This window comes from Chiloscyllium punctatum, chromosome 38 (assembly GCF_047496795.1).
Source record: "Chiloscyllium punctatum isolate Juve2018m chromosome 38, sChiPun1.3, whole genome shotgun sequence".
Classification (NCBI taxonomy): domain Eukaryota; kingdom Metazoa; phylum Chordata; class Chondrichthyes; order Orectolobiformes; family Hemiscylliidae; genus Chiloscyllium; species Chiloscyllium punctatum.
The window spans coordinates 20,504,419-20,626,421 of record NC_092776.1 but is presented as its reverse complement, the minus strand read 5'-3'; the positions used below and the strand labels follow the sequence as shown (position 1 = coordinate 20,626,421).

The 122,003-nt window shown below is 40.2% G+C and overlaps 2 protein-coding genes across 3 annotated transcripts; both read right to left on the bottom strand.

Moving 5' to 3' along the window:
* Window positions 1-682: 682 nt before the first annotated feature.
* atp6v1ba (ATPase, H+ transporting, lysosomal, V1 subunit B, member a) lies at window positions 683-81,691 on the bottom strand. The gene is given in 15 exon segments (XM_072557341.1): window positions 683-2,037; window positions 4,878-5,007; window positions 5,659-5,763; window positions 11,172-11,254; window positions 17,788-17,938; window positions 23,844-23,967; window positions 25,653-25,750; window positions 42,190-42,291; window positions 43,868-44,007; window positions 46,674-46,731; window positions 46,733-46,758; window positions 51,288-51,381; window positions 57,029-57,127; window positions 57,830-57,885; window positions 81,541-81,691. Coding segments are annotated over 15 exon segments (1,515 nt in total). The 5' UTR covers window positions 81,647-81,691; the 3' UTR covers window positions 683-1,894.
* Window positions 81,692-111,463: 29,772 nt separating this feature from the next.
* On the bottom strand, window positions 111,464-118,299 carry vax1 (ventral anterior homeobox 1). 2 transcript variants are annotated; one of them, XM_072557340.1, is made up of 3 exons: window positions 117,822-118,299; window positions 113,956-114,143; window positions 111,464-112,787 (listed from the first exon to the last, which is right to left on the bottom strand). In XM_072557340.1, exons 1-3 carry the CDS (start codon window positions 117,964-117,966, stop codon window positions 112,302-112,304), a joined length of 819 nt encoding a protein of 272 aa, XP_072413441.1. In that variant the 5' UTR covers window positions 117,967-118,299; the 3' UTR covers window positions 111,464-112,301. The 2 variants fall into 2 exon arrangements, with proteins under 2 accessions (XP_072413441.1, XP_072413440.1); XM_072557339.1 differs by lacking the exon at window positions 117,822-118,299 and adding an exon at window positions 116,762-117,063.
* Window positions 118,300-122,003: the final 3,704 nt, after the last annotated feature.

Genomic DNA, 122,003 nt, shown 5'->3' with positions numbered 1-122,003 from the left:
ATGGATATATGAATAGGAAGGATTGGAGGGCTAAGGCAAATGGGACTATTTATATAGGGTATCTGGTCAGCATAGATGAGTTGGATCGAAGGGTCTGTTTGTGCTGCAGATATCCAATACACTATATATTGTTACACAGCACAATAACCCGATGATTATAAAAAGCATTTTTGATTTTTTAAATCCATTGATTAGAGGAAAACAAAGTTTGCATTTCATACAATTATTTCATTATCTTTTATACACCTACATATATGATTTACTTGATTGCTTTCCTTAAAATCCTGAAGATATCTCTTCCATGTGTCTGAGGTTGTTGCCTCTAATCTTAATAGATCATTTCTTGAATAGCTTTATACAAAATGTTTTTCCTGATTTCTACTCTTTCACAAAATAAGCAATGAAAAGCTGAATAGCAGAGCACACGAACTAAAAATACAATGGTGCATCTTTAAGACACCAGTACAGATGATATGTAAATACTCTGCAGGACAAGGAAACATTTGTCATTCACAACAGAGAGCATAGGTTGGGTATTCAACCCAAGTTAAGACAAAAGCATGCTTCCTTCAACGTTCCATTCAATGGATGTTGGCATGAGATTAAAATTTAGTCAGTATAGAAACAGCTTGGTACTGCAAAACAGAATGTGACGTGCAGAAGAAACAGTCTTATTCAACAGTAACATCTGTTCACTTTTATTTTGTATCTACTGCAAAAAGTATTGCACTGTAGCAAAGTTTGACATTTCTTGATGAGAAGCATTTATAAGTTTAATTTATCCTTTTCTAACTTTCATTTCATTTCAATATACATTGCACAAATATACGGAATAGAACAGCAGTGCACACACCTTTAGTCTTCTACAAACTAACTTTCAAAACAGAAGTTTAGATCATAAACAGTAAATTGACACTTAAAGAGGAGATCCAATGAGTATTAAGATGCTTTGAAAACAATGAGGAATAAAAATTCAGTCAAATATTTTCTTTTATAATGTACAAACATCAAAACTCTATCTGATCTTTCCCCACAGAACAAAATTAGCATTCCAAAATTTTAAATCTTCATTCTTACAATTTTCTATTTTTAATTGGAGGCAGGTGAAATGAACCTCCGTTCCACATATTTTGTTCTACTTAAAATAGTCAAGTTAATCACTAGCTTTGATTCAAAATGATTTGTAATAACTATTTTTCACCACAATGAATTATAACAAACTAAAATAATTTCCTTTAAGTTTAGAAAAGAATAAGGATACAGTAAATGCAAATCAATTTGTTTTAATTAATTTCTCCATAATTCACCAAGAAAAATATTTTTACAGTTGAGCCTTTATCAACATATCTTCCAGTTAGTTATCTTTGGAAAAAAAGAGGAGTTGTATAGGGAAGTACAATTTAAATAATTCCTTTCTATATGCTTGATAATAAGCTGTGCATGAATAAATTGCCATAAACTTTCAATATCCTAATTTCCTCAAGATAAATCAGGCTTAGTTAGCTGACGCAAATTGTTAATTATATTCTTCTATATCTATTTCATCTTTTGAGATCAAAATGCTTACCATTTTGATCAGTTAAACTGATTGCTCTCATCCCCAATAGATCCAGATAAATCTAATTTAGTTCTATGCATATACTGGTGAAGAAGTTGTAAACAAATTATTTCAATTGCCGTAAACAGTTTTCTGCAAGGTTTAGCATTCAGACTTTTTCAAAAAAAGGTTTTATGGACTTCCAATTTAATACTTTGATTTGTATAGCTTTTGTTTTACAATACAAAAAGATGAATTATAAACAATTGCTGGAGTGTGTTAAGTATAGAATGCTTCAGTATGAAATGTATTCTTACGAAGTATGAAAATAAATCTTCCACTGTTGAATTTGGAATTTCACTGATGTTTAGCAGCATCTCTTGGGTAAAATTCTGCCAGTGTACTTTGAGTAATACGTTTCAACATCTCCTTGGGGAATATTCGGAGCAATTGCCAGCCAATATCCAAAGTTTCAAATACAGTCCTATTTTCATATGGACCTATGCAAAACAAAACAAAATTTTCTCCCTTTACCTGGAGTATGGTTTACATTTCTCAAGAAACTTTAAATTCTAGTATTTTTAAGTGGGAAATCATTACGCACTTAAAATATTACTATTCAAAACCACATATTCGCAAGGCATTAGGACTTGATGGGACACATCCAAGGTTAGAATGAAGTGACTGCAATGTCCAATGGGGCTAAAATTGTCCAGTTTTCCTGAGACTCTAGGATTTTGCTGGCAGACCGAAGAATTGCAAGCATAACAGCCATGTTCAAAAGAGTTGTGAAGATAAGCCCAGAAACTACAAAACAGTCAGTTTAATCTTGGTGATATTCTCAGACTCAAGAAAGTTTATACCGTAGTTCCTCAGGAGATTGGTAGTGGTACCCTTGTTCTTTCTGTTATTTTAATGAACCAGATCTTGGACTACAATGCCTAATTTCAAAATTTTCAGGTAATAAATGTGGAAACACTGAACTGCAGGTAGCAGTTCCAAAAGGCTATGTTGGTGGAATGAATGGATAAGTAACAAATTAAACTTAATGCAGAGAAATGTAAAATATTTCATTTTGGTAGTTAGAATGAAAGGAAACAAGGTAAAATGAAAAACAAAATTTAAAACTTGGTCAAAAAGCAGTAATACCTGGGTGTACATGTCCATAAATCACTGAAGATAACAGTTGAGTGAGAGATTAATAAAGCACACAGCATCCTAGGCTTTATTAACAAGACATTGAGCATAAAAGCAAGATTATCTTTAACTAGTATATAGCACTAGCTTTGCCTCAACTGAGTATCATGTCTGGTTCTGGACATCACACTTTAGAAAGACATAAGAGATTAAATGAGAGTAGTCCCAAAGATGAGGAACTTCAGTCATATCAATAGATTGAAGAAGTTGGACCGTTTTTCCTTAGGAAAAAAAGGTTGAGAAAAGATTTGATAGAAGTATTAAATATGCTGTGTCCATACCCCACAAGGATTTTAAGAAAATAATTTCCATTTGTGCAATGATTAAGAAAGGAATTTAAGGGAATTAGCAAAATGAGCAATGTGACATGAAAAACCTTTTCAAGCAACAGATTGTCAGGATTTGAAATGATCTACTTCAGCGTGTGGTGGACATAGGTTCAGTCCAGATATTAAGGGGAGGATTAGATGGTTATCTGGAAGTGAAGAACATGCAAAAGGAGGTGGGGAGTGGCACTAGTCAAAACATGACTAGTGCAGACACGGTAAACTAAATAGCTTGTACTATAACAATTGAGAAATGCAGGTTTGCCAAATTCTAGATTTTTGAAATGTATTTTTAAAAAAACATTTAGGAAGCACTTTTAAATAATAAAACATTCCAAAGTCCTTCACAGGAGGATTACAAATCAAAAAAGTCACAGGTAGTTATTAGGTCAGATCAACAATTTTGTCAAAGGCAGATTTTAAGGAGAGTTTTAAAAGTAGTTGAGGCAGCAAGTTGGAGAAATGAGAAAGAAAATCTTCACATGGCACTAAAAGCACAGTCAGCAATAGGGGAGTAATTAAAATTATGAATGCCCAAGGAGGCCAGAATTAGAGTAGCATAGATTTTGGAGGGTTGTGGGGCTGAAGCAGTATGGAGGAACAAACCTATGGAAGGTTATGAAAACAAGGCTGAGCATTTTAATGTCAAGATAATGCTTAATTGGAAGCCAAAGGTTAATGAGCACAGGACTGATGAACGTAAAAAGGAACTTGATAAGAATTAAGACATTGAGCAAGTGTCTTTGGAATGAGCTCAAGTTTATAGAGTGTACAATGCAATGGAATGGTCAAATCAAGAAGAATAAAGGTGTGGATGAGTATTTCAACTGATGAGTCATGACATTAGCAAAGTCAAATGAGGTTAGAAGTAGAACTTAGTCTCACTAAACCCAGAAACGCCATCTGGGGTCAAATGTAAACGGATTGCTTTCATCTCAAACTGCTGGCAGGAAGAGGGTCTGAGGTTGTAACTTGGGAACAGAGTTTGGAGCAGGGATCAAAAACAACAGCTTAAGTTTTCCCATTATTTAATTTGAAGAATTAATCTACTTATCCAGCTTTGTAGCTTACAGAAGCAGTCTAATAACTTAGTAACAAGAATCTCGAGGGAGGCAGTGCTGACTGCTGTCAGCTTCTGTGTATTCGTTGGATGTTGCTGCCAAGGACAGTACGTGGATTAGAACTAGGAGGGGGCAATGGACAGGTTCTTGGATATATAACAGGCAACAGTGCAGGATCGGAAGAAATCATTGGAAGTGATACTCCAGGTATGATTAGGTAGATAAGAATGGAACCAGGTTACAGCAGTCCCAACAGATGAATGACAGTGGTGGCACTTCAGGAGGCCAAGAGTATTAAAGGCTGCAAACAAGTGAAGGTGGAGAAAAAGCATGCCTTTGTCAGTCAAATAGGAAGTCATCTGAGAGTTTGCCAAGACTTGTTTTGGTACTGTGACAGAGCAAAAACCCAACTGGAAAAATTCAAACATGGAACTCCAGGAAAAATGCATGAAGATTTGGCAGGTGTCAGCATGTTTAAGGATTTGACAGGAAAAGGTGGTTGAAAATGTGGCAGAAGTTTCCAAGAATGGTATAAGTAAAAGGGGTGAACTTTTAACAATATTGGCTAATACGAGGAGCAAGGGGAGAAGCTGATGACCAGGTCAGTGGGAATAGAATGAAAAGCAAAAGACAGGTGTCGTGATCAAGGTGAGCTCAGAGCAGGGATCAAAATTTGAAGGGAAGCTATAAATTGCAAGTTCAAGGCTTGGGAGGGGGTGGTGTACTGTGGGTTATGTATGGGTGGAATAAGCATACCTTGTGCAATGAAATTTCTCTCAAATTTTTGCAGAAATTCCAAATATAACAGATCATCAGGTGTGAGAGCTTCCTCACCAACCACAGCTTTCATGGCTTGGACATCTTTGCCAATGGCGTAGCAAGCATACTGTGGAGACAGAACATTTCACAACTTATTCACTAACTTAACTGACATTGTTGGCTAAGACATAGAATAAGCAAGTCATTAGAAAATTCAAACCTAGATACACATAATTTAGTGTTGTTTAAGCTTCAATATCTCAAAGCACTACATATCTACAATAATGAGAAGGCCAATGTAAACAGTTTCTTGCTCAATATCCTGAGGAATTAGTTCCATTTAATTTTAAAATGGTACAACCTCAGGCAAATGTCAGCCTTCAAATAGGCTTTATCCTCTATTCACTCTCCACTAAAAAGGATCAGTCATAATTGAGTTATGATGTAGTCTCTCATTCACCAGAAACGAGGCGAACACTGGTTATCATTCTTTGCTTTGTAAGTCTACACTAGAACACAGAAGTTGATTTCAGACTCAATTCTCAGAAATGAAACATCATATTGTTACCTATTTTCAGCAAACCTTTCAATGAATCATTGTAAAATAAAATCAGCTCAAAATGTCTTTAACTGCATCAAGTACTGTAGAACCTTGCAATTCAAATTTAATTCTGCCAATTGAAAATCTCAAAGTAACAAGGTAAAGTTATTTTCAGTTATGATACAGCTCAATTTTAACTTTAATTCAGACATTTATTTTAAAGTGTAATAACCATACCAGCTGATTAGAGACTTCAGGATGATCTTTCCGTGTCATACCTTCCCCTATGGCTGACTTCATTAATCGTGATAGAGATGGTAAAACATTAATAGGTGGATAAATCTGTAACAGCAATTGAAAGATTGTAAGTGCATCTCTTAAATTTTATATATGACTTCTACATTAGTGGCATTTATATCTCCAGTTGCAGTATTTTTAAAAGGGGACAAATTTTGTGGGACAGTAAAATAGCAAGTAGTCAAATCAAAGGAGGGCAGTTAACAAATGAATGTTAAATAGAGCTTTTGAATAGCTGAAGAGGGCCCTATGCAACCCAGTTTTACCTACGAACATCCCAAGTCAAATACAATTGAAAGCAATGATGCAGTGAATGAGAAAAATGTCTTTACTTTTCAGTTTGTTCACACCTTACAATAGCCTAACCTTGAACAGTAAAAGGCATTGAAAAACACTGGGAGTTCTCTGGAAAACAGTTTTCTAGTTTTTGCTTCAGACAACACACTACAGTAGTCATGTCATCAATACAGTCAAATATCTTTTGTCTGTCTGTGCACTGTAGTGCAAAATTCTGGACCTCTCGCTACATCTTCAGCTAGGGTAGGAGGAAGGTGAAAGGGTAAGCATTCAGATGTCAAGGGTTGTTGACCTCCTCGGTTAAAATGCCTCAGCCATTTGTTCCACTGTGTAGTGGAATCGTCATCCAGCTTAGCACAGGTTTCCCTGGTTGCCTCCACTGAAAGTTCCATGCCTGCCTTGTCCAGCTGTGCAGAAAAGCAGCTTGAAAAGCTGCTGCTCTTCATTCAGTATCTTATGTCACTGTGGCCTATTCGAACACTGTATGACAGAAATATGTGACTTGTCACCATCTTTCATATCTTCTTCATCACAGAGGACTTCCAGAATGGTCAGGTTGTGCACTTGGCCGCTGACTGGAAAGATCAGCTGTCAGTAATTAGCGTTTATGTTCCTAATCATTCCCAATCCATTGGCCGGTGATGTTAAGAGTCAGAGTCATTGAGATGTACAGCATGGAAACAGACCCTTCGGTCCAACCTGTCCATGCCGACCAGATATCCCAACCCAATCTAGTCCCACCTGCCAGCACCCGGCCCATTCCCTCCAAATCCTTCCTATTCATATACCCATCCAAATGCCTATTAAATGTTCCAATTGTACCAGTCTCCACCACTTCCTCTAGCAGCTCATTCCATATACCTACCATCCTCTGCGTGAAAAAGTTGCCCCTTGGGTCTCTTTCATATCTTTCCCCCCTCACCCTAAACCTATGCCCTCTAGTTCTGGACTCCCCGACCCCAGGGTAAAGACTGTCTATTTATCCTATCCATGCCCCTCAATTTTGTAAACCTCTATAAGGTCACCCCTCAGCCTCCGACACTCCAGGGAAAACAGCCCAAAGAGGAAAGAACATCAGCTTGATGCTCAAGGCCAGCAATGTCAAGGTACAAAGGACAGTTGGTTTGTAACAATGATAATCTTTTCCTTCTGCTTATACATTGTCCACTTTTCTAATGGATCCCTCAAAAACACCAACAGATGATTTTGTTACCTTCATACTATGTAGCTAGTGGCTTAACATTCCAAGTATCATCACTTGGAAAACTGATGTACAGAGAGATCTGGGTGTTCAGGTCCATTGTAGCCTTGTTTAAGATGGGTAGCAGGGATAATCCAGGTAATTACAGACCTGTGAGCCTGATGTCAGTGGTAGGGAAGCCATTGGAGAAGATACTAAGAGATAGGATATATACTCATTTGGAAGAAAATGGGTTTAGTGATAGGCAGCATGGTTTAGTGCAGGGAAGGCCATGTCTTACAAACCTAATAATTCATTGAAGAGGTGACAAAATTGGTGGATGAGAGAAGGGATGTAGATGTCATATACATGGACTTTTTTTAAAAAAAAAGGTGTTTGATAAGGTTCTCCATGGCAGATTGATGAAAGGTGGTAAAGTTGCATGGGGTCCAGAGTGTTCTAGCTGGATCGATAAAGAAATGGTTGAGCAACAAGACACAGTAGTAATGGAAGGGAGCTTCTCAAAATGGAGACCGATGACCAGTGGTGTCTGACAGGGATCCGTGCTGGGACCACTGTTGTTTGTGATATACGTAAATGATTTGGAGGAAGGTGTAGGATGCCCCATTAGCAAGTCTGTGGATGACACTAAGATAGGTAGATTAGCAGATAGTGAAGGGGACTGAAAGAGAATACAGCAGAATACAGATAGATTGGAGAGTTGGACAGAGAAATGGCAGATGGAGTTCAATCCTGATAAATGAGAGGTGATGCATTTTAGAACATGCAATTCCAGATCAAACTGTACAGTAAATGGAAGAGTCCTGGGGAAAACTGATATACAGAGATCTGGGTGTTCAGTCCATTGTTCCCTGAGGATGGCAACTCAGGTCAGCAGAGTGGTCAAGGAGGCATTGGCATGCTGTCCTTCATCAGACGGGGTATTGAGTACAAGAGTTGGCAGGATGTGAGACAATTGCATAAGAGATTGGTTTGACTACATTTGGAATATTACGTATGGTTCTGGCTGCCAAAAGGATGTGGATGCTTTGGAGAGGGTCCAGAGGAGGTTCACTAGGATGTTGCCTGTTATTGAGGGTGCTAGCTACGAGGAGAGGTTGAGTAGATTGGGATTATTTTCATTGGCAGTTGAGGGGGGACCTGATTGAGGCCTACAAAATCATGAGGGGTGTAGGTAGGGCGGATAGCAAGAAACCTTCTCTTCTCTCTCTCTCTCTCCCATTCCTCCCCTCCACCCACCCAACCAGAGTGGAGGACTCAATTACTAGGAGTCACAAGTTCAAAGTGAGGGGGAAAAAATTTAGGAGAGGTGTGTGTGGAAAGTTCCTCACACCTGGAATGCATTTCCCGTGGAGGTGGTAGTGGTGGGAACGATAGTGTCATTTCAGATGTATCTGTCTAGATATGTGAATGGGCAGGGAACAAAAAGAGATGTAGATCCTTACAAAACAGATGTGGATTTAGATGGAGGATATGGATCCATAAAGGCTTGGAGAGCCAAAAGGCCTTTCCTGTGCTGTAACGTACTTTGCTATCACAAATGGCAACCACCTTTCAGAGCCATTCATAGATGTGACACATTCCTTGTTTCATTTTCCACCATTAATATTAAAAGATAAATTATGTAAAAACTAACATAGTAAAAGATGCTAACAGTCTGAGTTCATCTCTAATAAAGTCTCGGTGCACTCTCAAACAGGGTCTGGCTAACAGTATTTCGCAGGCAATTGGCTGTCATTATTGACCCAACTGCTATACCCTCACCACATAGGAAGATGCAGTGTCTGGATTTTGAATTGGTCCAGCCGTGCATTGCAGATGAACTTCTCATGCACCAGTCTTTTTGCCAGAGCTACTCCCATTTTGTTTAGGTGTGTACGAGAGATAAGAATTTTCTTTGCTTGACCTGCCTTGATCACATCAGCAGAGCTTTTTTGGCAGAGACTGCAAGCATGTTTATCCCCTTCCATGCTGGAGACAATGTGCACTTGTCAAACTGTTCCAACACACTTGCCTTATACTTGAGAATGGTTCGCAAAATTTGACAGCTGAATCTCTGGTTCCTTCATGATGTCCATTTAATGACTTTGCACCAATTTTCCACTTGCTACAATTTTATTGACCTTTTCTTTTTTTTAAAAAAAGCTTTATGACTATTCACCTATAAGCCATACCAGCATCTCAGACTCTTCATCCAAACCACGAACACACCCTTTTCTTCAAAATCATACTGCATGGAAACAGACCCTTCAGTCCAAGCCAAACAATTCCAAACTAAACTAGTCCCACATCTCTCCAAACCTTTCCTATTTATGTATTTATCCAAAAGTCTTTTAAACATTGTATTTGTACCTGCAGCCACCACTCTCTCAGGAAGTTCATTTCAGTGTAAAAACATTGCCTCATCTTTTTTTAAAAATCTCTTACCTTAAAAAAAGTGAGCCCCCTAGTCTTGAAATCCCCCATCCTAGGGAAAAGACAACTACCATTATCTGTATCGATGACTCATTATTTTAGAAATTTCTAGCAGGTTGCCCATCAACCTTCTATATTCCAGTGAAAAATCTTCTGCTTCTCCACTTTCCCCTTAAATGCATTAATGTTATTTGCCTCACCCATCTACTGGGGTAGCAAGTTCCAATTCCTAAAAACTCTAACAGCATTTTTTCCCCTCCCCCCCATGTTCTATATAAAAAGTTTGTTAGTGAACAAGTTCTGATCTCACCCACAGCCATCAACATTCACACCACCACTTTGGGGTTTTTTTTTGAGAAAGGTGCCTCCACTTGTTCGAGTTTTGAAATTAATTTAACTGGTCAGTCTGGTATTATTCTAGGATTTGTTCAGTGCTTTCATGACCCTTTTTATTCCACCAGACCAGATAGGTTGAAGAGCTCCAAATAAAAAAGGTACAACCAAGATTTACCCACACTTAATAACTTCTTTGCTTTTCAATGCTCTGAAACATGGACTGTGTTTGCACGTTCTTATGACCTGCACTTATTTTAGCAAGTACTGTATCTGTACTCCCAGGTCCTTTTATTCCTCATCATTTAAACACCATTCTCCTGGTGTATGTGGCCTCTTTATTCTTCCTACCAGAAAGTCTACCACCTCACGCTTGGTGGTTTTGGGCTTTCCAAATGAAATTTCAGCTCTTCCTACATTTTTTTGAATATTCACATAAAACCAGTTGCAGTACTTGATATACAGTACCTTAATACTTTTTGTTCAGCTTAGATAGATAGATAACTGGTAACGGAAGTGAACGTGACATGATCTCTTGAAAGATTTTTGTATGTTAGGAATTAAACATTTTTAATTTACTTGTGGGACATGGGCATCACTGGCTGGGCCAGCATTTATTGCCTGTCCCTAGTCATCCTTTAGGAGGTGGCGGTGAGCTGCCTCCTTAAATTGCTGCAGTGCATGAGCCAAGGTAGATCCACAATGCTGACTGGACTGGAATTTCAGAATTCTGACCCAGCAATGAAGTCAAGGTGAAGAGGGGCTTAGCTAGGGAACGTGCAGTTTGGATATTGCTGCATGCAGTCATGGATTGTTTCAGTACCCGAGAAGTCAAATTGTGCTGAAAATGTGCAATCATCCGCAAACATTTCACTTCTCAGCTTATGGAGGAAAGGTCATTGATGAAACAGATGAAGATGGTCGAGCTCCACTGCAACTTTAGGTCACTATAAGCCAATTTGCTCAAGACTAAATAAGCAGTTAACGTTTAATTAGCTCATTATTTGTACAAACCTTTGGAATAAGTGCAATCTCAATTGTGCATCTGAAATAATTTCTTGTATAGAGTTGCTCAAATCTATACAAAACCATAAACATTGGAGGCTTAAATTTATGGATCTGCTGACCAAGACTTCTCAAACTTACTTTACTTGTACTTCCTCTTTAAAATAATGTGCATCTTTCAACTTATTTCTGTGCATCCTACCTGTCTGTTGTGTAACTGACGGTCAACGTAGACCTGCCCTTCAGTGATGTATCCAGTTAAGTCAGGAATAGGGTGAGTGATATCTGCAAAACAAAAAATTTTTAAACACAAATCAGGATTGATGCATACTTCCAAGTATTTTGAAATAGCATGTATTTTTCATATGAAGTAGAAAGGTTCTGACTTTACCATGGTAAAGACTGCAAAATTGTCAGTATTCACCATGATTACTCTACTGAAATGAAGAACCTAATAGTCTGAACATGTGCAATTAAACATGGAAATCCATCAGTTGGTGAGTGACACTGCACTTCTGCAGAGGGTTTTGCTCAGTCAGATTTACAGCAGAGAAAAAAAGGTTCTTTGGTTCCATTGTGTCTGCACTGGTCAAAAACAAGCACCTAACTATTCTCAGCCCATTTTCCAGCACTTGGCCCATAGGGTTTCAAGCCTTAGCATCACAAGAACACATCTAAATGTTCTTTGCCCCTCAGTTTTATACATCTCAATCATGTCCCCTCTCAATCCCCCTATGTACTAACAGAAAAGCCCCAGCCTGTCCAATCTCTCTACATAAACTTTAGGGTGTAGGTTTGCTCGCTGAGCTGTAGGTTTGATATCCAGACATTTCATTACCTGGCTAGGTATCATCATCAGTGGCGACCTCCAAGTGAAGCAAAGCTGTTGTCTCCTGCTTTCTATTTATATCTTTCTCCTGGATGGGGTTCCTGGGGTTTGTGGTGATGTCATTTCCCATTCGTTTTCTGAGGGGTTGTTAGATAGCATCGAGATCTATGTGCTTGATTATGACGTTGTGGTTGGAATGCCTCCAGATATAAATAGAAAGCAGGTGACAACAGCTTTGCTTCACTTGGAGGTCGCTGCTGATGTTACCTAGCCAGGTAATGAAACGTCTGGATATCAAACCTACAGCTCAGCGAGCAAACCTACACCCTAAACCTCAACCTGAGCTACAAACCTTCACAAACCTTACATAAACTCTCCAGCCCAGGCAACAAAGTGTACATCTCCTCTGCATCCTCCATAAGCTATCATGTCCCTCATATAATGTGAATTCCAGAACTGTATGCAATACTCTAGCTGTGACCTAACCAACCCTTTAATACAGTTCCAGCATAACCTCCCTGCTCTTAAACTCTATGCTTTGGCTAATAAAGGCAAGTCAAAACGTGACACTGGAAAAGCACAGGGTCAGGCAGCATCCAAGGAGGAGTGTTGACGTTTTGGGCATAAGCTCTTCATTAGGAATGTGGAGGGGAAAAAGGGGGTTGAGAGATAAAGGGCTGGAGAGGTGGCGGAGGAAGGTGGCTGGGAAGGCAATAGGTGAACGCAGGTGCAGTACACAGGGGAACCTCGATTATCCAAATACCAATTATCTGAAAATCGAATTATCCGAAGGAGATCGAGGTCCCAATATAACATTACAAAGACGTGTTTCCAACTGTGATGACGTCTTCTGTTTGCAGTGATCAAATAGGCACAGTCTCCAAATGACAGACCTCCTGCCCTCTATCCCCACACTTTCCCTGGAGTTCTACAGAGGGACGTAGCCTAACCCGCTGCTACCCAGGAATAATCTCTCCAACATTGTCCTAAGCAGGGCAAACCTGGAACCTCAAAACTTTATTGTAAAAAGTTGTGGGGCTGTGTCTGTGCGCAATTCGGAAACTTACCCCACAAAGCCGGAGAGAGGCTGGGGGTGGGGGTGGGGGTGGCAGGGGGTTGTGTTGTGGGTGGGGGCTCGTGTGCTTTGTGCTGAGGGGGCAGGGACGGTGTTGGATGAGGTTGGGTGTGGGGAGCGGGATTGGATGGGGTTGGGACGGGGGTGGTGTTGGACCGGGTCGGGGGTTGGGGAGAGAAGGGGGCAGGGCGCAGTGTTGCATGGAGTTGGGGGTTGGGGAAGTGTTGCACAGCGTTAAGCTCAGGGGCGGGGGAGGTGTTGCACAGCGTTAAGCTCAGGGGCGGGGGAGGTGTTGCAGAGTTGGGGGTCGGGGGAGGGGATTGGGGGCAGGGGGAAGTGTACCATGAGATTGGGGGACAGGCGATCACGCTGTGCGCTGCTGCAGTCCACTGAACAAGGAGCAGACTTTAAAAACTCCGAGCCCCAGAGGAAAGGCATTTAAACGATTTTCCGAATAATCAATTATCCGAACGAAATAGTGCCCACCCATCTCGTTTGGATAATTGAGTTTCCAATGTAATTATGATAAGTCAGTTTGGAACACTGAGCAGGTAGGTGGGAAGGAAGATGAACCTTGACCTGTCTTGATCTGTCCATCTGATCCAGCATTTCCCAGCGTCTGATCATTCTTCATTTATTCCCTGGTCTTAAATTGTCCTGCCCAAGTGTATTACCTCACACTTATCTGGATTGAATTCTACTTGCTATTGATCAGTCCATCTGACCAGCCCTTCTATACCCTTCTGTAATCAAAGGCTATCCTCCTCACAATTTACCACCCACCAATTTTTTGAGCAAACTTCATGATCAACCCTCCTCCACTCAAGTTTAAACCATTTATATAAACCATAAACAGTAAGGGTCCCAATGGACAATTCCAATCCAATCACCCTACATCCTTCACCCACTACGTCCTACCACCCAAATGGTGGCACAGTTGTTAGCACTGCTGCCTCACAGCACCAGAGACCCGGTTTCAATTTCCACCTCAAGCAACTGTGTGTGGAGTTTGCACATCCTCTCAGTGTTTGTGTGTGTTTCCTCCGGGTGCTCCAGTTTCCTCCCACAGTCCAAACGCATGCAGGTTAAGTGAATTGGCTATGCTAAATTGCCCGCAGTGTTAGGTGAAGGGATAAATGTAGAGGAATGGGTCTGGGTGGGTTGCTCTTCGGAGGGTCGATGTGGACTTGTTGGGCTGAAGGGCCTGTTTCCACTCTAAGTAATGTAATCTAATGTAAGTATTGTAATAAGATGTAATCTAATCTAAAACTTCTTTGGATCCCATGGGCTCTTACCTTTGCTAGCAGTCTTTATGTAAGACCATATTATCAGTCTTGTTGGATTCAAAGCAGACTACATCAATGCATTGCCCTCACCCACACACCTGGTCACCTCTTCAAAAAATTCAATTGAGTTGGTCAGATATTACTTCCCTTTATCAAAATCATGTTCACCTATCATAGAGATGTACAGCATGGAAACTGACCCTTCAGTCCAACTCTTCCATGCCAACCAGAATCCCAACCCAATCTAGTCCCACCTGCCAGCAACTGGCCCATATCCCTCCAAACGCTTCTTGTTCATATACCCACCCAGCTGCCTTTTAAAATGTTGCAATTGTACTGGCTTCCACCACTTCCTCTGGCAGCTCATTCCATACATGTATTACCCTCTGCGTGAAAAAGTTGCCCCTTAGGTCTGTTTTAGATCTTTCCCCTCTCACCTTAAACCTATGCCCTCTAGTTCTGGACTCCTCCACCCCAGGAAAAAGACTTTGTCTATTTATCCTATCCATGCCCTTCAATTTTGTAAACCTCTAAGGTCACCCCTCAGCTTCCAACACTTCAGGGGAAAAACAACCCCAGCCTATTCAACCTCTCCCTGTAGCTCAAACTCCAACCTTGGCAACATCCTTGTAAATCTTTTCTGAACCTTTTTCAAGATTCACAACATCCTTCCAATACAAATGAGACCAGAATTGCAGAGTTCCAACAGTTGCCTAACTGGACAGCCACAACATGACCTCCCAACTCCTGTACTCAGTACTCTGACCAATAAAGGAAAACATACCAAAAACCTTCTTCACTATTCTATCCACCTGCAAGTCCCACTTTCAAGGACCTATGGACCTGCATTCTAAAGGACTCTGTTCAACAATATTCCCTAGGACCTTACCATTAAGTACAAGGCCTGGTAAGATTTTCTTTCCCAAAAATGCAAAACCTCGCAATAATCTAAAGTTAAACTCCATTTGCCACTTCTCAGCCCATCTTTGGACTGTGTAGAGATTGTGGTGCTGGAAAAGCACATATCAGGTAGTATCCAGGCAGCAGGAGAATCAACGTTTCAGGCATATGCCCTTCATCAGGAATAAGTGAGGGCTGCACATGCTGGAGATCAGATGGACTGTGGTGCTAGAAACTCACAGGTCAGGCAGCATCCCAGAAGTAGGGGAAATCGGCATTTTGGGTATAAGCCCTGATGAAGGGCTTTAAGACTACTTTGCATCCAGTTTGCAAAAACTGTTCTTTATTATTCACACCCTTTCCAAATGCAAATTGTGTCCCTCAGAATTGCTTCAAATATGTTCCCCACCACTGAGATCAGACTGACCAGTCTGTAATTCCCTGGTTTATCCCTTGCTCCCTAACAGTACTATACTTGCTGTTCTCCAGTCCTTCAGAATTGCTATGACTCAAAAGGAATTGAATATTTTTGCAAACTCCCTGAATTCATCACCTCAACCTGGGATATATTTCATCTAGCCCCAGAGATTTATACACTTAAGCCTGCTGCACCACTAGAACCTCCTCTCTATGCTAACTTCAATCATATCATAGACTTTCTTCATTTCAATATGCATATAAACCCCCTCATTAGTAAACACTAACTCAAAAAATTCATTTAGAACCCTACCCACATCCAAAACTATTAAGGATTTTCCTTTATTTTACCAGCCAGTATCCTTCCATGTCCCCTTTCAGTTCTCAATTGCCTTAAGTTCCATCTTCCATGTTCTATAATCCTCTAGGGCTTCTGCTGTTGAGCGCACTTGGTATCTGTCATAAGCCTCCCTCTTTCTGAATCCAATGGCATGTATAGACAATAGAGTTTGACAGCATTTGATTGTCCCATCTGTTTTTTTTTTTAAAATGGAAGATGTTGGTTTTGAACTCTCCACATTTCTTTCTTGAATGTATTCCACTGCTCTGACAGATTTAGCTGAAGCTGCTTCCAGTCCACTATGGCCAAATCATATTTGATGTTACCAAAGTCTGCCTTACCCCAGTTCAGAACTTCAATTTCAAACCCATTCTTGCCCTTTTCCATAACACTGTTACATTCAAGATTGTTATGATCACTGTCTGCAATATGTTCCACTATAATAATTCAACCACTTTCCCAGCTAGTTAACTAAAATTAAGTCCATGACCACCCCTCTTCTTGTAGGGCTTTCTATGTAGTGGCTTAAAAAGCTGTCCTGGATACATACTAAGAATGCCACTCCCTCTAAACATTTCATATTGACTACCCCAGTTAATGTTAGGGATGTTGAATCCCCCTATCATGATACTTACCCTTGGCTAAAACTTGCATATTTGCTCATCTATTTCTCTTGGATTGTTAATAAGCCCATAATATAATCAGTAATGTGACAACTCAGTTTTGCTTTTTAGCCCGCAACCCTTAAGCAAGGGGTTGTTTAAAACTTTCCCTTTTAACTTATTAGTTTCATTATAAAACATTCTTAAAGCATTACACCTTGTTAACTGGTGTAACTGGGCTTCTAAAAGTGTAAGAATAAAAACTAACTGGCATGGAAAAACTTATTTTATATTTGTAGAATGCTAGCTTTCACTGTGATAAAAAAAGAAGTTTATCTTAAATAATATAGTTTCAATCTTAATTCGTTCATATTGCCACGTGGAAATTTAATTGAAGAATAATCATACTGCAGTCTTCAGTTTGGTTGATTGCCTATCCAGTTTGCAAACATAATTGTTGCTATACATCTGGCAATCCACTTTACTTGGTGCCTCAGTTTTTCCAACTGCCACTGGGTAGTGAAGGCAATTCACAAAAGATCCATAAATCTTTAAGGGCAGATGCCTTTAAGATCAGCAATGAATATTATTGCAGAGTCATAACCACAAAATCCAGTCCATGATTCTATCAGTTCTGTATAGACCCTAAATAAGAGTCCAATCCAGATAAAGCCACTGCCCTGCTATTTTCTCATTGAGGGGCAAATATTTATTCCAAGTAAATAAAGTTATTTTTGAAAAGTTATAATAAATCTGCTTCCTTTGCCCTTTCAAGCATTGCATTCCAATGGTAACACTGAATTAAAATTCTCATTTATAAATTTGTTTTGCATATGATCTTAAGTCTTGCTACCTCTTGCTACTGATTCCACTTAGAAAATTTCTCTTTTAGTGGCCCAGCTCTCTGCAACTGAACAGATTTGTTCCATTATCCCTTAACATACACTGCATTAAAAAACTTAAATTTCTCCAAGTCTCACCCTGATACCATTCTAATTCTCTATGCCCTCAAAACTTTTATATTGTAGTACAAAACACTGAATAAATATTCCTGATGAATCTTAACTAATCCTAGCATTGGTTAATGTAACCTCCACGTTTTTGTACTTTAATATATTAACACAAAGATCTCATTTTTATTTCAAAGCAGCCATATCAACTTGCTACGTTAAGATTGTGGGAAAAAGTAAACAAACTCCTGCTCTTTTATCCTGTAATCACTTTTAAAACAGCAACAGTAGCTCATCGTTCTTTCTTCCAAATGCATCACCTCTTGCTTCTTTATTACGATTAGGGGAAAACTTTAAAAGTTTTACGCCAACATTCACTCTTCCTTTTACAGATCAAAACAAATAAGACTTTTACACACCATCATTAGGCATAGTAAGGATAGGAATCTGTGTAATGGATCCATTTCTGCCCTCCACACGTCCAGCTCGTTCATAGATAGTAGCCAGATCAGTATACATATAACCTGGGAAACCACGACGGCCAGGTACTTCTTCCCGAGCTGCTGAAACCTTAAAAGTAACAGAAATATACAACTGCTTATATACTTTGAATTTCAAACAATAGTTTACAGATAGCTATTAAGTTATTTATTTTGGATTTTATGCTGTAAGGAAGTTCAAATGGCTTTTAACTATACATGCATTAACTATCCATGCAAATTTATTAGAATGTGCCTTAAATTCCAGGCAAGGGAGTAAGGTTCAAGCATTGCATTCCAAATGGTAACACAGAATTAAAAATTCTCATTTATAATTTGCAAAACAAATTATCTTAAGTCTGTTACCTCTTGCTACTGATTTCACTTAGAAAATTTCTCCTTCAGTTGCCCAACTCTCCGCAACTGAAACTGGTTTTACGCAGCGAGACAGGAATTTGTCAGTAATAAATTTGCCAAATTCTTGTCCCATTAAAATCCACTGGAAACATTTACATACACAACCTTGGAGTGTCTGAACCCCTAAAATCCGGTCTCTGTCCCACAGTACCAAAATGGTTCTGATCAAAGACAAACAGCATACGTGACAAAACTAAACTATCCCCTTTCATCATTCTGAACCATTTGCAATCTGGGACAGTTGATCACACCATCTTCCCTTAAAGCCTCTCTATTGTTGTCCAGTTAGATAGGACTACTGTCATCTGGCTCCATTCGTATCCATTTGATCATTGCAAAAGAATCAACAGTAACAGCTCTTTCCAATCCTGCAGATATCTCTACTCCTGGTACTCTATTTTCTTGTCTACAAATTGATGACAAAACTAGGTGAGATTCTGAGTTTGCAACGAAGATTCAAGCTGCTTTAGAAAATTTGAGCACATGGTACTGCATCTATCGTGTTGACCAATGTGGCTAAATGAGAAGACATACTCAAAGAGAAACAGCTATTATTTAAAGGGCTCTATATATAGAGAGAGAAACATGGATGTACAAAGAGATGTGACTTCTTGTACACAAGTCATTGGAAGAAAACAGGCAGATGCAGCAAGCAATTTAGAAGTCAAATAGTATGTCATGGCAAGAGGATGAGTTCAGAAGCAGGGATGTCTTACTGAAGTTAAGTAGGCACTTAAGTGCAACATCTAGAGTATTGAGCACAATTTTTAGTCTCCCTACCCAAGATCATACTTGCCAAAAAGGGAGTGCAGAGATTAATTACCCATTAACATTCACTGCATTAAAAAAAGAAACAACTTCTCCAAGTCTCACCCTGATACCTTTCTAATTCTCTGTGTCCTCAAAACTTTTATATTTATTAAAATATTTATATTTATTCACTAAGCTGATTCTGGTAATGGCATGACTGTGATGAGAGACAGTGGTCCAATTAGGTCTACATGCACGAGAATTTAGAAGAATGATAGGGGACCTGACAAACAAAATTTAACCATACTAGACAGGTAAAATGCAGGAACAATTTCTCCTCCCTGGTTGGGGGTCTATAACCAAGGGTCACAGTCTCAGGATACAGGGTATGCAATTTAGGACTGAGATGAGGAAACATATTTAAAATTTGACGATGACCAACGTTGCTACCACAGAATGATGAAGGCCAGATCACAGTATATTCTAGAATGAAATTGATAATTTAAGATATTAAGTGCGTAAAGAATATGGAGAGAAAGTGGGAGTATGGTGTTGAGACAGAGAATCAGTCATGAGCATATTGAAAAATCAGGTTCGATTATAACTTTACACAATTAAATATTAAAGCACTAAGCAGAAGAACAAAACAAAACAAAACATATCCAGTTCATCACAATCTACAAAATGCTTGATATAATTCCTTTATTCTGCAAAGCTTGTTACTACACCACATTAATATGAAATGACATACTCAATTCAAATGTATATCATTTTTTTAAAAAATCAAAGATTTTACCGAGCATATCAATACAATTATTCTAGCTACAGAAGGCCAAATCTAATCAGCTGGAAAACTAGATTTTTTTCTCTTCATTAGTTTTTGAAAATATGGATCCTTGCTTCAAAACAATGGTACAATTATTCAGAGAATGCAGGGAAAAATTTAAGAGTTTTACCTATGGAATAGTGCAAGTTTAATAAAATCTAAATTTAAAAAACTCAATGCACGTCGAACAGACACATGTTGCAAACGGAATTTTGAAAATTTAATTTGATCCTAAAAGCAAAAAATTTACCAAAGACTGCAGAAAAGAACGCTTTGCATCAAGGCCAATGCTTTTTCAAAGTTTTGCTAGTAATCAATTGCATTTAGTTTGAGCTATGCAGCAACAGATGCAACCTTACCTCCAGACAACAGCAGCACTATTCATGTTATGTCCACAGTCATTAGTAAATAAATGAAAATAGTCTACAGACATCTCCCTTTCTGAACAAAAAAAAAATTCTTGCATTACTCTTAACCTTGGTAATAGTGTTCTACTGAATTGGTTTCCATACCAAAATCACTTTCAAAAGCAGCATGGACTTGTTCAACACAAGGCTAAAGAGCAAATACATCTAATAACACAAACTACATGCAATCTCCATTTAGATATTACCATTAAATAAGAGCTACAAACATTAAGTGAATTCTGTCTATCATTGTGTAGAGCAAATGCCAAAAAACTATGAAAGGTACTTATGACATTCATGATGGAAAAGTCAGATTTTCAAGGACTGCAATATGAACTCAAATTCAAGTTAATAAATACCTTAAGAGGTTTTTTTTCCCCCCAAAATTGAGTGGTCATGGTTTACATTGAGATTTCGGAATTTGATGACTTATAGGAAACCTCCCAGAACAGGCAGGGAAAAAAAAAGGTGCATTTACAAATTGGCAACCCTCCCCAAAACAGCCAATTTTTGTTTCAAGTGAGGCAGATAACAAAAATATTTTGAGAGCTGTGGTGTCAATTTTAACCTAATCTTTATTTTTAACACCTACAGACTGGGTACCCTGGGCCTCAGGAATCCAGAGTCAAAAAGCACTGGAAAAGCACAGCGTCAGGCAATATCGGAGAAGAGTTGATGTTTTGGGCAGAAGCCCTTCATCCCCAACACGTTGACTCTCCTGCCCCTTGGGTGCTGCCTGACAACCTGGGCTTTTCCAGCACCACACTTTTTGACTCTGATCTCCAGCATCTGCAGTCCTCACTTTCTCCACAGGAAACCAAGCCGGGGGGGGGAAGCTTGAAGAGCGATTTAGAGTGGGTAAGTTTTCAGGGTAGAGAAGCAGAAGTGTTTTTTCCCCACTATTTCCACCACGCCCTGCAAAAACTCAACAAATAAATCAAACTGCGTGCCAACCTGCATTAGGGATCCTCTAATGTGAACGCTTGCCCTTAAGATGTTGGGCAGTAATTCTGAATTTGAGGCTACCATAGTAGTTTTTAAAAACAGTGACAGCTCAGAAAGAATCAATTGGGTTAAACAATTACAAAGCAGACAAATGCAAGGTCACAGACACTGGACAGGAACCCACAAGAGCAAATGTGCAAGTATCTCAATGCAAAGGAAATACTTGCTCAAAGCATTCAACAAAATTATCAAATTCAATCAAAACTTGGAGCATCCTTTTAGGCATAAGAAATAACTGATTTTAATGTTGTACAATTTATTCAAAACCATATTTGGAATATTAGGCAGAGAAGAAATTATTTCTTTAATTTTAGAAATTAAATTCCAATTTCAGTTTGAAGTGGGAGATGGCACAGGGCAGGGTGACACCAAGCACACGGACACACAAGATGGCCACTTGACACAAGATGGCCACCAGACCACAATATGGAGAGACACCGCAGAGCAAACAGACACTGTTTGGGGCCACTAGAATGCCAGCACAATACACTCCAACCTGGTTGATTAGTTTGAAGGCAGGTGGGGGAGAGAATACATGAGTAGTGTACACTGCCAGCAGCAGGAAGTCGCATCCTGGTGCGAGCATTGCCTGAAAAACCAGACTCTGCCCCAAAATGGAATGGCCATACAACATGGTAGTAAGTGGAGACACCTGTGCCTGCATAGATAAGGGGGAAAGCACAGGGAAGCACTGGATCCAACTAAAACCATTTAAAAGACTCCGGTGACCATACTAATGTCATTGATCATTCCCCAGGTGCAGACAGGTACAGCGGACAAGACTGTCATCCCGGGGGAGTACCAAAAAAAACAAGATTGCACCTCCTGACCAAAGCAAAGACTTTGACTGATACAGATATATACATTTTGCAGTTAAAATAAAGTTATGTACTTTACTGCTTAAGTGTCACGACTGTCAGCAGCATATCAGGATTTGTAATGTGGTCTGACTATTTTAGGCAATTGTACCTCAAAACTTCAGTAGCAGTTAATACAGAGCTGGCTGAACTGAGACGCTACACAGCAGACATGTTACACGGTGGATTATCAATTAGTAGCACAGCAAGAGGAAGTTTATCAATTATTGGTGACAATTTTATCACCCATATTATTGATGCCTTACAGAAGCCATTAAAGATTCGAGACCAACTAGATAATTTGACAGAGTCACAATTACAGACAGCTGGCTGAATTGGTTGATAGGTAAATCTTGGGTACCCTATTTGGCACACAGGATGGTTCTCCTCATTGCACTCATGCTGCTTTTATGTGGGCCTCTGATGTTTAAAGCTCTGCTGTAAGGCGCTACTGACAAGAACTGTATCAGCAGAGTGTCACCACAGAAGAATCCCCAACAAAACTGGCACTCCGTGAGAGGGGGAGCTCCTAAAATTGACCTACCTCTACATATAAATTGGAGGGTCTGTGGGAGATCTCCAAAGTCACCTCCTTGACCACAAAAGGGGGGAGTAAAGTGGGAGATGGCACGGGGGCAGGGTGATATTAGGCACACGGACACACATGATTGTCACCAGACCACAATATGGAGAGACAGCAGAGCAAACACAGACAATGCCTGCGGGCACTGGAATGCCAGCAAAATGCACTCTCAACCTAGCTGATTAGTTTAAGGTGGGTGGGGGAGAGAATACATGAGTCGCGTATGCTGCTGCTGCAGTGTCTGGGTCCAGCCAACACCTTTGATAGAAATGCTAACAGTTTGATAGAGACTCAATACAAAGTGCTAATAGCCAGGGCTGCAGTAACAGTCCCTTTCAGGAAGAGCGATTAGCACCCATTACTACAGCAATGGACTTCCGCGCAGACATTGAAACTGACATCTGCACCGAAACTGACAACCACCACACTGAAATTAACAAAGGCTATGCTGGAACTGACAATGACTGCACCAAAACTATCAACGATTCTGCAATGTTTACAATAGACAAACTATTGTTACCTCATCACTGGCCTCTTGTATCACAAGTAGTATTTTGACATGTGCTCCAGGTTGAGAGAAGACTCGCAGCTGACCACTGCACTATTGGTCTCTTTCTCCCCGGAGCTCCGCTATTTCCTTGTACAATAAACTGTCATTGAACACCGACTCTGATTCAGAGACTGGCAATTTTCCCCACAAGTTGAAGTACAAGACAAATATTGCAGAAGCAGGTCATTGAATATTTGAAATGGTGCAACAAAATCAGAATGTGGGCTTCACGCCTGTAATGTTGTATAAGAATCTTATTTGGCTGTCTTTTGGTAGTGTAGGTCATTTGAGAAATCCAATGCTTTGTCTTTGAAGGATATCACATTTTTGGTTGCTGTCTCAACTAGAGATTGAGTGCTATGACTCAATAATAGGAAGAGATGCTGTTTCAAGACTACATAGTCTAGACTATATAGCAAGACTTTTTTCATCATGCCATTCCTCATAAAAATGGAGGTTATGGGAGAAGATGAAATAACCAGGAAACAACTGAAACACTGATTAACCTTCTACAATAATTAATATTCTCTCTACCAATGAACATTTTAACTATGATTCTGTCTCTATATCAAAAATGACCATTTGAAAAAAATGCACATACCTCTCTTAAAGCTTCAGCATAAGAACTCATATCTGTTAAAATAACCAACACATGCTTTTCACATTGGTAGGCCAGGTATTCTGCAGTAGTCAGTGCAAGACGAGGTGTAATAATGCGTTCAATGCTGTTAAAAAGACAGCAACCCATCAGTATTTACATCAATACAACTCTTGGACTGCAGACATTTCAGCATTAGCTTTATCTATACATGCTATTTCTGTCAGGAAACTTGGGAATAGGTGGTCATTTAGCCCAGTATTGACCACTTTTCATTCAGCGAGATAACTGCTGTGACATAGCTCCATATACCTCTACTTGCGGTCAACTAAAATCCACTCTGATTTAAATTTGTCTAGCATCAATTACCAATTGCAGAAGAGTTCAAAACAACTTGTGAAGAAATATTTCCTAATCACACTCCAAAAAGCTGTTTTTGATAGTTAAAACACACAAGTACACATTTTCATTTTCACTGTAAGCCTACCTGCAAGTCTGCTCATTTGAATTACAATTTAAACGGTTCAACAGCTTGATCATCAGCGGTCAGATTTTAAAAACCAACATTATCCCATCCTTGGGTTTATGGTAGATCTACTAGTGAGGATCATTGTTCACATGTCAAATAACAGGGAGGAGAATGGGCTTCTCCAGCACCCAATACACTCTTCTGATCTCCAGCATCTACAGTCCTCACTTTCTCCCATCTAAAGACTTACCCTACTTAGAGCTAAGAATGGAATTGCACTTATCAAGATCAGTAGTAGCAAATGCTTTTTGGAGGTAGCACTCGAGGATCACTGCAAGAGAGACTCTGTCCTCAATGAGCGTTTTTAATTACATCTCTCAGCATGATACCTACCACTATTCATCCTAACCCAATGTTTAAAAAGGCTTTCCAGCAACTGAGGATCAAACAAGCCACTGGTGCAGATGGAATTCTGACAAAAATGATAAAGTACATCTGATGAGCACTCTCAGGTGTATTAAATACACAGCAAGAACAGTAGAAACTAAAGAAGCCAACTCACTGTCCATAGGGAAATTAGTATACAACAAACACTGGTCTAGCCAGTGACACCAACATCTTGTGAACAAAATAAAATTGGTGAGAAATGTCTCTAGAGAGTGTTTTGAATCAAACTCAGAAGAGAATACTACTAAAACAACAACCAATAAAGGATAAAAAATGCTCCCTGAATATATACTTCTGCATGGACAGAAAAAAACAAACTTTCCAGATTGTGAGGACAATTGCTTGAAGTATAGTGGAACAGTTGAGCCTATGATTTGACAGGATGTAATGGGGGGGCAATAAGTGTCTTATACCAATCGTGTGAAAACATTACAAAAACAAAACCAAAACATTCATTCCATACACAATCACTTCTTCAGGCAAACAACTTTGATCAGTGTTTTGACATTCTATGAAAGTAACTTTTCACAGCATTCTGTTCAAGCATGTGACAGCCTCAAAGCAGGTGGGACTTGAAATTAGACCCTTCCAACACAGGGGTAGGTACGTTACAATTGCACAACATCCCTGGAAGAACCTAACATTTTCAAAAATCAACTATGAGTGCATATAATGGGAAAAGGCATTTGTAAACTATATTCAGCAATTATGATAATTGAATTTTCCAAAAAAATAAAACATACGAAAATAGTTTATTGCAAGTCATGTTGTCTTATATCCAAAACATCTATTTACTGGCTATTGCAATGCACCATTCTCAAACTGTCAAAGCATGTCTAATTACACACACTCTTGATTTAATTCCGTCAAGAAGCAGATCTTTCTGAAATACTTACGTTGGGTCATTTGCAAGATTCAAAAAGAGACAGACATTGTCCATTGATCCGTTTTCTTCAAAATCAGACTTGAAGAATCTTGCAGTTTCCATATTAACCTGTTATGGAGAAAGTGATCAAGATAATCAGCCCCAATTTGGTTATCCTTAGATGAAACAAATTTTGAATATATAGGTGAAAATAGCAAGTAAAACATGGAGCTACTATTAAGTACAGGGAATTGAATAAACATTCACTGCATAGCAGGTGATTGTCAAGGTAAGTTTTTTTTAAATAAAGGGGTCATCTGAGATAGTATGGGCTGAGATTAGAAACAGAAAAGGAGAGGTTATCCTGTTGGGAATTTTATGTAGGCCTTCAAATAGTTCCTGAGATGTAGAGGAAAGGACAGCAAAGATGATCCTCGATAGGACCGAGTGTAACAGGGCAGTTGTTATGGGGGTTTGAACTGGCCAAATATTGACTGGAAATACGATAGTTGATTACTTTAGATGGGTCAGTTTTTGTCCAATGTGTGCAGGAGTGTTTCCTGACAGGACGTAGGTAGGCCAACAAGGGGCAAGGCCACATTAGATTTGGTACTGGGTAATGAACCCAGCCAGGTTAGATTTGGAGGTAGGTGAGCACTTTGATAGTGACTACAATTCAGTTTAGTGATGGAAAGGGATAGATATATACAGCATGGATATATATAGCTGGGGGAAAAGACAATTATGATGTGATTAGTCAAGATTTAGGATGCAGGGGATGGGTACAATTGAAGTGTGGAGCTTATTCAAGGACCAGCTACTGCGGATCCTTGATAAGTATGTACTGGTCATGCAGGGATGAAGTTGTTGAGTGTGGGAGCCATGGTTTACTATGGAAGTTGAATCTCTTGCCAAGAGGAAGACGGCAGCTTACATTAGGACGAGATGTGATGGCCCAGTTAAGGCACTCGAGATTTAAGTTAGCCAGGAAAGACCGAAAGACAGAACAAAGAGGTGCCAAGAGGGGACACAAGTCATTGGCAGATAGGATCAAGGAAAACGCGAAGGCTTTCTATAGCAATTTCAGCAATAAAAAATGACTAGAGTAAGATTAGGGTCAATCAAGCATAGCACTGGGAGGTTGTGCATGGAGTCAGAGGAGATAGGAGAAGCACTAAATGAATACTTTTCATTTGTATTCATACTATAAAAAGACAATGTTGTCAAGAAGAATACGGAGATACAGGCTACTAGACTAGATGGGGTTGAGGTGCACAAGATGTTAGCAATTCTGGAAAGTGTAAAAATAGAAAACTCCCCTGGGTCGGATGGGATTTAATCCTTGGATTCTCTGGGGAGCCAGGGAGAAGATTGCTGAGCCTTTGACATTGATTTTTATGTCAGCATTGTCTAAAGGAATAACGCAAGACTGAAGGATAGCCAATGTTGTTCCCTTGTTCAAGGAGGGGGGAGTAGAGACAACCTTGGAAATTATAGGCGAGTGAACCTTACCTCGGTTGAGAGTAAAGTGTTGGAAAGGGTTACAAGAGATAGGATTTATCATCTAGAGATGAATAAGTTGATTAGGGATAGTCAACATGGCTTTGTGAAGGGTAAGTCGTGCCTGACAAACCTTTGAGTTCTTTGAGATGGTGACCAAACAGGTGAATGAGGGTAAAATGGTTGATGTGCATATGGATTTCAGTAAGGAGTTTGATAAGGTTCCCCACAGTAGGCTATTACACAAAATACAGAGGCATGGGATTGAGGGTGATTTAGCAGTTTGGATCAGAAACTGACCAGCTGAAAGACAGCAGAGGGTGGTGGTTAATGGGAAATATTCATCCTGCCGTTCAGTTACTAGTGGGGTACCGCAAGAATTTGTTTTGAGGCTACTGCTGTTTGTCATTTTTATTAATGACCTAGATGAGGGTGTAGAAGGATGGGTTGTAAACTGGCAAATGACACTAAAGGTCGATGGAATTGTGGATAGTGTTGAAGAATGTTTCAGTTACAAAGGGACTGCAGAACTGGGCTTAGAGGTGGCAAATGGAGTTTAATGCGGAAAAGTATGAGGTGATTCACTTTGGAAGGAGTAACAGGAATGCATAGTACTGGGCTAATGGTATGATGCTTGATAATGTAGATGAGCAGAGATCTGTGTCCAGGTGCACATATCCTTGAAAGTTGCCACCCAGGTTGATAGGGTTGTTAAGGCAGCATATAAATTTAGCTTTTATTGGTAGAAGGATCGAGTTTCGAAACGAGATCATGCTGCAGCTGTATAAAACTCTGGTGCGACCACACTTGGAGTATTGCATACAGTTCTGGTCACTGCATTATAGGAAGAATGTGGAAGCTTTGGAAACGATTCAGAGGAGGTTTACCAGGATGGTGCCTGGTATGAGGCTGTTTTTGTTAGAGAGAAGGTGGTTGAGAGGCAACTTAATTGAGACATAAGATAATCAGAGGGTTAGATAGGTTGGACAGTGAGAGCCTTTTTTCTCGGATGGCGATGGCCAGTACGAAGGGGTACAGCTTTAAATTGAGGGGTGATGCATAGGACGGATATCAGAAGTTTCTTTACTCAAGAGTAGTATGGGCTTGGAACGCACTGCCTGCAACAGTAGACTCGCCAACTTTAAAGGGCATTTAGATGGTCATTAGATAGGTATGTGGACGAGAACGGGATAGTGTAGATTAGATGGGCTTCAGATTGGTTCCATAGTTCGGCGAAACATTGAGGACCAAATGGCCTGTAATGCGCTGTAATGTTCTATGTTCTCCACCTTCTGATGCTGCCTGGCTTGCTGTGTTCTTCCAGCCTTGTGCTTGTCTACACCCCTTAGGTTAACCAGTACAAATTCAGTCATAGTCAGGCCTTCCGGTCCCTAACAGAGACAGATAGAGGGATCCAGCAGGTAGTGGTGAAACAGCCTCAGTCCTTGAACTTGAGCAGAGTTCAGATTCTTGCTCCCTTAGGTGGACGAAAAATGGGACAGTAGGGAGGATGAGCACACTGACCAGAGCTCCATGGCCATGGCTGTATAGGAAAATCGGGGGTGTAGTAGTCTGTGTCATAGACACTTCACTAAAGCCAATAGTCAAGAGCTCCAAAGGCTGTGCTGTCCATCTGGTGCCCACAATCAGTATCTCATCCAGACTACAGATGAACTTGGGCAGCTCCAGTTGTCATGGCCCATATAGATACCAACTATATAGCTAGAAAGAGCAGGAAGGCTCAGAGGCAATGAGCAACTAGGAACAAAATTAAAAATAAGTGAAAAGGTAATAATCTCAGATTAATGTATGAGCCATGGGTTAATTAGCACAGGGTTGACAAGATTAAAAAATAGTAAACATGTGGTTCAAAGATTGGCGTGGGAGAAATGGGTTGAATTCATGAAACATTGACAACAGTGCTGGAGGAGATGGGAGCTCTACAAATGGGTTGGACTCCACCTGAATTGTGCTGGCACATGAGCCCTGGCAATTGCTTTACACTAAATGGGGGGCAGGGGTGCAGAGAGGTGTCAATTGCATAGAAGCTTATGGGAAAAAAGGTGAAGGCCTCAAGTGGGGCTATTCATGTTTCTACAAAAATAAATAGGACAGTATGAAAAGGGTTAGGAATTTAACTTCAGGCAGAGCAGGTAAAACAATGAGAAGGGGGTGATCAATGCAAGACTGGGCTGCTGTACATAAATGCACGTGGTTAGCCCATTCTTCTATAATGTGATGATTGTGTTCTTATGCAACCCACATTATGGAAAAATTGCACTTTAGAAACAGCACTTAAAATTGTTGGCATTGTAATCGCATTACAGCCAACATGTTTTAAATGTGCATGCTGGAGAAACAGCATCCCAAATTCAATGTTACAACGAATTCCTGTTGACAAATCACACATTATAACCAAACAACCTGTATACGAAACTAGGTAAATGATTTTCTGGCATAGATTTAAAGTGGCAGGTACAATGTTGTGAGCATCATAGATGTAATTACAAGGGGTAGGGATTAGGAATGAAAAGTTCAATGACGCATCCTTTGGAAGGACAAGCCAATAGGCAGTGGGAGCTGGCTTACATGGTTAGTAAGAAATTAAATCAAATAGATAGCAAGTGATATAAAGTCAGAAGACAATCTGAATGGGTAGAGTTGAGGAACCACAAAGGAAGATTTTGATGGTATAAGGAGTGTTAAGTTAGACACATGGCCTCCTAACAGTAGTCAGGAGGAGAAACAGAAAAGTAAATCAAAAGATAGAAAATGCATGCAAGAAACATTACAATACTCACTGGGAACTTCAATATGGAGGTGGGGCTGGGAAAAGGTTGGTATTGGATCCAAAGAAAATGAATTTGTGGAATGCTTCAAAACACTATTTTGCAGACAGTTCGAGGTAGAGCTCACAAGGGAACAGACAATTCTGAATGTGATGTGGAATGAGGCAGACTTGACTGGGGCGCTTAACATGAAGGAATCCCAAGGGGGAAGTGACCATAATGTGATAGAATTCACATTGCAGTTTGGAGGGAAGAAGATTGAATCAGATCTAACAGTATTAAAATGGAGTAAAAAGATAATACATAAGACTGAGGAAGGAACTGACCAGAGTTGATGGGAAGGGAGACAAGACAGAGTGGAGCAGCAACTGCAGGAGTTTCTGGGGACAATTCAGAAAGCCCAGCAGAAATTCATCCAAAGAAAAAAAATATACTATGGGGAGGACAAGACAACCATGGCTGACAAGGTCAGGAACAGCATAAAAGCGAAAGCATACAGTGTGGTGAAGATTAGTGGGAAGCCAGCGGATTAGAAAGCTACAAACTTACAACTTTTGGAGGCCCCCCGCCCTCCCATAACTTCTCTGGTAGACCTTTCTACCACCCCATAACTTTTACAGCCTTCTTCCTCCAACCACCTCCCCATCTCCCAGTAGCACTTTGCAAGCCATTTCTTGCAGCCTCCTTCTCCACTCCCACATTGCAACCAGCTCCTCTCCCAAACCTGCTCTGGCTGATGGCCTCGGCTTGGATCCAATGGATAGAATCTCCAGATTTGGCAAGAGGCTCCCCAGCATTCCAACAATCAGAAGCTCATCATTACTTCCATTTTCTATGGGAGGAATTTCCTTCTGACTGGTCACCCTCATGAATTTTCATGGACAATCTGTGGACGTTTGGGGAAGATTCATCCATTGCCTTCATGTATTTTTAGCATCAATAACTAGGTATTTGAAGTGGCCGACAAGTGTCAGACTCGTGATATTTTATTTTACGAAAATTGAGGACGAAACGATAACATTCCAAAAGGACATGTGTTGATGGTGAAAGTTTATTAATATAATTTGACCACTAAATACCCCCTGACAAATAGGTAAAAAAATTTCAAAGCAGAGAATAACTGAAGGATCCAGAAGAGTTTTAACTTTGATGCCCTCCTTTATCTTTGAGATGGGCTGAATTTTATAAATTTATTGTATTTCAAAAAAATAATTGACTTGGAGGACAGTCATTTGGAAGGTGTCTTTCGTTGCACTCAAATGTTTCAAATTAACAATACATTTTTCAGGGATCCAAGATGGCGACAATCTAGGAAGATCATGTTGCAGAGCTCTGCACCACATGGCAAGCAGGACGAAGTCCTCGCCCACCCTACCCAGACCACTGCGATATCCTGGGATTCTGGAAAGGTCATGGAGTCCCAGGAAACTGTCAGAGCAACTTACCTTAGTTTTTCACTGTCCAGGGATGCAGAAGGAGGGAGGCGGCATGTTCAAGGCTGGCCCCACAGACCCCTCACTTTCTTACCAGGTCCTGGTGAAGGGGCTCGATGAAATCCCAAGATGTGGGGTAAGCAGATAGAGTAGCAGCAGCTGGCCCCGATCTCCATCATGTTGCTGAAGCTGGGAGACCCCAGAAAAAGGACAGATGAGGTAGAACACAGTCGCAGTGGTGGAAGCTAATACCGGTCCCTCCAAGTATAGGATCCAGGCCCTGGAGGCGCAGGTTCGTAATTTGCTTGACCAGGTTGACGACCTTGACAACAGGGACTGGCGAACAAAAAATATTCAGATCGTTGGTCTGCCGGAGGGTAAGGAAGGTGAGCAGCCGGTAGAATTTGAGGACTGGTTTCCAGAATTCCTTAACTTGGAGTGAGGGGCTTGAAGATTGATGATTAAGGTGGGTCACTGTGTGAAGGTCAGGTCTGGACCAGACCAGACCAATATCCTCGCCCTCTCGATGCAGTTTCATCAACATAGAAATGAGAGAATCGTGGAAGCTTTCAGAATCCAGGGGAAGGATCCAAAGGCTCTAGTTTGAGGGCTCTAAGATCATGTTCTTCCAGGACTTCTCAGTGGCAGTGATCCAGAAAAGAAAATCCTATCAAGGCATTAACAGAAGACTTAGGGAACTCAGGATGAAGTACAGAGGTATTAAACAATGTTTCAAACCACCTTAGATGGATTTGTACACCTCTTTGACAAGTTGGAGAAGGCAGGAGACTGGACAAATTAACTTGATCTGAACAATTTAGTGCATACAAATAGTAGTGTTATTTGGGTATGTCGGTTTTTCTTTTGAAAAGAGAAATTCCGGTTAGGGCTTTCTTTTCTAAAAGAAATAACAATCCGGTCTAAACTATGTTTGGGGACAGTTGGGATGTGTACTTTCAATTTCTAAGTTATACCAAAGGATGGGTGGGGTACTTACCCTTTTTCAAAATTTTTTTGTTCACATTAATACTTCATGGTGTATTTTCTTTTTCTGCTTGTGTTTACAGTGCAACTCTAGATAGGAGAGGGAAAATGGTCGGGATGGCTAGATGCCTACTTACGGGCAGTTTATGCCGGGTTCAGATAATTAAATGCCCAAGCTCCAGTATTGGCAGCGGAATAGGAAGTTTGCTTCTGGGATGTATAGATGCCTCCTTTGGGCAGGTGAGTTCCCCTATTCAGCAGCATTGGCACTTCATATGTTGGTTCTGTTTTGGTTTTTGTAGTATATAATCTTTGATTGATAGCTTTGTAGGTTTGTTGATTGCAGTAGATTTAGTTTTTAATGTTCGATGGATCTTGCGACACTCTGGCTCAACAATTTGTAATTAGAAGTCCTCCTCTTTGGAATCTAAATGTCACTGCACAAGATTATGGCTAATGACTTGATTATTATGGTGTACCTAGAAAATCAAGGAGTCACTCACCAATTAGGAGGAAGATGGTACTCGAGAGTCTTAGAAAGGAAAAGGTGGATATTGCTTTATTACAGGAGACACACTTGGATGTTAGGGAGCATGTGAAACTACAGTAGAATGGCTTTGAGCAGGTTTACTTTTCATACCAGAAGTAGGGGGTGGATTCGGATTTCAGTTACTAGAGTATGTTAAAGACACACGCGAGGTTTGTAATCCTCAAAGCCCTGATAAACAGGAAAGTATATGGTGTTTTAAAATGTTTACTGGCCTCCAGCCCATCCCTCAAATTTCTGGCAAATGCATTCTCTAAAATGATCAGTCTCGAGTCCTAGCACATAAGAGAGAGATTTTAATTGTCTTATGGATCCCACGGTAGATAGGCTGCCCAAAGCACCCCCACCCCACAATACCATCTGTACAAACTAAACAATTAATGGATCTGTGCGGGGAGTTAGGGTTGGAGGATGTCTGGAGGAGTCTCTGCCCTAAGGCAGGAATTTTAAGTTTTTTCCAACCCACACAGATGCCACACGAGGATTGACTTTTTTTTCTAATCCCCGTGGCAACTCTAGTAATATTACCATCTCCAATCATGATTCAGTGTACCTGTTGGTTCAGGTTAAGGACGCTATAGTGGGCCTGAGGCACTGGCGAATAGATCCCTTTATCCTTAAGGGTAATAAGTTTATGGAGTACTTCTAAGGAATTTAGGGCATTCTAGACATTGACTCAGGTTCAGTTGGTAGCCCATGCATCCTTTGGGAAACTGCCAAAGCTTATGCCAGGGAGGAACTGCCAGTAGGAAGTGGCAGAAGGGCAAGCAGCAACATCTCCTTGAAGCACAGCGCTCATTGGCCAAGCTACAGGATTACAGTGCTGCATTTAATTCAGTGCTCACACAGACAGCAAAGAAGGAACTTGCTTTCGCAATACAAAAGGTTATATGAGCATGGTGACAAGCTGGGCAAGTACCTAGCATATCTCGCTAAGAAAAGGAGTGCCCTCAATCCATTACATGGATTAGGGAAGGGTCTAAAAACCTAACATGATTCCAAAAGACTAGTGTTCAGATTTTACTCTGAATTATATCAATTTGAGGGTTGCAAGGAGCGGTGGGCCAAAATGGAGTCCTTTTGAGGATCTGGTGCTCCCAGGTGTGATCCCTGAACTAAAGTCTTTTCTTAATGCCTCTTATCAGACCAAGAGGTGCAGGAGGCTGTGGAGCAGCTTCAGAGTGGAAAGACGCCCAGTCCTGATGGACTTCCCAGCAAGTTTTATAGACAATAGGTGCAGGAGTAGGCCATTCTGCCCTTTGAGCCTGCACCACCATTCAATATGATCATGGCTGATCATCCTTAATCAGTATCCTGTTCCTAGCTTATCTCCATAACCCTTGATTCCACTATCCCAGAGAGCTCTATCCAACTCTTTCTTCAATGAATCTAGAGACTGGGCCTCCACTGCCCTCTGGCACAGAGCATTCCACACAGCCACCACTCTCTGGGTGAAGTCTCTCCTCATCTCTGTCCTAAAATGGTCTACCCAGTATCTTTAAGCTGTCGCCTCTGGTGCGGAACTCATCCATCAGCGGCAGCATGTTTCCTGCCTCCAGAGTGTCCAATCCTTTAATAATCTTATATGTCTCAAATCAGATCCCCTCAGTCTTCTAAACTCAAGGGTATACAAACCCAGTCGCTCTAGTCTTTCAGCAGAAGGTAGTCCCGCCATTCCAGGAATTGACCTCGTGAACCTACGCTGTACTCCCTCAATAGCCAGAATGTCTTTCTCAAATTTGGAGACCAGAACTGCACACAGTACTCCAGGTGTGGTCTCACCAGGGCCCTGTACAGCTGCAGAAGAACCTCTTCGCTTCTATACTCAATTCCTCTTGTTATGAAGGCCAGCATGCTATTAGCCTTCTTCACTACCTGCTGTACCTGCATGCTTACCTTCATTGACTGGTGGACAAGAACACCCAGATCTCTGCCCCTTTACCTAAATTGATTTCATTTAGGTAATAAGGAATTTATAAACATATGCTCAACATATTCAATGACTTGTACAGTCATGATAGTCTCCTGCCATCTGAGAGGTGCCAATATTTGGCTTATTCTTAAAAAAGGTCCCGGAGGACCGTACTTCCTACAGGCCCATTTCATTCTTAAATGTGGACTTTAAAATACTCCCTAGGTCTCCAGCCTTAATGCAAGAGTCTGTTACCTTCTATTGTTAAAGCAGATCAGATGGGTTTCAAAAAGGGCTGCAGATCCTCCAAATGTTAGGAGGCTGCTTAATGTAATTCAAGCATGCCAACAGTTAATACAGGGATTGATAATTTCTCGAGATACAGAGAAGGCATTTGACAGAATCAGTGGCCCTACTTTTTTTATACTCTGAAGCGGTTTGGCTTGGATAAAGCCTTTATAAGATGGGTAAACGTTCTCGACAGTCTCCCTCTCACTGCGGTCATCACCAATGGGGTGCAATCAAGCAATTTTAATATTTTTAGGGGCAGCTGGCAGGGCTGTCTACTTTCTCCACTGCTTTTTACATTGGTGATTGAACCGTTGGCGGAGGCCATTCGTAGTGATCCCAATATTGCGACTCCAGAAGTAGGATCAAAATTACATAAGATTCATTGTATGCTGACAATGTCCCTTTCCTTTTTTTTAAAAAAATCTAATCCAGCAGTTTTGGTGCCTCACCTGATACAATACATCAGCTCATGTGGCACCTTTTCAGGGGCCAAGACTAATCTGACAAAATCAGAGGCTATGCCTATGGATGGTCTTATAAAGGTGCTAGGTCTTGAGGGAGAATCCCGATTCCCATTTAAGTGGTCACAGGGAGGTTTACGTATTTGGGCATATTCATTACTCCAGTTCTTGATTAGTTGTTTAAAGCTAATTTTGTTCAATTATTCAACAAAATCAAACAAGACCTTCAAAAGATGGGAGGCTTCCGGTCTCATGCCTCAAATCCTCAATGCCTAGTGCTATTTCCCATACCCTACAGTCAAACTCATCTGAGGGGTCGCCCCAATTGATGATATCAAGTGTTGATAGAAACTTGGTCTCATGGTTAGGTCAGATAATGCTTAAAATTAATATTCGCCCCATTTGTTGTACCCTATACAGATGCTCCGATTTGATAATCGGACAACCAGGAGACTGAACAGCTGGTTCAGCTCTTATTTGGCATTGTAAGGGGGCCCTTATTAAAATTAGCTAAACTGCAATTGCCTCAGACTGGGAGGAGCAAATTTCCTGGACATTAACTATCAACTGAGCTCACTTTTATCTTAGGGGAGTGATGGGGTTGTGGGGACTGTCTTTCAATATGACTTGATATTGAAACCTCAGGCAAGGTGCCCCCTTACAAGCTTGTTGTTTTTGGACAAAATGAGGACAGTTAAGGATAATTGACATCATCCAATAGTTATGAATACTGTTAAAGCATGGAGGGCAATTTGACAGAGGGAAGGCAATATTGGCAAAACATCTCTTACACCATAGTGGGTATGCCAGGTTTTCAAACACTGGGCAGCTAGGGGTATGTCTTGCATGGGTGGTTTATTTGAAGGAGACACATTGAGTTCCTTTGATCAGTTAGCACAAATAAGAGCTGTCTAGCAGGGTCCTCTTTTCTCCAACTTGGAAGGAAGATTACACTTTCATCTGATCCCTACAAATCTGACAGAGGAGGGTGCTCAGTACTAAAAGTACACTTTGTCAATACTTGATATCATTAATTGGGGCGGCCCCTCAGATGAGTTTGACTGCAGGGTGTAGGAAAGAGCACTAGGCATTGAGGATTTGAGAGGCATGGGAAGATATTTAGGAACTCAAGATAGGGATCAATTTGCAATAGGACCCATGCTTTTCAGTTAAAGATTCTCCACAGGGTCCACTTGGCTCTGGATCATTTGTCAAAATTTAAAGAAAGGGTATCTTCAATATGTCCCAAGTATAAAGTTGGTACAGACACTCAAGCATACTGTAACGATGTGGTGGGTGCAATGGAGGGAATTTTGGGCATAAGGGAGGAGAAGGACCTGATCTCTCTCCTTAGCCTGCCCAGTGTGTTCCCTGTAGATGTGCATAAGAAAGAAATCTTTTCAACATCCTCACTTTCTGCACAAGAATGTCTTATTAGTTTGGGTATCCTAAAATTCCCTGGACCTGTTCGGTTGGCGGACGACAGTTATGGAGCACATCCCTTTGGATTTTCTTACAAGCATGGTACACCACAAAACAGAATTTCTAAGACATGGCAGCCCTTTTTAGAATACTTGGGACACATTTCTCTGCCACACGAATAAGGGCTTTTACACAGCTGGGACGAGTGTGCTTTTTAAGTCTAACATTCAGAAGAGAACTGCAAACGTACAAATGGTTGAAAATTAATGCTCTTGGTATTTGACGATTAGTGTTTTGTTTGGCTGAGCTGTATTATTATTATATAAATTTGTTATTTAAGTTTAGTTAGTTGGGTTTTAATTTCATATATTTATACATGAGGGCGGTTTGGGTTTTACATTTGTGTTTTTTGTATTGTTTTGAAGTATATTGTTTTGTATTTGTTGTAATACTTGAAAAATCTATTTTTCAATAAAAATATATTTTAAAACACACATTTTTCAAATCTAATAACTTTAGGTAAAAGGGCAGCCAATGTTGGCACTAAACCTCAGACAGTAATTGTGAGAATGTAAGGAATGTAATGCTGCAGAGGGTTGTGGAGACCAAGTCATTGGGTGTATTTAAGACAGAGATAAACCCTCTATTACTAAGGCAATGAAATGTTAGAGAGAAGGCAGCAGAATGGGTTGAGAAACATATCAGCCATGATCAAATGGTGCAGAAGAGTAAATAGACTGAATGGCCCAATTCTGCTCCCATACCTTATGGTCTTAAATTGGTACAGGATTACAGGCCATGATTAAAATTCCTTTTCAAGGTTAATCTGATGATGGTTGAGAATGCAATGTTAACCAAGAGGGCTCCCTGCACTCTGAATAGCACCAGTAGACCCTTAATCTCGATTTAGAGGAATGAGGCTCAGCACACCAATACATCTAAGAAGGACCACATGCCTGAGAATTTATTAATTGCCAGCATGACATTTGAAACATAATCCTAGATTACAACCAAATTGCACTTTGAATCCATCGTTTCAAGTGGTGAAAATATTAAAAAGATCTGAACATGGCATCTTTGTGCATAATATACATATGGATTTTTGCAAGGCTTTTGACAGTGACAAATAGAAGGTTGATCTGTAATGATGAAAGCAACATTCTGGTAAACCTTCTCTGCACTCTCTTGAAAGCATCCACATCCTTCTGGTAGTGTGGAGACTAGAGCTGCACACAATATTCCAAATGTGGCTTAACAAAAGTTCTATACAGATGTAACGTAACTTGCTGATGTTTGTATTCATTGCCCTGGCCAATGAAGGCAAGTGTGCTGTATGCTTCCTTGACCATCTTGTGGAACTGTACACCTAGATGTCTGTGTCATTGCTGAGGGTTCTGCCATTAATTGTGTAACTTACACTTTAAATTTAATGTTCCAAAATGCATCACCACATTTGGCCAGATCAAATTCCATCTGCCATTTCTCTGCACGTCTGGGCAATCTATTCGGCTGTAACCTTTTACAATCCTCTTCAATATTTTGCATTGTATACAACAGCAGTAGAGTTGCAGGGTGTGTCTTAGTCTTCGACCTATCATGTTACCTGCCATTAAAACACTGCTCTGATAAGTAATGTAGGATTTAATGCATCTCATTCACATATGTACCCTAATCTCAAAAAGTAGTTTTTTTCTAAAATTGCAGTTTTAAGCTGTGCAGTCTCTCTCCCTCAAACAATGTTGATTTTTAATCTGAAGATAATGCATTATTTCATAGTTTGGAATGATCCCCCTCAAAAATATGTAATTAAAATTACCATTTCGTATGAATGAAAATGTCAGTTTAAACAGGAATTTTTTAGGGGCAGAAACAGGATCACATTTCTAATATCGTAACAGCCAAGTCCAGTCCAAAGTCCAAAAGCAGTAAGCAAGGCAGCAATAATTTGGTATCATTACTTAAAATTAGTTCAAAAGAATAAGCCAAACAATCCTGTTTCCAGGCAAGTGCTCAAGAACTTTCATACAATAATCAAGAATGATCTTTTGAAGAACATTCCCTCCTAGACTGATAGATGACATTTGTTTGCTTATTCACAGATGATGCTTGGATCATTGTCCTTCATTACCAAACAGAGATTTTCTAAAATATGGACACATCTTGATTCTAAAAGGTTTCTATAAACATTTCTCCATTAGTCAGCCACAACAAAGAAAAGCCCACAAGAATTTTATAAGCTGATCCATAACTTGACAAATAACAATAAAGCCAAATTTTCCAAGAGTGTACCCAATTCGGCAATGAAAAGGAATTGGAGCAACTGCAGTTAAGCTACAAATTGGGGGCAAAAACAAACAATTCTTGAAGCTAATTGCACATCATACTCACCAAGGATCAGTTGTTTACATTGATTTCAACCACCAAAACGAACAGCAATTTCAGTTTTTTTGAGAAAGTTTAAGCAGAATCAACTGCACTGAGTTTACAGCAACAGCCTACATGTCGAAGCTAGTTATTAGTGAGTGAAGCTAGTTTTCCTACAAATAAATTTTCTAATTCAAATTATTAAATGCTTGAAACATCACTGCTTTATTCAATGTTACTCCCCAAAAAAATGTTATGAAAGTGTAGAAGTGTACTGTACCTTTAAGAAAAAGTTAAAAGCTAGCAGAACTACTTGACAGCACCAAGTGCTCTGAGAATAAGGTAACAATGTAACATTTGGTCACCCAACTAGATAACATTCAAATTCTGCCAGTTTAAAATATACCCCAAAAAACCAAACTCCAATCAAGTTTGAATTTAGTATATGGACGATATTAAAAGTTATGACACAATCCAATGCTTTAGGGGTATAAGACTGGGAAAACTTGTACAGACTGTACATCAGCTGCTCAAGCTACCAGCTTATACAGATTGCGCGAAACAAAAATCTCTTTAAAAAAGTACAGTTATCTATCAACAACCTCCGAAGAGAAATCCTATGAAGAAAATCTCCAGAGGAAGATACAAGGAGAATATTCAACAGCTGCCTGGTTTCCAAATTTGAGTTTTTGGTAAAGCTTTGTCAGGGGGTTTTATCGGACCAGTATTATAGAAGGGAAAATAAAAGATAGGAGAGAGGGAGGAGTTCTATTTAGTTGTTAGTTATTCTTATACTTTAAGTAGTCATTAATTTTACTTGGCCTCAAATTTTCAGAGATTACTGCATTGGATAAATCTTGTGTTGCTGGTTAAACAAAGGTTAATAGAGGGCATTTACCCCATGTCGTAACAAAAGTGCTTTAAATTCTCATGGCTAAATCTTGTGCTTATGAACCCAGGTTTGTATGAACCTAAGTAGTGTTAAAATGTCTTTACATTGGAAATAGAATGAACACTAATGTACCAGTTTAAATGGCTGTTTAAATTTACTATGCTAAATGGGTTACACTCCTCTACCAACCATACTTAATGTACTAAACAATTGAGCATATACCATCAGTACTAACACACTGGCAATGGTCCTGGTCCAAAAACATGGCAGTCCATCCAAATATTCTAATGGCCAATTACTGGAGCAGCTTGGATTGGAGTTGTGTATTGGTACCACCTGGAATTTGACAGAACCCATGGAATTGCCTGTCAAATCTTTGTGAATTTTTCTAAATCTGACTTTTCAAGATACCCCCTACTGCTTTCATGGTTTCTTTTGTTCAGATTTAAAACCCTAGTTTTACAATCAACTCACATTCAAACTTAAAATTACATGATTAGTATAGGTAATTTCAAAGGCTCCTTGACAGCAAAATTAGCCTTTTCTCACTAAAATACAGAATCTAACAGCACAATCACTAGTTCATTATTCAATATACTTCTCAGAAAGCCATCTTGTAAAACTCCAGGAATGCATCCCCCACAGCATTTGGCACAAATTAATTTACCTTAACTATGTGAATTGAAGTCGCCCATTATTGTATAGCCACATTACATGCAATTCTAATTTCCTGAGTTATACTATGCCCAATATTACCACTACCATTTGATGACCTATATATAAAAAAAAACACACCAATGTTTACTATCCCTTACTGCACCTCACCTGCACCCAGATTAATTCTGCATCTTAATCTTTTGATTGAAGATCTTTTCACTAATTGTTTAAGGTATCCCATCTACTTTTCCTTTTTTACCTATCCTTCCTAAATGACAAGTACCCTTGGAAATCCCAATCTTGGTCATCCTTTAGTCTCTGGTCTAATGGCAATTAACGCAAATCTAATTTACCTCAGTTTATGTCTTCAAACCAAAGGTACACAAAATTTGACAGTCATACATCGAATATGTGGAAAGAGACTTTCCCCTTAATAATGAAATCAATAAGCAAAGGGTGTAATTTTAAAGGCGGTTTAAAGGGGATATAAGGAATAATCTTTTCATCCAGAGGGTGGTGGGTAACTGGAACTCTGCCTGATAGGATGCAACCATTACAACATTTAAGTACTTAGATGAATACTTGAAATGTCAAAGCACTGAAGGTTACAAGCCAACTGCTGGATAATGGGATTAAGATAGATTGGTACTTGTCGACTAGTATGGACATAAAAGAACCAAAGGCTTCATTTCATGCTGAGAAATGCAATGATTCTCACCTTGTTGCAAATATCATTTACAGTGCTTTAATGTTGTTCTGCATTTGGATCCTATTTAATGCTTGGCTTTGTTTTGTTTTGTATGTGAAATTAGGTGGGCAACCTCCTTCCTGTAACCAGTTTTACTTACCTTCAATCTAAATTCCTTAAAGATTTCCAATCTAGTTTAAAACCTCCAGACAATTACAAATCTCCACATGGGAGATTAGTCCCAGTCTTGGGAGTAACTTGCATTCAATTTCATTTCTTAAATCTGTGGTTCATCCATATACCAGATTGCAAGAGCAACATAGTAACATACACAAGTAATAAGACTGACAATGTTTTTACAATCAGATCCATGTAATTCCTTTTAGCCAGGGCATTGGATGTTAATTACTGCTCTGTCTATTCTGATTAATTTGGTAGAATTCAAGGAAAATGTAAGCCAAATCCGGTCCTTCAAGATAAGCAAATTATCGTTAGCACACTAGCACTTATGGACCACCACCAAGTGCAGCCTGAGGAGCTTTATCTGCCACTCATTAATTGCAAAACAGTTAACCAGTTGACTATTTACAGATTTACACAACTATAGTTCTACTGCTACTTGACTTACTCCCATAGCAGCAAATACAATGGCAAAATTCTCTGCACTATAGTCCATGACATCTTTGGATTTTTGAACCAGTCCAGCTTGACGGCAAATCTGGGCAGCAATCTAGAAAGCAATTCACATGTTAGAAACTTTATGTTGAAAAGGCAACATCCATGCATACTTTGCCCTTTTTTTATGTTTAGTAAATATGAAATTCACAGCCATTTTCATCTTTCTACTTTTGTTCTTCGAATCAATGTGAAAGATTTTTCTGTGAAAGCTTTTCTGCCAGTAAAAACAAAAGTTTTTGTAATTCTAAAACAAAGTTTTTATATTTCAGAAATTGCTAACTTTTAGTCATAATCAGAGCCAGCACAAAAAGATGCAAGTACATGAAACAAAACAGTAGCCTTTCTAACTTACCTGAGGTGCTTTGTTTGAGAGGTCAGGAAAAACAATTTGCTAGCAGTTAATATTCTGCAGGGCAGAGTTAAAGCCTATTATTAGAATAGGACATTAAAAAAACCTTGAATTTATTCTTGTGTTGGGAACCTTCTTAAACTAGAGTTCAGATTATTTTTGGAGTTGTCTCATTAGCTATAATCTATAAATCACAAAATGAGTTTAAATCAGACTCAAATAAAATTAGTTAAAGATTTCAAACTGAAAATCTTGTTAAAATTCTTAGTTTCCGATGCATTTGTTATCCCCATCCCATATGAGCATACCATCCTCAGACAATGCCCACATTTCCATTTTCCAGATCAGTGGGCACATCCTTGCTTAGTTTCACTATTAACCAATTGATCAACGCTAAAGGTTAGAACAACCTCTGTTATCCGAACAAGACAGGCAGTGAGCATTTTGTTTGGAAACCTGATAACACTTATGGGACCTGGAGATCCTGTTCAGATAATCTGAAATTTGGATAACTGACATTCAGATAACAGAGGTTGTGCTGCACATCCATAAAAAGATTTTTCTTTCCCTTACCTTGGAGAAAGCTCCTCTATCCCCAATACCAGAGATCCATCATCGCTCCCCTCCTTTTACATGGGGGTCAATTTCTTCATGTTGTCTACATCTAACGCATAACTCTCACTGCAGTTTAATTGCTCAATGATGTTAAATAATTTTCCTAATATGTAGTCTTTATCATATTACTTTATTGGCAAGTAATACTTTCAGATAAGTGTTGCCTAAAGACTTTAGTACTTTTCCTCCAGTTATTAATTCACACTATATTCCGTAGTCGCTACCTGACCTCAGGTACGTAGTTCATATGACTACTCGCCTAGAAGATGGTCAGCAGGCTTCAGTCACAGCAACGAAGGAGGGAGATTACAGCTTAAGCCTCCAGATTTTTAAATCTTTGCTGACTCTATGGGAACCTCAGCTGAACTTTTAGTTCTGTGTAATCCAAATCCCTGAGGCTAACTAGAAAATCGCAACAGCTATACTAGTTGTGGTCAGCTAGTGCCACAGACAAACTTCGTTTCATATTGGACAGACTTGTCACGATTGAAAATTTACAGGTTTTTATACCAGAATTATTAGCATTCTTACATACAAAAATCAGAAATAATGAAGAAAACGGTTAACAGCAGTTAAATAATGAGCAACTACATTGCAATAAAATATTCTGTATCAACCAAACACTAACTATAAAATAACAGTGGTCCATTTAACGTTTACAAACCTCATTATGGGGCAAGCCTGCTGCTGAAAATATAGGAATCTTCTGTCCCCTAGCAATACTGTTCATACCATCTATTGCTGAGATTCCAGTTTGGATCATTTCTTCAGGGTATACACGACATTGTGGATTTATAGGTTGACCTAAAATTCAAGCATTGACTATTAAAAAAAAGTATATCAAAAGTAACATTATTTCACTGAAACAACTTGCATTAAATGGCACCTCTAGTGTACTAAACCATTACAATGAGTTTCACAAGAACGCCAAACAATTTTTTAAAGCCAACTTTTAGGAAGCAACAGAGTAGATGACCTTCCAGGAAAAGAGGGGAGCTGGGAAATTTAGAAAAGGGATTAACAGCCACCAATGGCGAAGTAGTTGGAGCATTTTACATGCAAAAGGGGCTAGAATTGGAGGTGAGCCAGTAACTTCAAGGCTGAAAGAGGTTCGAGGGGGAGGGGTGAAGACATGATCAAGTTGGGAAAAATAAACTTGATAATTTTAAAGCTGCAGCAATTACACACTAGAAGACATGTGGGTCATTGAGAATAGGGATGACAGGTGAACAGGACTGAGTTGGGCACAGGTGGCAGAATTGGCAAAAATCCATACAAATATATGTTATCCTCGATACACAAATCTTATTTTCTGCAAAAACCCTTGATATGGCTTTTTGATTACTCCCTTCTGGAAATCTAAGTATCATACATTCACTGTTTCCCTTTGTCCACAGCATATTATCTTTTCAAAGCATTACAATATATTGGATAAACACCATATCCTTTTCATGAAACCACACTGCCTCTTCCTGATTTGTTCCAACTTATTTGTCACATTGTCTTAATAAATATCCTCTAACATTTTTCCTATGACAGATGTTAAGCTAACTGGCTCAGTTTCCTCTGTTGTCTTCCACCCAGTGGAATTGCCCAGTGTCCAGGAATGCACAGGATGGGTGGATTAGCCATTGGAAATGCAGGGTTACAGGGTAGGGTGCGCTACAGATGGTCGATGTGGACTCAATGGGCCAAGTGGCCTGCTTCCACAGAGTAGGGATTCTAGGATTCCTCCCTTGCATTTCCTGATTTCTGGGGTGTTACATCTGTCTTCACGACAGAGGACAATTGCAAATACCTGTAGAGTTCATCTTCCATCTTATTTACCATTAATTTCCCAGACTCCTTTTCAATAGGGCCACTGAACTCAACCTTTTTGAAAAGTTCAGTGGCTATATCTGTAATATTTTGTTACTTTCACCTCAAATTCTCAAAATTATCTTTGGTCTGCCACCATTTCGAAAACAATGTATCTTGAAATATCCCCTTAAAAAGTTCATTTTATTGAACCATGGTTTCATACCTCAACTGCCCTTATTGAAATTTAAAACACTGTTCTTGGACCTACTCCGCTCTCCATTAAACAGTGGAGAAACTGAATCAGTGAACTGCAACTACTTAAGTATACCTTCATTACAACAGTCATAAATTAATCCCATTTCATTCCCATCTCAGTTTAGTGCAAACGTGGTGTAAGATGCTTTAGAAAACAACCCCAAAAGGATTCTATGAACTCAGAGGCTACCTTTACATATTTGATTTTTTCTGGATTAAATGCCTACAATTATTACCAAAACCTTCTAACAAGCTATGATATTTTTCCTTTGTTTCATTCATCATAATTATGGTAGCAAGCCCTGTATACCACTCCTATAAATCAAATTGTTGCCTTTATCATTTTTATCTCTACCCAAAACATTTTCATATTCTGGCTGGGTCATTTCTCTTATTCTAGTAAGAATTAAAGAGTTCCCCTAATTTACCTTCTAGCCCTGCACAAATGTCTTGTGCCATTTAATATTCAGCAAGAACAATAAAAGGGGTGGGGAAGGGGGATTAGAGAGATAAATGGAGGTGGACCTTTAAGGTCTTTTTTGGGGCAGAGGAGTGGGAAAGGAAAGGAGATTTAATTGTCTTTGAATTGCATGTAAGTGTGCTGTCTTTACTGCTGCAAGAGTCATGTCTCAAAGCCGACTTGTGTAGACCATGCCTGGTCTGAAAAAAATTCAAAGTGTCTCTCAGCTGTTCCTCAACAGTACTGCCTTGAACCACATGGCCCCAATGTTTTGGGCTCACAATCCTGCCCCACTTAGGCAGGCCCTGCCTTAATGAACAAAAATAAACAAAAACATTCTACAAACAGTACTGAACTAGTTAAGTATGAAGTTCAATTAAAGATTGAAAGCTATTAGTCTCAGTACTTCCAAATGTTCAGGTACTGAAGCAAAGGAAACAGAATGCTAAATGATTGAATAAGTACAGTACAAGTTGGGCATTTTAAACAATGTTAAGATGCAGTGACCAAAGAATCAAAACCACGTCCAGTTGAAGTTACAAACATTGCAGAAGACATTTAGTCCACAAGCAATCCAAAACACCACAAGCTCAAGAGGAGCTCAGAATACAGATAATCAAGCTCATCTTACCCCCACCTTCTAGACAGGGTGAACAATTCATTCAAATCAAATCAGAACTAAAATAGAAAACCAGGCAATGATTTCTAGTCACTACCAGCATGTTATTCACCCTAGAAAACACATTACTTCCATACAATGACTCATACATTAATATTAATTTGCAATTTGGCATAGAATGCAAAGCTGTAAAAGGACAGATTGACTTCCATAATGAAGACTGCCACACTAACGTACTAAATCAAGCCAGGTCATATTTTCTTCCACAAAGATAAAAACATCAATTAAGTGAATTTTCAGTGGTGTAATTCTCAATTTTTGTGACCATCAGCTTACCCATAATATCTAGAAAATCTTCAGCCAATACAGTTGGCCCTCTGTCAATAGGCAATAGGCTTCCCTGATCCATTGAACACTCTACCTGTAAGTTAACAATATTGCTATTACTCAAGAGCAAAATTAAAGTTATTCACAAGTTATATTGAGTGGTTAGGCAACTCAAATTGGATTTTATACTTCATGAAACTACAAGGCCAAATGCTCAAGTCAGCAAGTCCCTGATGTCAAGTTTGGCTAAACCTGAAACTGGGGCCTCTGTTCAAATACGCTGCAGCATTGGTGGAAAGCAAAATGTCTTCATATAGTAAGTATAAATGTACTCAACATCATTCGATTCAGTTTCTTAAGATGCTGTTAATCATTAAAATATAAGGTCTTCAAGCATTGTTGCATTTAAGGCTCCTTTTTGAAAGGATTGAAGCAAACTTAACTCAACTTTGGACTTTTCTGATTATGTTAACCTGAATCTTTTATTCTTAAAGACAATTAGCTTTTGAAAAAAGCAAAATACACCTCTTCACAGCATTTTTCTTTATTAATTTTACACTTCATTTAAAGACCACTATTGTCTATAATGTTTCTTTAAAGCGTAAGATGTAGGAGCTGAAGTAGGCCATTTGGCATGTCGAGTCTGTTCCAGTGAAATCATGGCTCATCTAATAATTTTCAGTTCCACTTTCCTGCCTTTGTCCCCATAATCCTCAAATCACTTACTGATTCAAAATCTGTCTACCCTAACCCTGAATACACTTAAACGACAGAGCCTTGGCAGCACTAGTAAAGAATCCAACATTCACAACCTTTCAAGGATTCCTCTACATTTTTGTACCAATTGGGTGACAACTTACTGAGGGGATCTTTGGTCCTTTCAAGGGAAAAACAACCTTCCCTATACTGACCCTGCGAAGAATCCCCCTCCCTAAAAAATGTGTTTCAATGAGAATTCCTCTTATTCTAAATGAGACTGAGTACAGACCCCAACCTATTTAACCTCTTTTCCCAAGTCAATCCCTGCATGCTCAGGATTAATTTAGTGAACCTTCTCTGGATTGCTTCCAATGAACTTATACCTTTTAGATAATGGGACCAAACTCTTTGCAATATTCTAATTTTTGCCTTGCTCTATGCTCCATTCTGTTTGAAATAAAAACAGATGTTTTTGCCTTCCCTATTACTGACTATAGTGGTACTTGTATGCTAACTTTGTAAATAATGCATTTAAACACCCAAAATCTTCTGTGCTGCAGTTCTCTATTTAAATAATAGCAAGAATAATAGAAGATCTGGATAATGTGTAGAATTTCACATATGGGAGAAAGTGAGGACTGCAGATGCTGGAGATCAGAGCTGAAAAATGTGTTTCTGGAAAAGTGCAGCAGGTCAGGCAGCATCCAAGAAGCAGGAGAATCAACATTTCGGGCATAAGCCCTTCTTCATAAAATTTCACATATTCCCACATCATATTTCATTTACCAAATTTTTGTCCACTCAACCTGCCCATATCCCTCCACGTGCTCGGTTATTCTCACTATTTGCCATTGTACATTTAGTTCTCTCAGAGTTATTAATACACCTATCCCAGCCTCTAATCCATGTGCACTCCACTGGTTTTAGATTCCATCCTGAAAAATGACCCTTATCCAACTGTCTACCAGTTAACCAATCCTCTTTCCATGCTAATTGCTACTTTCCACTCCATACTCTGGGTTTCTGTCTTAAATAGCTTAATGCTTGCTATATATCAAAATAACTTTTGAAAATCCAAATATATTACATCAACTGTTTCCTCCTTGTCAATCCTTTATTACCACCTCAAAAAAATAATAAATGTCAGGCATGATTTTCCCCTCATGGCACCATGCTAACTGCATGATAATGTTATTTCTAAAATACTCTATTAGATCCTTCATAATATACTTTAACACTGCCCAAGAACATATTAAGTTAAGTGGCCAATAGTTACCTGTTTTCTGTCCCCTTCCCTTCTTGAAAAAGTGTAACATGGGCAGGTTTCTAATCCTCCAGCATCTTTCCAGAATCTAAAGATTTTTGGAAGATTACTGCTACAAACTCTAGCTACTTCCTAGAAAATCATATAGGTGCATCCCATCAGTGGGTTTACTGATCTTTGGCCCCATTAGTTTCTGTAGTAAGTTTTCTCTCATGATAGTTATTATATTTATTACCTCTGCCCTTTTGGAATGTTATTATTGTCTTTACTATGATGCAAAGTATTTCTTCAATTCCTGGTTCCTCATTATTTCCTCAGCGTTGATCTCTAAAGGTCCGATATTCAATTGCCTCCCAACCTTCCTTTCCACATACAGTGGATCCTTGACTATCCAAAGGACCAGGGAGGAGAGTATTTCGTTCAGCTAATCGAATGCCACATAACAGTTTAGCCAAGTGTTGGAACCTTGCGATCTTGCCGGATATTAGAGGTTTCTCTGCATTTAAGGCAGCTTTTGCACTCTGGTCTTTATCTTATTTACTCAAAAAGGTTTTCTTTTTGTCATTTTAAAAAAAATTTTGCCAATCTTGTTTTACCACTGATCTTTGCCACAGGTTTTTTTTGTACAGTTTGATGCTATCCTCAATTTCCCTATTTAACCACAGTCGGCTTATCCCCTTTCAAACCCTTCTTTCTCACTGGGAGAGATTTGAGAAAGTCAAACTAATTTCTTAAACTTCTACTATTGTTCCTCAACCTTATTTGCTGCTAAACTCCTCTCCTAGTCTACTCTAGCTAGCTCCCAATTCATTCCTTTCAGATTTTTCTTATTTAAAATTAGTACATTTGTTGCCCACTCGAGTTTCTCCCTCACAAACTAATGTTAAATTCACAATGCCACGAACAATGTTTCCTGGGGTATCTTTCACTCAGATCATTTATTTAAATGTGTATCGCCAGATCCAAAGTAGCCTGATCCCTGACTGGATCAACCACATGCTGTTCCAGGTAACTATCCCAAATACGCTGATTCTTCTATATGACTACCTCTGCCAATTTTATAGTTTAAGAGGTTAGATACAGCTGGAGTCATACAGCACAGAAACAGACCCATCAGTCCACATAGGACATTCCTGAAGAAGGGCTCATGCCTGAAACATGGATTCTCCTGCTCCTTGGATGCTGCCTGACCTACTGCGCTTTTCCAGCAACACATTTTCGGCTTCAGTCCACATACCAATGTTCCCATACTAAACTAGACCCACTTGCCTGCATTTAACCCATTTCCCTCCAAACCTTTCCTAGTCATATACTTATATGAATCTCTTAAATGTTCTAACTGTACACGCATTCACAAATTCCTCTGGCAGTTTATTCCACACACAAATCACGAAAAACAATTGCCCCTCATGCCTTTTTAAAAACTTCCTCCTCTTATCTTCAGAACATAAGAATGAGTTTTGAATTCCCCCACTCGAGGGAAAAGTCCATTATTCACGTTATCTATGCCCCTTATGACTACACAAACCTCTATAAGGTCACCTCTCAAAACATTCAAGGCTAAAAGAATCAAAGGGTATTAGGTAAATACAAGATCAGGATACTAAGTTGGACAATCAGACACAATCAATGATGGAGCTGGCCCATATGTTCTCAGAAATATGGCCTATTTCTGTTTCACGTGTGAAACATTGTTTTCCAATCTAGAGATTAAAATCACTCACGATTAACACTAAGTTTCTTGCATGCACTCCAAAATTAGAGCTATAAAGGCAAACTTACGAGAAAGTCAAATATAAATTGCAGCAACACAAACAGATAGTTTACTACACAAATTCTAGCTTTGCTTTTCTTCACATCACTTTGACCAAGCCCTGATTCCCACAGCAATGAGCATTCAGGTTTTCGGTCATAATACACTGGAGCAGAAAACTCCACATTCTAAAAAAGTGTATTTTATTTAACTGACATGTACATTTACATTACATCTTAAAGAATGGAACTATACTAAACAAAAACTGAGTCCACTGATGTCACTCCAGAGCCAGTCACAAATTAAAACTTGGTCCGTGTTAATGTTTATGCATAGAATCAAAAATTCTGACTGTGATGCTGTCACATTTGTTTTTTGAATCAACTTGTAGAAATCACTTAGCAGTAACTTAAACAAAATGAAACTGAATAGATGGAGACTGTCCCTTATATAATTAACTTTCCAGTTTGAAGCTCCAATTCCTGTCACTGACTTAAGTTGGTAAATGAGAGATTTCAACAAATATAATTTAGTTTCAGCCATAAAACATTAGTCTTATTAAAATTTGACTCTTTAAAATGCAGAATATTCTAATTTCCATTCGGCAAAATTATAAAAATATTGCATATAATGAATCTTCAAATACAGCTTTCACACAAGTCAAAATGAAATTTAGTTATTTGAAAACATTAAGATATGCTAGAAAATTAAATTGTGATAAACAGCATTAATATTGAAAGTTGAGCTGTAGCCAAATTATCCTTTGTTAAAGATAATAATGCATTAACATTTGAGGGTTATGAGGGATATCCTTCATACTTCAAATGATAATATAAATAATGTTATAAATATATGAAGAAAGGTTCCTGGAAAAATCAGCTTCCAATGGAAGACAGAATCCACTTACCAAGCATGTCCTCTGAAACAGATATGCGAAGTATATCCCCTGTAAATTCACATGCTGTTTTTTTGGCATCAACACCTGATGTCCCCTCAAACACCTGTATAAAATGAACATGAAACATAAGTACACTTAAAAATGCATGAAGCTTTCCAATATTCATCACCACAATGTGACCAGAGCTTCAAGGTGCAGATCTTGAGGAAATATTCCATAAACTAGACTTATGTTTAGGACTCAATGAAAATTGATAGATTGAAACAAAATTGACATGGGATAGGAATTTAATACAAAAAGCATAAGCCCAAAGTCAGAGCCAGCCACTCAGGAAACATTTCTTCATACAAAGCTTGGTGGAAAATGGTGTGTAGTGGATGCTAGCTCAACATATCAACTGGAGTTTAAAATGGAAATGCTTATGTTGATTGTAAAGAATGTGACAAGCAGAGAGAGTGGGAGCATATATGCATAGATCTTTAAAGGTGGCAGGATATATTACAGAACAATTACCAAAGCATTTATGAAGCCCAAGGTTCCAAATGCAAGTATCAAGAACAGAAGTGGAGAAATTATGCTGTGTCCTTGGAGCTCTGATTAGGCCACATCTAAAATATTTCACCAAGCTCCAGTTACCACACTTTAAAAAGGATGCAATAGTCCTCGAAAAAGGTGCAGAGGAGATTTGGTGGGGTGGGGGGGGGGAGGGGGGGGGGGGGGGGGGAGGTGAAGAGATTATTTGTGGTAATCTTCCATTGCTAGTGAGACAGGAGTTTGTCAAAAATCCTAAACATTAAAAAAAGTTGTTTTAGACAAACCCTTGGCCAGATACTTTCAGTATTTCTATGAATTTTAATCCAAATGTCCAAGCATGATTAAAAATCATTTCAAACACAATAATACCATAGCTGTCTATACGTTAAATTGTGATTTGTTTGTATTTTATAGAAATTACAGTATAATTCTTAATGAATGATCTGAACAAGGTAGGATAGTTATTAGCATCAACTCTTATTGGCCACCCTCTTAATTGAGTAGAAATTGCTCATCTCCAACTTCAATGCCAAATGGTTTCAACCATATTACATTCCATTGCCTTCGGTCGTTTAATTCCAGCTTCATATGTAGTTCTTCTAATGTACCATTACTTTGGCAGCTATTCTCAGCTTAAGTTGAGCTCTGTAAATCCATGTATTTTTGTTTCTCAAAAATTCTCACAAAACATTTTTTCAACCTGCACTTCAACCTTCTACCCAGCTGTAGGTCAGTACTTGTTCCCTAAATACTTTATAAAATAGTTCATATTGGGATATTTGATATATTCAAAGATTTGCTTAAATCTCATTTGTTCGATAATTAATTAGCTTCTTACAAAAAAAAAATGGTTCATCATACTGAAAATTCTAATTCAAATTAAGAAATATGCAAATCATTAAACACTAGTGCATTGGTCCAAAAAGCAATCTAAAAAAGATACTGGTTTTCAGCTCAAGCAGACTGAACTACAAAAAAAATGACAAAACTGGCTTTGGCTATTTTTCTTCAAGTTTGTACAGTTGAGGTGTTAAAAATATTAAAACAGTTAGATATGGAAGAGAGATAAAACAACTTCCACAGGTAGGGAATTCAGAACAAGGAGGTTCAAACTCATTACAGTTCGATCTAGACAAATAAGAGGGAAATCAAGTGGCACACTTCACCCATCAAGTAGTTGAAGTCAAAAACTCAAATACAAATGCTGACCCAATTGAAAATTTAAGTTTAAAAATTGTTAAATAAGAATATCAAAGTATACTAAGAAAAATCAAGTAAATTGAGTTGAAGTTGAATTGAATTCGTGTAGCAGTTAGCACTGCTGCCTCTCAGCACCAGGAACTCTGGTTCAATTACCACCTCAAGTGACTGTGTAGAGTTGGCATGTTCCCCGCATGTCTGCATGGGTTTCCATCAAGTGCGCTAGTTACCTCCCACAGTCCAAAGATGAGCAGGTTAAGTAGATTAGTCATGCTAAATTGTCCGTGGTGTCTAGAGATGCACAACCTGGGTGGATTAGCCAAAGTAAAATAGAGATAGGGTAGACTTCAGACTTTATTTGCTGAATGACCTCTTTCTACACTGTAGGGGACTAAATGCAAAACAGTCTTGATAGACTAGAATGTCAGCAAGGTTTCTTCCTGTCCTAACTGATCAATGAATAAATCAAAATATAAATTACATGATACTTTCAAGATTAATTATTTTGTTGTTTAAAAATAACAGGCAAAAGCCAATGCAACAGTGAGACTAACATGACATGGAAAAAGAACCAATATCAATGGAGGAAAACAACAGTAAATGGTGATGAAAACAGAAGCAGACCCACAAGGAGCTGTTGAAGTTGGGAAGCAGGCAAGGGCATTCTTGGATGTAGCTGTGGAAGTAGCAGAGTTGGACATGCAAAAATAAAGTTGTACTTGAAGGAAATGCGTAACTGATGACAGAACAGAGTGCTGAAAATGTGTTGCTGGAAAAGCACAGGTCAGGCAGCATCCAAGGATCAGGAGAATCGACGTTTCGGGCATGAGCCCTTCTTCAGGAATGAGGAAAGCGTGCCAAGCAGGCCAAGATAAAATGGTAGGGAGGAGGGACTTGGGGGAAGGGCGTTGGAAATGCAATAGGTGGAAGGAGGTTAAGGTGAGGGTGATAAGGTGAGGGCGATAGGCTGGAGTGGGGTGGGGGCGGAGAGGTCAGGAAGAAGATTGCAGGTTAGGAAGGTGGTGCTGAATTCGAGGATTGGGGCTGAGACAAGGTGGGGGGAGGGGAAATGAGGAAACTGGAGAAATTGGAGTTCATCCCTTGTGGTTGGAGGGTTGGTCCGGGTGTCCGAGAGGTGTTCTGACACATAGGTGGCCTGTCTTCCCAATATAGAGGCGGCCACATCATTTACTGCATCCACTGCACCCAATATGTGTGGAGGGGTAGGTGAATTTGTGGTAGATATGGAAGGATCTGTTGGGGCCTTGGAGGGAAGTAAGCGGGGATGCGTGGGCACAAGTTTTGCATTTCTTGTGGTTGCAGGGGAAGGTGCCGGGAGTGGAGCTTCGGTTGGTGGGGGGTGTGGACCTGACGAGGGCATCACGGAGGGAGTGGTCTTTTCGGAACGCTGATGGGGGAGGGGAGGGAAATATATCCCTGGTGATGGGGTCTGTTTGAAAGTGGCAGAAATGAAGACGAATGATACGATGTATATGGAGGTTGGTGGGGTGATAGGTGAGGACCAGTGGGGTTCTGTCATGGTGGCAATTGGAGGGGCAGGGCTCAAGGGCAGAGGAGCGGGAAGTGGAGGAGATGCGGTGGAGAGCATCATCGATCACGTCTGGGGGGAAATTGCGGTCTTTGAAGGCGGCCATCTGGGTTGTTCGGTATTGGAACTGGTCCTCCTGGGAGCAGATGCGGCGGAGACGAAGGAATTGGGAATATGGGATGGCATTTTTACAGGGGGCAGGGTGGGAGGTGGTGTAGTCTAGGTAGCTGTGGGAGTCGGTCAGTGTATAGTAAATGTCCGTGTTGATTCGGTCATCCAAGATAGAAATGGCGAGGTCTAGGAAGGGGAGGGAGGAATCTGAGATGGTCCAGGTAAATTTGAGGTCGGGGTGGAAGGTGTTGGTGAAGTGGATGAACCGATATAGTCAGTCATTGATATAGCGGGGGGTGGGGGGGTGGTGGTAGGTGGTGCCAGTGTAGCTGCAGAAGATGGACTGTTCCACATATCCTACGAAGAGGCAGGCATAGCTGTGGTCCATGTGAGTAGCCATGGGCACCTCTTTGGTTCGGAGGAAGTGGGAGGATTAGAAAGAGAAGTTGTTCAGAGTGAGAACCAGTTCAGTTCAGTCAGTTGAAGGAGGGTGTCAGTGGAAGGGTACTGGTTAGTACGGCGGGAAAGGAAGAAGCGGAGGGCTTTGAGTCCTTCGTGATGGGGGATGGATGTGTACAGGGACTGGATGTCCATGGTGAAGATAAGGCATTGGGGCACCCCGTGGCTCAACACTTCAACTCCCCCTCCCCCTCCCCCTCCCACTCCACCAAGGACATGCAGGTCCTTGGACTCCTCCATAGCCAGACCATAGCAACACGACGGCTGGAGGAAGAGCGCCTCATCTTCCGCCTCGGAACCCTCCAACAAGGGATGAACTCAGATTTCTCCAGTTTCATTTCCCTCCCCCCCCCCCCCCCACCTTGTCTCAGTCCCAACCCTTGAACTCAGCACCACCTTCCTAACCTGCAATCTTCTTCCTGACCTCTCCGCCCCCACCCCCACTCTGGCCTATCACCCTCACCTTAACCTCCCTCCACCTATCGCATTTCCAACACCCCTCCCCCAAGTCCCTCCTCCCTACCTTTTATCTTAGCCTGCTTGGCATACTCTCCTCATTCCTGAAGAAGGGCTCATGCCCGAAACGTCGATTCTCCTGCTCCTTGGATGCTGCCTTTCCTGCTGCGCTTTTCCAGCAACACATTTTCAGCTCTGATCTCCAGTCCTCACTTTCTCTCAGACCAGACAGTCCCAACGGTTGATAATCAAAAATCTCATAAATATGCAGTAATACAAATGGAGGTTGCCATGATGCTAATGAATAGTGGAGTGGTCCTTTGTGCCCATATGACCAATTCTTGTATGGAATACTGAAATCCATTATATCCTATTATATTCTATTGTGACTATTTTGTACTTAAGACTCCCTACAGTGCAGAGAGGATGTGTACATCAAGTCTGCATAGATCCTCTGAAGAGCATCCCCTACTCCATCCCTATTTCACTTTGGCTAAACCACCTAGCTTGCACATTCCTAGACACTACAGACAATTTAGCATGACCAAAGAATGGACACAGATACTAGATTACACTGGTGAGGTCCCAGTCATCTGGTGATTGCACTATAAAAACAGCCATATGAAGAGGACTTCATCTTTGATAAACTAACTGGCCTCAGTTAGGGCAACGATGACAACTCAGGATCCCAGATTCGGACTAAAAGTTGACTGGAACATTAAAAATGGAATACAGCAAATTATGCACTCAAGCCAAGTGATGCCTTAGCACTGGTTTCTACCCATACTTTAACAGCTAACTTGCATTGGTTATTCAGACTCAGTGCACTGCCAAGTTAGTATTATGCCAAATCTGCAGGATTACATGCCAGTACAAATCTCTAGGTTGGGAAATGGTTCAATGAAAATATGAAAGAAATCATTTAACGAAAGTTAATGATGATGATCATGGTAAATATTGCTTTCTACAAGAAATGACAGCAATATTAATGGTCAAAAAGGCTAAGGCTTGTGGCCAAAGAAAATAGATTGAAAGTACTCCATTTTAAGTTAAGAATATTGGTAACAGTCAATAAAAGTGTGCAAAACTAGATGATAGATGAAAAGCGTAAATACAAGAGGCTACCATTTATTACCAAAACAGAATTGAGGAGTTTCAGATTTTTTTGCATACACATGGAAATGGCAAACCTGGAGGAACTGAATTGCCTTTTCTTATTTCCATTTCATGTTGCAGTTATAAGCAATAAGTCATTTCATGAATTACTGCTAGTTTTGAAACAGAATTATAACCCAAGTTTTTATATGATGGAGACACTTGAATTTTATGTAAAGTTTTATCAAATTTCTAGAAGCCTTCTCAAAGAATTATGAAATAATTCAGTCAATAAATTTACAAGGTATTTGTTCCAGTATTGTATAATTTCAACATAAACCTCTACCTGTACAACAGCTTTACTGCCACTAACTTCCAGAACTTGTCCACTTCGAATGGATCCATCAGGTAGAGTCAAATGTACAATCTCTGCAAACCTTGGAAACTGATCACAAAATAAAATTTAAGAATCAATGCAAATTATATAAATTTCAAGTACTATTTTAATCCAACATGAATATCTGAAAGTTTAGTTATTTCTAGGAGTTGAAATAATTTAACCACATACTGTACATAAACAATTATAACTTTCCGATAAAGAACGAACTTCACCTTGAATGGTTTTGCTTTGGGGGCTAACCACATGGCCGATGTATAGATTGTAAAAGTTTAAGAAGGTGGCTCACCCTCTCAAGGGTAATTGGGATGGGGCAGTAATTTTTAGTCCTTCCAGCAACGTCTACACCAAATGAACACAAGTTAAAGTTCATACAATGCTTCTTGTTTTTCTAAGTGCCAGACATCACTAGACCTTGCCAGTTTTATGCACACAAATTTCCACACATTTCCTGCCCCAAACATAATACTTGTGCACATGCTGATTCAAGCATATTCAGTTATTTGCATTTTTATTGCTTGGCAGAAGTATAACTTCAAGGTGATTAAAAAAAAATCTCACTTCATCTAAAATTTAGACAGTGGCAGAAAGACTATTTGAATGGGTATGGATGCTAATTAGCAGTTGTTTTATAAGCACTATTGAAAATCTGATTTCAGCACCATCTTTCTTGGCAAAACATTTCAGTTCATATTGTTAGGATTTAAACTTTCAGATATAAGTGGTATGCAGATTTATAGTTACAATTACCTTTACTTGGTCCAAGATCACCAATGGTCCATTAACACCAGACACTGTCTTGTAGGCTGTTAAAAAATTCACAATAGAATGACAGCTTTACTCAGAAATATAGTCATCAAATACAATTGAATAAATCAGTAGTGTTTATTATAGCAACTGCGTAGTATAAGATTGCAAATAAAATTAAATGCCTTTTGTGCAAACATATGGATGTTAATTCCATTGTTATTTAATGCTGGAAAGATCATACCATTTCTCAATATATTCAGTTTCTTTGAAATCTGTTTGTTGTTGTCTAATTACTAAGGATTTCCCCTTAATAAAAGGATTTTTCTTCTGTATCAGCATGGTTACATGGATCATTTTTATGGATCTGAATGAGAAATAAAATGCATAGAACATTTCAATTGCTGGTCAAGCACTGAAGTACCAGAATTTGATGGACTGGACACAATGGCATTACTGTTCTATGGGTGGCCAACTAAGTTACATTGAGTTGCAGGAAAAGGACATTTATGCAGGATGATTTTGATACATTACCAAAGTGGAAAATTGCCTTATTAGTATTGAACTGCAACTTTGGACAGTTCTCAGGTGAAGTAACAGTAAGGGTGGGATAGAGGCTAATACCTTGCCTTTTTTCCCTTTACATGGGAAAATATCAACTATGCAGACACAGGAGACAATTTGACTATGGTTGACATTTGTTTCTGATCAGCCTTCTCTCACATCTGTGGTGGCTGAAGTAAGAACTGCATTGTTTCGATAGGCCTCTATCACGCTTTGCTTTTTGTGCAATCCGTCAATCTCTTCACCGATATCAAAGCTGCAAGGAAATTAGAACAGACCAGCTCTACTGCAGTGCACTAAAGCTTAGCGGGGTGCATCCACTATGCAACTAATTAGGCTGCAGCCAACAGAATAAACCTGTCAATGTTCGCTTGCTGTTTCCCACACACCTGCATTTCATTCACTAATAAGCAAACATGGAGAGAAGCAAGGCAAACTGCTCAAGCATGAAAACCGTACAAGTGTTGCAATCAACTAAAGTATTCCTAGTTTCCATATAAAAAGTTGCATAACAGTTAAACTAGGGAATACTCCTGAAGCAGATAATCCAGTCACTTACTTTGGAAGTAATTTTGCTAAATCTACTTTAAATAGTCCTAAACGGAAAACATTTGATTCTATTAATAGATCATTTTTCAAAAGCTTCAGGTTAATCATTTCAAGTGGATCTTTCATCTTTATAACAGTCTTCTTAGTCTAGCTTGGGCATTTTTTTGTGAAAAGCACCAATTTGTCACTAGAGATCTTCAGTGTAACTACTCAACAACGGACAATTAAACCCGAACAATGCCCAGTGGAGAAATAGATTAACCAGGTATTGCAGTAAATAGGGAAGAGGTACAGCAATAAACTTAGTTTAAAGTCACTGAAATGGTGCATTTCACATATCCAACATAACTCGGTTGTTTTGGGGAATTGTTACATTATTTAGTACAATAATTTATCCAACTAACTGAGCAAATTAAACATTTAATTCAGTCAAAAGCTCCCTGTTAAGGCATCATTGACATGGAAGCTTTAATAAATATTAAAAATTTGAAATATATTCAGTACAATGAGAAAGTATATCATTTTCCAAGTGCACGGTTACTTTGGATTTAATGGAATGTTTAATGCTTATTTAACATTTTTTAAAAATTTTGCATTTCTTTGAAATTAAATACCAAGTTTTGAATCTTTCATTGTCCAACTTAATTTGGTACAAGTATTTTTCCCCAAAATCCATCAGGAAACATTTCAATTATAAATAAAAACTCTCTCCACCCCTTCCCCACTTGAGCTCAAGTACACAACCCCCTGTTTAACATGCAGCTCCCGAGCAGGTCACAAGGCCGCCTGTTCAGCTGCCAGCAGCTTTTGTGTACAAAGATGTTAATTGGTTCTAATCCCTTCATAGAAGCTGTTTTGGTAGCCTGACCCAGCACCCTGAAGGACACCTTGGTGTGAAATACTAAGGACCCATTCAAGTAGGAGTGAAAGAAAGCAGTGTGCATTCCAACACATTTGATTTAAAAGGCTGGAGGGTACAGCATCATTTTGAACTGAATAAATCTTGCAAGTTGTGGTAACGCTGAAGTATGTTCTTGAGTTGTAACCTCCTAAGTGCTCAAACTGTATTTTCCTATATAATTGAGCAATATAATTTAAATGTTACATAAATCAAAACATAGCATTACCAGGTCAGCTTAGTTTGTATATGTAATCGCAAAATTAGCACGATTGGACTAGGTCAAGAATATACTTGTATACAGTTTATTGAAATGGTTCTAGCATCAAAGCTATTTTTTCTTTTGCCATTATTCTCCAATGCCACATTTTTTAAAAGCTCAAGTACATCATTTGACCAGTCCCCGGTGCAAATATAATGCCTTGTCCTCTTTCCACAGCAACCTTACTTATTAAGAGGCCCAATGAGGCTCACCAGGACTAATTATTAGTCTATCCTTGCATTACGAGGAAGTTTGGTCCGGTTGGGATTTTTAGTGTTAGCTGACTGGCTTCTGTACACGTGGCAGGTCACTAAGCAGACACCATATTTGTGTATGGATTTGTAGTAGTTATTTCACACTTGATCTGAGATGTTAACCAAGCAGGAATACTCAACAGTAGCATTACTCTATTGAAGCTGCACTTCATTAATGCTTGATGAGTTTAAAAGCTTAAATATGAAAAAGTCAGCAAAATAAAGAACATTAACCACAAACCCATTTTCAGAAATGGATTTATGCTTAAAAAGCAAAGAATTGAAAGGCAGGTGGTCAAAACGAGCAATTATACATTATGTCTACTAACAGTTTTGGCATTATAGGACTATTTACATGTTGCATGAACAAAACAGTACAAGTATGGCTTTCTCAAAACTGAAAGCAATTTTTCAATGTTTGTAAGTGTGAAATATCTTTTGCTGATTAGTAATTAATCAAAGTGCAACTAACTGGCGCAACAAGATTCTTTTGATGTGTTAATACAATATATGAAGGTGATATTCTGCCTCTAAGACATGTTTATGAGTGAGAGTGACAAATTTATGAGCATGATATTATGTGGTAGTTAAATATGATAAAACTTCAAACACTTTGAAGTTGAAGCAAGATGGTGGCAGGGAAGGACAAAGGAAACAAATCCTGCCCTTCTGGTGCCATTACCACATGGAATACTTTCCCAACATGCGCAAAACATCTGTGGTCAACAATCAGAGTTTACTGAAAACAACAAATGCTGGAGATCACAATAGGTTAGACAGCTTCCATAAGAGAGAGCAAGGTAATGGTTCAGGTCTAAATACTTCAGTTTAGTCAAGCAAAGATCCACAGCAGAAATGTGTAACTCAGACACATTATCCTCAAATCAAGGGGCAACCAATGATAATAATATAAATACAGGTCTTTCTTTAATGGACAGCAAGGATGACAGCAGTGCATTCAGCCCCTCAAGCTGATACTTACATTTACTTACACTATGGTTGAACTGTACCTCAACAACATCAAATTTGATCCACACCTAACAAAAAATCTAGCCATCTCAGGACTAAAAGCTTTATTGGTCTTAACAAGCAGATTTTGATCCAGTTGGGTTTCTACGTAGGAGTGCGAAATTTCAATACTCTAGTAACTTTTGTATGAAGTACTTCATGATTTTCATGCTGAATAGTTTGGTTTAAAATTACATCCTGCTTTTCTAAACTTGCCCCCACAAGAACTTGTTAAATTCAAATGTTTTACCATTTTAACACCTTGATCAGCTTATCTCAACCTTCAATACTCAAAAACATGCACGTTTATAACTATCCCATACCATTTGCCTCTTAACGCTGCTGTTGCTTTATTGAATCAGTGTTACACCATGTCCAATACCAATTGCCCTCAAAGTAGCCAACTGACCTCAGAACTACAGATGGGATCTGACTAAAGAATTTTGAAAGCTGAAACACACAAAGCAAACATTTAATTAAGTGTGCAATAGACAAACTGATAGCATAACTAGAGATGATTACAAGCATCGATAAAACCTATGAGAACAAGGAAAGCAGACGTTTCAAAACTTTGGTATCAGATTTAATGTTATCTTGATAGCTTGCCAATTTCTTCGGCCCATTGTAACACTCCTAAAGGCGACTCAAGTGCTTTGGAAGTGTAGCTGAACTATAATTGGAATCAGTCCAGTAACTGCCTTAAATTACTTTTTTCAACCATTTAGGAAATTTTACCACAGTAAATTGTCAAAACTATAAACCTGTCATGAGGAACAACTGTCCTATTGTGTTCTGCACTGCCTTTTCTCTTAAGTCACAAGACCTTAAAATTGAGGCATGAAATTTGTTCAATGTAACACATACCACAATAGAAAATAACAGAAGAACAGACCTCATTGGGAAAGTTACTTTTTGGAAGCTCCCTTTACTACCACTTCTCTTAATATCAACTGCACATTATTTTCTTATAAAAGGCTATAAGGGGCAAGAGTATAAGGTGCTAAGGGATTTTTTTCATTCACTAAAGATAATTCTATTTTACATAATAAATGTATGTTGTTATAATCTGAATAAGCATGCATTATTGCCTATTGAAAATCAAAAGATTTTTAGACTTTATTTTTCTCCCAAAAATCCTGACTTGGCCTGTTATATGGCTTATACAAAGGCAGTTAACCTTTAGATGTTAAAGAGTCAAGATTGGAAAAAGATTTTCTTACATAAGAACTCCCTAAAACAAAATGCATCCAAGCACTTGTTCCAGGCAGAAAATCACATACTACAAAGAAAATAGGTAGGGCGGGATAAAACGTATAACATGGATCATATGATAATGGAACAATTCATATTCAGATCACTGATTTCATTTCCATTTTCCCATAGCTGTATATCTTACAGTGTAGTCAAAGAACAGCCAGATCCAAACTGAATGTTTTTCATGTATCCTACAATAGACAAATTCTGCACTAAGTACAGCCAACAATCTGCTCAATTATGCTAGATGACTTCAGTGAAATCCACTCTTATCCCAGTGAAATCATGTGCAAAGTAGAACTGACATAATGAGAACATACCAGATTACAATAGAGGAAAAACATGACAATCACCCAGTCTATTTATTCTATCGACAATATGTGTAACAGAACATAGGTTAAGACTCCCATAATTATCCCTTTTCAACCAAATAAAAAAAGGTTACATTAAAAAGCAACAGAATTCACTTCATTTCACAGAAGCATGAATAGACATTATGTTCTCCCCCCCACACTAATGGAGACTGACATTCCTAGGTCAAATTCAATTTTATTATACCTTTTAATAAGATGTCTGTGTACTGCTGTACAATTTTTTGTTGCAGAATGTCCTTGGCAACTGCTAATTTTAAAAATCATGATTAGCCACATGTGCATGATTCACAACTTGAGGGTATTCTCCTCTCCCTTCCCACCATCCGCCCTCAATTTACTTTATCCTTGATATCTAACTTTTACCTAATGGGGTCCATTGCCATAGATACAATCCAATATCTCACCCAGCTATTATTTCAGTGAATTCAGACTACCTTGATGGGATGACGTGCAAGATTGGCATGGGGGAGAAATTGCACGCAGAAGAATTTCTTTAACATCCATATATTTCCATTTGCAATCATGGAACTGCAATGAAAGAACCTTTGCAGAAATCTTTAGCACCTCGTGTTTCCCCCAGTAAGGAAATCAATTCAGCATGATGAGGATATCAAGCTTAGATGTACTTGTCCTATAAGGTTCAGTTAATCTGAATTATTCAAATGCAGTAACAAAAAATACTTGTCATAATTTTAGTTGCAGCCATATCAGTTAATGCTGTTCAAACAAGATATCTAAGAAATACATTAGGTGGCATAATTTATTTCAGAGGGACATCAAATTGAGACATGAAGGAGATAGTACTACAGCGTGAGCAGTTCCTTTTAAAGCAATTCTGGTCTCCTTCCTATTGGAAAGATGTGGTGAAACTTGAAAGGGTTCAGAGGAGATTGACAAGGATGTTGCCAGGACTGGAGGGTTTGAGCTATAGAGAGAAGTTAAATAGGATGGGGCTGTTTTCCCTGGAGCATCGGAGGCTGAGGGGTGACCTTATAGAGGTTTATAAAATCATGAGGGGCATGGATAGGGTAAATAGACGGTCTTTTCCCTGGGGTAGGGGAGTCCAGAACTAGACGGCATAGGTTTAGGGTGAGGGGAAAGATATAGAAGGGACCTCAGGGGCATCCTTTTCACGCAGAGGGGTGATGCATGTGTGGAATGGACTGCCAGAGGAATTGGTGAAGGCTAGTACAATTGCAACATTTAAAAGGCATTTGGATGGGTATATGAATAGGAAAGATTGAGGGATATGGGCCATATGCTGGCAGTTGAGACTAGATTGGGTTGGAATATCTGGTCGGCATGGATGAGTTGCACTGAAGGGTCTGGTTCCGTGCTGTACATCTGACTAAATGACTGCAATTGTACCAGCCGCCTCCACTTCTATATCTGTCGCAAATTCACCTGCACCTCCACACACATTTACTGTATCCGCTGCACCCGATGTGGTCTCCTCTACGTTGGGGAGACAGGTCGCCTACTTGCGGAACGTTTAGGGAATACTTGGGACACCCGCACCAACTAACCCAACCGCCCCATGACTGAACACTTTAGCTCCCCTTCCCACTCCGCCAATGACATGCAGGTCCTTAGCTGCTTCCATTGCCAGACCCTGGCCACATGACTCCTGGAGGAAGAGTGCCTCATCTACCGCCTAGGAACCCTCCAGCCACACGGGATGAATGTAGATTTCTCCAGCTTTCTTTTTTTCCCCTCCCTTCCTTCACCTCCCTCTAATTTCCACCCCCCCCCCCCCCACCTTCTCAGTCCCAACCCTCTTGACCTGCAATCATCATCCCAACGTCTCCGGCCCCTCACCCTCTTCCACCTATCGTATTCCCAGTGCCCCTCCCACCTACCTTTTATCTCCGCCTGCTTGGCGCACCAGCCTCATTCCTGAAGAAGGGCTTATGCCTGAAACGTCTATTCTCCTGTTCCTCAGATGCTGCCTGCCCTGCTGTGTTTTTCCAGCACCACATTTTTCAACTCTGGTACTCCAGCATCTGCAGTCCTCACTTTCTCCTGGGTTTCCTTGGTGCCAGACTTGGACAAAGTGGCAGTTAGATGTCAAGGGAAGGTATTCTTGTTTCACTTCTAGAATTCAGTTTGTATGTCTGCGTTAATTGAGTCATGAAAAGTCTGAGTCTGAGACTTTGGTTTCCTAGGGGTCAGTCAGTTCAGAGTGCCCATTGGTGAGTAAGTGATCCTTGATGACCTTGAAACCATGAGAAAGAGGAACAAGAGTAGGCTGTTCACTCCCTCAAGCCTGCTCTGCCATTCCATGCAATTATGTCATGACTCTGATTCTGACTTGATGGCTTATCTGACATTCACAAATCCATTTTCCTGCCTGTCTTGATGAAGGGCTTTTGTCCGGAATGTTGGTTTTCCTGTTCCTCAGATGCTGCCTGACCTTCTATGCTTTTCTTGCACCACACTCTTGACTTAATCTCCAGCATCTGCAGTACTCACTTTTGCATAGTTGGCTAATCGTCCACTTTCATAGGAAGAGGATTTTTCCTGTGAGGGCCAGTATTTGTTGCCCACCCATAAGTTTATGTAAATGGCCCGACCAAGTGAATAACTTTGAGGGTAGCTAAGAGTCAACAGCATTGCTGTGGTTCTACAGTCGTGTATAAGCCAAAATGATTAAGGTTATCAGACTTCTTTCCCTGAAGGATATTAGTGAACAAGATGAGTTTTTAAGACATGATACTTTTGTAGTTGTCATTAATGAGCCTAACTTTTTGTTCCAGTTACATTAATTGAATTAAAGTATCACCAGTTATGGGATTGACTCTGTAGTCCCAAGGCAGCATTTTCCTTCCTCTCGGAAGATATTCCTTCTCTTTAAAAGCAAGTTCAATTTTATTAGTTACAGTGTCATGTTTAGTGGGACTGATTATGGCATCAAGGAGCCTTAGCAAATTAGGGTATTAGGCAGTTAGGGAATAATCTTAGCCAACTTTTGAGAAGGGTTGTAGCTCAGGTTGAGATTCTGGATGTAAGCTTGCTTGCTGAGGTTCACTGATATCTAGTATGGTGACGAAACATCTGAAAACAAACCTTCCAGCTCAGCGAGCAAACTTACATCCAAAATCTTAGCTGGTTGGAGTTGTAACCAACGCACAAGATGGTCAATCATTCCAGTCCTAGGGCATCACTGCAGGAGTTCCTCAAGGAATAGTGCTATGCTCAATCATCTGGTTCATCAATGGCCTTGTTTGTCAAATGGGTAATTATCAGTGAACAGTATTTTAGCACTATTCATATCTAAAGAAGTCTGGAAGCAACCCATATTCATGTATAGCAAGACTTAAGGGTATCTCTGGTTGGGCTGATGAGTGCCCAAACCTTCATACACACAACTGCCAGGAGAATCCAGATCCAAAATGAGAATCTAACCTCTTTGACGTTTAGTGTCAAATTCAGCAATGATAATGCCATTATAATATTCTGGGGTTACCATAGACCAGAAACTGCTGTTGAAGTAGGCCACACCTTAACAGTATAAAAGGTAAAGCCAAAAATAATCCAAGCAGTGTGTAAACGGAGTTGATCCATCAGACCAAACCCCAATACTCTGCAATCTTATCCTTGATAATGGGTTCTAAAATCTCACCAATAACTCTGGTCAGGCTAACTAGCCTTTAGCTTCTGTCTTCTGCCTCCCTTTCTTAAACTGAGGTTTAGCCATTTTCCACTTCTCTGGGACCCTTCCTGACTCCAGTGGTTTATGAAAGATTGCCACAATGCCTGTGCAATCTCCTCTGTTGCTCCTTCAGAATTCTGGGGTGTAGTTCATCTGGTCCAGGCGATTTTATTTATCGGCAGACCTTTCAGCTTCCCCACCACTACCTCCTTAGGTACAATACTGACCTCTAACCCCTGAATTTCTGGTTGAAGAGGTGTGAAGAAATGAGAAATGTAATTTTAAGAATGGAGGTCTGTCTTTTAATAAAGTCATCTGAATTGACATGTTTTAATAGCAAAGGAATATGGATTCAATGTTACACAAATCCTGCTGTGTTTGTGCTTCTGTCTGTATCATCTTGAGTACAGGCCCTTAGCGGCTTGCTTGTCTCGTGTGAAAGGCTCGCCAACTTCTGGTCTAAAGATGATGAGACCATATAGTGTACTTCAAATATAGGTTATTGATTCTCTGCTAATAATAAGAATAGACTCTTCATTGTTATAATGGCTGTTGGAAGAATCAAGCCTTTAGTCTGTCAACTATGAGTTCCGACTTCTCTTTTTCCCAAACCAAGTCCTCGTGACACCATCACAGAGGGCAGTGTTTATCAGAATCATGTATTAATCCTTTTTAAACTCACAGAACGGTTTACTCCCAAAAAGGATTGTTTTCCTTTTGTATTCTAATAAAGTCTTCCCTTGCTTTGAGTGTAGCATCAAAACAATTTGTTGACCATGGCAAGCTGCTCATTATTTGTAACAATTGAGTTGTAATGGATGAATAAATGCTTTCTGCATGTGTACAGAATGCATATGCTGGAAAGGAATAATGCATTTAATTAGCACTCATTCTTGAAATGCAAAAGCTTCAGTTTTGTTTTAGCACTTCATGTGAAAAGTAAAATGGCTGATAGTGCAACATTCCTTAATAGTGAACTTAAGGGTTCGCTTTTGACTTGTATACCTTCAAATCATAAAGGGTCTGAATCTACCACCTTTCCTCCCTGGGAGAGCTAGGTGTTGTGGGGTGATCTTATAGAAGTTTATAAAATCTTGAGGGGCATGGATAGGATAAACAGACAAAATCTTATCCATAGGTTGGGGGGAGTCCAGAACTAGAGGGCATTGTTTAGGTTGCGAGGGGAAAGCTATAAAAGAGACCTAAGGGGCAACTTTTTCATGCAGAGGGTGGTGCGTGTGTGGAATGGGTTGCCAGAGGAAGTGGTGGAGGCTAGTACAGTTGCAACATTTAAAAGGCATCTGGATAGGTATATGAATAGGAAGGGTTTAGAGGGATATGGGCAGGATGCTGGCAGGTGGGACTAGATTGGGTTGGGATATCTGGTCAACATGGACGAGTTGGACCGAAGGGTCTGTTTCCATGCTGTACAGCTCTATGAACTGAGACAAGACCGCTGAGTCAGTCATAGATGTACAGCACGGGAACAGACCCTTTGATCCGACTTGTCCATACTGACCAGATATCCTAATCTAGTCTAATTTTCCAACATTTGGCCCATATCCCTCAATCCTTCCATATCCCCATCCAGATACCTTTTAAGATGGCACAGTGGTTAGCACTGCTGCTTCACAGCGCCAGAGACCTGGGTTCAACTCCAGCCTCTGGCAACTGTCTGTGTGGAGTTTGCACATTCTTCCCATGTCTACGTGGGTTTCCTCCCACAGTCACAAAATTGTGCAGGTTAGGTGAATTGGCCATGCTAAATTGTCTGTAATGTTAGGTGAAGGGGTAAATGTAGGGGAATGGGTCTGGGTGGGTTGCGCTTCAGTGGGTCAGTGTGGACTTGTTGGGCCGAAGGGCCTGTTTCCACACTAAGTAATCTAATCTAAAGAAAGGGCAGTTGACTGAGGTGTCAGTGGGGGTGCACTTTGGGGCCAGTGACTGTAACTCTTAGTTTTAAAATCATGATGGAAAAAGACTAGATCTAAAAGTTGAAGTTCTAATTTGGAGAAAGGCCAGAACTTTCAAAAGCTGATTGGAGGCAGTTGCTCACAGGAAAAGGGATGGCTGGAAAATGGGAAGCCTTCAGAAATGACATGAGTGCAGAGTCAGTATATTCCTGTTAGGGTGAAAGGGAAGGCTGGTAGGTATAGAGAATGCTAGATGACGAAAGAAATTGAGGGTTTGGTTAAGAAAAAGGTAGCATATGTCAGGTACAGACAGGATAGATCAAATGAATCCTTAGAATATAAGGGCGGTAAGACTATACTTAAGAGGGAAATCAGAAGGGCAAAAAGGGGACATGTGATAGCTTTGGTAAATAGAATTAAGGAGAATCCAAAGGGCTTTTACAAATACATTAAGGACAAAAGGGTAACTAGGGCGAGAATAGGACCCTTCAAAAATCAGCAAGGTTACTTTTGTGTGGTGCTGCGGAGATGGGGAAGATACTAAACGAGTATTTTACATCGTTGTTTACTGTGGCAAAAGACATGGAAGATACAGAATGTAGGGTAATAGATGGTCATATTTTGAAAAAAATGTCCACATTACAGAGGAGGAAGTGCTGGATGTCTTGAAATGCATAAAGGTGGATAAATCACCAGGACCTGATCAGGTGTACCCTAGAACTTTGGGAAGCTAGAGAAGTGATTTGTTGGGCCTCGTGCTGAGATATTTGTATCATCAATAGTCACAGGCGAGGTGCTGGAAGACTGGAGGTTGGCTAACATGGTACCACTATTTAAGAAAGATGTTAAGGACAAGCCAGCAAACTATAGACCAGTGAGCCTGATGTCAGTGATGGGTAAGTTGTTGGAGGGAATCTGGAGGGACAGGATGTATGTGTATTTGCAAAGGCAAGGACTGTTTAGGGATAGTCAACATGGCTTTATGCGTGGGAAATCATGTCTCTCAAACTTGATTGAATTTTTCGAAGAAGTAACAAAGAGGACTGATGAGGGCAGAGCAGTAGATGTGATCTATATGGACTTCAGTAAGGTGTTTGACAAGGTTCCCCACGGCAGACTGGTTAGCAAGGTTAGATCTCATGGAATACAGGGAGAATTAGCCAGTTGGATACACAACTGGCTCAAAGGTAGAAGACCGAGGGTGGTGGTAGGGGGTTTTTCAGGTTGGAGGCCTGTCACTAGTGGAGGTCACAAGGATCTGTGCTGGGTCCACTACTTTTCAATTATATGAATGATTTGGATGTGAGCATAAGAGGTATAGTTCGTAAGTTTGCAGATGACACCAAAATTGGAGGTATAGTGGATGGCGAAGAAGATCTTATTACAATAGGGTCTTGATTAGGTGGGCCAATGGGCTGAGGAGTGGCAGATGGAGTTAAATTTAGATAAATGAGATGGTGTAGTTTGGGAAAGCAAATCTTAGCAGGACTTATACGCTTAATGGTAAGATTCTAGGGAGTGTTGCTGAACAAAAAGACCTTGGAGTGCAGGTTTCCTTGAAAGTATAGTCACAGGTAGATAAGATAGTCAAGAAGGTGTTTGGTATGCTTTCCTTTATTGGTCAGAGTATTGAGTACAGGAGTTGGGAAGTCATGTTGCAGCTGTACATAACATTGGTCGGACCACTGTTGGAATATTGCGTGCAATTCTGTTCTCCTTCCTATTGGAAGGAGATTGTGAAACTTGAAAGCATACAGAAGTGATTTACAAGGATGTTGCTAGGGTTGGAGGATTTGAGCTATAGGGAGAGATTGTAGGGAATCTAATCAAATCTATTCAGTGTGGAAACAGGCCCTCTGGCCCAAGAAGTCCACACCGACCTTCTGAAGAGTAATCCATCCGGACCCATTTCCCTCTGACTAATGCACCTAACACTATGGGCAATTTAGAATGGCCATTTCACCTGGCCTGCACATCTTTGGACTGTGGAAGGAAACCGGAGCACCCAGAAGAAACCCATACAGACATGAGAATGTGCAAACTCCATGCAGGCAGTCTCCCAAGGCTGGAATCTAACCAGGGTCTCTGGTGCTGTGAATCGGCAGTGCTAACCACTGAGCCACCATGCTGTCTGAATAGGCCTGGGCTGTTGTCCCTGGAATATCGGAGGCTGAGGGGTGACTTTCATAGAGGTCTATAAAATCATGAGGGGCATGGATAGGGTAAATAGACGGTCTTTTCCCTGGGGTAGGGGAGTCCAGAACTAGACGGCATAGGTTTAGGGTGAGGGGAAAGATATAGAAGGGACCTCAGGGGCATCCTTTTCACGCAGAGGGGTGATGCATGTGTGGAATGGACTGCCAGAGGAATTGGTGAAGGCTAGTACAATTGCAACATTTAAAAGGCATTTGGATGGGTATATGAATAGGAAAGATTGAGGGATATGGGCCATATGCTAGCAGTTGAGACTAGATTGGGTTGGAATATCTGGTCGGCATGGATGAGTTGCACTGAAGGGTCTGGTTCCGTGCTGTACATCTGACTAAATGACTGCAATTGTACCAGCCGCCTGATATGGGAGACAGATATGGGAGTAGATGCGGCAGATGCGAAGGAATTGGGAATATGGGATGGTGTTTTTACAGGGGGCAGGGTGGGTGGGTGGGTGCAATCTAGGTAGCTGTGGGGAGTTGGTCGGTTTGTAGTAAATGTCTGTGTTGAGTTGGTCGCCCAAGATAGAAATGGAGGGGTCTAGGAAGGGGAGGGAGGAGTCAGACGGTCCAGGTAAATTTGAGGTCAGGGTGGAAGGTGTTAGTAAAGTGGATGAACTGTTCAACCTCCGCGTGGGAGCACGAGGTAGCGCTGATACAATCATCGATGTAGCGGAGAAAACTGTGGGGGGGTAGTGCCAATGTAGCTGTGGAAGATGGATTGTTCCCCATATCCGAAGACGCAGGCATAGCTGGGGCCCATGTGGGTGCCCATGGCTACTTCTTTGGTTTGGAGGAAGTGGGAGGATTGGAAGGAGAAGTTGTTAAGAGTGAGGACCAGTTCAGTCAGTCGAAGGAGAGAGTGTCAGTGGAAGGGTACTGGTTGGGTCGGCGGGAGAGGAAGAAGTGGAGGGCTTGGAGGCATTCGTGATGAGGGATGGAAGTGTACAGGGACTGGATGTCCATCGTGAAGATAAGATGTTGGGGGCCGGGGAAGCAAAAATCGTGGAGGTGGAGGAGGGCGTGGGTGGTGTCCCAAACGTAGGTGGGGAGTTCTTGGACTAAGGGGGACAGGACAGTGTCGAGGTATGCAGAGAGGAGTTTGGTGGGGTTCTCCAGCTTCCTCGTTTCCCCTCCCCCCCACCTTATCTCAGTCCCAACCCTCTGATTCAGAACCACCCTCTTGACCTGCAATCATCTTCCCGACCTCTCCGCCCTCACCCCTTCACCGGCCTATCATCCTCACCTCCTTCCACCCATCGTACTCCTAGCGCCCCTCCCCCCTACCTTTTATCTCAACCCTCTTGGCACACCAGCCTCATTCCTGAAGAAGGGCTTATGCCCAAAACATCAATTCTCCTGCTCCACGGATGTTGCCTGGCCTGCTGCGCTTTTCCAGCATCACATTTTTCAACCAAGGAAACCCAGTAAAGTGAAGTCAAAAGGATATGGGAAGTTAAAAACAAACTGTCTACATGCTGAAGTCATGCCTGGCACAAAGGAAGATATTGGAGGTTGTTCAATGCCATCACCACATTCCAGGTCATTGTCAGTGATCCCTCAGTCACGTCCAAGCTTCAAAGCGACCTTCCCTGCATCTTAAGGTCAGAAGTGGCAAAGTTTACTCATGATTGTAGGGTGCTTAGTTCTATCCTCAACTCCTCAAAACGCATCAATGTCTACATCCTGCAAGACGTACACAACATACTGGCATGGGCATAAAATTGCCAGCTAATGTTCACACTACAGAAGCGCTACACAATGACCACCTCCAGTAAGTGCAAGTCTAACTATAACAGTGTATATTACTGTCCTCAGGCTAGGGCATTGGTGACACTGAATACTGTATGCAGTTTTTGGTCTCATTACTTAAGGAAATATGTAAATGCATTGCAGGCAGCTCAGATGAAGTTTATTCAATTGATACTTAGAATTAATGGGGTGGATTGTCTTATTAGACTAGGTTGGACAGGCAGACTCGATTCCACTGGTGTTTAGAGTGACAAGTAACTTAATTGAAATCACCCAAATTCTGAGTGACCTTGACACATTGGACATGAATGTTTCCTCTTCTGTGTGAATCCAGAACTATGGGCACTGCTTTCTCTCAGTTGAAACAGTTTGGAACATCTGCCTCAGAATGGGGAATTTGAGTATTTTTAAGGCAGAGACAGTTGGATTCGCTTGCATAACAAGAATCTAATTATTTGGGGAGTACAAAGGAATGCAGAAGTCAAAATAAATCAGCTATATTATTCAATGGCAGGACAGAGATTGAATACTCCTTTTATTTGATGCACATAGCTCCAACAAAATTCAAGCAGCTTAACACCATCCAGAAGAAAGCGGGCACCCTATCAGTTATAGAGTCAGATGTACAGCACAGAAACAGACCCTTCGGTCCAACCCGTCCATGCTGACCAGATATCCCAACCCAATCTAGTCCCATCTGCCAGCACCCAGCCCACATCCCTCCAAACCCTTCCTATTCATATACCTATCCAAATGACTTTTAAATGTTGTAATTGTACCAGCCTCCACCACTTCCTCTGGCAGCTCATTCCATACATGTACCACCCTCTGCGTGGAAAATGTTGCCCCTTAGGTCCCTTATATCTTTCCCCTCACCCTAAACCTATGCCCTCTAGTTCTGGACTTCCCCAACCCAGGAAAAGACTTTGCCTATTTATCCTATCCATGCCCCTCAAATTTTGTAAACCTCTATAACATCACCCCTCAGCCTCCGATGCTCCAGGGAAAACAGCCCCAGCCTGTTCAGTCTCTCCCTGTAGCTCAAATCCTCCAACCCTTGCAACATCCTTTTAAATCTTTTCTGAACCCTTTCAAGTTTCACAACATCTTTCCCATAGGAAGGAGACCAGAACTGCACGCAATATTTCAACAGTGGCCTAACCAATGTCCTGTATAGCCACAACATGACTTCCCAACTCCTGTACTCAATACGCTGACCAATAAAGGAAAGCATACCAAATGCCACCGTCACTATCCTATCAACCTGTGACTCTACTTTCAAGGAGCTATGAACCTGCACTCCAAGGTCTCTGGTCAGCAACACTCCCCCGAACCTTACCATTAAGTGCATAAGTCCTACTAAGATTTGCTCTCCCAAAATGCAGCACCTCGCACTTATCTGCTCCATTAAACTCCATCTGCCACTTCTCAGCCCATTGGCCCATCTGATCAAGATCCCTCTGTAATCAGAGGTAACCTTCTTCGCAGTCCACCACACCTCCAATATTGGTGTCATCTGCAAATTTACTAACTATATCTCTTATGCTCACATCCAAATCATTTATATAAAATGACAAAACGTAGTGGACACAGCACCAATCCTTGTGGTACTCCACTGGTCACAGGCCTCCTGTCTGAAAAACAACCCTCCACCACCACCCTCTGTCTTCTACCTTTGAGCCAGTTCTGTATACAAATGGCTAGTTCTCCCTATCTTCCAAGAGATCTAACCTTGCTCACCAGTCTCCCACAGGGAACCTTGGCGAATGCCTTACTGAAGTCCATATAGATCACATCTACAGTGCTGCCCTCATCAACCCTCTTTGTTACTTTAAATATTCCATCCCTTCACCACCAGTATGAGATCACAAAAGTGTATAAAAGCGCAAATCAGAGCACAATTGATTATAGACCAATTGAGCCTGCTCTGCCATAAGTATATTCAATAATTGAGTGTCCACAGCTTTTTGGGGTAGAAAATGCTAAAGATTCACAACCCTTAGAGTGAAAATATTTCTCCTATCACTCCTGAACAATCATATTGTTTCTGTTGGCTGGAAAGTCTAAAATGGGAAACATTCTCTCACTACCCAGTCAATTCATCCTTCAGAATCTTATATAGCTCATGGCATCACCTTCCATTCTAAGATTCAGACAACAGACCCAGTTTATTCTGCCTCATTATTGGACAATACAGTCATCTCAGATACCAATTTAGTAAACATTTGCTGTGTTGCCTCCAATGCAATAATATTCTCTCTCAACCTAGGAGAGGAAATTTGTATACAGTAATCTTGTTATGGACTCTCCAAAATTCATGCAATTGTAGCAAGGCTTCTCTGCTCTCTGTACATTAAGCCCAACATGTCATTTGCTGTCCCAATTACTTATTGTACCTACATGCAAAGGAAAAATTCCTTGTATAAACATGAGATTTACCATTTGAATATTTAAATGAATATTTTTAAAGATAGAAAAACTACAGTGTGCTTTACTTGCACAATTTCCCACACCTAAATCTCACCTACATACCATAGGTTTCATTTTGTATGTTTTTTCCAACTTCCAATCTACAACAGTATGCTGGATGATACTGTGAAATGAAAGAGGTCTGAACAAAGAATGGAGACTACAAAGAACTGAAGGAGAGATAAAAAAATATATTCATTACAGAATAAAAACCACAGTCATTTAGAGGTTTAGAAATTGATAATGTTTACAGTTTAGGTTTCTCCTGAGTTGCTACATCAAAACCCAAATGTTACACAATAAAGGTGTACACAGCAATCTCTACATTGAAGTCGTGACATCAGAGCCAAAACCGGATGAGGAAACAAGCATAAAGCACATGAAAGTGTCAAGCACACATATTAGAAGAATGTAATGAAACTAAAAATACTATGAATGTTGGAAAGCTGAAACAAAGAATGCTGGACAAATTCAGGGGGTCAGGCAACAGATCTGTGGTCAAGTATGACTTTTAGAGAACTCAAAATGCTAACCATTTTTCTCTCTAATGTTCAGAGTTCAACTACAAAAATTCTCAACATGTTCATGAAGTCTAATAGTTTCCAGATTTTCAGCCAACTCTTGACTTGCATTTATGTAGCAGCTATAGCAAACATTCCAAGAGGAGTCAGGGAGCTGTATAGCACGGAAACAATCTTCAGTCCAACCCGTCCATACTGACCAGATATCCTAAATTAATCTAGTCCCATATGCCTCTAAACCCTTCCTATTCATGTACCCATCCAGAAGTCTTTTAAATGTTGTGACTGTACTAGCCCCCACTACCTTCTGTGGCAGCCACACATACCCCATTGCATGAAAAAGTTGCCCCACGGTTTCCTTTTATACCTTTTCCACCTCAACTTAAATCTATGCCCTCTAGCTTTGGACTCCCCTACCCTGGGGAAAGGACATGATTTTACAAAATTTGATAAGGTCACCACTCAGCCTCCAACACTCCAGGGAAAACAACCCCAGCCTTTTCAGCCTCTCCCTATAGCTCAAACCCTCCAATCCTGGCAACATCCTTGTAAATCTTTTCTGAACCCTTTCAAGTTTCACAACATTCTTCCTATAGCAGACAGACCGGAACTACACAATATTCCAAAAATGGCCTAACCAATATCACATCTCAACTCCAATACTCAATGCACTGACCAATAAAGGCAAGTGGACCAAACATCTTCACTATTCTGTCTACCTGCAACTCCACTTAAAGAATTATGAACCTGCACTCCAAGGTCTCTGTTCAGCAACACTCCACAGGATCTTACCATTAAGTCCTACCTGGATTTGCATTTCCAAAATGCTGCACCTAACATTCAGCTAAATTAAAGTCAATCTGCACTGATCCTTGTAACAGCTGGTCACAGGTCTCCAGTCTGAAAAGTAACCTTCCACCACCTTGTCTCCTACTTCAAGTCTGTTCTGTATCCAAATGGCTAGTTCTCCCTGTATTCCAAGTGATCTAACCTTGCTAACCAGCTTGCCATGTGGAACGCTGTCAAATGCCTTCCGAAGTCCACACAGATCACATCCACCAATTTTTGTTACTTCAAAAAAAAAACTCAATCAAATTAGAGACACACTATTTCCCAAACACAAAGCCATGTTGATTATCCTTAATCAATCCTTGCTTTTCCAAATACATGTAAATTTCTGTCCCTCCGGATCCTCTCTAACAACTTGCCTGCCACTGATGTCAGGCTCCCTGGTTTGTCATTCTCTAGTTTTTCCTTACCACCTTTCTTTAATAGTGACACCACGTTAGCCAACCTCCAGTCTTTCAGCACCTCACCTGTGGCTATCGAAGATACAAATATCTCAGCAAGAAGCCCAGCAATCACTTCCCTAGCTTCCCACAAAGTTCTAGGGTACACCTGATCAGGTCCTGGGGATTCATCCATCTTTATTTGTTTTAAGATGTTCAACACCTCCTCATCTGTAATATGGTCATTTTTCAAGACTTTTTTTGTGAAGAGGAAATGAAAAGGACATCAGAGAAGTCAAGATTAACATAAGGAGTTGTGCAAACAAAGAGCAACTAGAATAGCTCCTAAATAGGCAGCAGCAGGTACAACAGCAGTCCTGAAAGAAAAACAGTAAAGCAAGCCACCGATTTGTAAAAGTAGGAGCTCAGAATCCAAGGGGATAAACAAAAAATCTAAGAGAGTTAGAGCTTAGATGTGAAGTAGTGCCCTAGCTGTATTAATAGGCAAAATAATAATTGCCAGGAAAAGTCTTTTGCAAGTACGTAGAATGGCACTGAATAAATTTATACTTTCAAACCTGTGAATGAATAGAGTGCCAAGTGGTAGTGTGGCTTATCTACATTAGATTGAGCAGTACAACTCAACTCTTGCTAAACTTATTCTGCTGAAGTGTTCATCTAACTCTAAATAGAGTTGCACAATACTTACAAGTTGGTGTAGCTCTTAACACCACTTTCTTAAACAGGCTATACAGTCAGCACTATTTTCCTGAATATTAAGTAACATTAGGAAAAAGAGGAAGTAGAGGATCCTGCATCTTTTATTGCTCAGTTCCTCTTGGAACACTTTAGCAAAGATAATTGCGAATTGTTTCACAAATGACAATACAATGCAATTTATTGTCACATGTAGGTTTACAAAAAGCACACGGTGCCTAAATTAAATGACAGAAGTAAAAGATAAAAGTGAAAATTAAGACAGTTCATCTTAGGTCAATTTCAGTTTGGTGGAAGTCAATTAAAATGTAAAAGATATATGCACTGAAAACAAAACTTTGGTTTGAGTGATACCAGAGAGCTAATAACATGGATCACATGCTCTACTGCAGGTGCAATCAATACAACTCTATATTGTTCAAAAGTCATCCTGTTAAACAAGTTAGATTTGATCTTCAATTTTCATTTCCTCTCCACAAACCATACAATCCATTCCTGAACGCTATTAGTAGTTGCAATCAGAACACCAGACTCATTCAAGAAAAAGATACTGTAATCAGAGATTGAGGATTCAGTATGCTGAAAAGGATTACATAAAATGGAATAAAGGACAGTCTTCGTCTGATTTACGTTACGATGTCTTTGTATTACAAATGCTGATTTTCTTTTTACAAAGCTTCTAGTTAGCAAATTTTATTATAGGTTGAGGAGCGAGGGGAATATGCTCAATACATAAGCATTTCCAAGCCACAAAAATATAAACCACAAGTTTGCCGGTACTTGTTTCTAAGCAGACCCTCATTTTGCCACAATATTAATTAGCAATATATAACCCACTCATAATAATGAGCAGAAAAGCTGTACTATGTTAAAAGGCCAAGAGATTTGCCTTACAAAATGTTCCACACTATGACATGCACAAAAGCAGAAATCTGGCAATGGCAAAGGCAAGTTATCTACCCTTAGCTATTTAATATCATACAAAATTCAACTCCCGCTTTTAAAAGGGAACTGGATAAAAACGTGCACAAGAAAAGGTTGCAAAAATCCTGAGGGGTCAAAAGTCTAACCTTCTTCCAAAGAAGCACCATAAGTTGTGAGTCAATGGTCTCTTCCCTGAATTCTACTATGCCACGATTCTAGAGGAGTTTGCACTGATGTTTGGCTGGGAGATTTACTTCAACATCAAAACATCTAGCAAATGAAAATCTAAACGCTACTTTCATCCAAAGTACCTGTTTCTGTCTCACTTTCCTCATGTAGCACCTAGGTTTCTCAAAGGTTGCTAATGATAGCTTGAGCCAAGATATCACCATGGCATAAGTATGCAGACATTAAGAACGCAGCTGATATATAATTCAACCCATATTGTTGCTATTATTCAGCACAACACAGTAGTCATCTACCCAACAGAGCAAAATGACCCTGAATACGTCTCATACCCACTGACTAAGAACTTTAAAAGCATAAAAACAAACTGCTGTAAAAACATAAGTCTGGCAGCATCCATGTAAAGATAGAGTTAATGCTTCAAATCCAGTGACCCTTCAACAGAACTGAAAAGTAGTGAGAAATAGGGTATTTATGCCGATTAACTATCACACTGCACTGTGGAGTAGGCTGTTGAGTGCATACTGGTTGCTGCATTTCCTAAATAAACACTGACCACATTTTGGAAAGTGCTTAATTGATTCTAAAACATTTTTAGACATCTTGCTATGGTGAAAAACTTTTGTTAATGTATTTTAAAAATCAGAGCTTTGACATTTGGAACTATTAAATAAAAAAATTCAATTAGAAACATCAGTTTTCTACCTTGAGAACGCAAATGTGTCTACATCTTTATGAACAAAGCTCAATGTCAATTGCTTGCAACCCTCCCAAATTCACTCTTCATAGTACTGGATGATTCTAAATATAGCTTCAAAATAAAGGTAGGGAGTGGGTTAGGCAAGATTGTTAAATGTAGAGAATTTTGTAAATTTTCAGACAGATACAAAACTTGAGAAGAGAAACATCAATTTCATTATTGACATGCCAACAGTCGGAAGCTATTGATGGCATCTGGAACTTTGATAGATATTGTCAAAAATAACATTTTAGTGTTTGAATGAAATTCTCTTAAAAACAATTTTAAAATATGCAGTCAGGTACAGGAAATCTTATCTGCCTTGCAATCATATTCTCCACAACTATGTTCCTGGAAGCAGCCAGAGCACTTAAAATAGATCTGGTTACAGTTAACTAGCATTACATTATAACACCTAATTTTCCCTTAAAACTTAGAGATAGGTTGATTGGACTTCCAAACTTTGCTTGTAGCATCAAACTTGAAAACTGTTTTCCCATTGTTTTCTAAAAGCAAGGTTCACTAGTACTCTTTTGCCATATACACTTGGCTTCATGTTCAAACATATAAATGTAGATAATCGTGAGGTGCTGCATTTTGGTAAGGCAAACTAAGACAGGACATATACACTTAATGGAAGGGTCCTAGGGAATGTTGCCAAACAGAGACACCTTAGGGTGCTGGTTCATAGTTCCTTAAAAAGGTGAAGTCACAGGTTGACAGGATAGTGAAAAAGGCATTTGGTGTACTAGCCTTTATTGGCGAGTGCACTGAGTATAGGAATTGGGATGTCATGTTGCAGCTATAAAGGATGTTGGTTAGGCCACTTTTGGAATGCTGCATTCAACTCTTGTCTCCCTGCAATAGAGAGGTTGTTGTTAAACATGAATCTTTTTTTGAAAATTTCAAAAAGGATACTGCCTGGGTTACAGGGTTTGAGCTATAGGGTTTAGAAGGATATGGGCTAAATGCTGACAAATGGAACTAGATTAATTTAGGACATCTGCACAAGTTGGACACAAGGGCTTGTTTCTGAGCTGTACACTGACAGTATGATTCATTATAACAGGAACAAAATTAAATCAGTATGCATTTGAACCTGGAGATCAATCATAGTAAGTGCCCCAACCAAAACAATTCTGAACATTTTTCCATATACCTTCTAAAAGGCACACTCCTCCATCAGGTGGTCCTTCAACCACACGAAGGAGTGCTCTGAAAGCTAGTGCTTCCAAATACACTTATTGGACTATAACCTGGTGTTGTGTGATCTTTAACTTTGTACACCCCAGGAGAAAGTGAGGACTGCAGATGCTGGAGATCAGAGCTGAAAAATGTGTTGCTGGAAAAGCTCAGCAGGTCAGGCAGCCTCCAAGGAGCAGGAGAATCAACGTTTGGGGCATAAGCCCTTCTTCCTGAAGAAGGGCTTATGCCCCAAACGTTGATTCTCCTGCTCCTTGGAGGCTGCCTGACCTGCTGAGCTTTTCCAGCAACACATTTTTCAGCTTTGTACATTCCAGTCCAACACCAGCATCTCCAAATCCTTCTAAAGGATATATTCATGTCAAAATTTAAGCAAAACATGTTTAGCATTATACCTCATCACAAGTTGTTTTAAACTTTAACAGTTTAAGGCAGCATCCAGGAATAATCTAGTCGTAAAATATCTCAAGGCAATTAGTTACAGGTGATCTCCAAACACATTCATTTGACTCCAAATTTAAAGGTCTTGCTTCATTCTAGTCACATGATTAAATCACATGAAGCTTTGGAGATGATCCTGTAACAAACTGGGTGTGATCGGATTCCTGGAATAATTTTGAACACAAGGGAGACACTGGGTCTTAAAACAGCAGCAGGGCAAAAACAAATTTTGACAATGGGTTTAATCTGGTCACAGTGACACTGGGAAACTTTCAGCTGAACCAAAATGATACCCTTCCCGTCCCCTCTCGCCTGACACCCAACGTTATTATGTTTCACGAAAAAAAAGCCCAATATTTTGGACACAATTCAAAAGGGGGGCAAAACAAAGCGCTACAGTGACCAAGCAACAGACCTAGCCCACTGAACAAATTGATGCAAATGAAAAATAAAACACTTTTACTGAGATGTAAACGCCGCTTAAATTCTTGCGATTGAAAGCGGAACCGGTTATAAACACAACTAAACTAAACTAAACTAAACCCTCAGACGACAGATTTCAACCAGCCCCTTCTCCCCAGCCGACCGCACATACTCAGCCTCGGCTGGGAGCTAAAAATCCTCGTCGCCGCAAGTGCGTGTTCCTGAGCCGCCAAATGAGGTCCATTAGCCACGGCCGCCTGCTCCACCATCAGCGACATCTTCTCTCCCGCCCCCCCCGTCGTCAATGGCTCGGCCTCCCCGTCACGTGATCTCGCCCTTAACCGGCTCCGTCTACGTGCACGCAACCATGCGTCATCACGCAGACTGACGGACGCCGGGCGCCTGCATCACGTGAGTCATCTGACCAATCGAGACGAGCGACGGGCAACCGGCGTTGCTCAGGCCGAAAGCCTCCTTCGTTAGTCTGGAGGCAGCGAGTCGAGGTTTTCAGTTAAATATTTTCTAATCCATCTGTTCAGATATTTCATGCAACATCTCTTGAGCAGGTGGGACTTAAACACAGTTCTCCTAGCTCAGAGGTAGGGGACACCATAACTGTGCCACAGGAGCCTACTTCAGATATTTTTAATCCACCAGTTCAGATAAATTATGATGCATCTGTGAAGTACAAGAGCCTTCCTCATTAACGCTGTGTCAAACGTAGCAGTTCAGGTTTTTATGTTACGTTTACAGTCGTCTGGATTACTACCCCTTCCCCACTCCACTCCATTAGAAAACTTTGCAAAACCTCATCCTTCTCACCAAAGGTTAACATTCTGCAGCACAGCTACAAAGTGCAGGAGAAACTCAGCAGGCCTGCAAGAGTCTGTAGAGGGAGAAACATAGCTCACTGTCGTTTGGAACTGAAAGGGGGGCAGTAATGTGATCGTTTTGATGCGGTTTGCGAATACACAGGAGGGGGGGTGTCAGAGGAACAGATGGTGAAAGCAAAGTATTGCAGATTCTGAAGATCTGAAATTAAAACAGAAAGTGCTGCAGAAACCCAGCAGGTCTGACAGCAGCTGCAGATAAAGAGAGCGTAAGCTAACGTTTCAAATCCACTGACTTCAGAATGATTCCTGACGTAATAAGGATGCTCAGAGCAAAGGGTAAAGATGGTGTTTATGGTGGTACAGGAAGGATATAAATGTAGATATTTGTTAATAGGAGAAAATAGATCAGCTCTGCTGAGAGCAAGCCCAAGCTTGCAACACAGGAGTAGGGGAGAAGCAGATGTAATCAAAATGGCAGACATGGTTATGGTACATGGTCTGAAGATTTCAGAATTGAGTCTTGAAGGCTGTAAAGTGCCTAAGCTGAAAATTAGGTGCTGTTCTTCTAACCTGTGTTGGATTTTGTTCGAACAATGCAGCAGACCTAATACAGAAATGTTAGAATGAGAACAAGATGGTATATTGAAGTGGCAAGCAATTGAAAGGTCAGGAATCATTCTTGCAAACTCAACAAAGTTGTACTGCACCAATGCAGATGAGGCCACATTATGGGCAGCAAAAATAGTACACTGTACAAGTAAATCTCTCCACCTGAAATGAGCCTTAGACAGGGAGGAGGTAAAAGGACAAATTTTACACCTTCTGCAATTGCATGGAAAGGTTCACAGAATAAGCGAACAGATGTTAGGAATGATAGAGGAGTGAATCAGGGTGCAGCAGAGGGAATGGTCTGTGAAATTCTTACAGAAGAGAGGAAGCTGTGTTTAGTTATGACATCCTGCTGTAGACGGGTGGAATGTAGAAGCTGGTTGCATGGAAAATGAAGACTAGGGAAACTCTATCACATTTCTAGGAGGGAATGGAAGGAATGAGGATGTAAGTGTAGAATGGTTGGACACAGCTGAGAGCCCTATCAATCATGGAAGTAAGGAGGAATCCTTAGTTGAGGAAAAAAGATGATGTGTCTTAAGCACCCCGTGGGAAGTTGCATCATGGACAGATTCACTGCATATGGAGGAAATGTGGGAATGGAATGAAGTCTTACAGAATCAGACTGTGACGAAGTGTAGTCAACGTAACTGAGAGTCAGTGGGTTGGTAGTCAGTATTGATTGACAACCTATTACCAGAAATGGAAACAGAGAAGTCAAGAAAAGAAAGGGATGAGTCAGAGGTGGACCGGATAGAGGTGAGAAGAGATTGGAAATTAGAAGCAAATTTGATGAATTTTTGAAATTTTGGATGACAGCTAGAAGCAATACTGATAAGGTCCTCAGTGTACTGGAGAAAGAGTTGTGGGAGGGGACCCAAGCAAGACAAACAAGCAATGCTCAATATACCCAATAGAGATAGCCATAACTGGGACCCATAGCTGAAAGTATCCAAAATAATTATTTACAAAATAAAATGAGGGGAACAACTCATAAAACACAAATCTTGCACAGTAATTGGAAATTGTAGTAAAAGACAGGAACTGGAGAAATGCTATTTTAAATTAAATAGATGTAGTAGAGTTAACAAAATGTAACTGCAAAACATGACTAGCAGCTAAATATTGTAGGATATTGTATCTAGAAAACATTATGAAGGAAGTTAGAAAGTATAGCTGTACATTAGATACAATATAATGCTTATAGCGAGAAAGGAAATAGCTAACATTAAGATAGAAACAAAATCCATAAAGTTAGAGACAATACATAAGAAGGGATTGATCATATTAAAATAGGAATTCTAGACAACCTAATAGTGAAAAGAAACAGGAGAAAGGAACATGTTACGCAAATATATGAAATAAGTCATAAAATTCAGTAGTAAGCATAAGAGATTTCAACTACCCCCAGATAAACTGGCAAGGAGTAGAGAAATGGGAAAAGAGAACTGCGTTAATGAAAAAGTAGCCAGAGCTGATAAGAAAGATAAGGAAAATGTCTAGGAAAAAGTGCTCATAATGTAATACAATTCAAGTAATGGTTCAGCAAGACGTAAGGAAGACAAAGAATTATAACTGTCTAACAGCAAGATTAAGCTAAGCAGCTTTGAAAACCATGGATGAAAACAGTGAAATCAAAGTAAAGGGTATATCCTCAGTAATTTAGCAACAGATGATAAAAGGAAACATATGTGTGTTGGGTAGTCCCTCAGAATGAGGATGATACTTGCTTGTAGCAAGGACATGTGTGCGTGGACTAATTAACATAGGAGGGTTTTTTCGTGGAAAGGTATTACTACATAGCTGTAGTTACCTGGAGGGCACATCCGCTCTTAGGGCCTGCTAGAGGCATATCAGATTGATAATTAACATGTTTAGCATATTAAACTAACTAGGAGACAAGAGTTGGCTCAGTTAGAGGGGAAATTAGAACACCCAAATTAAAGGAGGAGGTAATAGTGCAGATCTCCGGAGAGGTTTTTAAAATCTCTGGCACAAACATAAATGGCACAGAGTTTTTGGAAAGAGTTAGCAATCAACCTTCAAGCACCCTGGATAAACGAATGACAATGAGAAGAGGGCCGTTTAACAGGACTGAAGGTATTATATCTGAATGCAGTATAAGGATTAAGGTAAATGAGCTTGTGGCACTGATCAAAATTGGCAGGTATGACATATTGGGCATAATGGAGATGTGGCTGCAAGGAGATCAGCGTTGAGAGCTAAATATTCAAAAATATGCATCCTATCGAAAAGATAGGCAGGTGGGGGGGATTGCCTTATTAGTAAAAAATGAAATTAAATCAATAATAAGAAATGAAGTAGGGTCAGATGGTCTAGAATTTGTATGAGTAGAATTGAGAAACCGCAAAGGCAAAAAATCCATAGTTAGAGTAATGTACAGGACTCCAAACAGTAGTCAGGAGCAGGAGCGCAAGACACACAAGGTAATAGAAAAGATGTGTAGAAAAGGCAAAGTGACAGTGATCATGAGGGATTTCGATATACAGGTGGATTGGGAAAATCAGGTTGGTAGTGGATTGCAAAAAAAGGAATTTGTGGAACATCTACGAGATGGCTTTTTGGAGCAGCTTGTGGTGGAACCCACTAAGGAACAGGGGCAATGCTGGATTTAGTGTTGTGCAGTGAGGCAGACTTGATAAGGGAGCTTAAGGTGAAAAAACTCTTAGGAGGCAGTGATCATAAGATGATTGAATTTACTCTGCAATTTGAGAGGGAAAAGATAGAATCAGAGGTACAGGACCTTGGTAAGGCCACATTTGGAGTACTGTGTGCAGTTCTGGTCACCTCACTTAAGGAAAGATGTGGAAGCTTTGGAGAGGGTGCAGAGGAGATTTACCAGGATGTTGCCTGGAATGGAGAATCGGTCGTACGAGGATAGGTTGAGAGTGCTAGGCCTTTTCTCATTGGAACGGCGAAGGATGAGGGGTGACTTGATAGAGGTTTATAAGATGATCAGGGGAATAGATAGAGTAGACAGTCAGAAACTTTTTCCCCGGGTACAACAGAGTGTTACAAGGGGACATAAATTTAAGGTGAAGGGTGGAAGGTATGGGGGGATGTCAGGGGTAGCTTCTTTACCCAGAGAGTGGTGGGGGCATGGAATGCGCTGCCTGTGGGAGTGGCAGAGTCAGAATCACTGGTGACCTTTTAAGCGGCAATTGGATAGGTACACAGATGGGTGCTTAAGCTAGGACAAATGTTCGGCACAACATCGTGGGCCGAAGGGCTTGTTCTGTGCTGTATTGTTCTATGTTCTACGTTCTATATGGTAAAATAGGGCAAAGTCAGCATGGTTTCATCAAGGGGAGGTCATGCCTGACAAACCTGCTAGAATTCTTTGAGGAAGTAACAAGCAGGTTAGACCAAGGAGAGCCAATGAGGCTACTGCGAAAGATAAGGGCCCTTGGTGTCAGAGGCAAGGTGCTAGCATGGATAGAAGCTTGGCTGTCTGGCAAAAAGTAGAGAGTGGGGATAAAAGGGTCTTTCTCAGGATGGTAGCCGGTGACAAGTGGTGTTCCTGAATGCTCAGTTTTGGGACCACAAATTTTCACTTTATACATTTATCTAGATACAGGAACAGAGGGCATTTTGGCTAAAGTTGCAGATGATACAAAGATAGGTTGAGGGACAGGTAGCATTGAGATGGTGAGGAGACTGCAGAAGGATTTACAGGTTAGGAGAGTGGGCAAAGAACTGGCAGCTGGAGTACAATATGGGAAAGTGTGAAGTAGGAAAAATAGAGGAATGAACTATTTTCTAAATGGGGAGAAAATTCAGAAGTCCAAAGTGCAAAAAGATTTGGGAGTTCTAATCCAAGGTAAACTTGCAGGTTAGGTCAGTACTTAGGAAAGCAAATGCAGTTATTGCATTTATTTTAAGAGGACTTGAATATAAAAGCAAAGATGTACTTCTGAGGCTCTGGTCAGACCACATTTTGAGTATTGTGCACAGTTTTGGGCCCTATATCTCAGGAAGGGTGTACTAGCATTGGAGCATGTTCAGAGGAGGTCCATGAGGATTCCCAGGAATGAGAAGCTTAACATATGAGGACTCTGGGTTTGTACTCAATAGAGTTTAGAAGGATGGGGGGGGGGGGCACCTAATTGAAACAGACAGAATACTGAATAGCCTGGACAGAGTGGATGTTGGGAAGATGTTTCCATTGGTAGGAGAGACTCAACCGATGCCGTAGCTTTAGAGTAAAGGGAAGATATTTTAAAACGGAAGTAAGAAGAAATTTCTTCAGCCAGAGAGTGATGAATCTATGGAATTCATTGCCCCAGAAGCCTTTGGACGCCAGGTCATTAATGATGTTTAAGACTGAGATAGATAGGTTCTTGAATATCAAGAGGATCAAGGGTTACTGGGAGAAAGCAGGATAATGGGGTTGAGAAACATATAAGGGAGGAAACAGTGAGGTCTGCAGATGCTGGACATCAGAGTTAAGAATGTGTTGGTAAAAAAGCACAGCAGGGATGCTGCCTGACCTGCCGTGCTTTTCCAGCAACACACTGAGAAACGTATCAGCCATGTTTGAATGGCGGAGCAGAATTGATGAGCTGAATGGCCTAATTTCTGTTCCTATGTCTTATGGTCTTCTGGCACACCTTCCAAGACCATCAAGCCCTGAAGTAGGTCTTGAACCTGGAACTCCTGGCCATACCAGGAAAGCTACTATTGCATCACAAGACTGCCCAAAAGAAATATAAAGTGTTACAGAAGGATTTTAATTTTTAAATAAAAATGGTTTTAAGAAGTGCAAAAGACTAACAGGTGGGCAGCATAAAGAAATTGAGACATTGTGTCCATAATGTTTGCATCAAAGGCAACCCTGAGAGATATTTTGTTTTGAGAGTTAAATTTGTCTTAAAGTCTTGAATGAACTGAAATATTTTAAACTCAATTTACTTCGCCAGATCAAATAAAAATTGTAAGTAAGGGATAATTAACCTAATAGTTGAGGACATCCCAGAGCAATCTGCATGATTCAGTGGCACTTGGGATGGTTTTCCAGTTTCAAATTATCTGGCTGCTTGCTCAGAGTTTTTATAGTTTGGACCTTGAATGGTTTTCTTGAATGGTGTGCTAGATTTATGTTGTAGGCAGATTAAACCCTTAAATTCATAATTTGCCATGTGGCAAGTGGGTGAGGCTTAATTTAAATTTAAATTTTATGTCAGAACAGAAACTGGAAGATTGTCTCATTTGAAATTAGTGGGAAAATCTACAGTGGTCCCCAGCTTGGAAGTATTAAAAATGTCACCAGAATATTGGACTGATCAGGTATCCACAGTCAAGATATGGTAAACAAAGGACTACATAGTTAGAACTGAGGAGATATAAAGATACTTTCTAGAGGACTGCAATATACTTATGAGGGGTCCTGGCACAGTAAATAGCTTCAATAAGACTAACTGGAGGGTGGCTGACGTGGTGCTACTATGAAAGAAAGGTGGTAAGGAAAAGCTAGGGAACTATGAGCCTGACATTGGTGGTGGGTGAGTTGTTAGAGGGAATCCTGAGAGACAGGATTTGCATGTGTTCGGAAAAGCAAGGACTGATTAGGGATAGTCAGCATAGCTTTGTGCATGGGAGGATATGCCTCACAAACTTGATTGAGTTCTTGAAAGAGGATTGATGAGGGCAATGCAGTAGCAGTGCAGTAGACATGATCTACATAGATCAGTAAGGCATTCGACAAGGTTCCTCATGGGAGACTGGTTAACAAGGTCAGATCTCATGGGATACAGGGAGAACTAGCGTTTTGGATATAGAACTGGCTCAAAGGTGGTGGTAGAGGGTTGCTTTTCAGACTGAAGACCTGTGACCATTGGTGTGCCACAAGAATCGTTGCAGGGTCCACTGCTTTTAGTCATTTATATAAATGATTTGGATGTGAACATAGGAGGTATAGTTAGTAATTTTGCTGATGACACCAAAATTGGTGATGTAGTCGACACCTCCGATTACAATGGGATCTTGAACAGATGGGCCAATGAGGAGGGGCAGCGAAGTTTAATTTAGATAAATGTGAGGTGCTACACTTTGGAAAAGCAAATCAGAGCAGGACTTATACACTTAATGATAAGGACTTAGGGAGTGTTGCTGATCAAGGAGACCTTAGAGTGTAGGTGCATCGTTCCTTGAAAGTGGAGTCACAGGTAGATAGGATAGTGAAGAAGGCATTTGGTATGCTTTCCTTTATTGGTCAGAGCACTGGGTATAGGAGTTGGGAAGTCATGTTGCAGCTGTACAGGACATTGGTTAGGCCACTTTTGCAATATTGCGTGCAATTCTGGTCTCCTGTGAAACTTGAAAGGGTTCAGAAAAGATTTACAAGGATATAACCAGGGTTGGAGGATTTGAGCTATGTGAAGAGGCTGAATAGGCTGGGGCTGTTTTCCCTGGAGCATTGGAGGCTGAGAGGTGATCTTAAAGAGATTTATAAAATCATGAGTGGCATGGATAGGATAAATTGACAAGGGCATAGGTTCAGGGTGAGAGGGGAAAGATATAAAAGGGACTTAAGGGGCTACTTTTTCACGCAGAGGGTGGTGCATGTATGGAATGAGCTGCCAGAGGAAGTGGTGGAGGCTGGTACAAATGCAGCATTTAAAAGGAAGCTGCATGGGTATACGAATAGGAAGGGTTAGAAGGATTTGGCAAATACGACGAGATTAGGTCGGCATGGACGAGTTGGACCGAAGGGTCTGTTTCTGTGCTGTATATCTCTATGACTGTATGACTCTAAGATTGATATCTTGAACGAAGTAAGAAATAAACTTGAGTACGTGGCAACCATGGTTATAAACAATGTTGTTAAATTAATATTGCTTGATTAGTTTAATTTGTTTTAGATGCAATAAGGTTTGCATTTTGTTTAAAAAGAAATTAAATCTGTGGCACAGTTCTAACAAAGTGTGTTTGGATTTCTCTAAATTCCAACTGTCCCTAACTCAATCCTAAGACTGTATAATAAATATGTGTAATTAAGGCTGAATGTTATAATATTTTTTGAAAGTGTCATTTTTTGCCAAGTTTCATGCAGGGTTTATCTCTGCAAGGTCTAGTGAGTTTCCTTGTGCTTTTGTCCCAGATACATTTCATTAACTCCCTACCAGCCTATATGGCACTCCTCTCATTTCATGTTAGCTGGATTTCTCATTCACCAGTGGGCAGATACTTTGGAATAGGCCAGCATCCCTGCTGCCAGTACTATCTTTAAAATGACATTGTGCATGGCAGAAAGGGAAAGTTGGCACTGTGACTTGCTGATAGTGACCTTGACAACCTGGTGAATGGGGTGGTGTAGTGAAGCGCCATCCTGTTTCCTCCACTACAGGACCAAGGTTACAACCTGCTTAATGCAATCTTAAACATTAGGCAAAATGCCCAGCAGTGCAGGAAGAGGTTCAGTAACCATCTGCACTCCATTAGGATAATTGCCACTACCTTTTCTCTGCTATCCCATGTTCTGTCTTCCTCCACTACAGCATCCATCTTCCGTCAAAGCTCATGCTGCACCTGTCTCACTTTCACATGCAACATTGTCTCTCAATCACTCTCATAATAAAACCCCTCACCCTGCTAACACTGCATGCCATCTGCACTGTCTACTTACTCACTCAGGTCACCTCGCAACCTTTCTCTCACTTGTGTGAGCACTAGCAGATGAACCAGACACTTTCATCTCACTCAATTCTTTCCTTTCCCTCATTATATGAGAAAATGGCCAATAATAAGGCCAAAATACCCAGAACAAGTGGCCTATCTCCTCATTTTATATAAGGATATGATCTTGTAGTAGCCAGAGAGGATTGGGACTGCTCCTGCGGAGATGCCAAAATATCCATGTCTCCACAAAGCAAGTAAGAAGCCACACTTCTGGCAGTGCAACTCTCACATTAGCCTCATTGCCAATGTAGTTTTCTCTTGCTATAAATTACAAAACTTACTTGCAGTGCCTTGTGTTATGAAGTTGAAGGCAGTACTGTTCTGCACTGAGAGCTTACAAGCACCTGTCATATGACTAAATGGCAGCCTCAGAGGGTACTGAAAAATTGAAAATATATAACATTTGGCTATGAAATGGATACCTGAGTTGGTTGCTGTTTTGACAACAATTTGAATTTAACCAATCAATTTAAATTATGCCCCAGGATACTAAAACCCAGTCAAGTTTGAATTTATTATTTTGCCAACCTCAAACCATTGAGATTATCCGATGTTAGAGGTATAAAAAAAGCAGGCAGGTTGAAAGTCAGACAGAGTAACTGCCATTGAGAAAGACCCAAGATATTGAAACACTCTCTATCAAAGTTATCTTCTCATATGAAATGTATTTGCAATAAAAGAAAGAAGACAACCCAGGGAGATCTTCAGCAGAAGGAAGAAAGACACCAAAGATGACAGCTGTTGTATGGTTTTGAAATTAGTTGATGTGATTTTAATAAGTGTGTTTTATTGGAACAGTATATTGTTATAGATTTGGAGGCAGATAATAAGCAGTTAAAAGAAATGGGGATTAAAGTTGTGAATAGTAGTTATTTAATGTTCACTTTTAGAGATAAAGAATTTTCTTCAAATAGTGGAATTTAAGTGTTCTCTGTCACTCATATTTTTAACAGATTATGAGGCGAGGTGAGCTTTTCTGGGTGTTTGGTTTAATTAACAGAAGGGTTCACCGCCATGACATAATTTTTGTCTGTTTTACATCTAGCAGGTGCCAGCAACATGTCCATAATCTTGTCAGGAAAGAAGGTGTCATGGCTTCACACCTCCTCCAATATTTCTGAGGAAGTAGCCACAGGTGCCTTAAACAAGGCTGTCTCCTGCACTCTCCATCAGTTCAGATACTGACACTTCAGTTACTATGTTAGGGAGTACGGTCAGGAGCACTCATTGGCAAACACTTCACTGCCAAACCAGCACAACTGGATGAAGAAAAAATGCCACAGGTTGTTTGCATTTGAAAGACTGCTAGAGACCAGGTATTGTGAAACTCCAAGCAGAAGAGTCCATGGTGTTCACCCATTTGTCATTTCATACAAATGCTCCAATCAGGCCAGTTAATTGCTATCATTGTGAAATAGCTACAGGAATGCAGCAATGCGAGGGGCACCCTGCTGCCTCTGGCATTTAATTGTCTGCCTGCCTCCATAGACAGGTTGGCAGATGCCCTGTAAAGCCAGGTCCTTTAGTCTGAGTCTGTTGGATCTGCAAAAGGACCTGCACTCCATCACCAAGCCATTGGTCCCATCATCAATGGCAAGGAAATCAGAGGACTTTGACCTTAGATACATCTTCATCACAAGAGACCAGGCAGTCTCAGTAAGCACTCAGCCAGAGGAGGAACTACCCTTTGTGTCTCGTCCCAAGGCACACCTGAGGTGGCCAGGTCTGCCACATTCGTTGGGCCTATCACCTTCAGGTCTATGGGAAACTATAAACTGAGCATAATGCACTTGCCTCTGCCACGGATACCCAACACGTTTGTGCCATGTAGAGGTCAGCAAACAAAGCTGCAAGAGACAACGGAAATGTAGTGAGGAGAGAAAGAAAAAGACCTTTTGAGGGCACATTGGTGGCAGATGACACTTGATTGTAAATAAGTTTCTCATGATTATAAATATATATAATCACTTCCAACTATCATCTGTTTGTGCAAGTTTCTATGTAGCTGCAAAGGCATCCTTGAAGGTTCTAAATTAGAGCTAGCGAGGACTGCAGATGTTGGAGAAGTCAAAGTCGATAAAGTGTGGCACTGGAAAAAGCACAGCAGGTCAAACAGTATCTCAGGAGCAAGAGAGTTGACATTTCATGCTTAACCCTTCATCAGGTTAGGTTCTAAATTCACCCATTCATAACCTTAAATGATGTTCCATGGACCAAAGTGTGAAATCAATATCAACATCATGAGCATGTAATGAGTGAATAACAGGTGCTTGTACCTTTATAAACTAGCCTCCATCTTTCCAGGTGCACACTGCATCTCAGGCATTGCTAGGATTCAATCTTTAACTTGTATGAAATGGTAATGAGTGCTTAGGACATAGAATTGATTGCATGCAGTAGGAATGTTCAGCTCTCAAATGTGCTTCACCTTCATTGTATGGATGTGTGTTTACTGGTGTTGCCCTTGGAAGGATCCCATTCCTCTCGCTCACAGATGGCAGCAATTGCCCTGTCCACTTGGGGATGAATGGTTGCATCCATTTCATTTCCATTGTGCAATTTACCTTACATTCTACTATAAATCAATGAGAGACTGCTCCTCACACCACATGGGTTCTGGACTCTGCTTTGCCATGTTGGTAACCCCAAAATTCGACATCCTCTTCCTGATAGCTCTCCCTGTCAATCTCAAATCCAAACCCTAATATGTCTGCATCCGCTTTCCTTTCCCTCCAAACCCAAGCATGTGAGGTGAACATACAGATCTTGAGGGTCACCATCTCCACCCCAACCACCGCACCCCGCCCCCAACACCACCTAAAAGCCAGGGTGCTGCTCACTATTGACAATCACCCCTATCATATGAAACTCTTAACCTCTCATTGAGTCACAGAGTCATATAGATGTACAGCACAGAAACAGACCCTTTGGTTCAACTCGTCCAGATATCCTAATTTAATCTTGTCCCATTTGCCAGCACTTGACCCATATCCCTCTAAACACTTCCTACTCATATACCCAACCAGGTGCTTTATAAGTGCTGTAATTTTACCAGCCGTCACCACTTTGTCTGGCAGTTCATTCCATACACACACCACCCTCTGCGTGGAAAAGGTTGCCCCTTAAGTACCTTGTAAATTTTTCCCCTCTAACCCTAAACCTATGCCCTCTAGTTCTGGACTCCCCTACTTCAGGGACAACACTTCATCTATTTACCCTATCCATATCCCTCAAGATTTTATAAATCTCTGTAATGTCACCTCTCAGCTTCCAATGCTCATTGGAAAACAGCCCCAGCCTATTCAGCTTCTCCCTATAGCTCAAACCCTCCAATCTTGACAATTTCCTTGTAAATCTTTTCTGAACCCTTCAAATTTCACAACATCCTTCCTGAAGGGGGGAGACCAGCATTGTACACAATATTCCAAAAGTGGCCTAACCAATGTCCTGTACAGCTGTAACACGACCTCCCAACTCCTGTACTTAATACTCTGACCAATAAAGCAAAGCATACCAAACACCACCTTCACTATCCTATGTAGCTGCAACTCCACTTTTAAGGAACTATGAACCTGCACTCTAAGGACTCTTTGATCAGCAACACTCCCCTTTCCCTTACTATTAAGTGTATAAGTATAAGTCCTGCCCTACTTTGCCTTTCCAAAATGTAGCAGTAAACACATCGAAATTACACTCCATTCATTGGCCTGTCTAATCAAGATCGCATTGTACTCTGAGGTGACATTCTGCGCTGTCCATGACACTTCCAATTTTGGTGTCATCTGCAAGCTTACTAACCATACCTCCTATGTTCACATCCACGTCATTTATATAAAAGACAAAAAGCATTAGACCCAATCCTTGTGGCACACCATTGGTCATCATTTCCCCAATTGTATATTGAGTTACCCTCCTGTTGTAATACCATCTGCATCCCAACATTCTGCCTGTACTCTCTACCATGAGGTTTTCCAGCCTCTCTCCTATAGTACCAGCCCTGATAAACTCTTCCCCCATTGGCATTTAGTGGACGGATCCAAACGATATGTTGTGGCACAGCCCATTGACCAACTTAGCCGGACAGCCCCAAGCGATGAGTGATAGAACCCTGACTGATATCTGGATTTCCAACTATATATCTGTGACTTTCAGGACTGGCTGCACTGGACTCATAGGGCTGATTGGAATGTACTCCCTGGACTGAAGAGGAACAGACTTCCTGACAATGATTGAAAGCTTGACTGTGCCCAAGCCAGCAGACTGATATTGGAAGCTGCCTATTGAACTGGGACCCCCCCCCCCCCCCCCCAACAAATGGATATCTACTAAACATTAGTGAGGACAGCTCCTCTAATACTTTTTAAGCAGATGCAGTGTGTTTGCCATGTGCACAGCTGTCAGATGGTAGGGGTATGAGATTAAAAACATTGAAAATATGCAATTCAGATCTTCAAGTATGGTCCACCACTCAATGTAACCATGGCTAATCATCCAACTCGATAGCCTGTTTCCCCTTTTCTTTCATATTCTTTGATTCCTTTAGCCTTTTACTCCTTTTTTGAAATCATAATGTTCAGACCTCAGCCATTTTCTGTAGTAGCAAATGCCACAAGCTCACTACTCTATAACTGAAGAAATTTCTCCTCACCTCAGTCCTAAATTCTTTATTCCATAAAGTTACAATATGACCCCTTGTTCTGGATTCCCCAACAGCAGGAACATCCTGGATCAGCGCTATCTACTCCTGTTAAAGGTTTATAGGTTTTTATGAGATTCCCCCCTCATTCTTCTGAATTCCAGCAAGTATAATCCTAATTGATTCAAGCTGTCCTCATACATCAGTCCTGCCACACTAGGAATTGATCTAGTAAACTTGTGCTGCACCCCTCTGTAGCAAGGACATCCTCAGATAAGGAGACCAAAACTACAAACAGTATTCCAAGAGTGGTCTCACCAAGCCTTTGTATATTTGCAGCAAGTCATCCCTGCTCCTGCACTCAAATCTTCACGCTATGGAAGCTAACATACCGCTTGCCTTCTTGACAGCCTGCCGCACCTGCATGCTTAACCTCTATGACTGGCGTATGAGGGCACACACGTCGCAGGTTGTCCAAATCACATTGAAGCATCTCTGCTTCCTCTTCACAGTTCATCTTCCTACCCAACTTTGTATCATCTACAAATTTGGAGATATTACATTTTATTCCCTCATCTAAGTTATTAAAATATGTTCTGAGTAGCTGAATTCTTAGATTGATCCATGCAGTATTTCACTACTGATACCTGCCATATCAATAAATGGCAAGAGGTTAAATAGCCCAATTTTCGCACCAGATTGCTATCCTGATATTGGTTCTGCCACTTCATGATATGGCCTAGTAAATTTGCAGCAAAGTGGTATTCTGCTCCTTGTTGTTCAGAAAATTACTCTCTCCAAGTATTCTATTAATTTGGATGTAGGTTTGCTCGCTGAGCTGGAAGATTCATTTCCAGACGTTTCGTCACCCGACTAGATAACACCTTCAGTAAGCCTCCGGGTGAAACACTGCTGATAATTCCTGCTTTCTATTTATATGTTTGGGTTTCTTTGGGTTGGTGATGTCATTTCCAGTGGTGATGTCATTTCTTGTTCTTTTTCTTAGGGGGTAGTAGATGGAGTCTAACTCAATGCCAGACTACTCAGACCCCTTGGCATCATGGTAGCCCACAAACCTACCAACACACTAAAACAGCAGCTACTGAACTTGAAAGACCCTAGGAGAAAGTGAGGACTGCAGCTGCTGGAGATCAGAGCTTAAAAATGTGTTGCAGGAAAAGCGCAGCAGGTCAGGTAGCATCAAAGGAGAAGGAGAATCGACGTTTTGGGCATAAGCCCGAAGAAGGGCTGAAGAAGGGCTTATACCCGAAACATCGATTCTCCTTCTCCTTTGATGGTGCCTTGAAAGACCCTTTACAGACAACAAGCAAAACTAATGTCATTTACAAAATGCCATGTGAGAACTGTAACAAACACTACATTGGACAAACAGGCAGAAAACTAGACACCAGGATACATGAACATCAACTAGCCACAAAACTACACGACTCTCTCTCACTAGTATCCTTACATACAGATTAGGAAGGACACCACTTCGACAGGGACAACACATCCATCCTAGAACAAGTCAAATAGAGACATACATGAGAATTCCTAGAAGAATGAAATTCCAACCAGAACTCTATCAACAAACACATGGAGGAAATGATATCACCAACCCAAAGAAACCCAAACATAGAAATAGAGAGCAGGAATTATCAGCCATGATTCGCCCAGAGGCTGAAGATGTTACCTAGTAGGGTGACGAAACATCCGGAAATGAACCTTCCAGCTCAGCTAGCAAACCTGCTTCCAGAACCTCAACCTGAGTTACAAATCTCAAAACTTGCTAATTCTATTAATTTATAAGGAATAAATAAGGTGGGAGATTAAATATGAAGTTAAGCCAGCCAGTAATATTAGGAAAGATTGCAAGAATTTCTTTAGATATATAAAGGGCAAAAGAAAGGCAAAAGTGGACATTGGGCCGCTGGAAAATGCTGCTGTAGAAATAGTAACGAGGATCAAAGAAATGGCTGAGGAACTGAATAAGTACTTTGTGTCAGTCTTCACAATGGAAAACATGAGTAATATCCCAAAAATTCAAGAGAGTCAGAGTATGATGAGTATGGTGGCAATTAGCAAGGAGAAAGTGCTAAAAAAAAAACTGTAAAGTTTGAACATGGATAAATCACATGGACCAGATGGGCTCTACCCTAGACTTCTGAAGGAGATAGTGGAGGCTTTAGTAGTGATATTTCAGGTGTCACTACAATCAAGGTAAGTCCCAGAGGACTGGAAAATCACCAGTGTAAACACCCCCCCCCTCCCCCGTTTAAGAAAGGAGTAAGGCAAGAGTTGGGAAATTATTGGCTGATTAACCTGACCTCTGTTTTTGGAAAGATTTTGGAATGCATTGTGAAGGATGAGATTTCTGAAAAATTGGAAGTGCATGGAAAAATAGGGCAAAGTCAGTATGTTATCATCAAGGGGAGGTTGTGCCTGACAAATCTGTTAGAATTCTTTGCAAAGGCAACAAACAGGTTAGACCAAGGAGAGCCAATGGATGTCATCTATCTGGACTTTAAGAAGGCCTTTGATAGGGTGCACAGGAAGCTGCTGAGTAAAATAAGGGCCCATGGTGTTAGAGGGAAGGTACTAGCATGGATAGAAGATTGGGTGTCTGGCATAAAGCAGAGAGTCCTTCTTAGGGTGGAAGCCAGTGACCAGTGGTTTTCTGCAAGAGTCAATATTGGGACTACAACTTTTCACTTTATGCATTAATGATCTAAATAAAGGAATTGAGGGCATTCTGGCTAAATTTGCAGGTAATACAAAGATAAGTAGAGGGATGGGTATTGTTGATAAGTGTGGAAGCTGCAGAAAGTTTTGTGCAGATTAGGAGAGTGGGCAAAGAAGTGGCAGATGAAATACAATGTGGGAAAGTGTGAGGTCATGCACTTTGGTAGGAAGAATAGAGGCATTGACTACTCTCTAAATGGGAAGAAAATTCATAAATCTGAAGTGCAAAGGGATTTGGGAGTCCTAGTCCTGGTTTCTCTTAAAGTAGACTTTCAGGTTGGTAAGTAGTTAGGAAAGTAAATACAATGTTATCATTCATCTTGAGGGGACTTGAATATACAAGCAGGGATGTACTTCTGAGGCTTTAATAACACTCTGTTCAGACCACATTTAGAGTATTGTGAACAATTTTGAATTCCATACCTCAAATAGGATGTACTGGCCCTGGAGCAGCTCCAGAGGAGGTTCACAAGAATAGCCCCAGGAATGAAAGGCTTACCATATGAGAAATGTTTGAGGAATCTGTGACCATACTTGTTGGAGCTTAGATGGATGAGGGGGGATATGATTGAAAGTTATAGAAAATTGAATGGCCTGAACAGAGTGGACTTTGGGAAGATGTTTCCATTGGCAGGAGACTTGAGGAACCTGTTGGCAGGAGACTTGAGGACCCGTTGGCACACCCTTGGAGTAAAGGGAGATAAGGAGAAACTTCTTTAGCCAGAGAGTGGTGAATCTGTTGCCACAGAAGGCTGTGAATGTCAGGTCATTGAGTATATTTAAAACAGAGAGAGATAAGTCTTTGATTGCCAAGGGGATCAAAGGTTACAGGGAAAAAGCGGAAAAATTGTGTTGAAAAACTTATCAGCCATAACCAAATGGGCTGAATTTCTGCTCCAATCTCTTCTTGTCTTCTGGTCTTATTTCCTTTGAACTTAGTCCTGCATTCTGGCTTTAACAGCCACTGCACTGTTTTTCTGAGGTCTTAGTATCTCACCAGGGCCACTGAGGTGAATGCATAGTGAAATCATTGTGTTTTGAACAAGCTAGGAAGTAACAGGGTGACCTCACCTTTCCTATTTCTAACCTCCGCCCACACTACCTCAGATGGCAAGTCTTCCTCCATCACCCTTTCTACTGCTGTAATACTATCCTTGACTTTTACTCTAGTGATGGAGGGGGATAAGTGTGCACTGCAGGGCAACAGTTATAGCTGGGGGCAGGGAAATTATGATGCGGTGAGGCATGACTTAGGATGCGTGGATTGGAAAAATAGGCTTCAAGGGAAGAACACAAATGATATGTGGAGATTGTTCAAGGAACAGCTAATGGGTGTCCTTGATAAGTATGTACCAGTCAGGCAGGGAGTAAAGGGTCTTGTGAGGGAGCCGTGGTTTAATAAGGAATTGGAATCCCTTGTGAAAGGGAAGAGGGCGGCCTATGTAAAGATGAGGCGTGAAGGTTCAGTTGGGGCGATTGAGAGTTATAAGGTAGCAGGAAGGATCTAAAGAGAGAGCTAAGAGCAGCGAGAAGGGGACATGAAAAGTCCTTAGTTGGTAGGATTAGGGAAAACCCAAAGGCTTTCTATAGGTATGTCAGGAATAAAAGGATGACTAGGGTAGGTATCGAGGTAAAAACAATGACTGCAGATGCTGAAAATCAAATACTGGATTAGTGGTGCTGGAAGAGCACAGCAGTTCAGGCAGCATCCAGCGAGTAGCGAAATCAACGTTTCGGGCAAAAGCCCTTCATCAGGAATAAAGCTTTATTCCTGATGTAGGGTAGGTATCGGTCCAGTCAAGGATAGTAGTGGGAAGTTGTGTGTGAAGGCGGAGGAGATTGGTGAGACACTAAATCAATACTTTGCGTCAGTATTCACTCAGGAACAGGACACTGTTGCTGATGTGAATATTGAGTCACAAGTGATTAGAATGGATGGCCTTGAGGTACGTAGGGAAGAGATCTGGGGAATACTGGAAAGGATGAAAATAGATAAGTCCCCTGGGCCTGATGGCATTTATCCTAGGATCCTCTGGGAAGCTAGGGAGGAGATAGTGGAGCCATTGGCCTTGATTTTTATGTTGTCGTTGTCTACGGGAATAGTGCCAGAAAACTGGAGGATAGCGAATGTGGTCCCCTTGTTCAAGAAGGGGAGCAGGGATAGCCTGAGTAACTTTAGGCCAGTGAGTCTCACTTCTGTGGTGGGCAAAGTCTTAGAGAGAATTGTAAGGGATAGGATTTATGAACATCTGGATAGGAATAATGTGATCAAGGATAGTCAGCATGGTTTTGTGAAGGGCAGGTTGTGCCTCACAAACCTTATTGAATTCTTTGAGAAGGTGACCAAGGAAGTGGACGAGGGTAAAGCAGTAGATGTGGTGTATATGGATTTTAGCAAGGCATTCGATAAGATACCCCATGGCAGGCTAATGCAAAAACTACGGAGGTATGGCATTGAGGGTGCATTAGAGGTTTGGATTAGGAATTGGCTGGCTGGAAGGAGACAGAGGGTAGTAGTTGATGGTATAGGTTCATCTTGGAGTGCAGTTACTAGCGGTGTTCCACAAGGATCCGTTTTGGGACCATTGCTGTTTGTCATTTTTATAAATGACCTGGAGGAGGGGCTTGAAGGCTGGGTGAGCAAGTTTGCGGATGACACGAAAGTCGGTGGAGTTGTGGACAGCGAAGAAGGATGTGGCAGGTTACAGCGCGATATAGATAAGTTGCAGAGCTGGGCAGTAAGGTGGCAAATAGAATTCAATGTAGCTAAGTGTGAAGTCATTCACTTTGGTAGGAGTAACAAGAAGATGGATTACTGGGCTAATGGTAGACTACTTGGTAGTGTGGATGAGCAGAGGGATCTTGGTGTCCATGTACACAGATCTTTGAAAGTTGCCACCCAGGTAAATAGTGCTGTGAAGAAGGCATATGGTGTACTGGGCTTTATTGGTAGAGGAATTGAGTTCCGGAGTCCTGAGGTCATGTTGCAGTTGTATAAGACTCTGGTGCAGCCTCATCTGGAGTATTGTGTGCAGTTTTGGTTGCCATACTATAGGAAGGATGTGGAGGCATTGGAACGAGTGCAGAGGAGGTTTACCAGGATGTTGCCTGGCATGGTAGGAAGATCGTATGAGGAAAGGCTGAGGCACTTGGGACTTTTCTCATTGGAGAAAAGAAGGTTTAGGGGCGATTTGATAGAGGTGTACAAGATGATTAGGGGTTTAGATAGGGTTGACAGTGAGAGCCTTTTTCCGCGTATGGAGTCAGCTGTTACTAGGGGACACAGCTTTAAATTAAGGGGTGGTAGGTATAGGACAGATGTTAGGGGTAGATTTTTTACCCAGCGGGTTGTGAGTTCATGGAATGCCCTGCCAGTAGCAGTGGTGGACTCTCCCTCTTTATGGTCATTTAAGCGGGCATTGGACAAGCATATGGAGGTTATTGGGCTAGTGTAGGTTAGGTAGGCTTTGGTCGGCACAACATCAAGGGCCGAAGGGCCTGTACTGCGCTGTATTTTTCTATGTTCTATGTTCTATGACTACAGTACAAAAAGTACTTAATTGACAGTAAAGTCATTTGAAACTAGAAATCCATGGAGGTTTACTACGGAAAATGTATTTTGAGTTTACTAGCTGAAAACCCCTTAGTAAATTTTAAAAAGATTAGCATCATAATTCCTGTGACTTGAAATCAATCAAAGATAGTTGATCATTTGCATCATTGTACCTTGTGCAAAGGCTTTGAAATAGAGACAGGCTGTCTGCAAAGACACTGGGAACATTTAAATGGAAGGACTACAAATAGGGATCATCCGTTCAGTAAAATGTGGAATTTTAAAAAGCTAGCATAACCGTAGTTGTGTAATCACTGTTACTAATATATAAACCCATTTAATTCATTAATGTCGTTAGGCGAAGGAAAAATGCTGTCCTTACTCTTTCTGGCCTGCATATGTCTTCAGATCCACTTTTAGCTGCCCTTTTGGGCAATTAGGAATGGGCAATAAATGCTGTCCTAGCCAGTTATGCCCACATTCCCTGAACAAATGATAAAAACAATCTCCTACCCCATTAACAAAGCCTCCTGCCAATCACCTGGATTGGTGAGGAAAATCTATTAAATGTAGTCACTTAAATATTGAAATTTTGACAAGGAAAGATGTTTTCCAAGAGGTGTGCAGTCATGTCTGTTGAGCAACAAGAATCCACTAACCATGACTATTTTTGGGTCACAGGCCAATTGGAGAGGAGAAAGGTGTGACAAGTTAGCTAAATTTTTCTCTTCAACAACAACTAAGACACTGAAGAAACAATATCCCTGTAAAGGTATGTCTCACGTTTTCTCAATCTGTTTTTACACATTTGAACCCTGTTTCTGTTTTAAAATCCACTTGGCATGGACAAAGGGATTTGAAAGAATCCGATGCAGCAGCTGCTATTTTCAAAAAAAACTGATAAATCTTTTGTTCATATTTGAAACCATCAAACCCAGAAAGGCCACAGAGTTCCACCTGAAGCCAGTCAAGTGGCCAACCTTCAACATTGCTCTCTCACTTTACAGGACTTTAAGTTACATAAACTATTTTCTGGGCCTGTAATCTGTTTGTGCATCTGTGAACTTTCTATGTTTTTTCATGAAACCTGGAGTGTTTTTAATATTTAATATTATATTTTAATTTTTTAAGAGTTAATCCAGTCTCTGGCTTAGTTTAGTGATATTACAACTGTATCACATCTTCCCCTGATGTGAGTGACCAACCATTAATTGGAACATGACATCATTGTGCCGACAACTCATTATGCCAGCACATTTATATTGGAAGATCAGGATTTACCATGTCAGGAAAAGAAATTTTATCCGCTATTGTTCACAATTGTTTCCACATTAGAAATAAAAGGGCCATGTTGATTAATTTATCATATAACAATAGTCAGTAGTAAAGTTCACTACACATTTATAAGTAACTCGGGTGGTTACTGGGTGGGTGGCACGGTGGCTCAGTGGTTAGCATTGCTGCCTCATAGTGCCTCATAGTGTTCGATCCCTGCCTCTGGCGACTGTCTGTGTGGAGTTTGCACATTCTCCCTATGTCTCATGGGTTTCCTCTCGATGCTCCAGTTCCTCCCACAATCCAAAGATGTGCAGGTCAGGTGAATTGGCCATGCTAAATTGCCCATAGTGTTAAGTGCATTAAGCAGAGGTAAATATAGGGGAGACAAATGTGTTTGGGTGGGTTACTCTTCCTTCGGAGGGTTGGTGTGGACTTGTTGGGCCGAAGGACCTGTTTGCATCCAATCAAATCATATTACTGCAAATTATAACCTGCATGTAAGGAAAAACCTATGGCCTTATGTGCTGCACACAACACTGTGAATAATTGTAGTACTACAGCCTGCACAGGTTGGATTCACCTTACTCATTCTAGTAGAGTGTATTATCCAAATTTGATAACTTATTGCCATGAATTTTTGTATTTTTATTTAGAAAAATATATTGAGTTTGGATTTGCCAAATAATCTTCCATTTGCATTCTGTATTAAACTCGAAAATTCCAGAAGTTAAACATTCTACAATAGTTTGGATTTTTAACTATCATTAGATATAAGTAAATCCAGAAAAGTTGGATCAACCTAAGTTTCTAGTATTGGCATTCATTGTTACTTGAATTTTGGTAAATCAGTACTATCTGAAACCAAGACCAAATTGTATAACAATATATTTCTCGGTGTGCTTTATTTTCCATCTCAATTGTACATACCGAAAATATTAACAACAGTCATTTAGTGCCTGAACTGTGGAATTTTTAAGCAATTTTCTTACATAGGGAGTGAAATTCTATGCTCGGTTAGGGATTCTGCATATGTGAAGTGTGTGAAATTTAGCACAGCTTTCTTCAAGTTGCTAAAATTCTTGCAGAGAATTTGCAGAGGAGATATAATTATATCACTAAGCTAATCCACAGATCATGGTTAACACTCTTTGACATGAATTCAACGAAATTAAAATTCTATTAATTAGTAACTGAAATTAAAACCTACTTTCAATGATAGTGAAATGATCATTGATTGTAAAAACCTATGTGATTCACTAATGTCCTTTAGAGAAGGAAATCTGCTACACTTGCCCAATCTGGCCTGCATGAAGCTACAGCAATATCATTGGATCTGAACTGTCATCAGTTCAAAGGGTGTTAGGGATGGGCAACAAAGTAGTATCCAAACCCCATTATAGAATTTTTAAAAATATAACCTCTTATGTGGGCGGCATGGTGGCACAGTGGTTAGCACTGCTGCCTCACAGTGCCAGAGACCCGGGTTCAATTCCCGACTTAGGCGAGTTTGCACATTCTCCCCGTGTCTGCGTGGGTTTCCTCCGGGTGCTCCGGTTTCCTCCCACAGTCCAAAGATGTGCAGGTCAGGTGAATTGGCCATGCTAAATTGCCCGTAGTGTTAGGGGAATGGGTGGGTTGTGCTTCGGCGGGTCGGTGTGGACTTGTTGGGCCGAAGGGCCTGTTTCCACACTGTAAGTAATCTAATCTAATCTAAAATGCTAAATAATCTAATCTAAATAACATTACAAATCAAGAGAATGGAGTTCACTGAAAGTTGCAGTCAACACTCTCAAAATCATAACAAAACAGAATAAAATAACAAAAAGAAGAATATTCGGGTTTGGGTGATGATTATAAAGTGCTTATGTTTAACTCTTGCAATGTGTGACACAATGAGAGTCCTTCAGCAAAGTCATTGCATGGTGATGACTTCCAGGCATCTAATCTTATGTCTACACTTTAATACACCAATTATTGTAACTTTAGAACATTTATAAAACTAATTTGTGTTCATATTCAAAATTCTATGCATTGACCAGAAGTTTAAAAACATGAATAGATTTTCAAGGCATGCAACAAGATGGGACACTATCTAGGCCTTATTCTTGCAGTCCATTCCTTGATGCAGCCAGTAAGCCAGTAATAACTCTAGCAGATATTCTGCTGAAGTGCAATATCTCAGAGTTATTACCATAATGGGGGACTTGGTCACAGTTACTGTTATCAGGGAGGCATCTCCAGGCATGCAAACAATCACAGAAAAGTGGGAGCAGTGACCAAAATTATTCACCATTCAGTTTTACTTTGAGTGTATTGCATTCTATCTGCTGAGTTTTCCTAAATTGCAATAGATCTAATGTGTTGAGGCTTCCAGCCACCTGGTTGCACAACAGATGGCCCTGGGACCCTTGTAGTGCAGTGATAGTCTCCCTATCTCTAAACCAAGTGACCTGGGTTCAAGTTCCACCCAGTCCATCTCTAAACAGTTTGATTAGAATCATAGAATCCCTACAGTGTGGAAACAGGCTCTTTGGCCCAACAGGTCTACACTGACCCTCTGAAGAGTAACCTACCCAGACCTATTCCCTCTACCCTATATTTACCCCCTGACTAATGCACCTAACCTACACATCCCTGAACACTGTGGGGAATTTAGCATGGCCAATTCACCTAAACTGCACATCTTTGAACATGGTAGGAAACCGGAGCACCCGGTGGAAACCCACCCAGACACGAGGAGAATGTGCAAACTCCAAATCGACAGGCACCCAAGGGTGGAATCGAACCCAGGTGACTGGTGCTGTGAGGCAGCAGTGCTAACAACTGAGCCAACATGCTGCCCCAAAATTAGAAAATAACCATAGCAGAAAGCCCTAGAAGCTATACAAACATACAAAATAAGAGCTGAAGAAAGTAATTCAGTCCTTCAAACCTGCTCTGCCATTCAATAAAATCTGGCTGATCTGTTTATGTGTCGAATTCCACATTCCCAAAAAGAAACTCGAAGTCAGACCAAAGCCAGAAACTAGGCTCTTCAAAATAAAACTGCCAAACTTTTGTGGGGAATTATGAAACTGCTTATTTTCTAAGAGAGTAATGATTCCCAGGTTTTTTTTTCTGGGAGTATAAGAGGCCAGTTACATTTCTGCTTTTTCTGGCATCAGGAGCCTCCAAATTTCTAACCTTCAAAGGCCCTGCCTGTGAACTCAACTTTCTGACTTTGGAAACTTCAGCCAAAAGACTTGAGTCCTAGCAAGTCTCCACATATGTGCAGACCTGCTAGGTTTAATATGTTGCTCCCCTTAGCATACATGTGTATGAAGTTACAGGTAGTAGGAGACTGTGCTGCTCTGGTTTACGAGTAACACAAAGGCGCTAAGTGCCACCAACTTTCACATTATCAGGCTGTAAAGTTCAGACATCAAAATCGTTAGTTGAGCAATGTGTGCATCAGTAGAATTAAGCTGTCAGTTTCGAGGAGAGGATTGTCAAAGCTCACAGGCTAGATATGGCTCTTGGGCAAAACCGAAATAAGTCCAATCTTCTTCCCATTAGATCACTACTTGCAGCACTATCTGACTCTGAGCAGAGAGAATCTCAGACCCCAGTGTGAATTGTATTCTTGCAGGTTCCATTGAGCGAGGCTGAGTGGTCATTTATTAATATCATTTAAATTATTGTAGATTTGCCTGACTATCGCTGATAAAACAATATTTTACGTGGTGCTTTAATGAGCCATGTGTTGTGAAAATCGCCAACCAGTCCAACGAATGAGTTTTCTTTTGCTATTTTCAATATGATTTTGAATTTCAATGGGAATACTATGCTATTGTCTTCCAGGCTCGGTCAGTCTCTCTTTTTAACGTTTACAACATCTGTCTAAGCGCATTAATTAAGAATGATGTGGACGTGGCGGTGTTGGACTGGGGTGGACAAAGTCACACGACACCAGGTTATAGTCCAACAAGTTTATTTGAAATCACAAGCTTTCGGAGCGTAACCCCTTTGTCAGGTTTAACAGAGCGGATATGAAAAGAGATATTAAATGTTTAATCTGGCCTGGATCTGGTGTTCTCCAAATAAAAGCTTTATAAAATAGAGAGACTGGCATATTGAATTGACATATTAAGGATTTTTGATTTGAATTCAATCCAAGCAGACAGAACGATTATTTGCTGCTTTCCACTCTGCAAGGTTCTCCTGTGAGGTATTTTTTGCAGCCTCAATTCATTTCCTACTCACATACCACAAAGTTACACCTTAATAAATTGACAACCTCATTCAAGAGAGAGAAGAAATCTTGTATTTATTATAACACTTTCAGCACCACAAGACAGAGCGGAGCGCTCTACGGCCAATGAAGTATTTCAGAAGTGTCGTCATTGTTGTTATGTGGGAGATCAAATTGGGTAAATGATTTGGAGATGCCGGTGTTGGACTGGGGTGTACAAAGTTAAAAATCACACAACTCCAGGTTATAGTCCAACAGGTTTATTTGGGAGCACAAGCTTTCGAAGCGCTGCTCCTTCATCATGTGGGATAAAGGATGTCAAACCTACAAAGTTCACACTGACGCCATTTCAATTCCTGGCGTGAAGCAGGATTTGAACTCTACCCCAGACCTAATTTGGGAGAAGCTGAGGGCCCAGTTTAACAAAGTATTCAATTTTCCACCATTGCCAGTGCACCAACAATCCTCTAGCCTTGAAAAGCATAAATTGTATTTTTTATAAAATGGAATTCCTCTATAGAAGCGGCTAACATTCACTTTGTAAAGAGAAAGTTGAAAGTATTCAAACACTACCTTCAGAATAAAATATGTTCCACGCCATTGTCATAAATATTTTAGTTTTCGTGTACTCAGAAGTTAAAAATCGACAATTCCAGGTTAAAATCCAACAGATTTACTTGGAAGCACTAGCGGCGTTCCAAAAGCTAGTGCTTCCAAATAAGCCTATTGGACCACAACCTGGTTTTGTGCGATTTTTAACGTTGTCCACCCCGATCCAACACCGACACCTGGAAGTCATGTACACAGAAGCTCCGATTTTCCTCATTCGCTCGAGTATTCAATAACGGAGAAAATGGGTTGGTTTAAGGTTTTGATTGGATCTTCCTAAATCCTTCAATTCCCTTGGATATCAAAACACGTCCAGTTACTTAAAGGTATAGTTTCAGTGCAATACTCGTTACCAAAATACCGGCTGCACTGAGAAGAGAGCACAATAACATTCCGTGTAGTTAAACACCAGGCTGTAAGTTTTCCAGATGTTTAGCTCAATGTTAATTGTTAGTGAAAACACCAGTCAATACAACAGTCTCCATGAAACAAATTATGCCTCTGAGCGCGTGATTTGTTTTTGATAGGCGTTTGCCTGTTCACAATCTTTTGGCTTTATTTTAATTGGAAATCTCTGTAATTCATAAAAGGCGTAGGTCGGCAAAACATTGTTTTTTTTCTAAATACAGAACGTAAGCGATATAATAAGTGGAAGTTGAAATTCCCATGAGAGAAACGAGTTGAGATTTGTATTTCGCTCTCAACAATTACATAAACATTGCAGTCGCCTGCTTTATATCACAATTTGATTTCATGTTCACCTCTCGGAATTCTAATAGTATGATTAGAATAAACATTTTCAACCAACATTAAATTGTATCGTTTCACCAGGTTATAAACCCCGACCTGTCTTCAGGCAAGCTCCGCTGTTGCAAATTACAGAAACCAGCAGCACAGCTTTTATTTCGAACAGACAAATTCGCATCAATTTATAAAGTACTTCAATAAATAAACGGAGTTTAAGCTTGTCGTTTCTAACAAGTTTTGTGGTTAGGACCTGTGTACGTATGACAGGTTTAAGACGTTTATTTTACAGTTCGGATCAACCCTATTTCAGTTATAGCGACACATCCCCTTTGAACCTCCCCTGCTGTTCATGCGGGTCCAGTCAAACTGTTAACAAATATCAAGTAGTTTTGTTCAGCAGTGCGGGAAACAGTACATTTTTAAGAGAGAGGCGAGTGAACAAAACGAAATTATTTTCCACTGTCCTATAGAGCATCACCAAACGGTTTACATAAGAAACGGATCATTTTCGCCACATTAGGAGGATCTGAGCAAAGCCGAAAACGAATTATAGAAATATAAACAAGGACCTTTCAGTCTTTGTCTCGGCCCACTCTGGACCGCGTACTGCTGACTAGCTATAGACAAAATAATCAATGTTTTTATTGAGAGTAGAATTATTTGAATATTCGAGTGCATATTGCCAATAAATGTTGCGAAAATGCTGGAAGCATTCCTAGTTTGATTTATTGAACGACAGACCCGAATGCCATGTTCAAATGTGTTTAAAGTTTTACATTGCGGTATAGGTTTGTTCAACAAAGCATTGAAATTGGTCAGATCACACACTCGATCAGGTCACGGTTAGACCAGATTAATGTACAGTTCAAGGTCTTTAATGTAGACAAGCTGTTAGTTGGGGCGGTAGATCAAGGCTGAGAGACGGGCAACCAGATCTTATTTAAGAATTAGAGATCTGAATTTTTCAGTATGCCGCGGCATTATAAATGATGAACATCGGATATTTATCAGGAAAATGGAATGAAATTCTGTTCAGCGCAGCATTCAAATTCCCTTAACAAATTCATCTAACATAAATCAATATTAGCGAGAGTAATTAGAAGATTATTGCAAAATTTGAACACACCACCCTATCATAGTGCGTTTGCCAACTGCGACAGGATTCGTGTACAGTTTCATCTCTGATTTCCCAGAGACATTAAAAAATTAAGCCATTAAATTGTTTCCATATTGTTAGATTTGTGGCTACGATTGGCGTCATAAGTTTTTTTTTCTCTCTGTATTGTGACCCAGGCAACAGGTACACCCCACATAAATCAAATGAAAAGGAATTACACGGCGTAACTACGTGTAGATTTTCTTTCATTTCATTGTTACTCTTGTATGAAATGATTTATCTACCACACCCCTAAGCACACCCCCATCCCCGATTAATTTGAAGTCGCCCAATAAGAACATTTGGCTCCATGAAGGAAGATGATTTAAAATACACTAAATTAACGTTTGCCTCCAATAAGTAATTTTCAAAATTTATCCCAAGGTGTCACAAAACATTGAACATGGAGGATTCGGGAATAAAAAAAGGAAAACTTTCGTCGTTTACAATATGTGAATAACAGCAGTTTGCCACGGCTGGCTGCTAGCTGCAATGAGTTGGCAGAGGGCAAGCGCCGGTATATAATTTTGATGTGGAGATGCCAGTGTTGGACTGGGGTGTAGAAAGTTAAAACTCACACAACACCAGGTTCTGGTCCAATAGGTTTATTTGGAAGCACTAGCTTTCGGAGCAGGTCGCGCCACCCGATGAAGGAGCAGTGCTTCGAAAGCTCGCGCTTCCAAATAAACCTTTTGGACTATAATCTAGTGTTGTGTGATTTTTAACTATATAATTTTGAAGTTGTCTCAAATGTGTATTTCTAACCAAGGAGAATCTTTGGAACAACTCCGATGCAGCAGCAGGGATCTCTGTTAGAAATAAGCCCTTTGTTGTTTCACAGTCACAAATCTTGACTAAGTTTCACATATGCCAAACACAGACTACTTTCAAGATGTCTGGTACAGTGCAGTGCCGAGAACGTCCTTTGTCACCTGTTGGACCTCTAGGTTAAATATCTTGTCCGCTTTTTGGTGAAAATATCAAGGGTTGATTAGAAAATGTCACCTCCCCCACTTCTTAAAAATCTGTAATTAAACATTCCCGAAGCAAACAACAAAAATTGAAGTACAATTCTGTCCAGTTTGAATGTATTTGGCAGTTAATGTAAACTAGATCCTGTTTATTGCAACTTAACCCTTGCATTTGCTTGTGTTTTTTTTTAAGAAAGCAACATTAGACATATTCTGATGCTGGAGTTGTAATATTTGTGTCACTTCTTAATATTTGTTTAAAACCTCATCTGCCAATGTTTATATTCAGTAAATTTGAAAGCTGCTGGAGCACTGACTGGCGTGTTGGAAATTGGTAACTGTGGTGATTAGGGCAAGAGGCTGACGTCAGATACCAGGGAGTCAACACACACCGAGCACTATTATTTCTCGTCAAACTGCGTTTGCTCATTAAACTCATATTGAACTCTGATTTCTACATAGTTATCTATAAACCATATATAATATTCACGGGTGTCTATATAATATAAATGTTAAATATAAAGAAACATACATCCTAACGTTTTATTTGAATCTGTACCTATTATTGATTTCAGTGGCCGGGTCCCTTTTCATAAAGATGTGTAAACCTCCTATTGTCTGCAATGAATGCTTTCCCATCTTCATTTAAAAGAAGTGGCGGAGCGGTCTCTTCTTTGATTATATGGTTATCTTCGTTTACAATAATCATTGTGGCTACTACTTTATGCTGAAGATAATTTAGCAATTTCCAACTTATAGGTGTGGGGTTTGATGACTGATAATGACCAAAAACAAGATTATCACGTGATTCCTAAATTAATATGGTACAATGGGAAAAAAAACACATGAATGTAGAGCCGCAAATGACATCCGCTATTAACGTTATTTTTGAAATACTAAAGCCCACTGTGATGTGCCCTGTCTTAAATCTGGTTACTTAACAATATTTTATGCATTTGTACAGACAGTCCTAGTCATTTATGGTGTTGGCAATCACCAGAGACCATATTAAACTTGTTTTTAAATAAAAAACACAACTTGTTAACATTTCAGGCTCACGTATATTTTCACTCTTACGACATGCATAAGATAACAAACGACAAAATACAGATCAAGTTAGTAGCAAGGGCTTTCATTTGTCTCTATTAACTTTAAATACACTCACCGTCTTTTCATTAAACCATTAGTCTATTAATCACGGACGTTAATCAATAATTTACAATAAAATACAGTTTCAGATTTTGCTTCTTTGAAATTATTATACTATAATAAAAGCTATACATCAGAACATCTGAAGTTTGGCGGCACAGATTCAAAACGATATACACTTCTCATACAAGACCAGACACTGAACAATTGCCATTCAGGACGTACCTTACAGAGCTAGAACGGGAAACATGAACACCAAATACTTTTCTTTTATCCTTCAGGAGAAATCAAATTCTTTTTTTTTTAAAAAGTTTTTGTTGATGTTGTTGGCTGACTTACCTAAGCTGTAATTCAAAAATATCCAAAATCCTGCTGTTCTACTTAACAGATCAAACGATAATCGATTTTTTTTTTGTAAACTAAGTTGTTTGGGATGTGTACCAACTCGCATACAGTAGTTACCATAGCTGTAAAACTGTGATGTCTAGTATTTAAAGGGCTGCACTATGGTCGCTTTAAAACTGACGTGAGAGTTAACAATTTCATCACAATTTAACGTATGGATCGTGGATAGGTTGATTCTGCCTTTTACAAATTAATCTAAACTGATCGAATTAGGAATTGACCATATTTATGTATGCTACGTGAATGTTAATTTTCAATATTTTTAAATTCAGCCTCACGGGTCAACAATTAAAATGCCGTTTCCTGAAGATTTCTGTCAGTCCATTATTTTTTTGTCCATCGTTTCTCTTTTGCCGTTTCTGGAGTAGGGCTCGAAAGCGGAAGAGCTCAAGTATCTAGCGGACAATTCCTGCAAGTTCCCCGTCAATGACCCGGTTACAGTTATGGGCGAGGCGAGCCTGGTGCTTACAGTCCCGAGAAGAGACGGTACCGGCATATTAAAAACATTGTGTCCGGGATGGGTGGTGGTCAGTGTCGGTGCCCCTGATGTTCCCGCAGTGAGTGACGAGGTGCCCAGTGTGGTGCCAAGGCCCACTACGGGGGCACACAGAGCTGAACCCAGAGTGCTGGAGGAGCAGGGCAGGAGACCAGATAAACCCGGCGGGGACAGCAGCCTCCCTTGTTCAAGGAGCCGTAACACGCTGCATGTTGCCGCCGTCTCGGAAGCGGTTGAGCGAACATCAGAATCCTTCCCTTGATCCTTTTTCTGCTTCGTGCGTCGGTTTTGGAACCAGACTTTCACCTGTTTTTATAACACACAGTGCATTACATGAATACACACCAGCATAACGTAACCTTAGCTTTTATTCCCCATATTCGATTTAGGCCAATGCTTCAAAATAGGCTTGTGTCTTCCATAAACCTGAAAATGGCCATTCTCGATTACGTTATTGCAAACGCACATATGTAAACTGAATAAAAATGAAAGTTTAAGACTAAACGCAAACCTGGGAATGCTAACAATTGTTTTTCAAATGTTGCTTATAACACACCATTACATAAACAAGATAAGTTATGTAGGACTTAGTTAAACCTCCGATCTGTTATTCAGTGCAACTGAACATTTGGAATATTAGAGTCGTTTTGATAACTCAATATGGTCGAAAAACTGAATAGGCTCATTTCACATTTTTACTGCTCTTCGGTAACAACCAGCTACCGCCAACCATTCACCTTCATGATGGTGACTTGGATATCAGCATTGATTCTGAGCACAACGCGTCCTACAAATATATTGACTATGCTGTAGCACTCTGATTAATTCTCTGATGGATAAGTTAAATATGATGTTACAAAACTGAAGTTTCTAAACTTACATGAAACAACCGTTTAAGTTTGCATTCCAATAACCATAGTTCGAAAAAATGCTAGTCTTTCCGATTCTTCGCAGAAATAATTTGGTGCAACAGCCCTAGATTTCCTCCACCTTAAAATACTGGGACAACGCTTGTTGATAACTAATTGCATTTCGAATCCAATTTCTAAAAAAAAGTAATTCAATTATCTGAACGGAGTACATTGCAAATGTACACGTGTTTTATGGAGAAGTGAATCGCTTCCCAAACAGATAATCTGAAAGCACTCAGTATTATTCCATATTTTAAGAGTTATCATCTATATTGGTTAACATGGGCCAGACATTTTAAGATGCTTAAGAAACCACTCAGGGTTATTCGTGGTTGGTTTAATAATGACTAAATCAAGTTTGTGTTCAACTAAATTGCAGTAATTCTTGCCAGCGCTACGGACTCAGATAGCATGAACACATCACTTTAAAAAACGAATTACTGATACAGGAGGTAACATATATTTATTGCAATATATCCAATCCAAACCTTCAGGAAAGCGAATGCAACAACAAATAATACAAGGCTTTGCAATAAGACATTTGTGAATCACTGTCTGTCTACCTGAGTTTCAGATAAGTTGAGCTGTCGAGCCAGTTCCGTTCTCTCGCGTCCCACAACGTACTGACAACGCTGGAACTCCATTTCCAAGCGGTACAGCTGCTCCGCGGTGAAAGATGTTCGGGTGCGTTTGGGGCGATCAAGGTCCAACCCTTTAGGTAGAATGATTTCTCTTATGGAGCCCTTGGCATCTGCAGGATGGAAATGCAGCTGTTCGTTACTTCTCAAACAATGCAACAACTATTTCCATTTATAGAACTTCCTTAGGTTAATAAATAGCTAAAGCAAACTATATAAGTAGCAAGCCTTCCCAAATAAGACATCGATTTTGGCAGTCGAAGATTACAAGCTACATTCCAAACATAGTGGTATAAGGTCCCACCTTTGTTCTATAACGCGTTATGTTATATAGGGTTAAATCTGGCAGTTTATATTTGCTTGGAAATCGAAATGGAATCAAATACAGATGCATTTGGAGATTCATTTTGAAAAATATCCAACAAAAATATAGACATTTTATAGGGCAACGATTTTTGAAATAAACTGTCGGTCACTTGGCTTCTAAGTTATTTGTAAACCTTATTACATATATCTTTGGCTGCGTTGCATCACCTCACGTGCTTCGCTTAGTTGTGTACACTGCCAAATTTCACTCAAAGAAAAACGTACAGATGATTCATAGCGGAAAAAAGGACTTGTCTTATTTTAGTGAAATGATAAAATGACTGTTAAACTAGAACGCGCAGCCTGTTTTGTGACTGTATTACGATTTTAGGATTTATCTTTGTTTAATAATCATGACACGCGATTAAAACGACCAAAGTGCGTATCTGAGCAAAGCAGAACTCTCGGTACAGTAACACAGTTATTACTGGAAAATATACCTAGCTGCCCACGAGATTAGCATGACAAACAAACTTTGGTTTGCAAAAAGTAAAAGCACAGTCATATTTCCAATGAAATCGCGAGAAAACCTAGATCATGACTAGCAAAGAATTGTTTCTGAAGCTCACGGTGTCCGTAACCGGAAGCATGGGACCAGAAATGGTTGCATTTCAGTTTATATTGGTTACATTTACAGTGGTTACATTTCAGAACACTTCGGTTCTGGGAGAGTTAGTTGTGCCTGCAATTAAGCCGGGACCAATCGGACATACAAGGATTAGAATAAATTTCTGAGAGGAACTGAATTTCTTGAATAAAACTCGAAAATCCAAACTTGACCACTTATAACGACGAGAAAGTGTTTTTAAAGTATAATATGTAATTAAGTATATATCTGATTACCCTTCACCTTGTCTCGTTAATTTTAAACATGGTGTCATTAGTAACTACCATTAAAAACACAGCAAAAGTGTTTTCTACGTTACTGGAAGCATAAATAACCCACAGCAGTTAATCAGGACAATGCCCACTGTATTAATAGATTAATACATGATAGAACTTCAAGTGAACTTTTTGAGTAAGAATTCGGTACCAAGGAGGAGTCAGAATTGTAAACACAAACAATAATTACAACCCTTCAATATTATAGGAAGTGAATTAAATTCACAATTCTTCGCAATTCTTTCACATGTTTTCAAATGAGGAAAATGGACAATTGTCCTCAATTTTCTACTAATGAAGGCAAACCAATGAGTTTGCAAACAATGAAAATCACTTGTCGGCTTATCTATCTGCATATGCATTGTGACCAGCACATTCCATGAACTACAGAATCTCCCATGATATTAGTGAGTTATATATACTCTAAACTCAAGCGACGCGAATGCAGATGGCCCACAATTAATTTTGACTTCAAGAAAGCAATAGATTTTTTTCAAAAATCGGACTCCAGGCTAGTTGCTCGCAAGAATGCCATTTTATGCTAGCCTTGCCGTTTAGTTTGAGCGAAATATATTTCCACAAGACAATGTACATTCACGAACTGTATCAAGATTAAATCGGTTTAATTCCAGAATCGGGGTGCCTGTAGTTAGGAGGCTGTGAACTTCATTGGTGATTGCCTTTTTCATGAAGAGAGTGGTAATATTTGTAGCTTTTATATGGTAAGTTACAAGGTGTTGATTTGAGCCCGAGTCACAGAGCCATTGTAGACGTAATGAAGAAGATCCTGTCCTGGGGTTGCCAATCTTTGGCCTTGTTAGGAAGGGAAATCATATTTAATCTGTCTCCCATAAATTGTCTGAATTCACCTACTCGCCAGTGGTGCACCTCTAACTTCCTCATCATTACTTTTTTTTAATATCGCGTATTTTTAATTAGTACAAAATTCTTCCTCAAAATTGAAATATTTAGATGGAAACAAGTACAAGCTAAACAGAAACAGCGCAAAGACAGCTCGGCTGGCTAAAGGCAGTAATACATGGAGTGGGGGTTGGTGCAGGAATCAGAGCCCCGAGCAGAGACATTTTTTTTAAAAAAATAAGGTAAATTACTGAAAGGAAATGTCATTCCTTTTGTTTTTGAAGAGGTTATCATTGATCTCGTACAGTTTCCTAATGCAAACACTCGCCCTTGCACTTGGAAGAATTCGGAAATGTAACCATAAATACGGAAAAAGACGAAGCAAATTGCCTCCAATATATAAAAAAATAAACTGTTCCATGCTCCTGGTGAGGTTTACAGTAAGCGGCAGATCATGCTATCATTTTTCTAAAAGGTACATAACAACGTGGTGTTAAACGTAAAATAGTATTTTGCATCGTGCATAGGAAGCTCAAGCTGGGCCAAATCAGTGGGACAAGTCCGTTTAAAACTGAACAACAACAGACAGACAGACAGACAGAGAGAATGTAAACGCGCTCACCTCTTACAAGAATTCGTCTACAATAGTCCGGGTCACTACTACTAGATTTTGTTTTATTGCAGTCATCGGAGACTGCAGAAGCTGAGAAAGTCTCCTGCTGGTCCTGCATCAAACAATTCCGGAGGTTTCCGTGAGAATCCCGTGAATTCGAGCTGGTTTCTTTCCCTTCTCGGAGTCCATTCTTCAAACCTTTGCTCGACTCCGCTTCCATTATTGGCTCTCGATTGCATCTGACTTCCATTGAGGAATATTAGTGAAACGTAGTGCAAAAAAAAATGAAGCCACAATATTTGTGGGTTTTTTTGTGGGGGGTGGGGGGGGGGGGTGGTGGTGGGTGGGGAGGGAGGGGAGGGGGTATTGCACAAATTATTGTCCCAGCTGCTGTTAAAGTTCGCTTTCTGAACGAGGGTGGTTTCCGACTGTTCGGTTGAAACACTGCTTTCACCGATGGCCGTGCTTTTATGGTTGTCCGGCTCCAAATGCCAAATGATCAACACTCTGCTACATAGTGCTTTAAGCTGTAGACTTCCAGATTTACTGTTGTGGGAGATCTACAAATACCAGGCACATAGTACGTACACACTTGTCGTTTCAATTGATTGTGGGTAATTTTACGGTCCGACATTTACGTTACTCCATGAATACACAGACTTGTTTGGATTATATATCAGATCTTAATAGATGGTTTCTGTGCTCGCCTTCAATCAGGCAGCTAAATACGCTAAACTGACTGGTCTCAAATGCGAAAAACTACACTTGTCAGAGAGTTAAGAGTTTGAGGAAAGTTCTGAGCAGTTTTCATGGTGTAATATTAGCGCCGTAAGCAGCCATCTCTAAAGCCTGAACTCCTTTGAGCTTGGTGTCCCTTGAACTGAACGTTCAGAGCAGTGAGACTGAGTCACCTTTAGGACTGCCCAGATAGAGAGAGAGAGAGAGAGAAAAGTCTATTCAAAATATATCCACAGGAAACAGCCAGTCCGGAAAATCCTAACTAAAGATTCTCTAAATGAAAAGTTTCACCTCAGTTATTTCATTGTCAGGGCAACAATATACTGGGTACCTCGAATGGACAATAATCCAATAAGACCATTGATTATCCGACAATGAATCAATTCAAGTAAATGGATGGCTGCTTGAAGCACGCTCCAGTCCTCCTTGTCACCTCGTGGGGCAGAAGCCCTCTTCACGCTGCTCTCCGCATTCATTCTTTTATGGGAAATGGGGGAAAGAGTGAAAGATGGCAATTATCTAATTGGACTATTAACAAACAATTCGCCGAGTGTGGCTTGCATGGTCGTGTTTCGTAGGGCGGGGTGAAAGGCCACATGTCGGACTCAATCCATTCACAGGAAGCCGGGGCCGCTTCGGGCGCTCCAATGGAGGTCTCCTCGGCCCGGAGCTCCCGCAATACAAGCGCTACCCACCGAAAGGAGGACTGTCCGCGATCACCATGGTGCTGCTGCCCCTCTCAAAAGAAATCCACTCCCGATGTCTTTAAAACAAACCCCCACAAAGATCGATCCCTCACTGTTCTTTCATTCCTTACTCCAGCAGACACCTTAAATAATTTTCTCTCCACTTGTCTCTAGTTTGGGGCACGGAGCAAAAGGGGATTTATCATTGTTTGTCATTGTAATGAGAATGTATGATTACGGAAAAGGGGGGTGCGTGGAGGGGGGGGGGGGGAGGGGGACTAATGACCTTGAAAAATGAAACATTTTCGTCTCGTTTTTTTTTGCCAGCGCAGAAAGCACTTTAATTGGAATTTGCTGGGCTTTAACATTAAAATCAGCGATTTAACGTCGGGGCTAAAACCTTCCTGGCCCCCCCCTTTGTGTATGGGCTATCAAATCAATTTGACAAAAGTTTTCATCCTATGAATTGCAAAGTTGGACCGCGACCACTGCCGCCAGCGAGTCAGCTGCGGATTCGGCCTGATTTGGGTGGACCTTCCATACTGTCGCGTTGGCTGGATTTTCTCGCAACCAGTAAAATCTCGCTAAAGTTCTTTTGCTAAATCTACCACCCCAAGCAAGACAATACGGCAGTGCGTTCTTTCAAATGGGAGGACACAGCACTAATTGATTTTTCTCAATCAGAACAACCTTTTATTCCCCCTTTTAAAATAAATTAAAGCAAGATACTGTATTAACGATATACCTAATTCGGCTGCAGTGCTATACAAACTCCTTGGTTAATATAATACTGCTTGAATCCGCCCAGGATTCAGAATGTATTTGTCACCGTCAAAGGATGAATATCAGATTTGTAGGGACACAAAGCTTAGCTCTTAATTCATTCACCTTCAAGCAAGCGTGTCACTGTTTAACACAACTGGAATCGCAGACAACTGCAAACACCTATGATTATGTGCCCGCTTTCGATACATAAGTACATTGTTAGAAAAAAAATTCTCAGAGGCAGGCTGATAGATTCAAGGACGGAAAGGGCGTGTAGCATAGAAATTAATGAAGGCGAACACCAGCCGATTTGGCTGTGACCGTTTTGAGCGCAGTGTTTCTTCCTTTCGCACTATGTACGGTTCAAGGTACCACTTGGGCTAGTTGACCACATGGATGAGGTACGACGACACAGACACTGAAATAATTAGCATCGTCGTATTAATGGACAATTCGCACTACGCGAAAGACACAGGTATCACTCTTTTAACCAGATGGAAAGCTCACATTTGATAGAAGTCTCCATGAAATCCAGCGAATGCCCTGACTGATTATATTATGTCAAAAACTCTGAAACATCAGTTCTAATTGAATTAACAACTTCTAGACGGCGCTCAACATTTATCTGTTCAAAATAGCAATGTTGCAAGGTTCAGTGAACTGTCTTTAAACTCAGATCGCCAACGTTATGTCAATTTTTGATGATACAATTTTTAAACCAGATAGTCTTTAAACCCAAATGCCTCTTAAAATGATTTGGGAACTTTGTTTGGTCCTTCCCGTTAGTCTCCTGTCAGTTTACCAAGTACCACTTGTGTAAGGACCTTATCCTCAAGTGGGCTCGGTAATTATTTTACATTAGTCTTTGTTATCACACCGTCCCGCGCCGGTTTTATTTGCAATCCCACAGATTTATAGATAGAAATCTGTAACACAATCTGATAGTTGCACTGATTGAAACAATGTGGAAAACTGAGGCAATCCCGAAAGTGAGTAACTTTTAGTTCCTCCAGCCCATAAAGAACAAGGAACCAAACTGTGCCCTGTTTGTTATTCACCGCATCAAAAAAAGTAGGAAATAATTTTCCGACCATAAAACTGTGAAGTGCCCTCCTAAGTTCCTACAATAGGAAATATTCCTAGTAGCTTTGTTTAGAGCTAAAGTACATTAAACGGGAAAAGAGCTGTTTTCATATTCTGCATATTTAATTTTGTGCCTATCTTTTGGTTAGTGTATCATACATTGGTACACGACGTTGATTTTTAGTTATGGGGCAAACATTGAAAATAGTTTTCAATACATTACAACGTGACGTTAACGACACTTTTCCTGCAAGTGTCTCCAAGTTATTTCAAAATAACAAAGTTTAAAATCACACAACACCAGGTTACAGTCCAACAGGTTTATTTGCAACCTGTTGGACTATAACCTGGTGTTGTGTGATTTTTAACTCTGTACACCCCAGTCCAACACCGGCATCTGCAAATCAAAATAACAACAATGTATTATGAACAGTGCAACGTTGCCGACAGCCGATGGACCAAATAGATGACCCTTTAAGGATAGAATTCAAATATCATCAAGTCAAATTCTGTTTGGAACTTCAAATGTTTAAACACAACGTGGCAAAATGCAGCCCGTTAAACGAATCGGGTTTGTTCCATCTTGTTTGCAGTTTTTAACCATCAGTGCAAGGTTCAAGTTTACGGACCTCTGTCTATATAAGTATGAATGTTGTTTTTCTTCACAGATATGTTGGAGTTTCAGAACATTTACTCAACAAAACACGATTTGTTATCAGCGATTTTGCAATTCAACGTTGAAGGAACAAAGACCAACATGTCTTTTGAATAATACCTCAGGCACGTTTTTTCCTATATATGTATTAATTTTTTGTGAACTTACTGTCCATCATTGCACTTGCCTACAAACATCTCTATTTGCGGTATTGGAATTAGAAAACTGTAATATTGGAGCAAAATACATTATCAATCAGAAACAAGAAATAAAAATGCACCACTTTTATCCCTAGGGCAATCTTGAAACTCAAATTGTCTGACACTGCCGGCTTTCTTCAAGCTGGTCAATGTCGATTCTGCTGTAAACCAGCAGCGACATCCAGTGGATAATATTTGGACTAATAATCATTGACCCACCAAGAAAGAATTAGAGATAAAAGCTACTGTTAGAGCAGCTCTTCAGCATTGCTCACCATGTCACACATTCAATCATACTTAAATACGGAACCAGTCAGCTTACCTTATTATCCTATGCCATGAAGTTTCATTTTGTAGAAAGATGAAACAATCTAAAAATTCATAGGCCTGAAAGGGGCAGCCTGCTTAAACCTGAATATTTTGTAGGGCAACTGTCAGCAATTAAAACTAGAGGGACAATAGGGACAATTTCAGCTGTAGTATAAATGTCATTATAATTTCCGTTGTAGTATAAACCAATTTGACAACATCACCTTTACTTTACTTCAGTTATCATTGTTACTTTAATTTCTGTTTGAACTAGTCTCCCTGGTAAACCCAGACTTGCATCTAATCCCATCATATTTGGACTGAGCTCAAAGTAGTTTAAACATTTATGAATATTAGCAAATATAATACAAATACAGAGAAAAATGGTGAGTATTTGAAATTTCCCTTTAAAGTAGCATGATACATTTTTCTAATCTTTTTCTTATCTATGAGTATAAATGATGCCTATGTTTGCCTACAGCTATTACAACTAGTGTGATTTCATTCATTAAATCCAACTCCTAGTAAAATCACTTATGCCTGTTGCACTTTGCAATATTATTCCATTGTATCTAAAACTATTTTAATTATGTTATAGAGTTATAGAGTCATAGAGATATACAGCATGGAAACACACCCTTCGGTCTAACCCGTCCATGCTCACCAGCTATCCCAACCCAATCTAGTCCCACCTGCCAGCACCTGGTCCATATCCCTCCAAACCCTTCCTATTCATATACCCATCCAAATGCCTCTTAAATGTTGCAATTGTACCAGCCTCCACCACTTCCTCTGGCAGCTCATTCCATATACAT

Coding starts and splice junctions, on each gene's coding strand:
- vax1 (XM_072557339.1), bottom strand. CDS start 117,002: ATGGAAGTCAGATGCAATCGAGAGCCAATAATGGAAGCGGAGTCGAGC. Junction 114,144..116,761: donor TAGACGAATTCTTGTAAGAG/GTGAGCGCGTTT, acceptor TCCATCCTGCAG/ATGCCAAGGGCTCCATAAGA. Junction 112,788..113,955: donor TCAACTTATCTGAAACTCAG/GTAGACAGACAG, acceptor TTATAAAAACAG/GTGAAAGTCTGGTTCCAAAA.